Below are 121,688 nucleotides of genomic sequence, written 5' to 3'. Positions count from 1 at the left end.
TGAACAGTGAGAGACAGAATAACAACAACAAAAATCCAGAAAAACGCATGTCAAAAATGTTATAAATTTATTTGCATTTTAATGAGGGAAATAAGTATTTGACCCCCTCTCAATCAGAAAGATTTCTGGCTCACAGGTGTCTTTTATACAGGTAACGAGCTGAGATTAGGAGCACACTCTTAAAAGGGAGTGCTCCTAATCTCAGTTTGTTACCTGTATAAAAGACACCTGTCCACAGAAGCAATCAATCAGATTCCAAACTCTCCACCATGGCCAAGACCAAAGAGCTCTCCAAGGATGTCAGGGACAAGATTGTAGACCTACACAAGGCTGTAATGGGCTACAAGACCATCGCCAAGCAGCTTGGTGAGAAGGTGACAACAGTTGGTGCGATTATTCGCAAATGGAAGAAACATTAAAGAACTGTCAATCTCCCTCAGTCTGGGGCTCCATGCAAGATCTCACCTCGTGGAGTTGCAATGATCATGAGAACGGTGAGGAATCAGCCCAGAACTACACGGGAGGATCTTGTCAATGATCAAGGCAGCTGGGACCATAGTCACCAAGAAAACAATTGGTAACACACTACGCCGTGAAGGACTGAAATCCTGCAGCGCCCGCAAGTTCCCCCTGCTCAAGAAAGCACATATACATGCCCGTCTGAAGTTTGTCAATGAACATCTGAATGATTCAGAGGACAACTGCGTGAAAGTGTTGTGGTCAGATGAGACCAAAATGGAGCTCTTTGGCATCAACTCAACTCGCCGTGTTTGGAGGAGGAGGAATGCTGCCTATGACCCCAAGAACACCATCCCCATCGTCAAACATGGAGGTGGAAACATGCTTTCGGGGTGTTTTTCTGCTAAGGGGACAGGACAACAACTTCCCCGCATCAAAGGGATGATGGACGGGGCCATGTACCATCAAATCTTGGGTGAGAACCTCCTTCTCTGAGCCAGGGCATTGAAAATGGGTTGTGGATGGGTATTCCAGCATGACAATGACCCAAAACACATGGCCAAGGCAACAGAGGAGTGGCTCAAGAAGAAGCACATTAAGGTCCTGGAGCGGCCTAGCCAGTCGCCAGACCTTAATCCCATAGAAAATCTGTGGAGGGAGCTGAAGGTTTGAGTTGCCAAACATCAGCCTCGAAACCTTAATGACTTTGAGAAGATCTGCAAAGAGGAGTGGGACAAAATCCCTCCTGAGATGTGTGCAAACCTGATTGCCAACAAGGGCTTTGCCACCAAGTACTAAGTCATGTTTTGCAGAGGGGTCAAATACTTATTTCCCTCATTAAAATGCAAATCAATTTCTCAAATTTTTGACATGCGTTTTTCTGGATTTTTGTTGTTGTTATTCTGTCTCTCACTGTTCAAATAAACCTACCATTAAAATTATAGACTGATCATTTCTTTGTCAGTGGGCAAACGTACAAAATCAGCAGGGGATCAAATACTTTTTTCCCTCACTGTATGCCCTGAGCTGAATATTTAATTAGATTCACAAAAAAATTGTGTGTTATATAACTAGTTAGACTACTCTGTTAACCATGCTTGTTAAATATGACCTTCAGGAGAACACGTGGATCAGGGTTTTCAGTGCCGTTCTGATACTATTTCATGACCAATAGCACAGAGAATGATTACACTGTAGGCGGCCTAGTAACCATTCTGACCTTTCCCTCTCATTATACGATTCTGGGTTTTGTAGTATCTGATACAATCAGTGTTTGATTGCTGATCCACAGGCGTCATCAGCCCGGTCCACCTCTCACTGGACTTTTCAACTCCTATCCAGGAATGCCCTCAACATGGTGCGTTGACAGTAACTGGCCAAATCACTGCCCGCCTGTGGATGGCTTCCAGCTTGGTGCAGATCTTTTCCACCATAATAACCAGAAAAAGTCACTTTCAGCAGCACTTGCTAGGTGCTATAGCGCAGATCTTCTGTCCTTTCCTTTGATGCCCAGAGCGGAAAGCAGTCTCCATGCTGATTAGGCAGGGAAGGCATGCCAGCCAACTTCAACTGGCTAAACCCAGACACTCCATCCCTTCCCTCGCATCTTATCTGCCAGGATTTCATACTTTCCCTTCTTGTGCTGGTATGCTTCCACACACCTCTCTGAGGGCACTGTGAGTTCCACAGTCACCAGCTTTTTCTCCTTCACCGCCCATATGATGATGTCTGGACGGAGAGTGGTGACAACCATGTCAGGGAGGAAGATCAGCTTTCTGTCTAGGTCAGCAGGCATATACCACGATCTAACATCTCCCACATTCTGGCTTGTTCCAGGATGCCGTCCTTCCTGGGTCTGGCTACTTCTGCTTCCCGTGGCCTGACTAAGTTGATGTGGTGGCCTTTGTTGGTGGGAGTCCTCTTTTTCCACTGTTGATTCTCGAGGATCATGGCCAGTTCCCTTAAAACTTGGTCGTGCCTCCATCTGAATTTGCCTAGGGAGAGGGCAAGAGTGTACTATGTTAAAACATTCTCCATGGTGCCAAGTTTGTTGCAGAGAGAGAGGTTTGGGTTTTCAGTGAGGCCCCACTTGTGTAAGTTAGTGAGGGATGGGAACACGTCATAGACAGATCTGAACAGGAACAGGATTCTGTCAGGATCCATCCTCCACAGTTCACCCAAAGAGACTCCAGGCTCCCTGGGCTCCCAACCTCACTGCTTTGGCCCTTCTCTGATCCTCCATTTGCCTGCCTTCCTGCTGCACCAGGTGCCTCCTTTCAGTGGTGTTGGCTCTGGCCCAGCATGTGGTCTTCGTTGTCTTCATTGGCAGATATTCCCCTCTTTTTGTCAGCAGCACACCACCCTGCATCCCACTGCTGGCTTGCCTCTGAAGCTAAGCAGGGTTGGTCCTGGCCGCTCCCTGGATGGAAGACCAGATGCTAGTGGAAGTGGTGTTGGAGGGCCAGTATGAGGCACTCTTTCCTCTTGTCTATTAAAATATCCCAATATCTCAGGGCAGTGATTGGGGACATTGCCTTGTGTAGGGTGCCGTCTTTCGGATGGGACGTTAAACAAGTGTCCTGACTCACTGTGGTCACTAAATATCCCATGGCACTTATTGTAAGAGAAGGGGTGTTAACGCTAGTTTCCTGGCTAAATTCCCAATCTGGCCCTCATACCATCATGGCCACCTAATCATCCCCAGCTTCCAATTGGCTCATTCATCCCCCCTCCTCTCTACAGTAACTATTCCCCAGGTTGTTGCTGTAAATGAGAATGTGTGCTCAGTCAACATACCTGACAAAATAAGGGTTCAAAAAATATACTACAAAAATGTCACCGTGCTTCAGCCTGTTTGACGGCTTTGGTGGCAGACCACTTTCTTTGTGTCCTGAACTCAAATCATGACACCTTGTATCTTCAGGTCTTTGGAGTCCCTGAGGATCATCACCAGCCTGGTCTTTACCACTTTGAATTCTACCAGTGATGAGATTGGTAGTTGTAGCTTTGCTATTCTACTGTACAGGCCCACACATGAGAAGCTGGGGGGCACGCCAAGCCATCTGCGTAGGTCTCGGTTCGCAATTCTCTCTAGTGCCTGTTGTTGATGAGGTGACCTCGTACAGGGTTAGCGGCCAGGTTATTCGGGGGAGGACACTGTGCTGGTACATCCAGCACAGTGTACATGTGGATCTTCTGTCCATTAGGGTCTAGTCAAATAACTTTCCCAGGCACTTGACGGGGTTATTGACGAATTATGGAATTGTTTCTCTCTGGATCATCACACTGAACCTGTCTGTCACCTTTCCTTGTCTTTCTGTCACCTTTCCTTATCACCATGCTTCTCGAATTGCAAGGTCTATTAATCAAAAGTAAAACATTACATTTAGTTAAATGTTTCGAGCATTCAGCATAGTTAAACATAATTACTGTCAGTTATTGTGAATCATTCTTTGCAACACAATACATTCAATAAACTGTTGAAATGAGATTCATTTTGTTACTCTGGGTTCCTTTGTTTCTCTGCTACAGAAAGAACAATAGGAAAACCTGCTTTAGCTATAGACCCATCCTTATACGTGTTTCAGCAAAGCCTCTCTCCCACTCCCTCTGGTCACAGCTGCACTAAGCCAGGGGGGGGAGTCGTGACATAGACCTAACTCAGTGGGAGGAGGCCTCAGGAGGAGTAAACCTTTCTTGTCTCCTCTCTCTGATAAAAGCCACTTCTTTTGAAGATGAGGATGTGGACTGGGGCTGCTGTTGTGTGGAACTCACACCGTGAGGGGATTGCAATTAGATGACAAATGAAACAGGGATCAAGCTCCACATCACTGGGGAGTGGTGGTCGTGCACTTCAAAATGATGAATAATTCTGCGTGTAATAGTTCACATGAACTCATGTCCAAAGTGGATCAGACATCTCATTAAAGGAATCAGCTCAATAAAACATGCATCTGTTCTAATGGAGTCTCTCTAAAGATACTCTACTCCACTATGTCACATCAGCTGTACGTTGGAGTGGACGGATCTGGGGAGCACTAAGCTGAATGTTAAGGGGCCAGTATTGATTGATTGGCCAGTATTGATTGATTGATTTTCTCCATAACAAACTTCTCTCTAATCCAGAAAAACAAATATAATTCACCATTGAAGTACCGGCCATACCAAAAGCTATATTTACATATCCTTTGCTACATTGCTTTACACATTGCAGCAGCAGAGAATTAGCCTACAAGGTTGTCGCCTGTAACAGTGATAAAAACAAATTTGATATAAATTAGTTCTAAAAAAAAAAAAAAAAAATTGTCAAATTAAATAAAAAGGATGTGAAGCACATATAACACAAAAAAATATAGGATATATAGGATATTGATAAGATAAATAGGATATTGATAGGATATGCAGGATACTGATAGGATATGCAGGATACTGATAGGATATTGATAGGATATGTAGGATATTGATAGGATATGTAGGATATTGATAGGATATGTAGGATATTGATAGGATGTGCAGGATACTGATAGGATATGCAGGATATATAGGATATTGATGATATGAATCAACAGACTCATTTGTATTTTCTTTCACCTATACAGTGAATGGAGGCTTGTAATGCCCAAGCCAGATCAAGCTATGCAGCAGCAGGTATTAGAGGTGGTGACGGTGAGTAATGTTAGTGGTGGTGGTGTCAGACAACAGATAGTGAGTGCCACTCCAGTCTCAAGCACCACTCTGTGTGTCAGGTACTGGTACTCTCCTCACCTACACAATTCCCCTCAGCTTTCAGTCATTCATAGAGCTGCTGCTGCTGGACTGGATAGGGGCTTTCTCGCCTGTCTGGAACAACATGCTATTTGCACTACATATGTCATATCAGTAAAACCAAATTCACTGAAATGAATCTGTAATGCCATTACAACAGATGTAGATATCAATGTGACCTCACCTCTCCATTATTTCCCTTGAAAGTACCCCGTGTACAACTTGGAACATGCCCTCGCCCTGCGAAGCCACCTCCCCCTCCAATGATGCTAACCACTTAGAATTCCTAATGGCAAAGCTATTACACTCCCGTTGACAGACTCGCTCTCTACACCCCCTCCTGAAGGTAGATACCGTAAAGCTCATTGAGAATCAGAGCCAGACGAAGTGTTTTTCATCTATGGTGACCTTTGATTTTCCATCTGCCAAGACATGCAATTTCATCGTATTGCCTAGTGGGTGGGGAACCTTTACTCCTATAGGGAAGGACTGGCCACCAACATGATGCCATTTACTAAGATAACACTGTGTGTGTAGACGGTCCGGAGGGAGAAGAGAAACAGACAGACAGAGTGAAGTCAGACAGACTGCAGGGTGTATTTTTCCTTGGATAATTACAGCTTTGCATATGTGTCTTTCAGTGTAAGTCTTGAAAATCCTATACTTCCTGGTGTGGTTGTGAAATCATTCCCCTGCACATTTGATTTGCTTCTTCTTTAAGGTGAAGGATTTAATGAATGAATTTACTGTAGTACATTTCAGCCAGAAACAACTGAACACAAAACAACCAGAGCTCTGAATCTTAACACAACAAAACTGTTTAGTGCATCTTTTCATTTGCTTCAGGACAGCTCATATGACTAACATGTTAGTTATAATGTGAATGATGTACAAAGCTGGATATGCATTAAAAGAGATGTGGTTAGATCAAGATTAGATGAGCTACAAAACCAAGTGAAGCTCAATTTCTTTAAAAACCAGAACCCAATACATTTCAGTCAATGTTTCACCGGTCAAAAACGGGTACTTTCATCAAGTACTTTTCAAGCTTGACTGTTATAGTATTGCACGTAGCATGGCCTTGTGTGTTACGTTGACAGGTGTGATCTTTGAAAGGGTTATGTTCAGTGGTAAGAAATGCTGCAATTCATTTTGTGTGAAAAAGGAAGAAAATGACCATGACATTATGTACTTTGATGTTATTAAAAAGTAAATGCCACGCAGGATAAGGTTTTTAAATGGCACTTTCCATACGATCGACAGAGAACAAATTAGAGAAAAATTAACTGTGAAAAGGCCAAGATCGCATACATTCATGAACATCCTTTCTAGATACCAATGTCCAATATAGAAGATTCTTCCTCCAAAACGACATTTCAGGAAAATACAACTTCAATTTCATGGACATTTTGTTCCATTTTCAGACTCAGTAATGACGTCTGAAAGGATACATCTAAAGAGGCAGATGGACTGACTGCAGCTGGAAACAGCCAGATAAGAGCTCCTCTTATTAGGTTAATAGAGGAGCTACATCTTACCAGAGGGAGCACTCATAGCATAGAACAACTCTGCAGGATTGACATAGTTCGGTCTGGCAGTTTGATGTTCCACGAGGAGAAATCACGATAGTTGGTGCCTTACCAACCTCATGTATTTCACAAGAGTGAGAAAGAGTAAAGGACGCATGGTCAGGGTTCCCGGGTGCATTTTAGAATCATTTAACTGCATCAAACATCAAGCACTTAATCAGATCACTGTGGGCTTGAGGTATTAATGAATTAAATACATATAGTAAAAAATATCATTTAATTAATTAAATACATTTACGTAAGTGTGTTATGTAATGTATTCCCATTGGTATTCCCCACCTACTGTGAGTACTACAACATCAACGAGAGAGAGAGAGAGAGAGAGAGAGAGAGAGAGAGAGAGAGAGAGAGAAGAGGAAAGAGAGAAGAGGAAAGAGAGATTGTAAATGTACTGATACTGAAGACTGGTCTGCTTAACCATCAGTCTCTCTCAAACAGAACCACAGGCTGCAGAAGAGACCAGATGCAACAGCAGCACAGCCAAAACAACTAGCTGAATAATAATAACTCTCTGTAGGAGGGTATATGCCAACAGCAGGTTGGACATTCTCATTACTTCTTCAACAAAAGGAAGATGTAATGATCAGAACTAAATATTAAACACTCACAAAGTCCTGCTTTTTGGGGGGGAGCGACAGCAAAAATAACATCACAATGTAGTGGATGTGTGGGACTGTGAGATAGATTGAGATACAGTATGTAAGACATGGTAGTGACCTCTCATAAACAACCCCAGACCCCTCTCTCTCTCTCGTCAGAGCAGAGGAGTGTACAAGGACAGGACAGTTCAAAGAGTTCTGGTACAGAGAGAGACAGACAGTGAGCTGATGATGTTGACCTGAGGGTTCAGTGCTGCTGGGTAATTGGCCATTCATCCTTTGTGTGTGATTCACCAGCTCAGAGAGCCCAGCGGTCACATCCTTGGCGTCCAGAGAGAATGACTGTCCATCCGTGTTTCAAAGCACCAGAGAGAGTGAGACAGAGACACACAGAAATAGAGAGAGACAGAGCTGCTAACCACAGGAGTCAGGTCCATCAGCTCAGTCTACAATGCATAGAAAGACATTGTTCCAAAAAAACACATTGGCCGGCAGCCTAATAACATCTCTTCTCTCTCACAAATTGTGTCTCCTTTCTCTCAAACACACACACTTCTCTCTCTCTCACACACACACACACACACACACACGTTGTTCTCTCCAAGTCCCGTTGGCACCTCAGACTGTAAGGTTGAGATATGTCAGGTCTGAGACTGACACTCAGCCCTGGAACGCATGAATCTCCTCTTCACTGAAACAATGCTCTCTCACCAACCTGAGAAAGAGAGGAGGGAGATTAATAGAGGAGGAAGGTGAGAAACAAGGAGAAGGTGAGAGGGGGAGTCAGACAAAGCCTAAAGGTGGGAAATGTTATCCAATGTTATACAAGTTAACTTCCTTGCACTACATAGCCTGAAATAGCTTGAATCTACTAAATCAACATTAACATAAAAACAGCATGGCCTCTATATTTAGAAATGTTTTTCCTTTTTTTTACGCCTTTATTTAACTAGGCAAGTCAGTTAAGAACAAATTCTTATTTACAATGACGGCCTAGGAACAGTGGGTTAACTGCCTTGTTCAGGGGCAGAATGACAGACAGATGTTTACCTTTTCAGCTCGGGGATTCGATCTTGCAACCTTTCGGTTACTAGTCCAACGCTCTAACCACTAGGCTACCTGCCGCCCGGCTAAATGCCTAACTGGAGTGTGTAGAGGGGTGTGGAGTGTCACTCACCCCACAGTCAGCTCGGTGAAGGCTGAGGGGCCACACACACACACAAAGACCTTTGACCCCTCAGGCCTAACCAGGAAGTCAGTCAGCATGGAGGCCTCAATCCGCCCCTTCCTGCCTGTCCACCCATCACACGGCTCTGACAGAATATACTCCACCTGGAACCTGGAACCATAGATTAGAGCAGAACAGAACCCATCACACAGCTCTGACAGATCATACTCCACCTGGAACCATAGAATGTAACAAACTAATGCATCTTCTGCCTTACCAATTGACAGACGGATCATCAGAACACACTGTACACTGAGTGAGCATAGAGAACATTCTCTGCCTAGCCTAGCAGCAAGACGACATGTACAGTAACATGTATGTGTTAATGCTGCTTCACAGGTAATGGTTCACATGAGAATCTAGTCAATATGGTAATGATGGGGAGTGTTCACACACCATGAAGACATACAATCATAGACATCTGGAGCGGGCAACACACACACACACACACACACACACACACACACACACACACACACACACACACACACACACACACACACACACACACACACACCACAGAGGGTCAGTCTTGCTGACATTAACGCAGCCAGCCTTATAATGACCACCTTCAATACGAATACACAGTGCAACACACACACCTCTCATCTTCAGCAGCGAGGCCGTCAAGTTCAGAGTGCCACAGGATGTCTCTTTCCTGTCTGTTGAAGAACATCAGCTTGGTTTTCCTAGAACACACACAGATCTAACGCCATCAGAACAACCTTGTCCTTTACAATGTATACACATCCTCAGAAAGAGAACAGTGACAGCCTTGCAATAACACAGCAGTCAGAGTACAGCCTCCTTCAGTTTCTATTCAGTCATAAGTGGAAAGGAAATACGATGCATAACATATCTGAAAGAGCAAGATCAACAATACAGCAGTATATTTGATAGGATAGAATACTTTCCATACTGCTTACACCTATCCAAGTTTCATATCTACATGAAGTGCTTAGAGGGGAGGGGCTATACTAGGGGCTGTTTCTGGGTGGAGCCATGACAGTGTATTTCACCTGAGTGAGCGCAGGTCCTGGAGGGCCAATCGGATCACCCGAGCCATCGGCGTGAACCCCGTGCCGGCTGCTAACAGGTAGAGGTGAGTGACCTCACGCAGGAGGCGGAAACTGAACGGACCATCTGGGCTGCTGACAGACAGGTGGTCACCTAGGCAACCAGGGAGGAGGAGAGAAGGAAACCCATTAAGCTGAGAAACCACACAAACACAAGAATAAGCAAAAACAGAGAATACATTAAAAAAAAAAATAGACTACAAATCAGGATAGCTTGAATAATGAAAACAGAACACAGCGTCTGTTAATTTCCTCTTTCATGATGTTTCTGTTTGTACTGTTGATAAGGGAATTTATATGTTTAAAGGTAATGACTAAACAATTCCCCCCTGAAACGTAATTATGACATTATGTAACATATATAATGAATAATTAGACAAACGCAACTATTAGTAATTATTACATTCTGTAACATGTATAATGAATTAGAATGATAAACTTCAATCTAATAAGGTTTGGTCGAGACAAGTAGAAATGTGTGTGTGGCTAAGAAAATACTAAGAACAATTAAACTGTGTATGACCTGATCTGGCTTGAACTCTGACAAACTTACGGCAGGAAAGGGAGTCCCATCAAGCTCCCTTTAATTTCGGGGGAATGGAACTGCCACCTTGGTAGTGATAAACAGTGGTGAGAACTATGGGGAAGTATACATCCCACCTACTGTTCGTGTGTATGTATGTGCGTAGGCTATCTACTGTTTGTGTGTAGGTATGTGCGTAAGTAGGGAGGGAGTGAGTTATAAAACGACATGTTCTTTGCATTTTGACTTTAGAACGTTCTCGTGAATAAACTTTACGGACCTTTCGCATAAGCTGAGACTTTGCCTAATTATTATTAAACCCAGGGTCTTACAAACCTCGGGGATTGGTCAAAGCTTATTGATTGTTAGTTATTATCATTGATATTGAAAATTCTCGTGACAGCTTGGTCATTCGAGCCAGATCTCAATATCTTTTTCTGTCGTTCCATGGAGACACTGAAACCGTGCACGGGTGGATGAAATATCCGTAGATTAAAGACCTGGCCCCTTTCTGAGGGTTCTTTACAGGCCGGTGGTGAACTGGTATGCGCCAGAAATGGTGACGAGATCCAACCAACATTGAAACCTCAGCTGCAAAAAATAAGATCAGTGCTTTTTATTCATGGATATAGGGGATAATATCTGTATGATCGCATTAAATGAAGTAAATTATTTTAATGTACTCGGAGTTAGACGCTAAAATATCATTAGGAGTTTATATCTGGTGACCTGTCTTTTGAATTTTGTGTGGAGAAAAATGTTTTAAAGGGAACCAAGTATTCTGTGTAAATGGGAGATAGGAATTGAGTATAAATTCAACCAGGAGGAAGGGGGGTCCGTAATGACTCCAGATATCTGTGGCCACTACCAATATAAACTAGCTAAATGGTGAGACCTAAAACGTAAAACTGGTTAAAAGACATTGGCACAAAAACGTAAATTGGAAGGCGAAATATAATAATAGAATTATGAGAGAGGTCAGAGACATGATTATATTAATATAGGTCGCCTGTCTAAATACGCTTAGAAGGGGATAGGCAGATCTTTCGGAGGCGCACACCTAGGTCTGATTATCCAGTGAAGGAGGGAAGCCTAATATAGCGAGGTGACAAGGAACAACTGAAAAATGGGCTGCTAACTAGGACCTTACACACCCTGGGTAATAGCTTATAGTTGTACATGTGTGAGACCTAATGTCCAATCGAAAAACACCTCTATAGATAAAGTTTCAAGAAAGGAAAAGCACACACATAGGAGGGACATACACATAGATTGTGAGAAGAATCAGAGTTTAACCTCTTACACAAGCGGAACCCCTAGCCAACAGCCAATGGGATCGCATGGCACGAAATACAAAAACAACTAAAATACCACAATTCAATTTTCTCAAACATACGACTATTTTACACCATTTTAAAGATAAACCTCTCCTGAATCCAACCACGTTGTCCGATTTCAAAAAGGCTTTACAGCGAAAGCAAAACATTAGATTATGTTAGGAGAGTACATAGACCAAAATAACCACACAGCCATTTTCCAAGCAAGCATTATGTCAATAAAACCCAAAACACAGCTAAATGAAGCACTAACCTTTGATGATCTTCATCAGATGACACTCCTAGGACATTATGTTATACAATACATGTATGTTTTGTTCAATCAAGTATCATATTTATATCCAAAAACAGCTTTTTACATTGGCACGTGATGTTCAGAAAATGTATTCCCACCATAAACTTCCGGTGAATTTACAAAAATACTCATCATAAACGTTGACAAAATACATAACAATTATTTTAAGAATTATAGATACAGAACTCCTTTATGCAATCGCTGTGTCAGATTTTAAAATAGCTTTTCGGCGAAAGCACATTTTTCAATATTCTGAGTACATAGCTCGCCATCATGGTGAGCTATTCAGACACCCGCCAAGTTCGGGGCAACCTAAACTCAGAATTAGTATTAGAAATATTGTATTACCTTTGCTGATCTTCATCAGAATGCACTCCCAGGACTTCTGCTTCCACAAGAAATGTTGTTTTTGTTCGAAATAATCCATAGTTATGTCCATATACCTCCGTTTTGTTCGTGCGTTCAGGTCACTATCCAAAGGGTAACGCGCGAGCGCAATTCGAGACACAAAAAGTCAAAATGTTCCATTACCGTACTTAGAAGCATGTCAAACGCTGTTTAAAATCAATTTTATGGTATTTTTAACGTAAAATTGCGATAATATTCCAACCGGACAATAGTGTATTCATTCAAGGAGAAAAAGAAAAAACAGCATGCTCGCGGGAACGCGCATATCCAATCTCTTTGTCCTCAGGCAGACCACTCAGTAACTGAGCTCCTATACTCTGCCCAAAGACAGGAGAAGGCTCAATCCACTTTCTGAAGGCTTTAGACAGCCAATGGAAGCCTTAGAAAGTGCAACGTAACAGCACAGACACTGTAGTTTCGAAAGAGACTAGAAAAAAGAACTACATTTCTCAGATCCTACACTTCCTGGTTGACTTTTTCTCAGGTTTTTGCCTGCCATATGAGTTCTGTTATACTCACAGACACCATTCAAACAGTTTTAGGAACTTCAGAGTGTTTTCTATCCAAATCTATCCAAATCAGTTTAGATCGGGTACGTCTTTTCATCCGGCCGTGAAAATACTGCCCCCTATCCATATCAGGTTAAAAAGCACAAACATAGAAAGTTTTGAACGAGGATAAGAAGATAATTATTTACGTGTGAGATAGATATATTGATCAGTCAAAAGTCATAAGGAACAACAAAAAATAAGTAGAACTTGTGGTTGTATACATGTGAGACCTAAATAATATATCAGGATTCATACAAATAATTATTCTAAAATTCTAGGAGAGATTAACGGGAGGTATTTATCAACATAGGTTAAGGATAATAACGGTAGAAAGCACACACACATAGTGAGTAAAAGTACTTACACATAGATTGTGAGGAGAAGCATAATAACAACAATAGTAATTGAATAAACATGGGTAGTAAATCCTCTAAGGGGATTCCGGAATTAACCGGAGATGAGAGATATATGCAAGGCAAGGATAAAATAAATATCTATTTTGGCCCGAAATGGAGAAAAAAGTACACATTTGATGGACGTTTAAATATATAAAAACTGCAATTAATGATCAAACAGATACATAGGGTATGTGGGGACAAGGCAGAGAAGCAACAGGCAGAGGGGCTCGACACCACTCGTGTGTGGCTGGCTGAAGCTAAAAAGAGAGCGGAGTGGGCAAAGAAAAAGGTAGCTACTAAGGGGGAAGAATTAGGTAGCCAGGAGCAGACAGAGAAGACTCCCACGGCTCCCACAGAGACACCACCTAAACCCAAATTAAACCCCTCCCTGGTAGAGGCGGGGAGGGAAAGTCCAGACGACGAGGTGGCGGTGATGAAACGGGGCAGCCAAACCCGGTGCCGCCCGTCCCGTCACTACCTCCCCATATGCTGGTCCTCAGGAAGCCGAGGGAGGGAGGGAGGAAGAGACACAGAAAGGAGGACAGGATTTGGCAACCTCATTGAGAAAGTGGATAGAGGTAGAGAAAGGGAGAAAGTCGAGAAAAGTGGACAGTCAAGAGAGAGGGGGAGATAGATGCTTTAACTGTCACAAACCGGGTCATTTTGCTAGATTGTGAGGCGCCGTGTAAACACTGCAATAAAGTAGGCCATAATCACCGAGACTGTAAAAAGAAAGAACAGAAAGGAGCAGAGCAGCTAATAGTAACTATCGGGGTAATTGTAGATAAGCATAAAGGAGGCTTTAAGGGAAAGGGACCTAAGAGAGAAGGGAAAAAATGGACATGATCAGACGATAGAAAGTGTTTTAATTGCGATAAAACAGGACATTTCGCCAGGGGCTGTAAAACACCCTGCAAATACTGTAACAAAGTAGGACACAATCACCGAAACTGCAGACATAAGGGGAAAGGCAGGCATGACAATCGGGGTGGGAAGGGAGAGAAGAACAATGGGCGCCCACAGCCCGATTCAGAGGAGGAAGAAGAAGAAGATGAGGCGTGACTTGATCTAGAGGTAAGGCAGAACGTTGTTTGAGTAGGGGTTATATTTTTGCCTACTGGTAAGAATAGGTGAGTTAGTTGTGCTCGCTGGGTTATATTCGGTTGTAAGAGATTCAGGTCTGAATAGTTGAATCGTAAAAGTTTTGTGATAGTTTCTGATTATGGTTTCTTGGTTTTATTGTTTCGGTAACACCAGTGAATTTGAGCAGGAAGTTAATGTATTCTAACATTATAATCTGTTTCCATTACATGGAACAATGTCAGGTCATTAAAGTGAATTGCAGTTTGAGTTAATTTTTATTTTTACAGGGACAGTGCACATTAACGCCATCAGAACAACCTTGTCCTTTACAATGTATACACATCCTCAGAAAGAGAACAGTGACAGCCTTGCAATAACACAGCAGTCAGAGTACAGCCTCCTTCAGTTTCTATTCAGTCATAAGTGTGTTACGTTGACAGGTGTGATCTTTGAAAGGGTTATGTTCAGTGGTAAGAAATGCTGCAATTCATTTTGTGTGAAAAAGGAAGAAAATGACCATGACATTATGTACTTTGATGTTATTAAAAAGTAAATGCCACGCAGGATAAGGTTTTTAAATGGCACTTTCCATACGATCGACAGAGAACAAATTAGAGAAAAATTAACTGTGAAAAGGCCAAGATCGCATACATTCATGAACATCCTTTCTAGATACCAATGTCCAATATAGAAGATTCTTCCTCCAAAACGACATTTCAGGAAAATACAACTTCAATTTCATGGACATTTTGTTCCATTTTCAGACTCAGTAATGACGTCTGAAAGGATACATCTAAAGAGGCAGATGGACTGACTGCAGCTGGAAACAGCCAGATAAGAGCTCCTCTTATTAGGTTAATAGAGGAGCTACATCTTACCAGAGGGAGCACTCATAGCATAGAACAACTCTGCAGGATTGACATAGTTCGGTCTGGCAGTTTGATGTTCCACGAGGAGAAATCACGATAGTTGGTGCCTTACCAACCTCATGTATTTCACAAGAGTGAGAAAGAGTAAAGGACGCATGGTCAGGGTTCCCGGGTGCATTTTAGAATCATTTAACTGCATCAAACATCAAGCACTTAATCAGATCACTGTGGGCTTGAGGTATTAATGAATTAAATACATATAGTAAAAAATATCATTTAATTAATTAAATACATTTACGTAAGTGTGTTATGTAATGTATTCCCATTGGTATTCCCCACCTACTGTGAGTACTACAACATCAACGAGAGAGAGAGAGAGAGAGAGAGAGAGAGAGAGAAGAGGAAAGAGAGAAGAGGAAAGAGAGATTGTAAATGTACTGATACTGAAGACTGGTCTGCTTAACCATCAGTCTCTCTCAAACAGAACCACAGGCTGCAGAAGAGACCAGATGCAACAGCAGCACAGCCAAAACAACTAGCTGAATAATAATAACTCTCTGTAGGAGGATGTCTCATATGCCAACAGCAGGTTGGACATTCTCATTACTTCTTCAACAAAAGGAAGATGTAATGATCAGAACTAAATATTAAACACTCACAAAGTCCTGCTTTTTGGGGGGGAGCGACAGCAAAAATAACATCACAATGTAGTGGATGTGTGGGACTGTGAGATAGATTGAGATACAGTATGTAAGACATGGTAGTGACCTCTCATAAACAACCCCAGACCCCTCTCTCTCTCTCGTCAGAGCAGAGGAGTGTACAAGGACAGGACAGTTCAAAGAGTTCTGGTACAGAGAGAGACAGACAGTGAGCTGATGATGTTGACCTGAGGGTTCAGTGCTGCTGGGTAATTGGCCATTCATCCTTTGTGTGTGATTCACCAGCTCAGAGAGCCCAGCGGTCACATCCTTGGCGTCCAGAGAGAATGACTGTCCATCCGTGTTTCAAAGCACCAGAGAGAGTGAGACAGAGACACACAGAAATAGAGAGAGACAGAGCTGCTAACCACAGGAGTCAGGTCCATCAGCTCAGTCTACAATGCATAGAAAGACATTGTTCCAAAAAAACACATTGGCCGGCAGCCTAATAACATCTCTTCTCTCTCACAAATTGTGTCTCCTTTCTCTCAAACACACACACTTCTCTCTCTCTCACACACACACACACACACACACACACACGTTGTTCTCTCCAAGTCCCGTTGGCACCTCAGACTGTAAGGTTGAGATATGTCAGGTCTGAGACTGACACTCAGCCCTGGAACGCATGAATCTCCTCTTCACTGAAACAATGCTCTCTCACCAACCTGAGAAAGAGAGGAGGGAGATTAATAGAGGAGGAAGGTGAGAAACAAGGAGAAGGTGAGAGGGGGAGTCAGACAAAGCCTAAAGGTGGGAAATGTTATCCAATGTTATACAAGTTAACTTCCTTGCACTACATAGCCTGAAATAGCTTGAATCTACTAAATCAACATTAACATAAAAACAGCATGGCCTCTATATTTAGAAATGTTTTTCCTTTTTTTTACGCCTTTATTTAACTAGGCAAGTCAGTTAAGAACAAATTCTTATTTACAATGACGGCCTAGGAACAGTGGGTTAACTGCCTTGTTCAGGGGCAGAATGACAGACAGATGTTTACCTTTTCAGCTCGGGGATTCGATCTTGCAACCTTTCGGTTACTAGTCCAACGCTCTAACCACTAGGCTACCTGCCGCCCGGCTAAATGCCTAACTGGAGTGTGTAGAGGGGTGTGGAGTGTCACTCACCCCACAGTCAGCTCGGTGAAGGCTGAGGGGCCACACACACACACAAAGACCTTTGACCCCTCAGGCCTAACCAGGAAGTCAGTCAGCATGGAGGCCTCAATCCGCCCCTTCCTGCCTGTCCACCCATCACACGGCTCTGACAGAATATACTCCACCTGGAACCTGGAACCATAGATTAGAGCAGAACAGAACCCATCACACAGCTCTGACAGATCATACTCCACCTGGAACCATAGAATGTAACAAACTAATGCATCTTCTGCCTTACCAATTGACAGACGGATCATCAGAACACACTGTACACTGAGTGAGCATAGAGAACATTCTCTGCCTAGCCTAGCAGCAAGACGACATGTACAGTAACATGTATGTGTTAATGCTGCTTCACAGGTAATGGTTCACATGAGAATCTAGTCAATATGGTAATGATGGGGAGTGTTCACACACCATGAAGACATACAATCATAGACATCTGGAGCGGGCAACACACACACACACACACACACACACACACACACACACACACACACACACACACACACACACACCACAGAGGGTCAGTCTTGCTGACATTAACGCAGCCAGCCTTATAATGACCACCTTCAATACGAATACACAGTGCAACACACACACCTCTCATCTTCAGCAGCGAGGCCGTCAAGTTCAGAGTGCCACAGGATGTCTCTTTCCTGTCTGTTGAAGAACATCAGCTTGGTTTTCCTAGAACACACACAGATCTAACGCCATCAGAACAACCTTGTCCTTTACAATGTATACACATCCTCAGAAAGAGAACAGTGACAGCCTTGCAATAACACAGCAGTCAGAGTACAGCCTCCTTCAGTTTCTATTCAGTCATAAGTGGAAAGGAAATACGATGCATAACATATCTGAAAGAGCAAGATCAACAATACAGCAGTATATTTGATAGGATAGAATACTTTCCATACTGCTTACACCTATCCAAGTTTCATATCTACATGAAGTGCTTAGAGGGGAGGGGCTATACTAGGGGCTGTTTCTGGGTGGAGCCATGACAGTGTATTTCACCTGAGTGAGCGCAGGTCCTGGAGGGCCAATCGGATCACCCGAGCCATCGGCGTGAACCCCGTGCCGGCTGCTAACAGGTAGAGGTGAGTGACCTCACGCAGGAGGCGGAAACTGAACGGACCATCTGGGCTGCTGACAGACAGGTGGTCACCTAGGCAACCAGGGAAGAGGAGAGAAGGAAACCCATTAAGCTGAGAAACCACACAAACACAAGAATAAGCAAAAACAGAGAATACATTAAAAAAAAAAATAGACTACAAATCAGGATAGCTTGAATAATGAAAACAGAACACAGCGTCTGTTAATTTCCTCTTTCATGATGTTTCTGTTTGTACTGTTGATAAGGGAATTTATATGTTTAAAGGTAATGACTAAACAATTCCCCCCTGAAACGTAATTATGACATTATGTAACATATATAATGAATAATTAGACAAACGCAACTATTAGTAATTATTACATTCTGTAACATGTATAATGAATTAGAATGATAAACTTCAATCTAATAAGGTTTGGTCGAGACAAGTAGAAATGTGTGTGTGGCTAAGAAAATACTAAGAACAATTAAACTGTGTATGACCTGATCTGGCTTGAACTCTGACAAACTTACGGCAGGAAAGGGAGTCCCATCAAGCTCCCTTTAATTTCGGGGGAATGGAACTGCCACCTTGGTAGTGATAAACAGTGGTGAGAACTATGGGGAAGTATACATCCCACCTACTGTTCGTGTGTATGTATGTGCGTAGGCTATCTACTGTTTGTGTGTAGGTATGTGCGTAAGTAGGGAGGGAGTGAGTTATAAAACGACATGTTCTTTGCATTTTGACTTTAGAACGTTCTCGTGAATAAACTTTACGGACCTTTCGCATAAGCTGAGACTTTGCCTAATTATTATTAAACCCAGGGTCTTACAAACCTCGGGGATTGGTCAAAGCTTGTTGATTGTTAGTTATTATCATTGATATTGAAAATTCTCGTGACAGCTTGGTCATTCGAGCCAGATCTCAATATCTTTTTCTGTCGTTCCATGGAGACACTGAAACCGTGCACGGGTGGATGAAATATCCGTAGATTAAAGACCTGGCCCCTTTCTGAGGGTTCTTTACAGGCCGGTGGTGAACTGGTATGCGCCAGAAATGGTGACGAGATCCAACCAACATTGAAACCTCAGCTGCAAAAAATAAGATCAGTGCTTTTTATTCATGGATATAGGGGATAATATCTGTATGATCGCATTAAATGAAGTAAATTATTTTAATGTACTCGGAGTTAGACGCTAAAATATCATTAGGAGTTTATATCTGGTGACCTGTCTTTTGAATTTTGTGTGGAGAAAAATGTTTTAAAGGGAACCAAGTATTCTGTGTAAATGGGAGATAGGAATTGAGTATAAATTCAACCAGGAGGAAGGGGGGTCCGTAATGACTCCAGATATCTGTGGCCACTACCAATATAAACTAGCTAAATGGTGAGACCTAAAACGTAAAACTGGTTAAAAGACATTGGCACAAAAACGTAAATTGGAAGGCGAAATATAATAATAGAATTATGAGAGAGGTCAGAGACATGATTATATTAATATAGGTCGCCTGTCTAAATACGCTTAGAAGGGGATAGGCAGATCTTTCGGAGGCGCACACCTAGGTCTGATTATCCAGTGAAGGAGGGAAGCCTAATATAGCGAGGTGACAAGGAACAACTGAAAAATGGGCTGCTAACTAGGACCTTACACACCCTGGGTAATAGCTTATAGTTGTACATGTGTGAGACCTAATGTCCAATCGAAAAACACCTCTATAGATAAAGTTTCAAGAAAGGAAAAGCACACACATAGGAGGGACATACACATAGATTGTGAGAAGAATCAGAGTTTAACCTCTTACACAAGCGGAACCCCTAGCCAACAGCCAATGGGATCGCATGGCACGAAATACAAAAACAACTAAAATACCACAATTCAATTTTCTCAAACATACGACTATTTTACACCATTTTAAAGATAAACCTCTCCTGAATCCAACCACGTTGTCCGATTTCAAAAAGGCTTTACAGCGAAAGCAAAACATTAGATTATGTTAGGAGAGTACATAGACCAAAATAACCACACAGCCATTTTCCAAGCAAGCATTATGTCAATAAAACCCAAAACACAGCTAAATGAAGCACTAACCTTTGATGATCTTCATCAGATGACACTCCTAGGACATTATGTTATACAATACATGTATGTTTTGTTCAATCAAGTATCATATTTATATCCAAAAACAGCTTTTTACATTGGCACGTGATGTTCAGAAAATGTATTCCCACCATAAACTTCCGGTGAATTTACAAAAATACTCATCATAAACGTTGACAAAATACATAACAATTATTTTAAGAATTATAGATACAGAACTCCTTTATGCAATCGCTGTGTCAGATTTTAAAATAGCTTTTCGGCGAAAGCACATTTTTCAATATTCTGAGTACATAGCTCGCCATCATGGTGAGCTATTCAGACACCCGCCAAGTTCGGGGCAACCTAAACTCAGAATTAGTATTAGAAATATTGTATTACCTTTGCTGATCTTCATCAGAATGCACTCCCAGGACTTCTGCTTCCACAAGAAATGTTGTTTTTGTTCGAAATAATCCATAGTTATGTCCATATACCTCCGTTTTGTTCGTGCGTTCAGGTCACTATCCAAAGGGTAACGCGCGAGCGCAATTCGAGACACAAAAAGTCAAAATGTTCCATTACCGTACTTAGAAGCATGTCAAACGCTGTTTAAAATCAATTTTATGGTATTTTTAACGTAAAATTGCGATAATATTCCAACCGGACAATAGTGTATTCATTCAAGGAGAAAAAGAAAAAACAGCATGCTCGCGGGAACGCGCATATCCAATCTCTTTGTCCTCAGGCAGACCACTCAGTAACTGAGCTCCTATACTCTGCCCAAAGACAGGAGAAGGCTCAATCCACTTTCTGAAGGCTTTAGACAGCCAATGGAAGCCTTAGAAAGTGCAACGTAACAGCACAGACACTGTAGTTTCGAAAGAGACTAGAAAAAAGAACTACATTTCTCAGATCCTACACTTCCTGGTTGACTTTTTCTCAGGTTTTTGCCTGCCATATGAGTTCTGTTATACTCACAGACACCATTCAAACAGTTTTAGGAACTTCAGAGTGTTTTCTATCCAAATCTATCCAAATCAGTTTAGATCGGGTACGTCTTTTCATCCGGCCGTGAAAATACTGCCCCCTATCCATATCAGGTTAAAAAGCACAAACATAGAAAGTTTTGAACGAGGATAAGAAGATAATTATTTACGTGTGAGATAGATATATTGATCAGTCAAAAGTCATAAGGAACAACAAAAAATAAGTAGAACTTGTGGTTGTATACATGTGAGACCTAAATAATATATCAGGATTCATACAAATAATTATTCTAAAATTCTAGGAGAGATTAACGGGAGGTATTTATCAACATAGGTTAAGGATAATAACGGTAGAAAGCACACACACATAGTGAGTAAAAGCACTTACACATAGATTGTGAGGAGAAGCATAATAACAACAATAGTAATTGAATAAACATGGGTAGTAAATCCTCTAAGGGGATTCCGGAATTAACCGGAGATGAGAGATATATGCAAGGCAAGGATAAAATAAATATCTATTTTGGCCCGAAATGGAGAAAAAAGTACACATTTGATGGACGTTTAAATATATAAAAACTGCAATTAATGATCAAACAGATACATAGGGTATGTGGGGACAAGGCAGAGAAGCAACAGGCAGAGGGGCTCGACACCACTCGTGTGTGGCTGGCTGAAGCTAAAAAGAGAGCGGAGTGGGCAAAGAAAAAGGTAGCTACTAAGGGGGAAGAATTAGGTAGCCAGGAGCAGACAGAGAAGACTCCCACGGCTCCCACAGAGACACCACCTAAACCCAAATTAAACCCCTCCCTGGTAGAGGCGGGGAGGGAAAGTCCAGACGACGAGGTGGCGGTGATGAAACGGGGCAGCCAAACCCGGTGCCGCCCGTCCCGTCACTACCTCCCCATATGCTGGTCCTCAGGAAGCCGAGGGAGGGAGGGAGGAAGAGACACAGAAAGGAGGACAGGATTTGGCAACCTCATTGAGAAAGTGGATAGAGGTAGAGAAAGGGAGAAAGTCGAGAAAAGTGGACAGTCAAGAGAGAGGGGGAGATAGATGCTTTAACTGTCACAAACCGGGTCATTTTGCTAGATTGTGAGGCGCCGTGTAAACACTGCAATAAAGTAGGCCATAATCACCGAGACTGTAAAAAGAAAGAACAGAAAGGAGCAGAGCAGCTAATAGTAACTATCGGGGTAATTGTAGATAAGCATAAAGGAGGCTTTAAGGGAAAGGGACCTAAGAGAGAAGGGAAAAAATGGACATGATCAGACGATAGAAAGTGTTTTAATTGCGATAAAACAGGACATTTCGCCAGGGGCTGTAAAACACCCTGCAAATACTGTAACAAAGTAGGACACAATCACCGAAACTGCAGACATAAGGGGAAAGGCAGGCATGACAATCGGGGTGGGAAGGGAGAGAAGAACAATGGGCGCCCACAGCCCGATTCAGAGGAGGAAGAAGAAGAAGATGAGGCGTGACTTGATCTAGAGGTAAGGCAGAACGTTGTTTGAGTAGGGGTTATATTTTTGCCTACTGGTAAGAATAGGTGAGTTAGTTGTGCTCGCTGGGTTATATTCGGTTGTAAGAGATTCAGGTCTGAATAGTTGAATCGTAAAAGTTTTGTGATAGTTTCTGATTATGGTTTCTTGGTTTTATTGTTTCGGTAACACCAGTGAATTTGAGCAGGAAGTTAATGTATTCTAACATTATAATCTGTTTCCATTACATGGAACAATGTCAGGTCATTAAAGTGAATTGCAGTTTGAGTTAATTTTTATTTTTACAGGGACAGTGCACATTAACGCCATCAGAACAACCTTGTCCTTTACAATGTATACACATCCTCAGAAAGAGAACAGTGACAGCCTTGCAATAACACAGCAGTCAGAGTACAGCCTCCTTCAGTTTCTATTCAGTCATAAGTGGAAAGGAAATACGATGCATAACATATCTGAAAGAGCAGGATCAACAATACAGCAGTATATTTGATAGGATAGAATACTTTCCATACTGCTTACACCTATCCAAGTTTCATATCTACATGAAGTACTTAGAGGGGAGGGGCTATACTAGGGGCTGTTTCTGGGTGGAGCCATGACAGTGTATTTCACCTGAGTGAGCGCAGGTCCTGGAGGGCCAATCGGATCACCCGAGCCATCGGCGTGAACCCCGTGCCGGCTGCTAACAGGTAGAGGTGAGTGACCTCACGCAGGAGGCGGAAACTGAACGGAACACCAGTGAATTTGAGCAGGAAGTTAATGTATTCTAACATTATAATCTGTTTCCATTACATGGAACAATGTCAGGTCATTAAAGTGAATTGCAGTTTGAGTTCATTTTTATTTTTACAGGGACAGTGCACATTAATCACAGTTGTGTGTGTCTAATGGCAGGGTATTCCAGACATGAGAAGCTCTCACACTGAAAGCAGATTGACTAAAGGTGCTTTTCCTTAAGGGAACTATACAGTCACCTCTCATGGCGGACCTTGTGGATCTGCTGCCATAAGGTTTGGGTTTTCTGTTTAACAAAAGTACTGAGTGGAAGGGGAGGACATTTAGGACATTTAGAATCTTGAATACAAGACATGCGTCAGTGTATTGCATAAGATTTTTCCAACTCAGGAGCTCATGCTTTCTGAGAATGTAACAGTGATTATAGATATTGGCCTTCATACCAAGTCTGTTTGCAGACAGACTGAATGGGTTTTAATGTTGTAAAGCAAGCTTGGGCCAAACTAGTCAGGTAGTATGTTAAGGGGGGGAGTATCATAGATTTGAAGTACAGTTTGTTACCTCTGTAGTCAAACAATTTCATATGTTTTGGAAATTAGCTAGGTTGAAATTGGCTATTTTAGTTTCCTTATTAATTTGCTTTTTAAAAGCGAGGTTGGAATCAAGTATGATGCCGTGGTACTTCAAATCTGATACCACCTGGAGCTCTTCCCCTGATACATAGACATCTGTCTCAGGGGCATCAGTTGTTTTCTTTGTAGTGAGTTCTTGTGAAGCTTGTTGTTTACTATTTGCATGCATTTATCACTGTATCATCTGCATACACCGGAACTTCAGACTCTGTAAAGACCGAAGGTGTGCCACGATATCTTAAAGGAGATTTCCATTTTTCTTAGTGCCACGATATCTTAACCTGTTTAGGATAGGGGGCAGTATTTTAACGGCCGGATAAAAAACGTACCCGATTTAATCTGGTTACTACTCCTGCCCAGTAACTAGAATATGCATATAATTAGTAGATTTGGATAGAAAAGACTCTAAAGTTTCTAAAACTGTTTGAATGGTGTCTGTGAGTATAACAGAACTCATATGGCAGGCCAAAACCTGAGAAGATTCTATATGGGAAGTGCCCTGTCTGACCATTTCTTGTCCTTCTATAGCCTCTTTATCGAAAATACAGGATCTCTGCTGTAACGTGACATTTTCTAAGGCTTCCATTGGCTCTAGGAAGGCGCCAGAACATGGAATGATAGCTCTGCAGTCTCTGGGCGAAAAACAGCAGGGGTTTTGGAGAGTGGTCCTTCTGAGGACAATGACACTGGTGCGCGCGTGCATGTGACGACTCCATGTTTTTCTTTCAGTGTTTGAACGGTTACAACGTCTCCCGGTTGGAATATTATCGCTATTTTACGAGAAAAATAGCATAAAAATTGATTTTAAACAGTGTTTGACATGCTTCGAAGTACGGCAATGGAATATTTAGATTTTTTGTCACGAAACGCGCCGGCGCATCACCCTTCGGATAGTGACTTGAACGCACGAACAAAACGGAGCTATTTGGATATAACTATGGATTATTTCGAACCAAAACAACATGTTGTTGTTGAAGTAGAAGTCCTGGGAGTGCATTCTGACGAAGAACAGCAAAGGTAATCCAATTTTTCTTATAGTAAATCTGAGTTTGGTGAGGGCCAAACTTGGTGGGTGTCAAATTAGCTAGCCATGATGGCCGGGCTATGTACTCAGAATATTGCAAAATGTGCTTTCACCGAAAAGCTATTTTAAAATCTGACACCGCAATTGCATAAAGGAGTTCTGTATCTATAATTCTTAAAATAATTGATATGTTTTTTGTCAACGTTTATCATGAGTAATTTAGTAAATTCACCGGAAGTTTGCGGTGGGTATGCTAGTTCTGAACATCACATGCTAATGTAAAAAGCTGGTTTTTGATATAAATATGAACTTGATTGAACAAAACATGCATGTATTGTATAACATAATGTCCTAGGAGTGTCATCTGATGAAGATCATCAAAGGTTAGTGCTGCATTTAGCTGTGGTTTTGGTTTTTGTGACATATATGCTTGCTTTGAAAATGGCTGTGTGATAGTTTTTGGGAGGGTACTCTCCTGACATAATCCTGACATAATCTAATGTTTTGCTTTCGTTGTAAAGCCTTTTTGAAATCGGACAATGTGGTTAGATAAAGGAGAGTCTTGTCTTTAAAATGGTGTAAAATAGTCATATGTTTGAGAAATTGAAGTTTTTGCATTTTTTAGGTACTGTTTGAATGATGTCTGTGAGTATAACAGAACTCATATGGCAGGCAAAAACCAGAGAAAAATCCAACCTGGAAGTTGGACCTCAGAGGGTTTTACTCTTTTCAAATGAAGTTCTATCTAAAATACAGTGTCTGTGATGTCATGTTGCACTACCTAAGGCTTCCACTAGATGTCAACAGTCATTAGAACCTCGTTTGAGGCTTCTAGAATGCAATTTGATTGAATAATACCCGGAAGATTATGTGGTCGACCTGGGGTCGTTGCCTTACCTTGCGCACGCACTCACGAAGGATTAGCCATTTTTCTTTTTCTTTTCTAATGAATCTGCTAATGTCCGGTTGGAATATTATCGCAATTCTACGATTATAACACCCTAAAAATTGATTGTGAACATGGTTTGACATGTTACTACAAACGCTGAGGGAACTTTATAACTTTTCGTCGACGGTGGATAGATACATTTTGGAATGGGGATCTGGACGCGCCATCAAAACGGATTTATTTCGACATAAATGATGGACTTTATCGAACAAATTAACATTTCTTGTGGAAGTTGGAGACCTTCCGAGTGCATTCAGCCGAAGATCAGCAAAGGTAAGATAATATTTTTTACATATTTCAGCGTTTTGGGGATGCCGTGGCTGGACGGCTAACTGAATAGCATGGTGCTCAGTACTCAGAATATTGAACAATGTGCTTTCTACGTAAAGTTATTTTGAAATCTGACACAGCGGGTGCATAAAAGAGTACTGTATCTATAATTCTTAAAATAATTGTTATGTCAATGTTTATGATGAGTATTTTTGTAAATTCACCGGAAATTTTGGGGTGAATACATTTTCTGAACGTCACGCGCCAATGTAAAATGTTTTTTTTGGATATAAATATGAACTTGATGGTACAAAAAAATGCATGTATTGTCTAACATAATGTCCTAGGAGTGTCATCTGATGAAGATCGTCAAAGGTTAGTGCATAATTTTAGCTGGTTTTGTGCTTTTGGACAGCTAACCTTGCTTTGAAAATGGCTGTCCTTGCTAAGAAAATGGCTGTGTTGTTGTTTTTTGCTGTGGTTGTATCCTAACATAATCTAATGTTTTGCTTTCGCTGTAAAGCCTTTTTGAAATTGGACAACGTGGTTGGATTCAGGAGAGGTTTATCTTTCAAATGGTGTAAAATGTATGTATGTTTGAGAAAATTGAATTGTGGTATTTTAGTTGTTTTTGTATTTCGCGCCATGCGATCCCATTGGCTGTTGTCTAGGGGTTCCGCTGGCGGAATGGGGTTCTGCTAGCGGAATGTCTAGATGCAAGAGGTTAACGAAGATTCCCTATCCCGACCGTTCCTCACTGTGGGTGCTCCTAGAAGTGCATGGGGTGGTACCTAGCAGACCGACTAAGGGCAGGAGAGGGTTGGCGTTTTTTGGGAATATTAGAAACTCTGAGCTGCATCATAGTCTTGGTAATCTTTCTGATATATTCAGATCCACTACCTTCCGGTACTAGTTATACGACGCTGTTGTCATTGATAAGAAGTAAGAGATATACTATATATTACACTGACCATCCAGGATGAGTGACTTACAGAAGAAGGAGTCAAAGAAGGTCAAGAAGTATGATTTAAGGTAAACATTAAATAATTTCCTAGGGAAGCAGACAACTGTACAGGGATTGGGTTGGCCAGATTGAAGTACTCGGCCAACCCACCTCGGTTCACTTTAACTCCTGATGAGTACCAGTGTTATAGATACAAGACTGGCACCGAGAATTTAGGTGATTTTAATGGCTGTAAGGCAATTGTTAATGTGACAGGAGAAAATTCTTAACCTCACAGCACCTATAACTGATGTATGGCTTGTACCAGCAAAGGACGTATACGATAGACACCACCAAAAGGGTGGTTAGGAACTTGCGCCCCGGTGTTATTGGTCCAACCAGTTAGAGTTAGTCATCAGAGGCCAGTTATAGGAGGCTAAAGTAGGCACAGGAGGAGTTTTGACCAGGATGGGAGTAGCTTTGCCTAGATGGATGATATTGGCATCCCCCGGGAAGTTCCAGATGAATACAAAGCTATGAATCAAATAGGTGAAGGCTTTACCACTACGTTCTTTTGGTGGTTGACAATAAATAAAAATGTGGATTGGATTAATGACATCTATTATAATCAACAGAGATTCATGAATGAAACCGGGGATGCATTAAAGGGGTTCTCTGACCAATTATCCACCACCTCCCTCACGACCTGGCAAAATAGGCTGGCTCTCGATATGTTATTGGCAGAAAAGGACAGGGTATGTAGAATGATAGTGGTTCATTGCTGTCCGTTTATATCCGAATAACACAGCTCTAGATGGATCAGTGACCAAGGCCCTGTCTGTTTTAACCACATTGGCTAATGAGTTAGCGGAGAACTCTGGGGTGGATACCTCACTGACTGGGTGGTTCGATAGTATGTTTGGAAAATTGACAAATTTTGTAATTACCGTATTGTGGGCTGCTTTCACCTGTATGAGTGTGTTGGTGTTGTGTGGATGCTGTTTGATCCCATGTGTGAGAGGTTTAATCACCAGGACTCTAGAGAGATCGAGTACGCAACAAATGATGAGGTATGGACCGGTTCCAAGCTCCGACCAGTAGGATGACACCTTCATGCCTCCAGGCCTAGTAGATGGCTCTGTTTCTTTTAACCACGAGGAGCCCGTCTTGGATGAGACTATCTTCAATGTTTAGACAGACTGTTCATTTAATGAAGATTATAATGAAAATCCTAAAAAGAAGAGTTATAATTGGATATAGGTCTAGAACAGTCAGTGAGGAGTATCTGACGTAAATACATGTATTGGTTTTGTTTGCTTTTGTATAACATTTATGATTCCATATGGCGATTGATGTATCAGTGTGTATTATTTAGTCATGGAGTGGATTGATAAGGGAATGTATATGTTTAAAGGTAATGACTAAACATTTCCACCCTGAAACGTAATTATGACATTATGTAACATATATAATGAATAATTAGACAAACGTAACTATTAGATTCTGTAACATGTATAATGAATTAGAATGATAAACTTCAGTCTAATAAGGTTTGGTCGAGACAAGTAGAAATGTGTGTGAGACTAAGAAAATACCAAGAACAATTCAACTGTATATGACCTGACCTGGCTAGAACTCTGAGAAACTTACGGCAGGAAAGGGAGTCCCATCAAGATCCCTCTAATCTCGGGGGAATGGAACTGCCACCTTGGTAGTGATAAACAGTGGTGAGAACTATGGGGAAGTATACATCCCACCTACTGTTCGTGTGTATGTATGTGCGTAGGCTATCTACTGTTTGTGTGTAGGTATGTGCGTAAGTAGGGAGGGAGTGAGTTAAAAAAAATGACATGTTCTTTGCATTTTGACTTTAGAACGTTCTCGTGAATAAACTTTACGGACCTTTCGCATAAGCTGAGACTTTGCCTAATTATTATTAAACCCAGGGTCTTATAAACCTCGGGGATTGGTCAAAGCTTATTGATTGTTAGTTATTATCATTGGGATTGAAAATTCTCGTGACAACTGTACAGCTAGTCTTCGTTGTAATGGAGAATGTTTTTCTTCTTTAACTGACTGACTGGGAAATAAACATCCTCCATCTGTCCCAATGTTGCAGCTGGGCCTGCATCGCCAGGCAACCACACACATCACTCAACACTAGCATATTTTCAGGTAATGGGGGCCAGATGAGGACAATTACATTGCCTGAAGCCCTGACAGTGAGCATAGTTTACACAGAAAGATAAAGAAAGAAGCCTCTATATTTCCTGTCCACTTCTGTGCAGATGGACTGGTAGGACAATTACTTTTCCAGGAAGAAGGTGGTCATGGATTTAGATATGTATTGATTCCACTGTTAAGAGGACAAGACACAAGACAAAGGCCAGGAAATCTGATTCATTGGAGGTGGAAAGGAAAGATGGGTTATATTCTGGCACCCTGACTATGTAGAAGGCTGGACTCTGAGAAGGGGTCGGGAGGATAGATGCGATAAAACAACCTGTTTATGAGTTTTTAAATAGAAACTAAATTACACCATCAATCCTGTTTGGGGGCTGAGCAATCTCCCCCTATAACTGATTTATCTGAATAGTGCCTGCTTCTGCTGATGTATGAATAAGAGAGGAGAGCGAGAGAGGCAGAGAGAGAGGAGAGAAAAGAGAAAGGGAGGTGACAAAATGATACAGGGTGAGAGAGAGAGATGAGGAGAAAAGATAGGGTCTAACTAGGGCTGTGACGATTATAGGATTTTAGGTAACAATTAATTGTCATGCAAATGACCACAGTTATTGTCATAATTGTCTTTTTTGTTGAATTTTTTTTTGAACTTGTAATGCATCTTTGAAAATGAGCTACGACTTACCTACTAAATACAACAGCATTGGTGACACCCCTATCTCAAAAACTAATGGTTTGGACTGCTTGGATCTTTTGGAAATGAAGCTTCTCCTCCCGACCGTGCCGTTCTGCTCGTAAAATGACGACCAAACGTACCCACTTCATGTAAAAATGCTATTATCTACTTGAATATAAAAGTTGACAATTGTCCATAATTGTTGGTTACATGATTATAATTGATAATTGTGCCAGCCTAACTACTTGTAACATCTGACATTTAATACTCAAAATACATAAATGAGACTAGAATTGCAAAGTGCTACTATTAATCATAACTATATCCCTAATCACAATGGTAAGAGTATAGTCATCCCTGTGAATGTTAACTTCATAATCATGTTATTACTAATGGTCAGGTAAATGCAGTAACCTATCATAATCACAATCAATGCTTGTTTACTGCATTTTAAAGACTAAATGTTGTTAAAGGGTTTTTTATTTTAATCGACACACAGGAGTCAAGAACTTCTGTCACCTAGTCTACTTGTATACGCAGCAGCAAAACATGTAATTGAGTTTATGGTAAACAAAAGGTCATCTAATCAATCCTGGTTGGAAGAAAAATAACCTTCCATCTGGTTTCTGATGTGCTATTTTTTTTCTTCATGTTGTTGTTGTTGCCTACCTTGCTCACTTATCTGAGACATTAGTATTCCACAGCGTGGCTAAACCACCTACAGATTGACGTATGCTGCTCTACATCTCACACGCAAGCAATGAAAAAAAAACAAGTTTGTCAATTGATTTTGTGTACAGCCTACGTCTACACACAGCAAGGTTAAAGTAGGAGCCCGTTATAAAACGAATACGCTTCACCTCTATATATGAACTTACATATGAACACAGCACATGAACACACACATACATTTACACACACAGAAACAAACGCACGCACACACAAAACGCACACACAAAACGCACACAACCTACTCACTAACAACCTTATATTTCTTTACTTTACTCTTATTATTATCTATCCGAATGCCTAGTCACTTTACCTTGCCTTCAAGTATATCTCAACCTCAAGTAGCTCGTACCTCTGCACATTGATCTGGTACTCCCTGTACATAGCTCCACATTGATCTGGTACTCCCTGTACATAGCTCCACATTGATGTGGTACTCCTTGTATATACCTCTACACAATGATCTGGTACTCCCTGTATATACCTCTACACAATGATGTGGTACTCCCTGTATATAGCTCCACATTGATCTGGTACTCCCTGTACATAGCTCCACATTGATCTGGTACTCCTTGTATATAGCTCCACATTGATCTGGTACTCCCTGTATATAGCTCCACATTGATCTGGTACTCCCTGTATATACCTCTACACATTAATCTGGTACTCCCTGTATATAGCTCCACATTGATCTGGTACTCCCTGTATATAGCTCCACATTGATCTGGTACTCCCGGTATATACCTCTACACATTGATCTGGTACTCCCGGTATATACCTCTACACATTGATCTGGTACTCCCGGTATATACCTCTGCACATTGATCTGGTACTCCCTGTATATACCTCTGCTCATTGATCTGGTACTCCCTGTATATAGCTCCACATTGATCTGGTACTCCCTGTAAATAGCTCCACATTGATCCGGTATTCCTTGTATATACCTCTACACAATGATCTGGTACTCCTTATATATACACCTCTACACAATGATCTGGTACTCCTTGTATATACACCTCTACACAATGATCTGGTACTCCTTATATATACACCTCTACACAATGATCTGGTACTCCCTGTATATACCTCTACACAATGATCTGGTACTCCTTATATATACACCTCTACACAATGATCTGGTACTCCTTGTATATACACCTCTACACAATGATCTGGTACTCCTTATATATACACCTCTACACAATGATCTGGTACTCCCTGTATATACCTCTACACAATGATCTGGTTCTCCCTGTATATAGCTCCACATTGATCTGGTACTCCCTGTATATAGCTCCACATTGATCTGGTACTCCCGGTATATACCTCTGCACATTGATCTGGTACTCCCGGTATATACCTCTGCACATTGATCTGGTACTCCCGGTATATACCTCTGCTCATTGATCTGGTACTCCCTGTATATAGCTCCACATTGATCTGGTACTCCCTGTAAATAGCTCCACATTGATCCGGTTTTCCTTGTATATACCTCTACACAATGATCTGGTACTCCTTGTATATACACCTCTACACAATGATCTGGTACTCCTTATATATACACCTCTACACAATGATCTGGTACTCCCTGTATATACCTCTACACAATGATCTGGTACTCCCTGTATATAGCTCCACATTGATCTGGTACTCCCTGTATATAGCTCCACATTGATCTGGTACTCCCGGTATATACCTCTACACATTGATCTGGTACTCCCGGTATATACCTCTGCACATTGATCTGGTACTCCCGGTATATACCTCTGCACATTGATCTGGTACTCCCAGTATATACCTCTGCTCATTGATCTGGTACTCCCTGTATATAGCTCCACATTGATCTGGTACTCCCTGTAAATAGCTCCACATTGATCCGGTTTTCCTTGTATATACCTCTACACAATGATCTGGTACTCCCTGTATATACCTCTACACAATGATCTGGTACTCCTTATATATACACCTCTACACAATGATCTGGTACTCCTTGTATATACACCTCTACACAATGATCTGGTACTCCTTATATATACACCTCTACACAATGATCTGGTACTCCCTGTATATACCTCTACACAATGATCTGGTACTCCTTATATATACACACCTCTACACAATGATGTGGTACTCCCTGTATATACCTCCACACAATGATGTGGTACTCCCTGTATATAGCTCCACATTGATGTGGTACTCCCTGTATATAGCTCCACATTGATGTGGTACTCCCTGTATATACCTCTACACATTGATCTGGTACTCCCTGTATATAGCTCTACACAATGATGTGGTACTCCCTGTATATAGCTCCACATTAATGTGGTACTCCCTGTATATAGCTCCACATTGATGTGGTACTCCCTGTATATACCTCCACATTGATGTGGTACTCCCTGTATATACCTCTACACATTGATCTGGTACTCCCTGTATATAGCTCCACATTGATGTGGTACTCCCTGTATATACCTCTACACATTGATGTGGTACTCCCTGTATATAGCTCCACATTGATGTGGTACTCCCTGTATATAGCTCCACATTGATGTGGTACTCCCTGTATATAGCTCCACATTGATGTGGTACTCCCTGTATATACCTCCACATTGATGTGGTACTCCCTGTATATACCTCTACACATTGATGTGGTACTCCCTGTATATAGCTCCACATTGATGTGGTACTCCCTGTATATAGCTCCATTCTTGTGTATTTTATTTGATTCCTCTTTTGATCGTTACTATTTAAAACTATATATATAATAATTCAACTCTGCATCTTTGGAAATGGTTCGGAATTTCAATGTAACGTCTACACCAGTTGTATTTGGTGTATTTGATAAATAACATTTGAACAACCCACTTAGCTGTAACAGTGAGGTTTACTGGGGGCCTCAGACTTACCGATGTTGAGGTTGTTTAGGTGTGGAGTCAACACTCCATCTGGGTAGACTTTGATCATGAGGAAGATGTCAGTGGCTGCAGTCCCCTGTGTGGAGTCCAGTGTAGCTGGTACCACTGTTTCCTCGACTGGCGTGTAGGGCTTCATCACCTCACTGTCTACACATATAGCATTAGCAATGAATTACATGTGATGCTATGGGATTAGCGGTAGCCCAGATATAGTGTTAGTCAACTGTCTACACATTTCATAAGGCTTGTTTTTCTCTGGAGGCCAGGAAGGAGCTGGTACGATCGATAGATCGATATATATATATATATATATATATATATATATGCAGGCCTCAACCACTACCCTGAGAGCAATTGATTCAGTATAGCATGCGGCCCTCAGGTTCATTAACAATCAAAAACATTTAACACGTCATTGTGATCTCTACAGCGCCGTTGGCTGGTCGTCATTGACCTTGCGTAGGCTTAAACACGGGTATACACTGATTTATAAGGATATTGGGTAAAATGCCACTTTATCTCTGTTCTTTTTTAATCAGATCAGTTACGGTCACATTCTCAATTGCTTTTAACAGTACCAAGAATTAAAACAGGTCATGGTAAGAATAGTTTTAGTTACTCAGCTCTGTGGTCCTGGAATTCTCTCCTGAACATTTAAACATGTGATGATATAGTCACGTTGGTGGAGTTTAAACACTTGGTCGATGTAAATATCATAGAAGCGTGTAATTGTCTTTAGAACAGCTGGTTTTCAGTTACGACATTTGTGTATTTTTACGTAATAGTTGTACTGTATATGTGTCTATAGTTTCGTTCAATGTTGTTTTGTCTGAAACGTTGCTGCTGCTGTTGGACCAGGTCTCTCTTGAAAAATTGATTTTATCTCAATGAGAAAAACCTTTATAAATAAAGGTTAAATACAATTTTTTTATGTAGCATAGCATAAGCACGAGCAATGGACCGCATGGGCTGCTTTGGGATTAGCGCTTGTCGAGATGTAGCGTTAGCATTAGCATGGATCTATAGGCTAGGCCTTACCTTGGATGAGGGACTTGAGGTAGATGTGTTTCCCAACCGGCACGTGCATGAGCGTCCCTAGAGGGAGTTGTAACCGGAACACCCAGGTGTCGTGTGTGACCGCTGTCTTAGAAACTAACATACACTCTCTGTAGAAGATCGCTACAGAGAGAGAGAGTGAATAACTAACATGTGATTTTGGTTAATAGGGGAATGTAATAAAATCAATTCAGAAGATAAGACAAATGGATAAACATCTCTTTGGATGTGTCTGAAATGTCATTCTGGCTCTTTCTTTCATCTTTTCTTGATTCCTGACTTCCTCTCTCCTTGCCTCATCAAAATGCATTGGAGGTGAAAGTCCAAGGTCCCTCCCCCCTTACATTCTCCTCCAAAGCGTTTTGAGAAGGTGAGGAGTGAGGCTGTGAGGAATCAAGGAAAGACATATTGGAAAAGAGCCCCTATTCATACCTCGATCTTTCTTCCTGAAAAGAGAATCATGGAATTCCAGTGGTTCACCAAGCTCCTCCCACTTTCCTTTGGCCGCTTTACGCATGCTGACCTGAATCTTCCCCACAGCACACGCTGTGTGGACTGTACCAGCATAGTGAGAGAGAGCGAGAGAGAGGGGGGAAGAGAGGGAGGGAGAGGAGAGAAGGAGAAAGATGGGAAGGGAGAGATCGAGGGAGGGAGTTGGTAAACGTTAACAGTTATATTTATATATATATTTTATATTTATATTTTTTTTATATTTATATTTTAGTCATTTAGCAGACGCTCTTATCCAGAGCGACTTACAGTAGTGAATGCATACATTTCAAACATTATATATATTTTTTTCCGTACTGGTCCCCCGTGGGAATCGAACCCACAACCCTGACGTTGCAAACACCATGCTCTACCAACTGAGCCACAGGGGACCTAGTCAGCTTTAGCTTATGAAAGAAAAGACATCAGACCAGAAAATGTTCTCCTTACCAGCAACGCTTCCATCTACTTCTTGGGCTAGACCTGAAAAAGAGAGCCTCCTAGTGAGTAGTTTACCAGAAATGTATAGAAATCAAATGCATCACCCCATTTACAGAGAGATAGAGAAGGAAAGAGAGACAGAGTAAGAGAGAGACAGACAGAGGGGGATAGAGATAGACCGATATTGAGGGTTTAGTGGAAATGGGCACAGTGTTTTTTTCCTCTGGTTGACACAGTCAATATTTCCCTCCAACATTAATAAGCCAGGGATAAACACTGGACACTAATGGTGTCAAGTCCTCTGGCAGGCTGGAACACAGATGGAGAAATAAGCTCTGAAAGCACTCAATAATATAATTACAGCTGATAATGGACTAGGTCTGTGATGGTCATGGAATTCTGGATGACGATAATTGGCCAGCCAAAATGACCATGATCACAGTAACAACCGTTCGAATAGCAAACAATAATAAGAAAAAACACATTTTTTTGACACACATTTTTTCCTTCTCATCGCCGCTCCTGACTGCACATGCTGTGTAGTGGAGGGGGGGGGGGGTCATTGCCTAGGCAACCGAAGCCTCTTTTGCAACAACACCTTGCTTGTTTCAGCAAGGAGCAACAAAGTTTCAACACGTTGTTATTAGTCCATGTTACACCAGAAATGGACTCAACCACACAAATGTCGGCTGTCCTGTCTTCTGTCAGCTGTTCGTTCAACACCACAACAAAAAATGTAATAAAAATGGTACATATATTTTTTAAGGGGGTCTTCATCGGTTAAAGGGTAAAGGTAATTGTGCCAGACCTAACTAGGGTACAGGATAGCGTTGTGACAAATGTCACAACAAAAACTGCAATTTGGTTTATTGTTTACATGATAAGAAGAAGAAAAAAAATCTTAAAACTAAACTATTCACAATGCAGATATGGTGCTGCGTATGACCGCCAAGGGGCAATGCAGTTCAAACTAACGCAGTCATGGCAACCCATAGACTGTAAAAAATATAGATGAAGCCATCGATGACTTCACCCCATTGTTTCCTATGAGAATGCTCAGTGGCACATTTGAAGATCAGGAAGTGTATTTTCAGCAAGTCACCATCTTACTTCATGGAGGAGTTTTTGAAAACATTGCATGAGCAGTTGACGTTGCAGGCTAGCTCAGTACTGCCTCCTCTCATTAAGTATCTCAAGTTGAAGGCCGACCGAGGTACTGCAGGCTGCCATTAGCAACTAATTTATCCTTCTAACTCGTCTGTGTGCAATTTTAAAGTAATTGGTGCAAGGACATACATCTGGTGAAATCGAAGCAATTATTGGTACCATGGTCGTGTTCAGTGTTTTTTCTTTTAATGATGAATATTGACCAGAAAGATCGCCATTTCCCCATTCACTATAATGGGGGATACTGTTTTCTGGAAACAATGCCAGCAGTATCACGGTCGGCCTTTAACTTGAAATCCTCAACGTGAGGGGGCAGTTGTTCTCCCCTGTGGCTACCAGACAGCCCTCACCTTTCTGCTGCACCCACTCAGCAACGATGGTAGTTCATGCCATTTTTAGGTTCTCTGCTGTGTGCCTTCATGTTCTCAGTGGTCAGTACATGGGACTTCATTTCAGGGCTGGGCGATATGCCCAAAATATCATATCACATTTTTGATGGTATGTTTATGAATAATACAAATTCTAAATATGCTTTATGAATAGTTCATGAACCTAGGGTGGCAACACAAATTATAACTGATTCAATGGGTCTTTCTCCATTCTGATTGTTTTATACTGTTCGATCCAACTTCAAACAAAAATTGGCATTTTCATACATTTCTGCATTTCCGTTATAATTGCCACACTGTGCCATGCAAGGCTGCATGATATGGGCAAAAAATATATAGACCTAGTTAATTGGTGAACTGCTGGAATAGAATGATTATAGTTGGAATATAGTGGGCAGCACCTTGAATACATTGTTGTTTGATATGACAACAATTGAATAAGCCTGCCAGGGAGGAATTATTGACAGGGTAGGAAACAAAGTGTTGGTCAGTGTTTCCAGGGGACTTTAATTAGATGTTACATTACATGTTTGCTTACGAGAAACACAGTTTTCACGCCACTTCGATACATCTACGACCAGAAGTGACTTTTTCACAGCAGGTTAGGAGAATTTACGCAGCAAGTTAGGATAATTCATGCAGCAGGTTAGGAGACTGACGTTAAGGTTAGGAAAAGAGTTAAGGTTAGCGAAAACACTCTCCTAACCTACAAAGAAAATCACATCCAGTCGTAGCTGTATTGAAGTGGCGTGAAAAGAGTGTGTCACAGCTGTTTTACCTAATGTAGCTAGCTAACATTCATGCTTCACCTATTCCTCTCTGATTTAGAAGATACCGTTGCACAAACAACATGCTTATCTAGGCCTACACCAGCACTGGTACCTAGTGATGGGGAAACAAAGCTAATTCCAGTAAATTACTTCCAAGTACACTGCTTAGCGATTTCAATGCATGCCTTGGAGCGCTGGCATCAAATGTAACATTACTACTGGTACCTGGCTGTATAGCGTTTGCTCTGACTCCTAGTAAATTTAGCAAGCTAACTAACGTTAGCAATTAGCATTAGCAGTTAACACGATTTATTTTTGTCACAACTTGCTAAGAAAAGAAACTAATAGCGTAATTATAGAATGCTTCTGAAAAGCAGCATCGTTTTCACCAATATCTTGTTACATCTATCTGACCATGCAGACAGCAGAGTGAATAGCAAGAAAGTGCTCGTGACTCACGTGGTCAAGCAACTGCTCTCTCCTTGAGTGACAGGGGTCAGGGCTTGGTGCGGGAAGCGGCATGCATCAGGAGGGAGAAAAATGTCTCAAGTAGAAAACTATCAAAACTGACATGACACGCGCCAGAGTTTCCCATCACATTTAACAAACCAAACACTGAAATACCGTTATAGAAGGTAAAGTAAAAAATCCAAACCGGTCCGTGCATAGTAAAATATAGTATACCGCCCATCCCTACCTTGTCCCACTTCTCATCAATGTGGTGTTTCGTTGAAGTGATGATGTAAGACAGTATGTTCATACAGTAGATGTCCAACAATGTATTTTGCTGCACCTGCGATAACTTCTGCAAATCTGTGTACGCGACCAATAAACTTTGATTTGATATTGCTAATGCCACGGTTAATGCCACGTATGAGGTGTTTGACTTTGAGAGCTTGCGTTTTGTACTTGCAGAGCAATCATTGTACAATTTCTCCATCTGGGCCATCACGGTTGTTCGATATGGCATCTTGTACTCTAGTTCTAGATATGCCATTAGTGCATTGAAGCCGACATACTCTACCATTGAAAATGGCTGCAGATCAACTGGCTGTGATTTTCTCACTACGTCCCTTATCGCACTTCTTTCGTGTGAAGACTGAAGAGCCTGTCTAATGCCTGTTGTTTGGGGCCTGCGCTGCTGCTGCCAGCAACGGTTTGGGTGTCAAGGTGCATCCCTTTCAGACTGTTCAGCATTGCACCTGTACTGCCACTGTAGCTCAATTCCACCTCGCAAAGTTTGCGTTTCATCACCTTCTCATTTAACTTCTCAAAGTATTGCCATACAGGACTTCGCTGCTGTCACTTCCCTGTCATTTTTCCCAACTGTTAACGACGATGAAGTTCAGAGTGCTTTATATCCGTGGCAAATCATTTGAAAGATGCATATCTCCTACTAACGTTACAGCATTGTTACGTTAGGTATGTCCCCTTTATGATGATGATCGGGACCTGTTAGTGCTAGTTGTGATAACTGCACTGTGATTTACATTTTACGGGAGGAAATAAGAAAAAGCTATAATAATCAACATAGTTTTTCGGTTAACGATGCCAATTTGGTTTAAACATTCACACCCCTAGTACAGGATGGTTAGAGAGAAAGAGAGAGAGTAGGACTGTAATAGATGGATAAAAGAAAGGAGATTGAAAGAGGCGGCTGTTTTGTTTTGTACACTTTGTACAAAATAATAAAACGCAGAACTACAGGATGTTTCTTAACATAACTCTTTATTAACTAGCTACAACTACATGTTAGCCTATCTCCAACCACGATCAACTGCCCATGACCTAACCGTCTGGGTGGTCTTAACCAATCACCGCACAGTATGATACGGCGGTAAAATGCATCCAATTATAATTCAGTATGTATTCACATATGAATATTACATCCCCCTTCTTTTAAACAAAATACAAATGTTTTACATATTCTAAGCTTTTCTTTTGGATACATGCTCTGTAGTTTGAACTCAAGGTAGGTAACCATTTATATTGCATAATACACCAACTGAATCAACATAGACTCTGAAACAATGATCCAACTTTTCAAACAAGGGATTCTCAGCAACTCAGCTTTCACTGTAGAAATGACATCTTAACATTTGAAACAAATACAATACCAAAGCATGTCAAGTGAACTTTCAATAACAAGTTTACAGTCTGGAACGCTTTTAGGGCAGCGATCCGCCTACACCCTTTGACATTTCACAGGTCGAGGACAGCTCTGGGCTTGACCTCTCTTCCTGACCTTGTGCGATATGATGTTGAGCATGCTTCTGTGTCAGTCAACAGCTCTTGTGGTGTTGCAGGTAAGTGTGGTGTATGTTGTGCTGTGTGTGTGTTTAGTCCATCACGTTCTCTTTCAGGGGAACAGTTCATCTCATCAGTGTGTTGTTCTTTTGTGTTCAGTAAGTGACGACGATTGCGGCGGTACACTGCTCCTTCTGCTGTGCGGACGTGATATGAACGTTCAGTGTCAGCTGGCTGGATGACGACTGCTGGTTTCCAGAGGCCATGCTCCTGGATTCTAACTGACTCTCCGTCGATCAGTGGTGGCAGTGGTCTAGCTGACCTGTCGTAGTATCGCTTTTGTTGTTGTTGTCTCTGTGCACGTTTTTCATGCATTTCCTTGTAGCTGACAACCTCAGGTTGCAGCTGCTGGTTGGTGCTGGGAAGGGTTGAGCGAAGTCTGCGGCTCATCAACAGCTGGGCTGGTGATTTGAAGTTGTCAACTGGAGTGTTGCGGTATTCAAGGAGACTGAGGTAGGGGTCTCTCTTGTCTGCTTTTGCTTTGTCCATGAGTGATTTAGCAATCTGCACAGATTTTTCAGCAAGGCCATTACTTTGAGGGTAATGTGGGCTTGTGGTGACATGTGTGAACTCCCATGCTTTTGTGAAGGATTCAAACTCATTTGATTTGTAACAGGGCCCATTGTCAGATATTAAAGTCTCTACAATGCCATGCCTGGCAAAGGCTGCTTTCAGCTTGTGTATCACAGCTGCAGATGTGGCGCTGTGAAGCTTGTCGAGTTCGAAGTATCTGCTGTAGTAGTCCACTGTTACGATGTAGTCCTCGTTGTTCCAGGTGAACAGATCGGTTGCCACAACCTGCCAGGGTCGGTCTGGGATACAGTGAGGTAACATTGGCTCTTTGGTGTTTGAGGGGCGTCTTTCAAGACAGATGGTGCATCTACCAACAATGTCCTCTATTTGTTTGCACATTCCAGGCCAAAACAAAATGTCCCGTGCTCTCTGTTTGCACTTTTCCATGCCCATGTGTCCAGCATGGATCTTTGTCAAAATCTCTTCTCTGAGACTGGTAGGAATAATGATTTTCTCTCCTTTGAAAATGATTCCGTTGATCTGTGATAGTTCATCACGATGGTTCCAGAATTCTGAGACGCTCTGAGGGCATTTTCTCCTCTCCTCAGGCCATCCATCCTGTATGACTTTCCTCAGCTGTGTGAGTTGTGAGTCCTTGTCTGTTTCTGCTTGGATCTCCTTCAGTTTCGTGTCACTAACTGGTAAGTTGCTGTACACAGTGTGCACTTGCATGTCCATGCCCTCACTGAGGCTGCTGTCCTTGTAGGTAAGAAACTTCCTGGAGAGTGTGTCTGCGACAGGGATGTCTTTGCCTGGACGGTGAGTGATTGTGAAGTCGTATTTTTGTAGTTGAAGGATCATTCTCTGTAGCCTTGGCGGGGCTGCAGCTAGTGGTTTCCTCATGATTGACTCAAGGGGCTTGTGGTCGGATTCCACAATGACTTGTCGTCCATATACGTACTGATGGAAACGTTTACATCCGAACAGAATGGCATAGAGCTCCTTTTCGATTTGAGCGTAGTTGATTTCACAGTCTGTGAGAGATTTGGAAGCGTAGCCGATGGGCTTTCCTTCTTGCAGTAGCACTGCACCTAGTCCATACTTCGACGCGTCCACTTGGAGTCTGAGCTCTTTGTTGGGGTCGTAGTAGGCAAGGATTGGTCCTGGTTCTCTCGTGATCAAGTCTTTCACATTCTGGAAAGCAATGTCGTGTTGCTTGTCCCAAAGAAACTCACTGGACTGCTTTTGCAGTTGACGCAGGGGTGCATTAGCATTGGAGAGGCTGGGTGCGAACTTGGCTAAGTAGTTGACCATGCCAAGCACTGTTTCCAGCTCTGCACGGTTCTTTGGTGGCTCCATTTCTTTTATGGCTGAGATCTTCTGTGGATCTGGCTTGATTCCATTCGCTGTGAGAAGATGTCCGAAGTAGCTGACCTCTGTAGCGCTGACTGTGCTCTTCTCGGGGTTGAGCCGGACTCCTCTCTCGCGGGACCTTTGCAGCATCGCGCGGAGGTTTCGGTCGTGCTCCTCTTTGGTTCGACCATAAACAAGGATGTCGTCCACAATTGCCACAACTCCGTCGAGGCCTTCATATACTTCGTCAATCTTTCGCTGAAACTCGTCTTGGGCTGAGATAATCCCAAAAGGCAGGCGACGGAACCTGTAGCGTCCAAACGGTGTGTTGAATGTTGTGAGCTTAGATGACTCTTCTGTGAGCTTGATAGCCCAGTAGCCTGATCTAGCGTCCATGACACTGAAGTAGTGTGCTCCCGCTAGCTTGTGCGTGATACCATCTAGCGTCGGTAAAGGGTAATGTGGCCGTTTGATAGCCTTGTTCAAGTCTCTTGGGTCGAGGCATACTCGGAGCTTGCCTGTGCGTGGTTTCTCCACCACCACTAACGCGTTTACCCAGTCAGTCGGTTCTGTAACCTTGGTGACTATGTCAGATTTCTCCATGCTCTCCAACTCTTTCTTCAGACGGGCACGGAGAGCAAGGGGAATCTTTCTCGGTGGGTAGACCACAGGGGTTGCGTCTGGGTCAAGGTGAATGGTACATTCTCCTGGGAATAATCCTATTCCTGTAAAGACATCAGCAAACTCCTCCAGTACATTTTCTGTCTCTACTGGTGCTGTTACTGATAAAACTAGCTTGATGAGGTCCATGTCTAAACATGCTTTAAGACCTAGCACTGCAGGTGCTCTAGTGTCAACAACGTAAAAGTCCAACATCATGTCACTTTCCTTGTATTTGCATTTGAAAGTGCATGTGCCTTTTACTGGGAGCTGTTCACCACCATAACCATTCAGTCTGCGCATGGTGGGCTGTAGCTCGCACTCAGATGTCAAGCTGTGGTACTTATTCAGAGGAATAATGTTTACTTGTGCACCAGTGTCTAGTTTGAACTTTAGCTTTGTGCCTTGTGTTCCTATCTCAATGTCAGCAAAGGCTTGCTCTGTCTCTGATATGTGACTTTTCTGTGTCACTGAATCAATAAACAGTTCATCATCATTTGACTCTTTGATTGACATTTCATCTTCACTCACTGTGTGTACTGTTTTTCCACGGTAAGCTCTGCACACTTTTGCAAAGTGATTCCATTTACCACATTTAGTACACTGTTTGCCTTTAGCTGGGCAATTTCCTTGTTCGCCATGCACTTTGTATCCACAATATCCACATGTTTTGGGGCGTTTTGAGTCTGTGTCGCTCTGTTTTGGAGTTATGTCTCTCTCCGTTCTGAAACGCTCTCTCTGGGCACCGGAGGTGTGCTTTGATGTCTGCCTGACTGCGTGCACTGCTTGTTCACGTGATGCGCTCGTGCTGCGGCGCGAAATGGTTTTCATCTGAGCCTGTGCTAGCTCGTGAGATCTGGCTATGTCGATAGCTTTGTCCAGCGTTAGCTCAGACCCAACATTCAAAAGTTTCTCTCTCACTCGCGGTGAGTGTATTCCAAATACAATACGGTCCCTGACCATCTCATCCTTGTTTGCATAATCACAGTCTTTCACAAGCAGACGCAGCTCAGTCACAAACTGCTCAAAAGACTCGCTAGCTCCCTGTACTTTCTCATGGAATTTGTACCTAGCGAAAATTGTATTAGTCTTCGGCACAACATATGCTTCAAAACGATCGTAGTATGTTTTCAGTACCTTTGATTCAGCCTCGGTAAGTGTCCATGTGTTGTAAATATCTCTCCCTTTTTCACCGATCCAGAGGAGCAGGTAGCTACATTTTTCCTCTTCTCCTCTTTCCTTCAGGGGACCCGTGAACATTAGCTCCACATGCTGTTTGTACTTACGCCATGCATCGGGTAAGTTTGTAGACTCCCAGTCCATTCGAGGTGAAGGAACTCCAGAAAAATCCATCTTTTAAGAACATTTACTCTGACACCATGTTTTGTTTTGTACACTTTGTACAAAATAATAAAACGCAGAACTACAGGATGTTTCTTAACATAACTCTTTATTAACTAGCTACAACTACATGTTAGCCTATCTCCAACCACGATCAACTGCCCATGACCTAACCGTCTGGGTGGTCTTAACCAATCACCGCACAGTATGATACGGCGGTAAAATGCATCCAATTATAATTCAGTATGTATTCACATATGAATATTACAGCGGCTACGACAACTCATGTCAGAAAACAGCTCCCTGGCATAGTGGACAGTCACAATGTTGTATCAAAGGAAGCTGCGACTTACGTTGACGCAGCATGTAGGACATTTTCCCCAGAAGAACTTCCACCCGTAGAACACCATCTTGCAGGTCAACTATGGTACAGCCAGAGCTGGGGAGCTGCGAGAGGAGGGGGTAAAAGAGATGAGAGAAAATAAGGGAGACGAGGGAAAGAGGGGAGAGAAAAGTGTGGGGGTGAGGTTAAAGAACAACTACTGCCCATTCTGGCTCACATTTCACTCAAATCTTGGCATTTTAAAATTGCATAGTGGGGATGTTTACCTTCCGTTTGGTGTAAACCACAATATTGACTGTGACATCAGTTTGAAACCAGTCATACCTAAAAAAAAAGAAAATGTACAGATACAGTATGTTCATTACCTTCTCACATCTATCTATCACACCTCACATCATCCAGTCTGTCACCATTCTCAATATCATAACAGTTGTTCTTGTTGTTTTGTGAGCGTACCTGGGCCGGGCGTCTTTGGGTTGGGGTGGTGGCGGGGCGGCTGAGGGTTGCATCGATGAGGAGGGTGAGGGAGGGGTGAGGAAAGCAGGAGGAAGCGTGGAGGTAGGCGGAGGAGGGGGGGCTAGACCTGAGGAGAGAGAGAGAGACAAGAGTAAGGACTCTGATTTCAGCCACACAGGATATAGAACACCCACACACAAATACTAGACAGTACAGAACAATCGTGGGTTTTTTTCTGCACAATTCTTATTGTTATTTTGTACATTACCATTTAAATGAGTGATGCTGTCCTTTATCACAGATTGAGCTGTGGAGACAAATTAGAAAGGGTCAAAAAAACATCCTGCATGAAAGAGAGAATACGGTGCATTAAAGTCCTGAGACAGAGGGATTGTGTGTTCCTGTACCTTTAAGAGCAGTGCTGGCCTTCACAGCCATCCTCCCTACCAGACACTCCTTTAGCATGGACTCATAGTTCACCCAACGGTGAACCTGCTCATATGGCCACAGATACAGGGACAAAGGCAGGCAGGGAGAAAGCAAGAGAGCTTAGACACGCACGGCATCATAACACACATTATGTGCTTTAATGTTTTGAACTTGTGTGTTTTAACATGTGAACGTCCAAGGTAGTCCTGTAACTCGGGAAAGTCCAATGAGAGCTGACCTGGTCAAAAAGGTTTGTTCCGTCTATCCCAGCTGCCTTCATCAGTTCCTCTTCTCCTCCAGGGTGGAAATCCATGTAGGGGCTCACATTATAAACCATGCCTGAGACACACACAGGAAATAATAGTATTTATTCACAAAATACTCAAAAAAGGCAAAGAAATTATATATATATATATATATATATATATAAGCAATTCACAAAAAAAAATGTATTAAATATCTGTATATTAGGGCTAACTCGTGTAAGAAATGACCAGCATTGGAGGTTGGAGGGATGGTGGCTCCCAAAAGTCATCACCTAATAGCCTAACTGAAGTAGAAGATGTGCTGTAAGAGGTGTGACAAGTTAGCGCCCTCTGCTGACAGAAACTAATGTCCAGTCTTATACACGGAGTACACCAAACGTCAGGAACACCTTCCTTATATTGAGTTGCAACATTATGCCCTCAGAACGGCCTCAATTCATCGGGGCATGGACTCTACAAGGTGTCGAAAACGTTCCACAGGGATGTTGGCCCATGTTGACTCCAATGCTTCCCACAGTTGTGTCAAGTTGGCTGGATGTCCTTTGGGTGGTGGACCATTCTTGATACACATGGAAACTGTTGAGCATGAAAAATCCAGCAGCGTTGCAATTCTTGGTACAAACCGGTGTGCCTGGCACCGACTACCATAACCCATTCAAAGGCACGTACATTTTCTGTCTTGTCTGTGTGCCATTGAAGGTGAATGGACAATCCATGTCTCAATTGTCTCAAGGCTTAAAAATCCTTATTTAACCTGTCTCCCCTTTATCTACACTGATTGAAGATGTTTTACAAGTGACATCCATAAGGGTCATAGCTTTCACCTGGTCAGTCTATCTCATGGAAAGAGCAGGTGTTCTTAATGTTTTGTATACTCAGTGTACAGTCAGTCTACATGTATGTGGGCCCACTCACAACGACAAATATAACAGTGAATTCAGCCAATACATTCAAATAAATGGTTATGAATGATTCAACTATACACATTGTAATGTATGGCGTTGAGGGGCAGTTGAAGGCTGTGCCCAGCCTCCAATGCTTTCTATAGAAAGCCTTCTCACAACATAAAAGACACATACCCTACTCAAAGACATTATCCCAACAAACAACATTATCCTCCCAACACAGACATTATCCCAACAAACAACACTATCCTCCCAACACAAAAACATTATCCCAACAAACACAACAGTATCATCCCAGCACAAAGACATTATCCCAACAAACACAACATTGTCCTCACAACACAAAGTCATTATCCCAAACAAACAACATTATCCTCCCAGCACAGACATTATCCCAACAAAGACAGCATTATCCTCCCAACACAAAGACATGGCCACGCTGTAGCCGGGTGACTTACTGACCCTGAAAACAGACACAGTCGCAAGGAAACACTGTGTATGAGAGGAGAAGGTATGTACACCACAGGGAACCTTCATTTGTGTATACAATCGCCAATAACTATCTTATAGCCTACTGATATTAAATTGGTTAGCTAATGCCTTCATCACACATCCCTATGGGAGTGCTGATGAGTACGATCAACAAATCTGAAAACATGAATAATAATGAGACATGATGATAATGGTATCAGCATACGGTTGTTTAATTCCATATTTCTTCTCTACAACCTAATGCTGCTGTTGGGTGTTGTTATTTGTTTGTCAACTAAGTCCTAAAAGGTTCTTCCTGTGTGCCAAGCATATGTGAGCGTATGAGTTTGGGTAAGAGAGAGAGGTATAGGGAGGGAAGAGAGAGAGGTATAGGAAGGGAAGAGAGAGAGGTATAGGGAGGGAAGAGAGAGAGGTATAGGGAGGGAAGAGAGAGAGGTATAGGGAGGGAAGAGAGAGAGGTATAGGGAGGGAAGAGAGAGAGGTATAGGGAGGGAAGAGAGAGAGGTATAGGGAGGGAAGAGAGAGAGGTATAGGGAGGGAAGAGAGAGAGGTATAGGGAGGGAAGAGAGAGAGGTATAGGGAGGGAAGAGAGAGAGGTATAGGGAGGGAAGAGAGAGAGGTATAGGGAGGGAAGAGAGAGAGGTATAGGGAGGGAAGAGAGAAAGAGAGGCACACAAAGGGAGGGAGGGCACCCCTGTTCTGCTCTGAATAAGAAGAAGTGGACAGAGTCCTAGACACTAAAGCCTGCATAATCTTCCTTCATAGCAAATTCAATTAAGCTTTATTACTCAATGTCCTTGGACAAATGAACCCACTCCATGACTACCAATGAGTGCATTTAATCTCAATGACGCACATGTGGATACGAGAGGATGAAACGTGTTAGATTCCTCCCGAAAGTGATTCCTCACGAAACCTAGACAAGAAAATACCATGATTTTGGGGATTTTTACTCCATGTAATCCATATATAGTGCCTTCGGAAAGTATTCAGACCCCTTGACTTTTTCCACATTTTGTTACGTTACAGCCTTATTCTAAAATGGATGCCATGTTTTTTTCCCCTAATCAATCTACACACAATACCAGATAATTACAAAGCAAAAACAGGTTTGTAGAAATGTTTGCAAATGTATTACAAATAAAAAACTGAAATATAACATTTACATAAGTATTCAGACCCTTTACTCAGTTCTTTGTTGTAGCACCTTTGGCAGCGATTACAGCCTCAAGTCTTCTTAGGTATGACGCTACAAGCTTGGCACACCTGTATTTGGGGAGTTTCTTCCATTCTCTGCAGGTTGGATTCTCAAGCTCTGTCAGGTTGGATGTGGAGCATCGATGCACAGCTATTTTCAGGTCTCTCCAGAGATGTTCAATTGAGTTCAAGTCCGGACTCTGCCTGGGCCACTCAAGGACATTCAGAGACTTGTCCCGAAGCCACTCTTGCGTTGTCTTGGCTGTGTGCTTAGGGTCTTTGTCCCGTTGGAAGATCAACCTTCGCTGCAGTCTGAGGTCCTGAGCGCTCTGGAGCAGGTTTTCATCAAGGATCTCTCTTTCATCTTTCCCTCGATCCTGACTAGTCTCCCAGTCCCTGCCGCTGAAAAACATTCCCACAGCATGATGCTGCCACCACCATGCATCACCATAGGGATGGTGCCAGGTTTCCTCAGAGTGACCATCAGGTTCTTGGTCACCTCCCTGACCAAGGCCCTTCTCCCCCGATTGCTTAGTTTGGCCAGACGGTCAGCTGTAGGAAGAGTCTTGGTGGTTCCAAACTTCTATTTAAGAATGATGGAGGCCACTGTGTTCTTGGGGACCTTCATAATGCTGCAGATTTTTTTGGTACCAATCCCCAGATCTGTGCCTCGACACAATCCTGTCTCAGAGCTCCACAGAATTCCTTTCGACCTCATGGCTTGGTTTTTGCTCTGACATGCACTGTCAACTTTTGGACCTTATATAGACAGGTGTGTGCCTTTCCAAATCATGTCCAATCAATTGAATTTACCACAGGTGGACTCCAATCAAGTTGTAGAAACATCTCAAAGATGATCAATGGAAACAGGATGCACCGGAGCTCAATTTTGAGGCTCATAGGAAAGGGTCTGAATACTTATGTAAATAAGATAACAGTTTTTTATAAATACATTTGCAAACATTTCTACAAACCTATTTTCACTTTGTCATTATAGGGCATTGTGTGTAGATTGATGAGGGTGAAAAAACTATGTAATCCATTCTAGAATAAGGCTGTAACGTAACAAAATGCACTGTAATAGTCCTTTGGAGGAAGGATTGTTGACATAGACTTGACATTTGTATTTAAAACCATAATTGAGAAATTATTTATTAAAGTTGGCATATTATGACATTTTGTCCTAACTTAGGCTTCCTTTAAGACTCCATACTGTTTCATCTGTAGGTGCTACAAAGCAAACATCGGTGTCATATGAAGCTATACTGCGTTCTCTGTAATATGAGTAGTATTTTTATTTCAATAACTTTTTATTTTCATTAACTTACGAATATTGAAAAATATAAGCATGATTTTGAAATTGGCAAATGTTTTAATATATGGTTGAACATAATATACTATACAGGCTTAGCAAAGTTCAAGAGTGGGATCTCTGCTACTTTAAGCGTTATGACCCAATTTTTAAATGTGAAATTGATTCAAAACGGTGATTTGCAGGACGTGCAATGATACAAGTAGAAAGAGGGCTGTGATTGGTTTCATTGCTGAACTATGCCAATTTAAAAAAGGAGCCATAACTTTAAAACTAGCAGAGATCCCAGTCTGGAACTTTGATATGCCCATAGAGTATATAATGTTCAACAATATACTGCATTTTTAAACATATTTTCTATATTCATGTTGTATGATTAAATATTCATAAATTAATGTAAGACGTTTTTGTGAAATCAAAATACTACTCATATTACAGAGCAAGTGGTAAAGCTTCATATGAAACACATTTCTGCTTTGTATTGCAGCATCTACAGGTTAAATATTATTGGATATTAAAGGAGGCCTGGGTAAGGCAAAATGTAATAAATATGCCACTGTAACCGTGTAGGTTCCGTCCCTCTCTTCGCCCCAACCTGGGCTCGAACCAGGGACCCTTGCACACATCAACAACTGACACCCCACGAAGCATCGTTACCCATCGCGCCACAAAAGCCGCGGCCCTTGCAACGCAAGGGGCAACCCTACTTCAAGTCTCAGAGCGGGTGACGTCACCGATTGAAACGCTATTAGCGCGCACCACCGCTAACTAACTAGCCATTTCACATCGGTTACACCACCTTTGATGAACTATTTCTCAATTATGTGTTTAGATACAAATATCAAATACAATCTTTCCTTGCAAGGACTATTCTATGGATTACATTTCATGAAAATCTCCCAAATCATGTCATTTGTTTTGTCTGGGTATCGTGAGGAATCACTCAATTAGGACTACTGAAGGTGGAGAGAAGAGACAGAATTGTGTACAGATAGTATGTGTGTGTGTGTGCAATTTTCACATTTATTTTCCTGAACAATTTAAGTAATACCACAGTTTCTCCAACTCTAGCCCTGGAAAGGCATTAAGCCCTTGATTAGTTAAATCGAGTGTGTTAGTACTGGGCTTAAACAAAAACCTGAAAAACGCCAGGACCAGTATTGTGTGTGTGTGTGTGTGTACAGTATAAGGCTAGCTTGTGTAACCTCGTATGCAGGTCCAGCAGTCATCACGTGTGTTGTGTTTTTGCAGCTCCTCCTCCGTGACGTCTATGAGTCTGCCTCTCAGCCCTGTCAGGTCTCGGCCACTCTTAGCCACACGGATCCAGTCCATCAGACTGTGGCCAGGCTTCAATGCTACCTGAAACAACATGGAAGAACAGCCCTCACAGTTACAAAAGGTGGTATCATGATAACACAGCCTTACACTTACAGTAAAGAGTTGTCAAGAGACAGGTCTTTTTCTGCATTCAAAGGGTGTGGCATGATGACAATCAATTTAAGGTTGACTTTGCAGACAGGGTCTTCTAACTCAATATAAAATTGGACTACAGAACATTCACATGGTAGGACCACAATAGTCTAATCCATTGATGAAACATCAACATTATGTATGTTATATAGGCATGACTCTCACACAACAATCATGTCGTCAACTACCGGTACAGTACCTTGTTCCTGCCGGACTGACCGGCTGGAGCAACACGCTGCTGAGAGCCGGCTGCAGGGAACGACTGGGATGGGACGTTCAGCATCACGACTCTTCGAAAGCAGGCCAAATTCCGAAGGAATCCTGTATAAGACGGGTCTTCGATTAACACGACAATAAAGGACCAACTCTTGGAGTTGTGAACCACTGTGAAATTATGTTTCCGTTGTATCACAAAACATTTCCCTGAAGTGACACTAGTTGAGTAATTTAGCTAACTATCTAGCTGACTGGCTAGCACCCCGGAATAGCAAATTCGCAACAAAACGCCCAAATATGTCCATAATATCAGACGTATGACATAACCGGTGAGCTAGATCTCGACCGAACCAAATGACACTTCCAATTCATTGTTCGTACAAAAATATTTGACTATGTAAACACCTATTTGGAGTTGTCACTGTTAAAAACTACATTCCCACGGTGGCTGCAGATGGTGTCGCAATATAATGACGAAATGTTCAAACCACTTAAAGTGAAACTGTATCCAAAATACCTAGAGCGCCATCTAGTGTAAAGATAAATCTCAACAGTCGCTCTGAGACAGTACAAAGCCCTCCGAAAAATTCAGAAGACGATGTAAATAAAGGTAAAATAGGACTCATATTTATGTCTTTATAGGGTATATTTTTGGCAAAATAAATGTGACTATTTGGAAATGCTAAATGATAACTTAGTACACTCAGCCTACCTGATATGAAACCAGAGAAAAAAATGGTCACATTAGAAACATATTTCGCTCTTCCTCCATCTCCCTCCTCCTCATCCTCTTCTGAATCTTCGTTGGAATGATTTATCATCCTAATATGTTAATAATTTCCATAGGCCTACAGTTATTTTGTCACAATTCAGAAATGTGACTATCCCATGTATCACATGAACGTTGTACGTACAATGGCCTATTGCAAAACAATATAAAAAGACGGTTTGAATGTATTTATATGACCAACCAGCGTCAGTGCAGGGATAGTTCTACGTCCCTACTTAATCTGATTAGTCAAATCTCACTAAGAGGATTCCTAGACGGGAATAGTTTCTTCTTGACACGTGACTTCAAAATAAAAGCGCAGTGGGTTATAGGTTTGATGTGAGTCACAAATTCAACAATATGCATAATAATCAATCTCAGATGAAACATTTATTGTGGTAACCATGAGCGAGAGAGTTAATCTGGGAAACAGGCCTGTGTTTGATCATCTTCAACAATGTGTGAGCTGCTCCCATCACTTAACAGCCTGATATAATCATTCACAGCTGGCCACGGTGTGTGGTACTCAAAGATCCAAACACACACACACACACACACACACACACACACACACACACACACACACACACACATTCTGAGTGTGTGTGTGTGTGTGTGTGTGTGTGTGTGTGTGTGTGTGTGTGTGTGTGTGTGTGTGTGTGTGTGTGTGTGTGTGTGTGTGTGTGTGTGTGTGTGTGTGTGTGTGTGTGTGTGGAGCTGCTGAATGGCCAGTTGGGCAGTAATGAAGGGAAGCTTGTGCTGACGAGAGCAACACCTGGACACAGCAGGAGTTCAGGGAGGATGGACATGGGATGGGTAACAGGCAAACCGAAACCAGTTTCTCTCACACACACACACACACACACACACACACACACACACACACACACACACACACACACACACACACACACACACACACACACACACACACACACACACACACACACCGCATGTACGTACACACATACACACACACACACACATGCAAGCTTGCTGTGCATTTTGTCAGGTTTTATATAGTTAATACATTTTAGTATATAGTTAATAGACTGTTCATTTTGGGTAAGAAGTGTAGCAAATAGTTACGTTGTGCATACTTTTTTTATTAGTGGAATGGTAGTTGGCTAATATTAAAAGTATGGCCATAGTAATCCATAAGGTGGCAGTGCAACCATGAGCCTGAGTCTCTCTGCTGGTACACTGTTCTGTAAGGTGTTCTGTAGGTGGCAGTGCAACCATGAGCCTGAGTCTCTCTGCTGGTACACTGTTCTGTAAGGTGTTCTGTAGGTGGCAGTGCAACCATGAGCCTGAGTCTCTCTGCTGGTACACTGTTCTGTAAGGTGTTCTGTAGGTGGCAGTGCAACCATGAGCCTGAGTCTCTCTGCTGGTACACTGTTCTGTAAGGTGTTCTGTAGGTGGCAGTGCAACCATGAGCCTGAGTCTCTCTGCTGGTACACTGTTCTGTAAGGTGTTCTGTAGGTGGCAGTAGATACTTGCAGTGACAGGACACTGGTTGACTAGCTGTTATGAAATCCTTTTCCTTTTTGTCACGAACATCTTGTTCTGAACATTCTGACAATATTCAGTCAGGCTTAGCTAAAGCAGATGACTTGATTTGGTGTAGGCCTAAAGGAGCAGTTGAGTTCTGTTTTTAGGTATTTTCCAAGGTAAAAGCCTATAGCATAAGACATTGTTGCTTAAAGAGAATGTGGTTTAAGAGGATTTCATCAGATACTGTAATCTCCGATTAGCACAAATGTCCATGTTTGCGCCACGAATACACTTTTTACCCAGCCAGTGCAATATCTTTACCCATGATCCTCTCCTAAATTACATGATGCTCTTGGACTGCAAATGCTCTTGATTGGACAAAAAAACTCCCCACTAGAGACGACAGACGGAGAGACACCTGAGGGTATAAGTGCAAAGTAGCAGTGATTGTAATAGGTATTTATTTGTCTGCTTCAAATGTGCCAAAAAAAATTCTGTTCCGCCCCTTCTCTCTCTCTCTCTCTCTCGCTCTCTCTCTCTCTCGCTCTCTCTCTCTCTCTCTCTCTCTCTCTCTCTCTCACTCTCTCTTTCTCTCTCTCTCTCTCTCCCACCCCATCCCCCACTCCCCTCTCTATCTCCTCTCTGTCTCTACCACCCAGACCAGACCCGAGTGTAGCAGCACAGGGCAGATAATTACAATTTCAAAACCATTAGCCAGATCATTACCAGCTAATCCCCTGTTTGGTCTGATGAGTTACACGTTCCATTTTCCACCGTGCAGGCCGGACAGACAGCTTAGGGTCTCTCTCTCCCCAACATGGCCCTTCACGTGTCTGTCTGTCTTTCGGGCCCTTTATTCAAACTGTGAAAACACCACCATACAAAATGATGTTCCCTCTTCATTGGCTCATTCTCCTCTATTGAACAGACCAATGTATGTAATTGAGCAGCAAAGACATGCCGTGCCATATGGTAGAATATAGCAGCAGGCAGTTAGCAGAAAGCCTAGCGATGCACCCATCAGATCGTGTGGTGTCATCATCAGCAACGGGATCCAGCTAGCTAGTGCCGAGAGTAGGGTTTCCATGGCAACGCTGCCAAGTGAATAAAGTGGATTTCCAAGATTGGCGGCTGCTTTGCGCCAGTGTCCAAATATGGATAAACATACTGTCACTCATTGCTTCATTGTCTTTGTCTGGTGAAAGGTGAAAAACAGATCACTTTTTTCCCCTATGTGTTTTGACTGTACGATGTCATTCTCAATCTAACGCTGTCATTGATATTTGCAAACTATCGTAAGCATTGACGGTGATGTGTGAAGGGTACATTTCAGTGTGGGGAAAGATGTGGCTGTGTGAGAAGACAGCACTGTTTCTTTAGATGGGTAAACAGAGCATTGTAGTTGTATAATTATATATAGAATCCTGGGATTTGTATGATTGCAGTTCACTGATTTTGATGAGCAATGTCTCCTTTCTGACAGTGGTGTTAATGTGGCAGAGTGGAGGGGTGATAGCAGAATCCTCATTTGATATTTGATTAACCTGTTCTACCTGTAAATCTAGGTAAATCTACCTAAAATGTATTTATATAGACAACTGGGTAGCACTTTTTTTTATTGTACAGAAATTCACAAGTATTAACAAAAAAAATACTTGTTAAAATGGTAATGACATTTCCCAACAGGAACAATCAGAAACAAATATAATATATGACCTAGAGCAGTAGTTCCCAAACTTTTTATAGTCCCATACCCCTTCAAACATTAAACCTCCAGCTGTACCCCCTCTAGCTCCAGGGTCAGCGCACTCTAGAATGTTGTTTTTTGCCATCATTGTGAGCCTGCTACACACGATACATTTATTAAACATAAGAATGAGTGTGAGTTTTTGTCACAACCCGGCTCGTGGGAAGTGACAAAAAGCTCTTATAGGACCAGGGCACAAATAATAATATAATTATAATCAATAATTTTGTTCTTTATTTAGCCATCTTACATATAAAACTTTATTTGTCCATCGAAAATTGTAAATAACTCACCACAGGTTAATGAGAAGGGTGTGCTTGAAATGATGCACATACCTCTGCAATGTTGGGTTGTATTGGAGAGAGTCTCAGTCCTAAATCATCTTCCACAAACAGTCTGTGCCTGTATTTAGTTTTCATGCTAGTGAAGGCCGAGAATCCACTCTCACATAGGTACATGGTTGCAAAGGGCATCAGTGTCTTAACAGCGCCTTTTGCCAAGGCAGGACACTCTGAGCGCAGCCCAATCCAAAAATCTGGCAGTGGCTTCAGATTATTTATTTTTTACCTTTATTTAACCAGGTAGGCTAGTTGAGAACAAGTTCTCATTTGCAACTGCGACCTGGCCAAGATAAAGCATAGCAATTCGACACATACAACAACACAGAGTTACACATGGAATAAACAAAACATACAGTCAATAATACAGTAGAACAGAAGAAAACAAAAAGTGTATATACAGGGAGTGCAGATGAGGTAAGTTAAGGCAATAAATAGGCATGGTGGCGAAGTAATTACAATATAGCAATTAAACACTGGAATGGTAGATGTGCAGAAGATGAATGTGCAAGTAGAGATACTGGGGTGCAAAGGAGCAAGATAAATAAATACATACAGTATGGGGATGAGGTAGGTAGATAGATGGGCTGTATACAGATGGGCTATGTACAGGTGCAGTGATCTGTGAGCTGCTCTGACAGCTGGTGCTTAAAGCTAGTGAGGGAGATATGAGTCTCCAGCTTCAGAGATTTTTGCAGTTCGTTCCAGTCATTGGCAGCAGAGAACTGGAAGGAAAGGCGACCAAAGGAGGAATCGGCTTTGGGGGTGACCAGTGAGATATACCTGCTGAAGCGCGTGCTACGAGTGGGTGCTGCTATGGTGACCAGTGAGCTGAGATAAGGCGGGGCTTTACCTAGTAGAGACTTGTAGATGACCTGTAGCCAGTGGGTTTGGTCCAGTACTTTAAAAATATCCTCTCCTGTTGTCCTGGTTTCCAGTGGTTTACAGAAGAGTATGTCTTCCTTAATTTACCCCCCATAAACGTATCGGACATATACCAGGAGCTGTGCCAGGCCCGCCACATCTGTTGACTCATCCAGCTGTAACGCATAGAATTCACAGGCTTGTATGCGAAGCAGTAATTGTAATCTCCTGCCATGTCACTGAGGCGTCGTGAAACAGTGTTGTTTGATGAAGATAGTGTCTGTATAGTTGTTTTGGCCTTTTCCCCCAGAATTGTCCCAGCCATATCCGGGGCAGCAGGAAGAATTAAGTCCTCCACAACAGTATGTGCAAGAGTGAAGGTTTCATTGAGTTGTGAGATAGTTATTTTGCACATATAACACACCGTGGCTGAGGAAAGGCACTACTCCCAATATAAATGAACCCCAAATCAATATAATTCTCATCATATTGTCACGAATCCCACCGAAGGTGCCTCCCCTACCTGTTCGGGTGGCGCTCGGCGGTCGTCGTCGCCGTTCTACTAGCCACCGCTGATCCTTTTTCCCTTTTCTGTTTGTTTGGTCTTATTGGTTGCACCTGTTCCCTGTTTTTGTTTCTTGATTTGTGTTTATTTAAGCCTGTTTAGCCCGCCCTGGTTTGTGCGGGATTATTTCGCTGTTTGTATTTTTGGATGTGCTGGCTGACGTCTTATTTTTCTCTCTCTGTTTTGGGTTGGTCATTATATTTACGCGCCCTTCTGTTTTGGCGTGACCATTTGTGCCGGAGAAAATAAAGACGATATACTTAAACTCTGTTCTCTGCGCCTGACTCCAACCACCACTCCTAGATTCCTTGACACATAATTGTACCTCTTCGATGGTCCAACATCTCTGTCTGTTGTTCAGTGCTTTCCCGGGTAAGGGGGCAGTAGCTCTTCGGCTGCATCAGATTCACAACTGCCAGTGTCCATGCTAGCTGGGCTAACAACCAATGTAGAATTAATGATGCTAGCATTGGATGTGCTCGTGGAAGCAGAACAACTTGTGTCGTCGACAGGTGCAGGTGCAGTACTACCAGTAGAGCTGGTATGTGTCTCTATGGCCGCGGGCCTTACTTTTTTTTACCATTTATCAATTTTCAAGGAAATGGAATGAGCAGCAGCTACGTTTGGCTACATAAGGACCGTTAGTGGAATTCCCGCGAGAGAGTAATGGTTAATGTGATTGGATGTTAATTATTTGCAAGGCTACCTGTATTTGACAATTGTGTTGTCATTTCGCTGAACACTAGATGGTTTAATTTTATTTTGGGCAGTGAAACTAGGCTACTCAGGCGAGAAAGAAACCTCAGCCAAATGTATAGCCTGTTGGAAAATATAAATGGACTGTTTGAATTTATTTTTATTTATTTTTTAATCACATTTTTATTTGGCGTACCACCGATGGCATTGCGCGTACATGGGAATGCCTTTCCTATTGTTACGCTCGTTGTTGGAATGAGACCAAGGTGCCACGTGGTAGGCGTAGTGAGATGCATAGTGAGAAATACTGAAAAATGTTGATTTCTCTTTTGATAGATCTCTCAGAGCCAGAAACCTGTCCAGATGTTTCATTGGCTCTCCTGTGCCCTGACTCTGATGGACCTCTGGCTGACTAGAACCTTTGAAGTGAATGTGTTCAGTCTGATTGGCCGATTGGCCGTAACCAACATGGATTCATGGTTACACCAGGTCAACTCTCCATGAATCATCTCACAGAGTCGTGACCTATGACCTTCCACTGCCCATCCATTGGCTTTGACCACAACCCACTTAATCAGTTGCCATTCATTCATACATACATTTCTATTCATCCGATATGTGGATTTATGTGTGGATAAATCATGTCTTTGGTTATTTGTGTTATTTGGCAGTGTTAGAATGAATAGATGTCAATGGAAATTAAGGTTCACTTTGTTAATAAACCATACTTGTCACATATAAATGGTCAAGTTTCTTAAAAAAATAAACATGAACATTCATATGTTCACGTTCCATTTACCAGTCAAACAGAATCCCAAGGCTAGGAAGGAATGCATCTCACCATTGCTCCAGGGACCCAGTGATGTCACGGTGTCCTAATTGGCTTGACAATCCTCGTCCATCTTAGTAGGCTGAGGGGGAGTGGGGGAGCGAGAGAGAGAGAGAGAGAGAGAGAGAGAGAGTGAGGGGGGGAGAAGGAAAGAAAAAAAAATACAGAAAGAGAAGAAATGTCCCATGTCAGGATCCAGGGCTGACAGAACAGAAACACCCCCCTGAGAAATACTCGGTTGGACTAAACCAACTGAGACCCCCATACCTACTCCCTTCCACATCTAATGTTTGGTGTCTACCAGTGGGAGGGCTAGGGCCTGTCAGTCAAAACACTGAGGGCATGCCGCTGTTTCAAAACATGTGCTTAAAGGGTGTGAAGTTTAACTGCAGTGGGGCTGGAAGCAGCAGTAAAAGTCTCCTTAAAATGTAAGAGACAGACATGCATCAAGCACTGACTACCCTCTGGTACTGCAGGGGGCTGGATGTTTCTAAGAGACAGACATGCATCAAGCACTGACTCCCCTCTGGTACTGCAGGGGGCTGGATGTTTCTAAGAGACAGACATGCATCAAGCACTGACTCCCCTCTGGTACTGCAGGGGGCTGGATGTTTCTAAGAAACAGACATGCATCAAGCACGGACTCCCCTCTGATACTGCAGGGGGCTGGATGTTTCTAAGAGACATACATGCATCTAGCCCTCTCTCCTCTGGTACTGCAGGGGGCTGGATGTTTCTAAGAGACAGACATTTATCTAGCCCTCTCTCCTCTCTGGTACTGCAGGGGGCTGGATGTTTCTAAGAGACAGACATGCATCAAGCACTGACTCCCCTCTGGTACTGCAGGGGGCTGGATGTTTCTAAGAGACAGACATGCATCAAGCACGGACTCCCCTCTGATACTGCAGGGGCTGGATGTTTCTAAGAGACATACATGCATCTAGCCCTCTCTCCTCTGGTACTGCAGGGGGCTGGATGTTTCTAAGAGACAGACATTTATCTAGCCCTCTCTCCTCTCTGGTACTGCAGGGGGCTGGATGTTTCTAAGAGACAGACATGCATCAAGCCCTCTCTCCTCTGGTACTGCAGGGGGCTGGATGTTTCTAAGAGACAGACATGCATCAAGCCCTCTCTCCTCTCTGGTACTGCAGGGGGCTGGATGTTTCTGCTGCCATTTGTCACATCCCATCAGCCTCACCATGTGACAGTTATGAGTGATACAAACTAGTGCACCAGAAAGCAGTTAGGATTGTCTTCTGCTGTGTTCTGTCTACATTCATTATTGTATAACTGCATGAGATTGTTTTTGCCTAATAGACCAGATTGACAGATAAAAAAGGGTGAACACACACGCATTCAAGCACACACACACACACACACACACACACACACACACACACACACACACACACACACACACACACACACACACACACACACACACAGTCTGTAGCCTTTAGGATGTGTGTGATGAGTTGAATAAACTGTTTTGTTTTGTCCTAATCCCTATAACCCAGGCTTGTGTCTGCTGGCTCTGTGGAGATGAGAGATGTCACTCACTGCTGTAAGCTTCCGCTATCCTCTGACGCCACATGATCCTATCTTTAATGTACCTTGTGTTTCTGTGTGTGTGTATGTGTGTGTGTGTGTGTGTGTGTGTGTGTGTGTGTGTGTGTGTGTGAGATTAATCTGTCTGTGTTCATATAGCGAGTGTTTTTTGGCTGTACAATGTCTTTGGTGAGATTGAAATGAGTATTGAACACCAGTTATGCACGTTGGTCATGTCTAACAGCCTTTTAAAGGTGCTGGGATATACTCAGCTCTGCTTAATGGTGCATTTAGCTGCTACAATAACTAACTTGGTGGAGGGACTGGATGATAAGGCACATACTGTGAGACACACACAAACACATGTACGCACGTGCACACACACACACACACACACACACACACACACACACACACACATGCATGAATGAACACAAATGCACGCACAAACATACAGTGGCTTGTGAAAGTATTCAACCCCCTTGGCATTTTTCATATTTTGTTGCCTTACAACCTGGAATTAAAATGGATTTTTGGGGGGATCTGTATCATTTGATTTACACAACATGCCTTTATGGCAAAACAAACAAGAAATAAGACCAAAAAATTGACAACTTGAGTGTGCATAACGTTCACCCCCCAAAAGTCAATACTTTGTAGAGCCACCTTTTGCAGCAATTACAGCTGCAAGTCTCTTGGGGTATGTCTTAATAAACTTGGCACATCTAGCCACTGGGATTTTTGCCCATTCTTCAAGGAAAAACTGCTCCAGCTCCTTCAAGTTTGATGGGTTCCACTAGTGTACAGATTCTCAATTGGATTGAGGTCTGGGCTTTGACTAGACCATTCCAAGACATTTAAATGTTTCCCCTTAAACCACTCGAGTGTTGCATTAGCAGTATGGTTAGGGTCATTGTCCTGCTGGAAGGTGAACCTCCGTCCCAGTCTCAAATCTCTGGAAAACTGAAACAGGTTTCCCTCAAGAATTTCCCTGTATTTAGCGCCATCCATCATTCCTTCAATTCTCACCAGTTTCCAAGTCCCTGCCAATGAAAAACATCCCCACAGCATGATGCTGTGGTGTTCTCGGGGTGATGAGAGGTGTTGGGTTTGCCCCAGACATAGCGTTTTCCTTGATGGCCAAAAATCTAAAATTTTGTCTCTTCTGACCAGAGTACCTTCTTCCATATGGTTGGGTAGTCTCCCACATGCCTTTAAGCAATGGCTTTTTTTCTGGCCAATCTTCCACAAAGCCAAGCTCTGTGGAATGTACGGCTTAAAGTGGTCCTATGGACAGATACTCCAATCTCTGCTGTGGAGCTTTGCAGCTCCTTCAGGGTTATCTTTGGTCTCTTTGTTGCCTCTCTGATTAATGCCCTCCTTGCCTGGTACGTGAGTTTTGGTGGGCGGCCCTCTCTTGGCAGGTTTGTTGTGGTGCCATATTCTTTAAAAAAATGTATATGTAACGGCTGCCGTGAGAGAGAGTGGACCAAGGTGCAGTGGAGTTATTGTTCATAATTTAATATTTAATTGAACAACGTGAACACTATACAAAAACAAGAAAAGAGAAAACCGACAGCCAACAGTCCTGTCAGGTGCAAACACTAACAGAAACAATTACCCACAAAACCCCAACGGAAAAACTCCCAATCAACAACAACGAACTTCAGCTGTGCCTGATTGGGAGCCACACACGGCCCAAAACAAAGAAATACAAAAACATAGAAACAAAAACATAGAACGCCCACCCAATGTAACACCCTGGCCTAACCAAAATAAAGAACAAAAACCCCTCTCTATGGCCAGGGCGTTACAGTATAATGGATTTAATGGTGCTCTGTGGGATGTTCAAAGTTTCGGATATTTTTTTATAACCCAACCCTGATCTGTACTTCTCCACAACTTTGTCTCTGACCTGTTTGGAGAGCTCCTTCATCTTCATGGTGCCGCTTTCTTGGTGGTGCCCCTTGCTTGGTGGTGTTGCAGACTCTAGGGCCTTTCAGAACAGGTGTATATATACTGAGATCATGTGACAGATCATGTGACACTTAGATTGCACACAGGTGGACTTTATTTAACTAAATATGTGACTTCTGAAGGTAATTGGTTGCACCAGATCTTATTTAGGGGCTTCATAGCAAAGGGGTGAATACATATGCATGCTTTCTGTTTTAAATTGTTTTTATTTTTAACAAGTATTTTTTTCATTTCACTTCACCAATTGGGCTATTTTGTGTATGTCCATTACATGAAATCCAAATAAAAATCTATTTAGGTTGTAACGCAACTGGGAAACTACAGATTGTCTGACGAGTATTTTTCTCCGCTCATACAGGAGTAATAAAGGCCTAGTGAACTAATTTGGTGGGAATTTATCAGGGGGTGCTGCAGCACCCTCAGCACCCCTACTACCCACGGTTATGTCTTCATTAGTCTTAGATGTGGCGTGGACAATTAGAGGCTATTAAAATATCCAACATGACAAGTGAATGTTTTATGTTCATGTTTCTTTCATTTGCAGCATAAATACTTAATTTTTTACCTTTATTATTTAATTTTACATTAATTATCCTTTTGTTTCGAGGACTTAGTCTAAAATTACACTACCAGTTATTTTTCCTTGACAGTGTTCTCCTCATTAATGACCAACAACAAGTGATTAAAGATATTATTTACATGATATAGTGAACACTAATAATCAGTCCAGTAGGATAGTAGATAGGACTAACCTTTTTATATTTTTCTTAAATTCAACACTTTCGGCTAATTAATGTATTTGGATCAGACCCAGCTGTGTGAAGGGGATCGTGCTTGGGCTCTGATATCCCTCATAAAGACCATATGACCTAATAATTACCCTGCTAATGATATCATCATCCATCCCCCACTCCACTCCCTCCGCCACGCACTGCTATTCTCCTTCAAAAACAGAGAGAGATACCATGTACTGTGTCAAATCACCTCAGCTAAATTATGTCTCGTTAAAATAACTCAGGGCTGAGGGTAGAACTAAGTGGACCACAACCAGTAAAGACAATTGTTTGACCTCAGTAGTTTTCGAATTGGATTCCTGTAGAAAAAATGTAACTTTAGATTCAACTTTTGTTTGTTTAACTGGAAAACTTATGATGCCTTGTGTTTTTGTAACTCCTTTGACTTGAAGCTCTGTGCGGCCTGCTGTACTTGGCTAAAGCCTAGTTAATTAAACTTCATGAGTTAGTTGGGAGTCTAAAACAGCGGTTCCAGCTGTGATGGTTTACCACATTACAGAGCCCCACGGACCTCTTCTGCTGTGATTAATTACTAAAATAATGATTCACTTAGTAGCCTCTGCTCCCACTCAGCTGAAATCATTCCCCACTGGAGCTATTCCCCACATAACGTTCGGTCATAAGTTTGGGTCAAATGTAAAATCATTTGCATGTAAATGCATCAAATGTTTGCAGCTGGAAGTGCTTGCATGTGTTGTTCAAGCAGCTCAGATGCTCTAGACTAGGTCACCAGTTTGGATCTTCTTTTACAGTATTTAAAAAATGGTGTGTGCGTGTGTGTGTGTGCGTACGTGTGGCATCATAGTTTCTCCTATCTTTCCTCGGCACAGTGAGTAACATGACCACTCAGGAATGTCTGATTCTCACCTTCGTGTTTAATCTTAGCAAACACATCCTAAATAGATCTCTGCTATCCCTAAACACACCCTCTCTTCTCACAATCCATCACTTCTCCCCTCTCTTAAAGAAGACAGTTGTATTATGTCAGCCGGTAATAAAGTATTTGATAAGTACATGGTTTGTGTTTACTAACAAGTAAAGGTGAAATTTAACACCTATCTCTAAAGTAAATATGCACACTCCTGCTCCCACACATCACATGCTGTATCTCAGAGAGAGAGAGAGAGAGGGGACTGTTAGAGAGTGGGAGGGAGGGAGAGAGAGAGAGAGAGAGAGATGGGGGACTGATAGAGAGTGGGAGGGGGAGAGAGAGAGAGAGGGGGGACTGATAGAGAATGGGAGGGAGAGAGAGAGAGAGAGGTGGCCAGGCTCAGGTTGTGAATGCGGGGTAAACATGCTGACAGTGTGAGCACAGCTGGGAGTGCTTAACTCACACTACCTCCCTGCATAGAGTGCTGCATTGTTCCACAGGCGCCTCTGGCTGTTTTCCCCCTGATAATTACACCTTATTTTACTTAAAACAAGCCTCCAACAAACCCACACAAAAACACTTGCCTTTTCTCTCCTCTTGCCCGTTACATTCCCTTCATTTTCTCTCCTCTGCATCTCCCTCTCTATACATCTATGCAAGAGAAGAGTGTTTAATCTATGTAAGATTGTATGTTCATGAGCTAACATGTCCAAACTCAGGTATGCTGTGCCACAAGACTATGTTATCCGGCTGAGCTAAAGCCTTGGTATTACCTCTGAGTGCAAATGCAAGGTTACTCATCACACACCACACACAGTTTGATGTATTTGATACCATTCCACTAATTCCGCTCCATCCTCCCTAATTAAGCTGCCACCAACTTCCTGTGTCACACTGCACAGCTCCCAACCATCTATGCTACACTTACGCCCCTTCCTCCACATATAGATACATACAACACTAAATATATCTTACACATCACCTTCAGTAGACTATCACTGTCTCATAGTTTGGAACTAGCAACAAAGCAGCACGACTCCATCAATGTCCAGACAGAGTGAATGAATAGTTGAATCCCCCATAGAGACAACCTGTTGTCCCTCTCATAACCACAACACACACATGGCCTCGGCTCACAGGTCACCAAATTGGATGACATAGCTTAAATCAGCTCATCAAACGGAGGGAAATGAGGCCAGTCTCCATGGTATCATATATTGACTGAATGGGACCATCAGCGCTTAAAATGTCTTCACTCTTTACTCAAAACATCATGCCACCACCACCAGTGAGCTTAAGAGAAGTGGGAGGAGGTACAGTATTTTGAAAGAGAAAGTTATGATAACAAGCCAATATCAGTCAGGCGTCCTTATTGCTTATTATGTGTATATCATGTAACCAGAGTTTAAGAGGAGACCCAGGTGTTGATGAAAAGACACCTGTGTTTTAAAATGTGTTGATGGACACCAGTGTGCCATGCTGGCACAGAGCCAACATGCCAATGCCATCTGTCTCCTCTTCTTCTTCCCTCTCTTCAACATCCTCATCCTCCTCTCCAATCATCTCCTGACCAATAAATGTCAATATGAGACAGGCAGACAGATTAATCCCATACACACAAACACATGCACATGTACACACACACACACGCGCACGCACGCACGCACGCACACGCACACGCACACACACACACACCTCAGCTCAACAGCAAACACATGCTTTGCTAATCAGCTTAGCATTTAAAACTGACTCTCTTCCCCCTTTCCCCCTTCTTTCTCCATCTCCATCTCCCTCTCGCTCTCTCTCTCTTCCTCTCTTCCCACTCACTCTCTCCCTCTCCCCTTTCTCCCCCTCCCCCATATCTATCAGCCCCAAACAACTACACTTTCTCTCTCTTTCTATCTCCTTCTCCCCCCTTCTCTCTCAGCCCTCCCTCCTCCCCTTCCCTTGGAGGAGGATTGATATCTAATTATGTCAGGTCACTCGTCCAGATGGACCCATCGCCCGTCCCTTTGTATCCCCCCTCACCACTCCCACAGGCCCTCTGACCTCCTACAGCATCGCCCTGGAAACCAACCTGTCTGAGCTAGCTAGGTCCCCATGGGCAAAGTGTGAGGGGGAGGGGGGATGAGACCCTTGGGTTTACTCAGGGAAGAGATGGAAATAAGGATGGATAGGGGGAGAGGAGAGGAGGAGAGGAATACTTGTATTCCAGGTCGCATACTTGGTATTCCAGGCCCATCTCACGGCTGGTTAAGCTGCATGAATAGATGTAGCTGGCAGGGAGGGAGGGTGGCCATGGATGTGTCTCTCTCTATATATATATCTCTCTTGATCTTTCTCTCTTGCTCGATCTCTATCTCTCTCTCTTCATCGCCATCTCTCTCTTTCTCTTTATGTCTCTCTCTTTATTTGTCTCTCTTTCTCTTTCTCTCTCTTTTCTCTGCTTTGGTGCCAGACAGATGGTTCAGTACACAGACAACAAGTATTTGTTTGAAGAGCTTCAATAACTCCACTAATGTGGAAGAGAATAAAGCGATAGTGAATAGGACATTATATAGGACATCATATTGCAGGGTTGGGAATATGTCTGTCTCTGTGGTGATGTTTTAAACAACCGCCCCCAACCAAGAAACATATAGTACAGTGAAGACAGTTATATATTTGATTTGTTGATAGTATAACCTTGCTGCCTTGATCTTATTGAAACGGGTAGAGGTATGACTTTCTTTATGGTTTTCAGATGGTGTGTAATTTCTTCCAAAGGTCTAGGACTTTCAAACTAACAGCGACTCTCCACGAATTGTGTTCTCCCCTGAGACACTGAAACACAGCAATCTATTTTAGGGCAGTAACCACTTGTCATATGCATTCAATTACCCCTTAACTACTTAAGGTTTGTCATTGATGTCATTGTACAGTAAGCTACATTTTGTCATTGATGTCATTGTACAGTAAGCTACATTTTGGCCTTGATGTCGTTGTATGGAAGCTACATTTTGGCCTTGATGTCGTTGTAAGGAAGCTACATTTTGGTCTTGATGTCGTTGTACAGTAAGCTACATTTTAGCCTTGATGTCATTGTACAGTAAGCTACATTTTAGCCTTGATGTCATTGTACAGTAAGCTACATTTTAGCCTTGATGTCATTGTACAGTAAGCTAGATTTTGGCCTTGATGTCATTGTACGTGCTACCTGTCCCAGACCTGCTGTTTTCAACTCTCTAGAGACAGCAGGAGCAGTAGAGATACTCTCAGTGATCGGCTATGAAAAGCCAACTGACATTTACTCTTGAGGTGCTGAATTGCTGCACCCCCGACAACTGTGATTATTATTATTTGACCATGCTGGTCATTTATGAACATTTGAACATCTTGGCCATGTTCTGTTATAATCTCCACCCGGCACAGCCAGAAGAGGACTGGCCACCCCTCATAGCCTGGTTCCTCTCTAGGTTTCTTCCTAGGTTTTAGCCTTTCTAGGGAGTTTTTCCTAGCCAACGTGCTTCTACACCTGCATTGCTTGCTGTTTGGGGTTTTAGGCTGGGTTTCTGTACAGCACTTTGAGATATCAGCTGATGTAAGAAGGGCTATATAAATACATTTGATTTGATTTGATACAGTAGGCTACATTTTGGCCTTGATGTTTAGTTAAAGCACACATTTCAGAAAGATTAATTGTTACCTGACATGAAAAATGTAATGTCTTTACTATTAGGATGCTATACGTATTTACAGCACACTTCAGCTGTTGGTTTGTTTTTCAAGCCCTTCATGGATCGTTGTTGATGTGTATATCAGCCTGGGTAAGAGAGATGCCAGAGTCACAAATCAAAGCCCACCAACAATCTCAGAGCCAGGAAGGAGGGCAGAAATCAGAGAGCAAAACATTACCCAACTCATCACAGCACTTAGTGTGTCCACTCTGATGCAATACTCAATACTTCTATACACATTCATAAGCATTTATAAAAGCGTCATGAAAGTTGTTTTACATTTTTATCAATGTGTACTCAGATTCTCAATATATTCCCAACAACCAATACATAAACCGGGTATGCTGTACATCTGTGCTATGCCTCTTTGATTTTAAACACAGGCTTTTCCTGAAGCATCGTGAGGACAGGCTTATTTACTGTCTGAGAGGAAAGAACAGAAAAATAAATAACACCAAACAGAAGTCTGGATGAAGAGATGAAAACAGTCATTATGGTTTGGGGGGTTTCTCTCGCTTCACATCCGTCCGTTGCACTCATTTCCAAATGTCAAAACACCCGCTTTTCTAAGACACTTGAAGAAAATAACAAAAAGGGCAGATTTCTAAACCAGCGGTGTATTATATACAGCCTCTTGAATGGTGGATGGGCTTTCCTGCCAAGGTAGAAATTTCCATTGCTAATATGAACTTTGCATAAGTGCTTATAATGTTAGCTAGCATCGCTTCCTCAGCCTCTCGTTATTGTTTTTCCACTAAAGTAAAGCAAAGCCGCGAAAATTCCTGGGCAAATATAAACTTTGCTTAAGTACTTATATGGCTGTTTTCTCTCTCCCATATGGTGGCCAAAGGCACAAAGCCTCAGAGAGAATACAAAGCACTCCCTGCTCCGCTAAGCCCATCCCCATCCACGGACAAAAGACCCAGGGCCTTCAAAGGATCTTGGAGCCTTTAACCAGTTAACAAGAGTCGGACGAGTTGGACCATCAGTGTTTGAGAATGCTTTGCTTCACAAAACCTTTCAGAGATCATTCAGTTTCTCCTGCTGACTCCCACTCCATTGAAGGGAGAAAATTGACAAGATGAACTCCCTGCAAATATACTGTGCCCATTTTGTAAATAGCCTATCTGTAAATAGCCCATCCAACCAACTACCTACCTCATCCACATATTTGTTTTTCTGCTCTTTTGTACACCAGTATTTCTACTTGCACATCCTCATCTGCACATATATCACTCCATTGTAAATTGCTAAATTGTAAATACTTCACCACTATTGGTCTATTTATTGCCTTATCTCCTTACTTCATTTGCACACACTGTATACAGATTTTTCTATTGTGTTAATGACTATTCGTTTGCTTATCCCATGTGTAACTCTGTGTTGATGTTTTTGTCGCACTGCTTTGCTTTATTTTGGCCAGGTCACAGTTGTAAATGAGAACTTGTTCTCAACTGGCCTACCTGCTTAAATAAAGGTGAAATATAATTTTTTTTAAATGTTGCTCTGTACTCATTCTCTCTCTCTCTTCCCTTTGTTCCGTCTCTCTTGTAGCTTCCCTCGGAGGGTAAGTAATTATCACTTTGTGAGATTGAAATGAAACAAGCTCAAATGAATCTTAAACCTGTTGTTGTTGGTAAGATCCTGAAAACCAACTGAAGTGCGACTAAACCCCATGCTGATACAGAGAAATGTAATTTTCAGATGGAAATGTATTTCCCTCCTAGTCATCTACATACAGTGTGTGTATACTACAAGCTACACTTACTAGGCTACACACACACACACACACACACACACACACACACACACACACACACACACACACACACACACACACACACACACACACACACACACACACACACACACACACACACACACACACACACACACACACACACACACACACACACACCGCAAAGTGGCTGAACATTGAGTAATTGCTGTGGAGAGATTTAAGATGTAAAGCCTGACTGCTGCATATGTCTTTATGACAAGAGTGTGAAGTGTTATCATTAGTAATGTGATTAACACCTCCTCAACAGGGGGTGGGCTGGGTGAGACGGGCTGGGGAAGGGTAGGGGGAAGAAGGTGGGTGTGTGTGTGTGTGTGTGTGTGTGTGTGTGTGTGTGTGTGTGTGTGGTAGTGTGTGTGTGTGTGTGTGTGTGTGTGTGTGTGTGTGTGTGTGTGTGTGTGTGTGTGTGTGTGTGTGTGTGTGTGTGTGTGTGTGTGTGTGTGTGTGTGTGTGTGTGTGTGTGTGTGTGTGTGTGTGTATATGTGACCACATGTGCTTTCTCATTTGCAGCTCTCCTTCTCTTTTCTTCTCTTTCATTCTCTCTTTCTACTCTTTATCTCTGTCTCTCTCTCCGAGACAATGCATTGTTGGCGGAGGACGCGTTCAGTCAATATTTAGTAAATATGGAGAAGTCTATGGCCAAATCTCTCAATGTGTATTTGCTTCTCTCACTGATTATTTTATCTGTCCTCAACTAATGTTGTTTCAACCTCCTATTTCTTTCTCTTCCTCTTTCCCTCTCTGTGTCTGTGTCTCTCTCTGTCTCACTGTCTTTCCCTCACATACTGTAACTTGCAGTGTAACTTCTATATAGCATAGAATTACAATTAGTATTCCCCCTCCCTCCATCCTTACCTCCCTGTGAGTGTCTATAATTACCCTGTTAATATATTACTGCACAGCATCGATTGCCTGGCTAATCTGATCCCAAGCCTGCCATTGATTCTTGAGCTGTGAGCGGCCCGACAATAAGCACTTTGAGCTGAGGGCCGCTCAATAGCGCTCCCACAATGGGCTCTCTCCCTCAGCTAATAGGCTAAAACAAGCCAAACATTTTGGTTTCCTACTCAACACTTGGACCAATGAAGAGTATGGGAGCTGAATGCAGATGACTTTCTTATCAAGCAGTTTTTTTTCTCTCCCTCCTCTGTCCCTCTCTCTCTACGCCTCCTATTGCACTCCTCTCCTCATTTCGTTTCTCTATTCATTTCTTTTTATCTCCCTTTCCCTCTCTCCTTCCCTCTCCCGCTCTCTTTCTCTCCAAATCTTTCTCTCTCCCTCCATCTCTCCTTATCCTTCTCTCTTTCTCCATCTCTCCCTCCCTCTCTCTCTCACACTCTCTCTCTAGCTCTCTCTCTCTCTCTCCCTCTTTCCCTCTCCCTACACTCTTAGAACAGAAGGTGCTATCTAAAACCTAAAAGCTTTCTTCAGCTGTCTGCATAGGAGAACCCTTTGAAGAACCATTATTGGTTCCAGATAAAAACCCTTTTGGGTTCTATGCAGAAACCTTTCCACAGATGGTTCTACATGGAACCCAAAGGGGTTCTACCTAGAACCAAAAAGGATTCTACCTGGAACCAAAACGAGTTCTCCTATGGGGACAGCTGAAGAATCCGTTTGGAACCCTTTTTTCTAAGAGTGTATCTCTCCTTCTTTCTCTCTCTCCTTCTTTCTCTCTCTCTATCTATCTTTCTCTTTATCCCTCCCTCCCTCTTTTTCCCTCTGTCCCTCTCTCCTTCCTTCCTTCCTCCTCTCTCTCCCTCTTTCAGTCCGAGGCCCATCTGAGGGCCAGCTGGCTTGAAACAGCTGAAGCTCATAAATCACAGCAGAGAGGCAGAATTCCATACGCCACATTGGCATGAGCTCTGTCAGCCATGAAATAAAGATGTAGTGGAGCAGGGGGTCAAAGGATATTACCCCCCACTAGCACCATCGTATACCCCCTCCTTCCACCTGCACGATGACATCCTCTCCCCAGGAAGTCGATCTGAGTCTCACATCCCTGTGGTTAGGTTTGTGTGGTCCCCACTAGCCTTCCATAATTCACAGCTTATAACACCTCAGCAGTCTCTGTGTTCCCCTGTCCTCCCACCACAGTCCCCCCACCCTGAGCCCTCGGTCCTGGGTCCGGGCTGGGCCATGCCGCCCCCCACCCTGCTCTCCCAGAAAAGAGGACAGGTCACCCTGTGGCTAACAGAAACCTGACACTCAGACAGAGTGTCTGTAATGATGTCAAACACACCAGAGCTATGTGGCCTCTGCTAGGAGAATATCAGTCACAAGAAGGGAGCAGGGACACACATCTTTATGACTGCCTGTCAGTACTAGCACTAACACACAGGGCCCACATGCTCACACACACACACACACACACACACACACACACACACACACACACACACACACACACACACACACACACACACACACACACACACACACACACACACACACACACACACACCCCAACACCAACGTCCAACACCATAAACCAACGTTATGTATTTTTACCCTTCCTCCTTTTGTTTTTTGTTTTTCAATGTGTCATACTGTATGTGTTGACATGTTTATCCCATGACAGGCCTCTTCCCTCCCCCTGAACACAACTCTCCAGCATGCCATCATGACACACACAGTAATTCAGGAACAAGCAAGACATGGATTATCCAGATATCCTCCATGTGCTCCAGTAGCCCAGGCAGCCATGATAAAGTCTGGGCAGCTGGTCAGCCAGCCACAATAATAAAGCCTTTCACATAGTTACACTACACTACATTAACACACACTTTGTTTTTAGTTTTCCTCTTAAATATTTCTTCCTTCTACTCTCTTCCTTTAACTTCCTCAAACTTCTTTTATAAAATGTTGACTAAAAACAACGCCATATGGCCATGAATTGATAGATCTCCATCAATACACACACCAGACTCATTTGTGTTGGTGTACACATTAATTAACGTATTAACCTGGATATTTGTAACACTCGTCGTTGAAGGGGGACCAAAACGCAGCGGGTAAAGTGCTCATCCTCTTATGTATTAAAGAAAACACTTAATCAATACAACACAAACGACGAAAACAGTCCAGTAAGGTGCATAGACTATACTAGAAACAACCACCCACAAAACCCAGTGAAAACAAACACAACTAAATATGGCCTCCAATTAGAGACAACAACAACCAGCTGCCTCTAATTGGAGATCATTGACAAAACTCACATAGAACTAGAAAAGCTAGATAAACATAGAAATAAGGAAACTAGAACCTAAACCCACAATACCCAACCACACAAAACAAACACCCCCTTCCACACCCTGACCAACTTTTTTGCATCACTTTTTCAACAACTGCTCCAATGAACCCTTCCATGGTGTAGAATATAATACTAATTATAAACTGGATGGTTCAAGCCCTGAATGCTGATTGGTTGATGACTAAATAAACACTGATGTATTTCTTACCTTCAATTCAAATTTCTCCCAACCCTCTCTCTCCCTCTCTCTCTCTCTCCCCCCTCTATCGCTCAATCTCTGTCCCCCCCGTCTCTCCCCCCCCCCCCCCACTCTCTCTGAATTCTGAATTCAATTCAATTCAAAGGGCTTTATTGGCATGGGAAACATATGTTTACATCTCTCTCTGCGCGTTTCTGTCTTTTCCTCTGTCTCTCTCTGTCACTGTCTTTTTCAATTTCAATTTATGCAGCTGTATTGGCATGGGAAACATAGGTTTACATTGCCAAAGCAAGTGAAACAGATAAGAGTGAAATAAACAATAAAAAATTAACAGTAAACATTACACAAAAGTTCCAAAAGAATAAAGACATTTCAAATGTCATATTATGTCTATATACAGTGTTGTAATGATGTGCAAATAGTTAAAGTACAAAAGGGAAAATAAATACAAATTAATGTAGGTTGTATTTACAATGGTGTTTGTTCTTCACTGGTTACCCTTTTCTTGTAGCAACAGGTCACAAATCTTGCTGTTGTGATTGCACATTGTGGTATTTCACCCAATAGACATGTGAGTTTATCAAAATTGGATTTGTTTTTTGAATTCTTTGTTTGTCTGTGTAATCTGAGGAAAATATGTGTCTCTAATATGGTCATACATTTGGCAGGAGGATAGGAAGTTATCAAGTGTAACGGTCGTCGTATGGAGTAGACCAAGGCGCAGTGGGTTGAGTGCTCATATTTACTTTTATTGAACACTTATAAAACAAAACAAGAAAACGAACAAACGACAAACAGTCTTGCAGGCTACACACAGCAATGCAAAAACAACTTCCCACAAAAGACAGGTGTAAAAAGGGCTACCTAAGTATGACTCCCAATCAGCAACAACGATGTACAGCTGTTCCTGATTGAGAGCCATACCAGGCCAACAAAGAAATACACAACATAGAAAAACCATAGAAATATAAAACATAGAACAATACCCAAAAACCCCGGAACACATAAAACAAACACCCCTCTTACATAAGAACATATCCCAACAAACCCCGAACCACATAAAACAAACAACCCCCGACCAAACTACAATAACAAATAACCCCTTTACTGGTCAGGACGTGACAGTACCCCCCCCCAAAGGTGCAGACCCCGGATGCACCTCACAAAAAAAAATACAAAAATAACCCCCCAAAAAATAATCCCAAACTAAAGGGAGTGAAGGGAGGTTGGCCACCGTCACCGACGGTTCTTGTGCTACACCCCCCCCCTCCCCAACCCACCTACTATGGAGGTGGCTCAGGCTCCGGCCTTACTCCCCCACCTAACCTGTCCACCCCCACTAAATAATTATTAAATGTTACCCTTCCCGAAGTCTCTGGGCTATGGCGCATCGCTGAAGATCTCAGGCTGATGTGCGTTGCTGGAGACCTCAGGCTGATGCGTGTCGCTGGAGACCTCGGGCTGAAGGGCGACTCTCTCGGCTCCGGACTGTGGGCCGTCTCTCTCGGCTCTGGACTGTGGGCCGTCTCTCTACGGGGCACTGTCGCCGGAAGCTCTGGACGGGGCACTGTCGCCGGACACTCTGGACGGGGCACTGTCGTCGGACACTCTGGATGGGGCACTGTCGCCGGACACTCTGGATGGGGCACTGTCGCCGGACACTCTGGACGGGGCACTGTTGCCGGACACTCTGGACGAGGCACTGTCGTCGGAAGCTCTGGACGAGGCACTGTCGTCGGAAGCTCTGGACGGGGACTGCGCACTGAAGGCCTGATGCGTGGGGCTGGCTTAGGACGAGCCAGACTAAGGACACGCACCACAGGGCTAGTGCGAGGAGCAGGAGCAGGACGAGCTGGACTGGGCTGACGCACTGGAGGCCTGGTGCGTGGGGCTGGTAGTGGAGGTACCAGACTGGAGACACGCACCCCAAGGCTAGTGCGAGGAGCGGGAACAGGACGTACTAGACTGGGCTGACGCACTGGAGGCCTGGTGCATGGGGCTGGCTTTGGAGACGCCAGACTGGAGACACGCACCTCAGGGCTAGTGCGAGGAGCGGGAACAGGGTACACCAGGCCATGGGTAAGCACTGGAGGTCTGGAGCGCACCTCCTGCACAACCCGTCCTGGCTGGATGGTAATAGTGGCCCTGCACGAGCGGAGTGCTGGCACAGGGCGACCTGGGCTGTGCAGAGGCCTGATGGTTGCCGTGCGTAGAGCAAGCGTAGGGTAGCCTGGGCCTAGGAGGCGCACTGGTGGCCAGATGCGCTGCGCAGGCATCCTCCTTCCAGGCTGGATGCCCACTCTAGCACGGCACTTGCGAGGAGCTGGGATCGCCCGCACCGGACTGTGCGTGCGCATGGGCGAGATCGTGCGCACTTCCGCATACTCCGGCGCTCTCCACTCCATATGCTCCCCATAATAAGCACAGGGAGTTGGCTTAGGGCTCACCCTTTGCCCAGCCAAACTACCCGTGTGCCCCCCAATTTTTTTTTATTGGGGGTGCCTCTCGTACTTGCCCCTCGGCGAGTATAATGCCTCATAACGTCGTCGCTCCGCCTTGGCTGCCTCTATTTCCTCCGGTGGGCAACGGTATTCACCAGCCTGGTGCCATGGTCTAGCCCTGTCCAGAATTTCCTCCTATGTCCATGATTCCCCATAGTCCATATAATTCCTCTGCTGCTCCTTACCCCGCTGCTTGGTCCGTTTGTGGTGGGAAGTTCTGTAACGGTCGTCGTATGAAGTGGACCAAAGCGCAGCGGGTTGAGTGCTCATATTTACTTTTATTTGAACACTGAAAAAACAAAACAAGAAAACGAATGAACGACAAACAGTCTTGCAGGCTACACACAGCTATGCAAAAACAACTTCCCACAAAAGACAGGTGAAAAAAGGGCTACCTAAGTATGACTCCCAATCAGCAACAACGATGTACAGCTGTTCCTGATTGAGAGCCATACCAGGCCAACAAAGAAATACACAACATAGAAAAATCATAGAAATACAAAACATAGAACAATACCCAAACCCCGAACCACATAAAACAAAAACCCCTGCCACGTCCTGACCAAAGTACAATAACAAATAACCCCTTTACTGGTCAGGACATGACACAGGAGGCGGATAGTACGGGTCTCAGAGTTAATTATAGTACAAGACGTAGAAAAAAGGTAGGTCAAGGCAGGTAAAGAGTCGTAATCCAAATCAGAGTCAGGCAGGTACAGGACAGCAGGCAGGATCAGGACAGGCAGAAGGGTCAGGACAGGCGTAAGGGTCAGGACAGGCGTAAGGGTCAGAACTGTGAAGACTAGGATAACCAAAAACTAGAGTACAGGAAACACTGGAACAGGCTGGTAGGACTTGACGGGACAAGACAAACTGTCAACAGACAAACAGAAAACGCAGGTATAAATACACAGGGCATAATGAGGGGAGATGGGGGACACCTGGTGGGGGGTGGAGACAAGCACGAAGGCAGGTGAAACAGATCAGGGTGTGACAGAAGTGCAGCTCAGTTTAAACCTCATTTTCTGGGCAGTGTGCACATAGCCTGTCTTCTCTTGAGAGCCAGGTCTCCTTCAGCTGCTGTTCTCAATAGCAAGGCTATGCTCACTGAGTCTGTACATAGTCAAATATTTCCTTAAGTTTGGGTCAGTCAGAGTAGTCAGGTATTCTGCCACTGTGTAGTCTCTGTTTAGGGTCAAATAGCATTCTAGTTTGCTCTGTTTTTTGTACATTCTTTCCAATGTGTCAAGTAATTATCTTTTTGTTTTCTCATGATTTGGTTGGGTCTAATTGTGTTGCTGTCCTGGGGTTCTGTGGGGTCTGTTTTTGTTTGTGGACAGAGCGCCAGGACCAGCTTGCTTAGGGGGAAATTCTCCAGGTTCATTTCTCTGTAGGTGATGGCTTTGTTATGTAAGGTTTGGGAATCGCTTCCTTCTAGGTGGTTGTAGAATTGAACGGCTCTTTTCTGGATTTTGATAATTAGCGGGTATCGGCCTAATTCGGCTCTGCATGCATTATTTGGTGTTTTACGTTGTACATGGAGGATATTTTTGCAGAATTATGTATGCAGAGTCTCAATTTGGTGTTTGTCCCATTTTGTGAATTCTTGGTTGGTGAGCGGACCCCAGACCTCACAACCGTAAAGGGCAATGGGTTCTGTAACTGATTCCAGTATTTTTTTGCCAGATACTAGTTGGTATGTTGAATTTTATGTTCCTTTTGAAAGCATAGAAGGCCCTTCTTGCCTTGTCTCTCAGATCGTTCACAGCTTTGTTGAAGTTTCCTGTGGCACTGATGTTTAGGCCGAGGTAAGTATCGTTTTTTGTGAACTCTAGGGCTATGGTGTCTAGATGGAATTTGTATTTGTGGTCCTGGCAACTGGACCTTTTATGGAACACCATTATTTTTGTCTTACTGAGATTAACTGTCAGGGCCCAGGTCTGACAGTATCTGTGCAGAAGTTCTAGGTGCTGCTGTAGGCACTCCTTGGTTGGGGACAGAAGCACCAGATCATCAGCAAACAGTAAACATTTGACTTCAGATTCTAGCAGGGTGAGGTGCTGCAGACTGTTCTAGTGCCCTCGCCAATTCGTCGATACATATGTTGAAGAGGGTGGGGCTTAAGCTGCATCCCTGTCTTACCCCCCCAGCCCTGTGGAAAGAAATGTTTTTTTTGCCCATTTTAACCGCCCACTTGTTGTTTGTGTACATTCATTTTATAATGTTGTATGTTTTCCCCCAACACAATTTGTATAGCAGACCCTCATGCTGAATTGAGTCAAAAGCTTGTTTGAAATCAACAAAGCTTGAGAAGACTTTGCCTTTGTTTTGTTTGTTTGTCAATTAGGGTATGCAGGGTGAAAACGTGGTCGGTCGTATGGTAATTTGGTAAAAAGCCAATTTGACTTTTTCTCAGTACATTGTTTTCACTGAGAAAATGTACAAGTCTGCTGTTAATGATAATGCAGAGGATTTTCCCAAGGTTGCTGTTGATGCATATCCTCCGGTAGTTATTGGGGTCAAATTTGTCTCCTCTTTGTGGATTGGGGTGATCAGTCCTTTGATACAAATATTGGGGAAGTTGCCAGAGCTGAGGATAATGTTAAAGAGTTTTAGTATAGCCAACTGGAATTTGTTGTCTGTATATTTGATCATTTCATTGAGGATGCCATCATCACCACAGGCCTTTTTGGGTTGGAGGGTTTGTATTTTGTTCTGCAGTTCATTCAAAGTAATTGAAGAATCCAGTGTGTTCTGGTAGTCTTTAATAGTGGATTCTATGATTTGTATTTGATCATGTATTTGTTTTTGCTGTTCTTTGTTATAGAGCTAAAAAGATTGGATAAGTGGTTTATCCATACATCTCCATTTTGGATAGATACAGTGACTTGCAAAAGTATTCACCCCCTTGGCATTTTTCCTCTTTTGTTGCCTTACAACCTGGAATTAAAATGGATTTTTGGGGGGTTTGTATCTGTCACGCCCTGACCTGAGAGAGAGGGTTTGTTTCTCTATGTGGTTAGGTCAGGGTGTGGGGTGGGCATTCTATGTTTTTGTATTTCTTTGTGTTGGGCCGAGTATGGTTCCTAACCAGAGGCAGCTGTCTATCGTTGTCTCTGATTAGGAACCATACTTAGGCAGCCTGTTTTTCCTTTGTGTTTTGTGGGTAGTTGCTTTCTGTTTAGTTGTAAGTACCTGACAGAACTGTCTGCTGTCATTTTTGTTTATTTGTAAAGTGTTCATTTGTGCATTAAACTACAAGATGAACATATTCCACGCTGCACCTTGGTCTACTCATTTTGACACCTGTGACAGTATCATTTGATTTACACAACATGCATACCACTTTGAAGATGCAACATATTTTTTTATTGTGAAACAAACAAGAAACAAGACAAAAAAAAAACAGAACTTGAGAGCGTGCATAACTATTCACCCCCCCAAAGTCAATACTTTGTAGAGACACCTTTTTCAGCAAATACAGCTTGGCACACCTAGCCACTGGGATTTTTGCCAATTTTTGATACAGCTCCTTCAAGTTGGATGGGTTCCACTGGTGTACAGCAATCTTTAAGTCATACAACAGATTCTCAATTGGATGGTGTTTCCCCTTAAACCACTCGAGTGTTGCTTTAGCAGTATGCTTAGGGTCGTTGTCCTGCTGAAGGTTAATCTCCGTCCCAGTCTCAAATCTCTGGAAGACTGAAACAGGTTTCCCTCAAGAATTTCCCTGTATTTAGCACCATCCACCATTCCTTCAATTCTGACCAGTTTCCCAGTCCCTACAAATGAAAAACATCCCCACAGCATGATGCTGCCACCACGGTGTTCTCGGGGTGATGAGAGGTATTGGGTTTGCCCCAGACATAGCGTTTTCCTTGATGTCCAAAAATCTAAATTTGAGTCTCTTCTGACCAGAGTACCTTCTTCCATATGGTTGGATAGTCTCCCACATGCCCTTTGGCGAACACCGAATGTGTTTGCTTATTCTTTTCTTTAAGCAATGGCTTTTTCTGGACACTCTTCCGTAAGCCCAGCTCTGTGGAGTGTACGGCTTAAAGTCGTCCTATGGGCAGATACTCCAATCTCTGCTGTGGAGCTTTGCAGCCCCTTCAGGGTTATCTTTGGTCTCTTTGTTGCCTCTCTGATTAATGCCCTCCTTGCCTGGTACGTGAGTTTTGATGGGCAGCCCTCTCTTGGCAGGTTTGTTGTGTTGACATATTCTTTCAAAATTTTTTATCATGGATTGAATGGTACTCCGTGTTCAAAGTTTCTGATATTTTTTTATAACCCAACCCTGATCTGTACTTCTCCACAACTTTGTCCCTGACCTGATTGGAGAGCTCCTTGGTCTTCATGGTGCCGCTTTCTTGGTGGCACCCCTTGCTTAGTGGTGTTGTAGACTCTGGGGCCTTTCAGAACAGGTGTATATATACTGAGATCATGTGATAGATCATGTGACACTTAGATTGCACACAGGTGGACTTTGTTTAACTAATTATGTGACTTCTGAAGGTAATTGGTTGCACCAGATCTTATTTAGGGGTTTCATAGCAAATGGGGTGAATACATTACATTTACATTTAAGTCATTTAGCAGACGCTCTTATCCAGAGCGACTTACAAATTGGTGCATTCACCTTATGATATCCAGTGGAACAACCACTTTACAATAGTGCATCTAAATCTTTTAAGGGGGGGGGGGGGTTAGAAGGATTACTTTATCCTATCCTAGGTATTCCTTAAAGAGGTGGGGTTTCAGGTGTCTCCGGAAGGTGGTGATTGACTCCGCTGTCCTGGCGTCGTGAGGGAGCTTGTTCCACCATTGGGGTGTCAGAGCAGCGAACAGTTTTGACTGGGCTGAGCGGGAACTGTGCTTCCTCAGAGGTAGGGGGGCCAGCAGGCCAGAGGTGGATGAACGCAGTGCCCTTGTTTGGGTGTAGGGCCTGATCAGAGCCTGAAGGTATGGAGGTGCCGTTCCCTTCACAGCTCCGTAGGCAATCACCATGGTCTTGTAGCGGATGCGAGCTTCAACTGGAAGCCAGTGGAGAGAGCGGAGTAGCGGGGTGACGTGAGAGAACTTGGGAAGGTTGAACACCAGACGGGCTGCGGCGTTCTGGATGAGTTGTAGGGGTTTAATGGCACAGGCAGGGAGCCCAGCCAACAGCGAGTTGCAGTAATCCAGACGGGAGATGACAAGTGCCTGGATTAGGACCTGCGCCGCTTCCTGTGTGAGGCAGGGTCGTACTCTGCGAATGTTGTATAGCATGAACCTACAGAATCGGGTCACCGCCTTGATGTTAGTGGAGAACGACAGGGTGTTGTCCAGGATCACGCCAAGGTTCTTAGCACTCTGGGAGGAGGACACAAGGGAGTTGTCAACCGTGATGGCGAGATCATGGAACGGGCAGTCCTTCCCCGGGAGGAAGAGCAGCTCCGTCTTGCCGAGGTTCAGCATTGAGGTGGTGATCCGTCATCCACACTGATATGTCTGACAGACATGCAGAGATGCGATTCGCCGCCTGGTTATCAGAAGGGGGAAAGGAGAAGATTAATTGTGTGTCGTCTGCATAGCAATGATAGGAGAGACCATGTGAGGATATGACAGAGCCAAGTGACTTGGTGTATAGCGAGAATAGGAGAGGGCCTAGAACAGAGCCCTGGGGGACACCAGTGGTGAGAGCGCATGGTGCGGAGACAGATTCTCGCCACGCCACCTGGTAGGAGCGACCTGTCAGGTAGGACGCAATCCAAGCGTGGGCCGCGCCGGAGATGCCCAACTCGGAGAGGGTGGAGAGGAGGATCTGATGGTTCACAGTATCAAAGGCAGCAGATAGGTCTAGAAGGATGAGAGCAGAGGAGAGAGAGTTAGCTTTAGCAGTGCGGAGAGCCTCCGTGACACAGAGAAGAGCAGTCTCAGTTCAATGCCCAGTCTTGAAACCTGACTGATTAGGATCAAGAAGGTCATTCTGAGAGAGATAGCAGGAGAGCTGGCCAAGGACGGCACGTTCAAGAGTTTTGGAGAGAAAAGAAAGAAGGGATACTGGTCTGAGGTTGTTGACATCGGAGGGATCGAGTGTAGGTTTTTTCAGAAGGGGTGCAACTCTCGCTCTCTTGAAGACGGAAGGGACGTAGCCAGCGGTCAAGGATGAGTTGATGAGCGAGGTGAGGAAGGGGAGAAGGTCTCCGGAAATGGTCTGGAGAAGAGAGGAGGGGATAGGGTCAAGTGGGCAGGTTGTTGGGCGGCCGGCCGTCACAAGACGCAAGATTTCATCTGGAGAGAGAGGGGAGAAAGAGGTCAAAGCACAGGGTAGGGCAGTGTGAGCAGGACCAGCGGTGTCGTTTGACTTAGCAAACGAGGATCGGATGTCGTCAACCTTCTTTTCAAAATGGTTGACGAAGTAATCCGCAGAGAGGGGGGAGGAGGATTCAGGAGGGAGGAGAAGGTAGCAAAGAGCTTCCTAGGGTTAGAGGCAGATGCTTGGAATTTAGAGTGGTAGAAAGTGGCTTTAGCAGCAGAGACAGAAGAGGAGAATGTAGAGAGGAGGGAGTGAAAGGATGCCAGGTCCGCAGGGAGGCGAGTTTTCCTCCATTTCCGCTCGGCTGCCCGGAGCCCTGTTCTGTGAGCTCGTAGTGAGTTGTCGAGCCACGGAGCAGGAGGGGAGGACCGAGCCGGCCTGGAGGATAGGGGACAGAGAAAATCAAAGGATGCAGAAAGGGAGGAGAGGAGAGTTGAGGAGGCAGAATCAGGAGATAGGTTGGAGAAGGTTTGAGCAGAGGGAAGAGATGATAGGATGGAAGAGGAGAGAGTAGCGGGAGAGAGAGTGCGAAGGTTGGGACGGCGCAATACCATCCGAGTAGGGGCAGAGTGAGAAGTGTTGGATGAGAGCAAGAGGGAAAAGGATACAAGGTAGTGGTCGGAGATTTGGAGGGGAGTTGCAATGAGATTAGTGGAAGAACAGCATCTAGTAAAGATGAGGTCAAGCGTATTGCCTGCCTTGTGAGTAGGGGGGAAGGTGAGAGGGTGAGGTCAAAAGAGGAGAGGAGTGGAAAGAAGGAGGCAGAGAGGAATGAGTCAAAGGTAGACGTGGGGAGGTTAAAGTCACCCAGAACTGTGAGAGGTGAGCCATCCTCAGGAAAGGAACTTATCAAGGCGTCAAGCTCATTGATGAACTCTCCAAGGGAACCTGGAGGGCGATAAATGATAAGGATGTTAAGCTTGAAAGGGCTGGTAACTGTGACAGCATGGAATTCAAATGAGGAGATAGACAGATGGGTCAGGGGAGAAAGAGAGAATGTCCACTTGGGAGAGATGAGGATTCCAGTGCCACCACCCCGCTGGCTCGATGCTCTAGGGGTATGCGAGAACACGTGGGCAGACGAAGAGAGAGCAGTAGGAGTAGCAGTGTTATCTGTGGTAATCCATGTTTCCGTCAGCGCCAGGAAGTCTAGGGACTGGAGGGTAGCATAGGCTGAGATGAACTCAGCCTTGTTGGCTGCAGACCGGCAGTTCCAGAGGCTGCCGGAGACCTGGAACTCCACGTGGGTCGTGCGCGCTGGGACCACCAGGTTAGAGTGGCAGCGGCCACGCGGTGTGAAGCGTTTGTATGGCCTGTGCAGAGGGGAGAGAACAGGGATAGACAGACACATAGTTGACAAGCTACAGAAGTGTTGTTTCTTGTATTATTGTCTCTTGTGTCTTTAGAGAACTGTTTCACTTTGATATCCTTTTTCTTCTGTCCTGATTTTCTCTTTCTTTTCTTCACATACATCACTTTTATGTTTTTATTTTATATTTTTTGAAACAAGTAATTTTTTTCATTTCACTTCACCAATTTGGACTATTTTGTGTATGTCCATTACATGAAATGCAAATAAAAATCTATTTAAATTACAGGTTGTAATTCAACAAAATAGGAAAAATGCCAAGGGGGATGAATACTTTTACAAGGCACTGTAACTCTGTGTTGTTTGTTTAGAGTTTTTCAATTTTCCCAGAAGTTGTTAGATTCTATGGCTTCTTCAATTTCATTGAGCTGATTTCTGACGTGCTGTTTCTTCTTTTTCCGTAGTGTATTTTTGTATTGTTTTAGTGGTTCACCATAGTGAAGGCATAGGCTCAGGTTTTCTGGGTCTCTATATTTTTGGATGGATAACTTTCTCAATGTCTTTCTTAGGTTTTTGCATTCTTCATCAAACCATTTGTCATTGTTGTTCATTTTCTTAGTTTGTCTGCTTGAAGTTTTTAGATTTGATAGGGAAGCTGAGAGGTCAAATACACTGTTTAGGTTGTCTACTGCCAAGTTTACACCTTCACTGTTACAATTAAACATTTTTTCCCAGGAAATTGTCTAGAAGGGATTGAATTTGTTGTTTATTGGTAGATTTCCACACTATTTTCCTTCCATTTTAAGCATTTCTTAAAATGTCTTGATGCCTCATGAATGAGCAAAGCTCTGTTAAAGTAGTGTGAGATTTTGCTGTGATCTGATAGGAGTGTCAGTGGACTGACTGTGAATGCTCTAAGAGACTCTGTGTTGAGGTCAGTGATAAAGCAGTCTGCAGTACTACTGCCAAGAGATGAGCTATAGGTGTACCTACCACAGGAGTCCCCTCGAAGCCTACCATTGACTATGTACATACCCAGCGTCCGACAGAGCTGCAGGAGTTGTGACCCGTTTTTGTTGATTATGTTGTCGTAGTTGTGTCTAGGGTGGCATATATGGAAGGGAATGCTGTCACCTCCAGGTAGGTGTTTGTCCCCCTGTGTACTGAAGGTGTCAGGTTTTGTCCAGTTTTGGCATTTAGGTCACCACAGACTAGTACATGTCCCTAAGCCTGGAAATTGTTGATCTTCCCCTCTAGGATGGAGAAGCTGTCATCGCTAAAGTGTGGGGATTCTATTGGGGGGATATAGGTAGCACACATGAGGACTTTTTTATCTGTTGAAATCATTTCTAGCCAGATGTTCCTGTTTTGACTAATTGAATAGACTGGGTTAGGTCTGTTCTATACCTAATTAGCATACTCCCTGAGTCTCTTCCCTGTTTCACACATGGTAGTATGGTGGATGGGACTACCAGCTTTCTGTAACCTAGAAGGCAACCAGTGGGTCCATCTCCTTTATACCATGTTTCTTGTAGAACGACAATGTCTGTATTTCCAATTTCTTTGAAGAAGTCTGGGTTCCTGCTTTTTAAACCAAAGGCAAATGACCTCAGACCTTGTATATTCCAGGCAGTATTTTTCTCTGTCTGTCATTGTTTGTCCTCCTGCCCCCTGGTCAGTGAGAGGGGTCAAAGGTGAAAAGGATAGGTCCATGTTTGTCCAGTTGTATTGTCTCTGCTGGCCTTGGTCTGTCTGACCTAAACTCTCTGTCTACAGACTCACTCACAGGATATGCTGCCAGGGTCACAGCCAAAACACCCTATCACTGATTGTGTGTGTGTGTGTGTGTGTGTGTGTGTGTGTGTGTGTGTGTGTGTGTGTGTGTGTGTGTGTGTGTGTGTGTGTGTGTGTGTGTGTGTGTGTGTATGTGTGTGTGTGTGTGTGTGTGTGTGTGTGTGTGTGTGTGTGTGTGTGTGTGTGTGTGTGTGTGTGTGTGTGTATTATGTGTAAAGTGAGACGTGTACAACTCACACGTATCCAGAACATAAACACCAACTTTCTTTTCGTTTTTTTCCTCTTAACACTTTCTTCTTTTAACTCCCTCACACACACTTCACACTCATACACCCACAGCTGTTCTGCTTCCTCTGTCTAATCTGTGGAGCAGAAACATCAATGGGCTAGGAACAGGAACAGCACAATGGCTCCAAACACATCAGGCCTCTCTGTGTTTTAATGGACTGTGGCTATTGGTCTCCGGTGGAGGAGCTCTCTGTCTGTCTGTTCTGTTTTGTCTGAGAGGTTAACTCCACACTGTAAAACCTGAGGTGGATTTCTCCGACCTAAGACCCTTTGAAGAGGAACAAAAGAAAGCCTTGTCGTGGAGATTATTCCATTAGGACAAGACCCGCTTTGCCCACCCACAGCGTAACACACACACACACACACTCACACACACATGCACACACGCACGAATGCATGCACACACAGACACACACACATATACACACACTGTAACCGTCATATCGGTGAGGACGTCGATGTTAAACCAGCCCAGCAGGCAGTGGACGTGACCACATAATTACCGGATAGATACTGAACACTGTTGGCCAGGTGCTGCGTTTCACCCAGATTAGTGAGGGTTTTATTTTACCAGAAATAATATCTCTTTGAGGGGGGGAGTGAGACAGTGATAGATAGATGTGAAGAGAGTCTGAGACCAAATGAGAGAGAGAGAGAGAGAGAGAGAGAGAGAGAGAGATACAGTAATACACTGACAGTTTAGAAAGAAATCACACTTTAAACAGATAGAGGGAAAGGAATGAGAGAGAGAATTACATTTCAATGAGAAAGAGAAAGACAAAGGACAGAGAGATTGACACTTCAATTGACACTTTTGTTTATTATCTAGTTCACTTGCTTTGGCAATGATAACATATGTTTCCCGTGCCAATAAAGCCCTTAAATTGAATTGAATTGAATTGAGAGAGAAACACTGTGAGACAGCAGTAAGAGGAGACTGTCTATGCCTTGTTGGCTCTAGCCCTGTTGACTCTAGCCTTGTTGGCTCTAGCCTTGTTGGCTCTAGCCTTGTTGGCTCTAGCCCTGTTGGCTCTAGCCTTGTTGGCTCTAGCCCTGTTGGCTCTAGCCCTGTTGGCTCTAGCCCTGTTGGCTCTAGCCCTGTTGGCTCTAGCCTTGCATCTCGTTTCATGGAATTTAGGACGTGTGGAAATATACCCAACAGGGAACAGCCATTATAAAATGCTGTGTGACAGTTTTATTGTGACTGGTGCGTCCCTCAACCTGAATTTCACTTGCTCCGACACACAGCTGTTATTTAGACGGCAATTAACAATCTATGCATCGCCACGGCGATTTGATACTACTCAGCAGCGAGGAGGGGAAGGGGGGTGTGATGAACGTAAATAACAGAGTTTAATGAGACCTTCTGATTTTGATAACGGCACAAACATAAAACATATTCCCTACATCTGTGCAGTCATGGTGTGACAGCCTGGTGTAACAGCCTGGTGTGACAGCCTGGTGTGACAGCCTGATGTGACAGCCTGGTGTGACAGCCTGGTGTGACAGCCTGGTGTGACAGCCTGGTGTGACAGCCTGATGTGACAGCCTGGTGTGACAGCCTGATGTGACAGCCTGATGTGACAGCCTGGTGTGACAGCCTGATGTGACAGCCTGGTGTGACAGCCTGGTGTGACAGCCAGGTGTGACAGCCTGGTGTGACAGCCTGATGTGACAGCCTGGTGTGACAGCCTGATGTGACAGCCTGGTGTGACAGCCTGGTGTGACAGCCTGGTGTGACAGCCTGGTGTGACAGCCTGGTGTGAGAGCCTGATGTGACAGCCTGGTGTGACAGCCTGGTGTGACAGCCTGGTGTGACAGCCTTAATGAGCCTGATAGAGTGTCTGGGACACACCTGTAGGACACACCTGTAGGACACACCTGTAGGACACACCTGTAGGACACACCTGTAGGACACACCTGTGGGACAGCGATGCTATCATCAATATTGGGAGCCCTGCAAACCCTCTGACCCTTCAAGCCCATGTGTTTGGAAGAGATGCAATCATACTACTCTTAGAATGGCAGCCATTGGCATCAACTCAAGCCTCCCTCCACCACCTCCTCCACCTCCACATCCACTCCACACACCCAGAGTGTTTCTCTCTATACCACAGGCATCCACCTGACCCCATCACCTCACGACAGGGGTAAACAAGCTGCTGGTATCTAACTAAGGTTACATCTGCCACTCCAAGTGTAGGAGGATGAAAAATAAAGAGGTATTTGCCCACAGCAGCAGACCAGAAAAGATCAATCCATCTGAAACAGTAGCCTGTGCCGGGGGCCAGTGGACCAATGGGAAGCTGAGTTTGAGACACGGTGAAAGGAACATGACTGTGAATGCAGCCAGCAGAGAGCTGCCATTCATCGATTTACCTGGAATGGAGCTGAAATTAGAAATGTGTCTGTGTGTGTGTGCGTGCGTTTGTGCTCGTGTGTGTGTGTGAGTATGTGTGTGTGCGCGTGCGCATGAGAGATAGTGAGAGACGGAGGAGTCGGGTTAGATGGCAAATAGAGAGGTCATTGACAGAGAGATGGGGGCTGGGAGGGTGGAGAGACGAGAGTGAGAGAGATAGAGCATAGGATGGGGGTGTGTGTGCTCTACAAGGAGGAGGAGGTAGAAACAGGCAGATAGCGTAGAGTCAGGGGTGGATGGGTTGTGTGTCTGTGTGTCTGTGTGTCTGGCAGACACGTGGGGTGAGTGATAGTCTTGTATATCTATCCACGACTGGCCGAGAATCTGTCAGGTTTGTCGCCCAGTGAGTACGCAGAGTCGAGGCTTGTGGCTGGCTGCTGTATCAATGTCACTCAGAAGCAGAGAGGAGGGAGCGGGGGAGTGGGAGCTGGGAGCTGGTTTGAGGAGGGAAAGGCATAGAGGGCCACAGGGGTTGCGAGGTGGGGCTTCAAGTCTTCACCCTGGACTCACAGCTGCCAACTCACTTACGCCAGGAGGGGGGGGGGGGGGGGGGGGGGGCAAGGAAGCAAGGGAAGGAAGCAAGAGTTACATTACATTAAACACATTACATACCACATAACCTCAGTGGTAATTCTATATAAGGATATTAATGTATGTGACTGGGATGAACATGAACATGTCAACAGCTGTACGATTGTAGACATGAACATGTGTGTGTGTGTAGGGGTGTGTTCATGTTTGCGTGTGTGTGTGTACTGTAAGTGTAGAGTTTGAGGAGGTCACCCTGCGTGACACTTGGCTCCTCCCCTCTCAGTAATGCAGACTACCAGTCTGGACTGGGGCATGTGGGATCTGTTCTGGGGTCAGCTTCCCCTGCTGACCTTTTTAACACCTCACAGCCCCCAGAAAGCATCGGGACAAAAGTGACTTTTTAAAGAGTCCCGGAGCGCAGTGGAGCGTGCTCTGAGGGACTAACACACAGTAGAGATCTACAGCATGTTAGGAATCCACCAGCAGTTAGACTCCCAGTTTCACCCAGCAGGCTCCCCCTGCTGCCACTGACTATTCCTCTGTCCCAGTGTCTTACACCTCCATCTCCACGAATCTCAGTCTCAATGCTGCCATTAGCTCAGACTCCCACTGACCCACTTGGATTAGACCATTTCTTATAACCCTCATATAGAAGCAAATTGCACTATAGATTGCGTTTTACAAATGAGATCTTGGGGAACAGTGTAAATTCCATTACGGTCCATATCCACCTGTGGCCTCCAGCCAGCCAGAGAGACGACCCAGGACCTGCTGGGGGAACACTAAAGAAATAAACACACTCATCCCATCCAAACACCAGCCAGCCCTGTCTGACAAAACACTGGGAGAGTCTGCAGACACAGGCTGCTGAGGAGGTGTGTATGTGTGAGAGAGAGAGAGAGAGAGAGAGAGAGAGAGAGAGAGGTGTGTGTGTGTGTGTGTGTGTGTGTGTGTGTGTGTGTGTGTGTGTGTGTGTGTGTGTGTGTGTGTGTGTGTGTGTGTGTGTTGGGCCGACATGCTCCCCCTGAGGGTATTGTTTTCAGTAGCAGTGTGGGTCGTGGAGAGGGCCTGTCCTGTACGCCGAGGCCTGGTCCTGTGGGAGGTCTTGTTAGCACAATAAGCAGCGGCCAGGGAATCCAGGGACAGTGTGTTTGCCCAGGTGGGAGCCCCTACTGTCAGGGCAAGCATAAATTTACCATGGTCAGGAGAGAGAGAGAGAGAGATAGTGTGTGTGTGTGTGTGTGTGTGTGTGTGTGTGTGTGTGTGTGTGTGCGTGCGTGCGTGCGTGCGTGCGTGCGTGCGTGCGTGCGTGTGTGTGTGTTCTACATACCAACTGGAGGTGCTCTACATGCCAGCTGGAGGTGCTCTGCATGCCAACTGGAGGTGCTCTACATGCCAGCTGGAGGTGCTCTGCATGCCAACTGGAGGTGCTCTACATGCCAATTGGAGGTGCTCTACATGCCAACTGGAGGTGCTCTACATGCCAACTGGAGGTGCTCTACATGCCAACTGGAGGTGCTCTGCATGCCAACTGGAGATGCTCTACATGCCAGCTGGAGGTGCTCTGCATGCCAATTGGAGGTGCTCTACATGCCAACTGGAGGTGCTCTACATGCCAACTGGAGGTGCTCTACATGCCAATTGGAGGTGCTCTACATGCCAATTGGAGGTGCTCTACATGCCAATTGGAGGTGCTCTACATGCCAATTGGAGGTGCTCTACATGCCAACTGGAGGTGCTCTACATACCAACTGGAGGTGCTCTACATGCCAACTGGAGGTGCTCTACATACCAACTGGAGGTGCTCTACATGCCAGCTGGAGGTGCTCTGCATGCCAACTGGAGGTGCTCTACATGCCAATTGGAGGTGCTCTACATGCCAACTGGAGGTGCTCTACATGCCAACTGGAGGTGCTCTACATGCCAATTGGAGGTGCTCTACATGCCAATTGGAGGTGCTCTACATGCCAATTGGAGGTGCTCTACATGCCAATTGGAGGTGCTCTACATGCCAACTGGAGGTGCTCTACATACCAACTGGAGGTGCTCTACATGCCAACTGGAGGTGCTCTACATACCAACTGGAGGTGCTCTACATGCCAGCTGGAGGTGCTCTGCATGCCAACTGGAGGTGCTCTACATGCCAATTGGAGGTGCTCTACATGCCAACTGGAGGTGCTCTACATGCCAACTGGAGGTGCTCTACATGCCAATTGGAGGTGCTCTACATGCCAACTGGAGGTGCTCTACATGCCAATTGGAGGTGCTCTACATGCCAGCAGCACACCACCCTGCATTCCACTGCTGGCTTGCTTCTGAAGCTAAACAGGGTTGGTCCCTGGATGGGAGATCAGATGCTGCTGAAAGTGGTGTTGGAGGGCCAGTAGGAGGCACACTTTCTACAGGTATAAAAAAAGAAAATATATATATATCTCTATGCGTCAGGGCAGTGATTGGGGACATTGCCCTGTGTAGGGTGCTGTCTTTTGGATGGGAGGTTAAACGGGTGTCCTGACTCTCTGTGGTCACTAAAGATCCCATGGCACATATCGTAAGAGTAGAGGTGTTAACCCCGGTGTCCTGGCTAAATTCCCAATCTGTCCCTCATACAATCACGGTCACCTAATCATACCCAGTTTACAACTGGCTCATTCATCTCCCCTCCCGTGTATCTATTCCCCAGGTCATTGCTGTTAATGAGAATGTGTTCTCAGTCAACGTACCTGGTCAAATAAGGGATTAAAAAATACATGCCAACTGGAGGTGCTCTGCATGCCAACTGGAGGTGCTCTGCATGCCAACTGGTGGTGCTCTGCATGCCAACTGGTGGTGCTCTGCATGCCAACTGGTGGTGCTCTGCATGCCAACTGGTGGTGCTCTGCATGCCAACTGGTGGTGCTCTGCATGCCAACTGGAGGTGCTCTGCATGCCAACTGGAGGTGCTCTGCATGCCAACTGGAGGTGCTCTGCATGCCAACTGGAGGTGCTCTGCATGCCAACTGGAGGGCTCTGCATGCCAACTGGAGGTGCTCTGCATGCCAACTGGAGGTGCTCTGCATGCCAACTGGAGGTGCTCTGCATGCCAACTGGTGGTGCTCTGCATTCCAGCTGGAGGTGCTCTGCATGCCAACTGGAGGTGCTCTATATGCCAACTGGTGGTGCTCTGCATGCCAGCTGGTGGTGCTCTGCATGCCAACTGGTGGTGCTCTGCATGCCAGCTGGAGGTGCTCTGCATGTCATTGAAGTTATATGTCACCTATTCTGACAGATTAGTTACATGTCACTTATGACATTTTACATGCTGTATTTCTCAACCCTCCATAGTACATGCTGTAGTTCTCAACTCTCCATAGTACATGCTGTAGTTCTCCCATCCTCCATAGTACATCATGTAGTTCTCAACCCTCCATAGTACATCATGTAGTTCTCAACCCTCCATAGTACATGATTTAGTTCTCAACCCTCCATAGTACATGATGTAGTTCTCAACCCTCCATAGTACATCATGTAGTTCTCAATCCTCCATAGTACATTATGTAGTTCTCAACCCTCCATAGTACATTATGTAGTTCTCAACCCTCCATAATACATTATGTAGTTCTCAACCCTCCATAGTACATTATGTAGTTCTCAACCCTCCATAGTACATGCTGTAGTTCTCAAATTTCCATAGTGCATGGTGTAGTTTTCAAACCTCTCACTACGACTCTTCTTTGTCTCCCAGTCTCTCTCTCTCAACTGACTGACAAAACATTTTCTGAGCACAGGTGCAGCGTGGGCAAAATGAACTAATCATATGAAACATGTTAGTGTAATAATGAGGTGTTAAATCTCCTCGTGTTTACATCCTCCCTCCAGAACCACAACAGGAAACATTAACAGGTTTTGCCCTCTGGTATCAGTGAGTAACTAACTACTAACACATAAAGTGTGAAACTAATGTGTCATTATCAGGGAACACATTCAAACCATGCTTTAACCCCTATTAACACACTTCCTGCTCTTCACAAATGGTTAACTTTACACATAAACATCTAATAACAGGCCATTTAAACAGGGGGTTTTCTGCACATTTACAGTGTTTTAGTGTATTAGAATGTGTTGGCTGAATGGTAGAGTTTGAACGTTTAACTGCAGCGAAGCAGTGCAGGTCTTCTCTGCTGCCCTTGACTGAGGAAGAGGTCAGACTATGTTTTCACTGTTTAACGGAGCCTGAGGGGATGACTTCACAGGACAGGAGAGAAACCTTCTCTGTTCTGCCTATTCTCTGGGCATTGATGTGTGTAAGTGTGTGCGTGCGTGAGTATGTGTGTGTTAGTGTGTGTGTTTGTTATCCTCCTGTCCATGTACACAGCTGGTAACAAGGTGAAGGAGGATTGCAGCTGGGGGACCAAGACAGCGTAAGCATAGCCTCACCTCTCTTCTCCTCTCTCTCCTCTCTCGTCTTCCTCCATCCTCCCCCCTTCACATTGCCCTCTTGTATCCCTCTCTCTGCTTTTCTTCTCTCTCTCACCTTCCCCTCAATTGACACTCTCTCTCTCTTTCGCTCTCTCTGTCTCACCTTCCCCTCTCTCAACTCTCCCTCCATCCCTCCCGACTCTCTCTCTTCCCTCTCCTCTCTCTCTCACATTCCCCTCTCCCCTTTCTTTTTCTCTCTCTCCTTTTTTCTATTTTTCTCAAATACACAATCGCATATGTATTTGAACGTTGTTGTATGCTTGTTAAAGGCCTTGTTACTATCCTGATGGAGAAACAAGTCCTTCCAAAAGCCTCTTTACCGCTTTCTCTCACTCTCTCTCTCTCTCTCTCTCTCTCTCTCTCACTCTCGCTCTCTTGCTCTTTCACTCACTCTCTCTCTCTCTTTCTCTCTCTCTCTCTCTCTCTCTCTCTCACACCTTCCCCTCTCCTCTTTCTTTCTCTCTCTCTCCTTTTTTCTCTCTGTAACATGGCAGGATAAACAGATGCCATCACATCTGGAATGGATCTGCCAGAACCTTAATTGACTTGCAACATGGTTGTTTGCCTTCCACAAGATGCATTATTTTCTCTCCACATTCCATCCACCAGATTCAAGAAGCACACTGGTTCCAGATCTATTAGTGCCACCTTGTCAGTGGTGTGACAATGACCATAGGAGTTGGCAAGCCAGCACAAACAGGTCTGGGACCAGGCTAGCAGGCCAGGGATTGGATAGAGAAGAATGAGGACAGTTCAATTCCTTGAGCATGATCTCCATTCCTTATGAATGTCTCTGTCTATTATTAAAAATTAAATTCTTATACTAGACAAGAAACTGAAACGCCATTAAATATGACCACCCAGCCCTTGAAATGTGAAGGAAGAGGACCTTCTCATTCTTGGGGCAGGGGTGTGAAGGAAGAGGTGTTGAGTGATTACAGAGTGCTAATGGGTGAGGAAAGGAAAGTGTGTCTAAGGTCTTCTCTAACTGAGAACCACCTGTTCAGAATATGTTATAGTGTTATCCACCCAGTTCCTCTGTAGGGGACAAAGAGACCCATTGTAATCTCTACTATGGCCTCATCTCTAACCTTAGTCACAGTAAAGAGTGAGAGAGAGAGAGAGAGAGAGAGAGAGAGAGAGAGAGAGAGAGAGAGAGAGAGAGAGGGGGGGGGTGGGCAGAGAGAGAGGGGGGGGCAGAGAGAGAAAGGGGGGGCAGAGAGAGAGAGGGGGGGCAGAGAGAGAGGGGGGGGGCAGAGAGAGAGAGAGAGAGAGAGTGGGGAGGGGGGGCAGAGAGCGAGAGAGAGAGAGAGAGAGTTGGGAGAGAGAGAGAGAGAGAGAGAGAGAGAGAGTGGGGAGGGAGGGAGGGGGGCAGGGAGAGAGAGAGAGAGAGAGAGAGAGTGGGGAGGGGGGGCAGGGAGAGAGAGCGAGCGAGAGAGAGAGAGAGTGAGTGGGGAGTGGGGCAGGGAGAGAGAGAGAGAGAGAGAGAGAGAGAGAGAGAGGGGGGGCAGGGAGAGAGAGAGAGAGAGAGAGAGTGAGTGGGGAGGGGGGACAGGGAGAGAGAGAGAGAGAGAGAGAGAGAGAGAGAGAGAGAGAGAGAGAGAGAGAGAGAGAGAGAGTGAGTGAGTGGGGAGGGGGGCAGGGGAGAGAGAAAGAGAGAGTGGGAAAAATAGTGAGTGAAGAAAAAAGTGAATCTCTGAACAAACACCAGCACCAAATGGTGTGTTTAATTCATCTCCAATCCTCCCACACAAAACAGGCAATTTGTATGTTAAAGAAGGGAGAAGGGAGGTGGTGGGGGACGTCTGACATGAGGGAGTGCCCCTAGTTGCCCTCAGCAGCCACCAATCTGTTGCCTACTGCTGACTGGTAATAGTGCCGTTTTGATAGCGAGACGCGCTGTTGGAGCCTGGGTGGAGGGTTGGAGGACCATGGGTGGATAGACAGAGAGACAGACATACAGGGGTATGGGGGAGAGATGAAGATGGGAAAGGGGGGACATTGAGACGGGCAGAAGGGGGAGATTGAAAGCGGGAGAGGGGAAAGCAGGGGGGAGACGGGGAGGAGGCACGGGGAGGGCAGGGGCCATGAGCTATGATGTCTTCTCCTTTGTTCCCCATTATCTGCTTAAACACACAAACTCCTCATTCTGCTGTTAGACACTCAACTAACTCTGCTCTACGGATCTGCTCAGAGACAGATGGCTGAGAACCCCTCCTCCCAGCAATACACTATGGCACCACTAGCGGTTCTGGGGGGGGGCAGTGCCCCTGTGACAACAATTTTGGACCCCCTTGTGGCCCCCCCTAAATGTGGAGTATGAAATCATTTTCACATAACACATTTTTGCTATCATTCTTTTTTTACATCCGTTATTAGACAGTGGCAACGATGATGATTATGAACATGGTCTTTTGCCTGCTAATGCCTGCAATGCAGTGAAGAAAACGATATGACACCATTAACGTCTAAGGTAACTGGCCCCTCTAACAGTACAACTGGCCCCAGCTTGGCCCCCCCAGTTGAAATGGTCTAGAATCGCTACTGTATGGCACACACACAGATACACATACAGACAAACATACAGATACATTCTCAGACACTCACATCCCACGCTATGGTACTCAACATTCACACTTATATGCTCACACACGCATAGACCACACACATACAATAAATGCATCCCAATACTTTAAATACAGTACCAGTCAGAAGTTTGGACACAAAATACTCGTTCAAGGGTTTTTCTTTATTTTGACTATTTTCTACATTGTAGAATAATAGTGAAGACATCAAAACTATGAATTAACACATATGGAATGTAGTAACCAAAAAAGTGTTAAACAAATCTAAATATATATTTTATAATTGCGATTCTTCAAAGTAGCCACTCTTTGCCTTGATGATAGCTTTGCACACTTTTGGAATTCTCTCAACCAGCTTCATGAGGTAGCCACTTGGAATGCATTTCAATTAACAGGTGTGCCTTGTTAAAAGTTAATTTGTGGAACTTCTTTCCTTCTTAAAGCGTTTGAGCCAATCAGTTGTGTTGTGACAAGGTAGGGATGGTATACGGATGACAGCCCTATTTGGTAAAAGACAAAGTCCATATCATGGCAAGAACAGCTCAAATAAGCAAAGAGAAATGACAGTCCATCATTACTTTGAGACATGAAGGTCAGTCAATCAGGAAAATGTCAAGAGCTTTGCAGTTGTGCAGTTGCAAAAACCATCAAGCGCTATGATGAAACTGGCTCTCATGAGGACCGCCACAGGAAAGGAAGACCCAGAGTTACCTCTGCTACAGAGGATAAATTCATTAGAGATACCAGCCTCAGAAATTGCAGCCCAATTAAATGCTTCACAGAGTTCAAGTAACAGACACATCTCAACATCAACTGTTCAGAGGACACTGCCCTCATGGTTGAATTGCTGCAACGAAACCACTACTAAAGGACACCAGTAAGAAGAAGAGACTTGCTTGGGCCAAGAAATATGAGCAATGGACATTAGACCGGTGGAAATCTGTCCTTTGGTCTGATGAGTCCAAATTTGAGACTTTTGGTTCCAGTAGCTGTGTCTTTGTGAGGCACAGAGTAGGTGAACGGATGATCTTCGCATGTGTAGTTCCCATCGTGAAGCATGGAGGAGGAGGTGTGATGTTGTTGGTTGCTTGGCTGGTGACACTGTCAGTGATTTCTTCAGAATTCAAGGCAAACTTAGCCAGCATGGCTACCACAGCATTCTGCAGTGATATGCCATCCCATCTGGTTTGCACTTAGTGGGACTATTATTTGTTTTTCAACAGGACAATGACCCAACACACCTCCAGGCTGTGTAAGGGCTAATTGACCAAGAAGGAGAGTGATGGAGTGCTGCATCAGATGACCTGGCCTCCACAATCAACCAACCTCAACCCAACTGAGATTGGTTGGGATGAGTTGGACCACAGAGTGAAGGAAAAGCAGCCAACAAGTGCTCAGCATTTGTGGGAATTAATTTCAAGACTGTTGGAAAAGCATTCCAGATGAAGCTAGTTGAGAGAATGCCAAGAGTGTGCAAAGCTGTCATCAAGGCAAAGGGTGGCTAGTTTGAAGAATCTAATATATAAAAAATATTTTGATTTGTTTAACACTTTTTTTGGTTACTACATGATTCCATATGTGTTATTTCATAGTTTTGATGTCTTCATTATTATTCTACAATGTAGAAAATAGTCAAAATAAAGAAAAGCCCTTGAATGAGTAGAGGTGTCCAAACTTTTGACTGGTACTGTATATCAAACAAGACTTTCATCAAATCTATCAAACAAGATACGTAAACAATCTAATTATACATGTTCCATTGAACTTATATACATTTTTCTTTACTATACAAGTGGCTAGAAGACATTTCTACTTCCTCAAACAGTCATTATATTGAATTGTTCGAACATCAGCATTCATCAATTTACAAGCCATCCAATCTTCAGATGGAAAACAGCAACACGATCTGTTGATTTTTCAAAGAAGATAAGATGAGTTTTGGAAAACACATTTTTCTCAGTAATTGCTCATCAGCCAGGGCAGGACAATCCACCTCTCACTCAATCAGGCTGAGCTGATGACTTCAACAATGGAAAAGCTAAGGAACTCTCCAATACATCAGCCAACACTCAGCAGGTTTCGCCTCACACAGTTCTGCTCTCTCAGAATAACCCTGGTCTTCTCAGAATAATTCACTGTGGAAATGTTTTGACTCAATTATGTTTTTAGGTTCCAGTTTTGATTGCTGCTTTGTTGGGTGAAAGAGATGGGGGGGGGGATTATTTGTTTTCTGTATTTCTTTCTCATTATTTCTCTCATCGAACTCCTACACCGTGAACTTTCACCCCAGCATGTTGTTCTAAACAAGCACCTGGACATGTTCTTCCTCAAATCAATTATACTCCCTTAATCCATGTTAGTATGTACATTACAGAATTTACACACAGAATGAGTGTGCGTGTGTGTATGCGTGTGTGTGTGTGTTCGTGCCTGTTTGAGTACTTGTGACCCTGTGTGCCTTGTCACACTCATCAAGTTTATTTTCATCACAGCAGGAGAGAGAATCTTTAGTCGCTGCAGAGGCAGAGCATACTAAACCTACTTCACTCTGTGGATTCTACAATGTGTGTGTCTACACACTTTCATCTCAACCAGGAACAATAGGGCATAAATATTTGTTACATACTGATGAGATCAAGTGATGCCTGTGTGTGGGCCACAGTACTGGATGTGTGTGGCTGGGTTGTGTAAGTGAATCTGAGAGTGTGATAGTATGGTGAATGGTATCTAACCACCGGTCGTGACAGGCTTCGTTTGACTTTCCCTTAGGTAAACATTCCAATTGTATCCCTCTGTCCGTGTCCTTCTGCTCATGTCTGTGTAGCACCATGCCTATCCCACCAATCCACTCGGCCTGCCTGCCACTCCGCTGGGCCTCATAAAGCTGTGGTGGAGCTGTGGTGCAGCTGGCCCAGAACACAACTGATGAGGGGGCTTTCATCCTTTCATTCATCTCTTTCCATTTAGCCTTTATCTTTGATGAGGGGAATCAGAGATAAGGCTGGACTTTGCCTTGAGAAAACAGAGGGAGACACATGAAGCCAGAGATGAGGAAAGGAGGAGGAGGATGGAGGTGTTCTGTTTCAGGCTCCTGCCGGACTTAGTGAGGAAAGGTTGTGAAAATAACACTGGAGTCAAAAGCTGAGTCTGAGACCCATGCGTGAAATCGCCAACAGAGGGATTATTTGAGACTGTGAAAGGAGCATTAGAGTGGCGGGCGGCTGGTAGGAGGACCCCCCCCCCCTCCAATAGAGGTATGCGTGAGCCGACCCAATGCTGCAAAAGTGCTACAGAAGAAAGTCTGTTCCACTTTTGAGTGAGAGGGGGTTTCAAGGATGAGGGTTTAAGGATTCTTTGAGAGTGACCTCATAAACATTCCTTAAGATGAAGAGAGAGGAAAATAAAATACAATATGGCTTTATTCCAAAAACGCACAAAACTGTAAGGTTAGTGGGGAAAAGCATTTGAGATTTAGGTTTCACTGCTGCGTGGCCTTAGGTGGCTTGTGAGGGATGTCATCACGCAAACTAGACGAGTGACACTGAATGAAATTCAAATGTATGATCCCACTTGCCATCTTTGATGGGTTGAAGAAAAAATCATATGATCAGTCCCTGAACAAACCTCCATGTCTGAATAATATCATACAATATATATTTACAGAATAGTACACTTGTACATTTAGGCTATATACAGTACATCTGCATACATTTATAGTCCACTTACATGATACTACACAGTGAGCAATGGAGACAGTAGTACCACAAACAAATCTTTTATAATATATTCAATAAAACATTTTATCTAAAGCCTCATTGGTTTTTGCGTCTGTAACCTTTCTCTGTGCAGACGTATCGAACTGGACTGCGTTGTTTGCGTGACATTTTCTGACATTTGAGCATATGAACAAACATTTCAGATGGGACAAGAATATATAATCTGGACTAGCATCAAGATAATCCCCAAAACTAACAGTGAAGTCTGTGCTTGTGTGGCTAGGATCGATATAATAGACAAGCCACTCTTTTCACAGTTGAATAACAGGTTGGTGGGGTAAACAAGCCTTCTGTTCAGGCAGATGGACGCATGCACGCACACACACGCACGCAAACACACACACACGGATAGATGGAAAGACAGACAGATAGTGGCCCTCTGCTCGTCACAGGGAAAGACATATACAGTGCCTTCGGAAAGTATTCAGACCCCTTGACATTTTCCACATTTTGTTACGTTACAGCCTTATTATAAAATGGATTAAATTATTTTTATTCCTCATCAATCTACACACAATACCCTATAATGACAAAGCGAAAAACTGGATTTTAGAAATGTTTGCAAATGCATAAAAAAAAACAACTTAAATATATTATTTACATAAGAATTCAGACCCTTTGCTATGAGACTCGAACTTGAGCTCAGGTGTATCCTGTTTCCATTGATCATCCTTGAGAAGTTTCTACAACTTGATTGGAGTCCACCTGTGGTAAATTCAATTGATTGGACATTATTTGGAAAGGCACACACCTGTTTATATAAGGTCCCACAGTTGAAGGTGCATGTCAGAGCAAAAACCAAGTCATGTGTTGAGGGACAGATCTAGGGAATGGTACCAACAAATGTCTGCAGCATTGAAGGTCCACAAGAACACAGTGGCCTCCATCATTCTTAAATGAAAGAAGTTTGGAACCACCAAGACTCTTCCAAGAACTGTCCGCCAGCCAAACTAAGCAATTGGGGGAGAAGGGCCTTGGTCAGAGAGGTGACCAAGAACCCGATGGTCACTCTGACAGAGCTCCAGAGTTCCTCTGTGGAGATGGGAGACATTTCCAGAAGGACAACCATCTCTGCAGCACTCCACCAATCAGGCCTTTATGGTAGAATGGCCAGACGGAAGCCACTCCTCAGTAAAAGGCACATAGCAGCTCGCTTGTAGTTTGCCAAAAGGCCCCTAAAGGACTCTCAGACCATGAGAAACAAGATTCTCTAGTCTGATGAAACCAAGATTAAACTATTTTGCCTGATTGCCATGTGTCACGTCTGGAGGAAACCTGGCACCATCCCTAATGTGAAGCATGGTGGTGGCAGGATCATTCTGTGGGGATGTTTATCAGCAGCGGGGACTGGGAGACTAGTCAGGATAGAGGGAAAGATGAAAGGACCAAAGTACAGAGAGATCCTTGATGAAAACCTGCTCCAGAGCGTTCAGGACCTCCGACTAGGGCGAAAGTTCACCTTCCAACCAGACAACTACCCTATGCACACATACAAGACAATGCAGGAGTGGCTTTGGGACAAGTCTCTGAATGTCCTTGAGTGTCCGGACTTGAACCCGATCTAACATCTCTGGAGAAACCTGAAAATAGCTGTGCATCGATGCTCCCCATCCAAACTGACAGAGCTTGAGAATCCAACCTGCAGAGAAGAATGGGAGAAACTACCCAAATACAGATGTGCCAAGTTGTAGCGTCATACCCAAGAAGACTCGAGGCTGTAATCACTGCCAAAGGTGCTTCAACAAAGTACTGAGTTAAGGTTCTGAATACTTATGTAAATGTGATATTTATGTTTTAAACAAATTATACATTTGCAAGAAATTCTAAAAACCTGTTTTTGATTTGTTAATATGGGGTATTGTGTGTAGATTGATGAGGGTGGAAAAACAATTTAATCAATTTTAGAATAAAGCTGTACCGTAACAAAATGTGGAAAAAGTCAATTGGTCTGAATACTTTCCGAATGCACTGTACATATCACAGACATCTACGTATAACATACATCTACATATAACAGAAATGTACATATAACAGACGTCTACATATCACAGACATCTACGTATAACAGACATGTACGTTTAACAGACATGTACGTATAACAGACATGTACGTATAACAGACATGTACGTACAACAGACATGTACGTATAACAGACATGTACGTACAACAGACATGTACGTACAACAGACATGTACCTACAACAGACATGTACGTACAACAGACATATACATATCACAGACATGTACGTACAACAGACATGTACGTATAACAGACATGTACGTATAACAGACATGTACGTACAACAGACATGTACGTATAACAGACATGTACGTACAACAGACATGTACGTATAACAGACATGTACGTATAACAGACATCTACGTATAACAGACATGTACGTATAACAGATATCTACGTATAACAGACATCTACGTATAACAGACATGTACGTACAACAGACATGTACGTATAACAGACATGTACGTATAACAGACATGTACGTACAACAGACATGTACGTATAACAGACATGTACGTATAACTTCTTATGGATGGTGGCAGTATTGAGTAGCTTGGATGACTGACGTGTCCAGAGTAAACTGCCTGATACTCACGCCCAGAAACTAAGATATGCATATTAGTAGTAGATTTGGATAGAAAACACTCTGAAGTTTCTAAAACTGTTTGAATGATGTCTGTGAGTATAACAGAACTCATATGGTAGGCAAAAACCTGAGAAAATATCCAAACAGGAAGTGGTTTGTAGTTTTTCAAGTCCATGTGCGCTCACGTGAGAGGTAGCTCAGTTCCATTGCATTTCTGAAGACAAAGGATTTCTCCGGTTGAAACTTTATTGCGGATTTATGATAAAAACATCCTAAAGATTGATTCTATACATCGTTTGACATGTTTCTACGAACTGTAATGGAATTTTGTGGTGAGTTTTTGTCTGACCTGCGCGTTGTGAATTTGGATTTGTGAACTGAAAGCGCGGAAAAAAGGAGGTATTTGGACATAAAGGATGGACTTTATTGAACAAAACAAACATTTATTGTAGAACTGGGATTCCTGGGAGTGCATTCTGATGAAGATCATCAAAGGTAAGTGAATATTTATAATGCTATTTCTGACTATTGTTGACTCCAACATGGCGGATATATTGTATGCCATGTTTTTGTGTTTGAGCGCCGTACTCAGATTATTGCATGGTGTGCTTTTTCAGTAAAGCTTTTTTGAAATCTGACACAGCGGTTGCATTAAGGAGAAGTTTATCTAAAGTTCCATGCATAACACTTGTATTTTCATCTATATTTATGATGAGTATTTCTGTAAATTGATGTGGCTCTCTGCAAAATCACCAGATGTTTTGGAGGCAAAACATTACTGAACATAACGCGCCAATGTAAACTGAGATTTTTGGATATAAATATGAACTTTATCGAACAAAACATACATGTATTGTGTAACATGAAGTCCTATGAGTGTCATCTGATGAAGATCATCAAAGGTTAGTGATTCATTTTATCTCTATTTCTGCTTTTTGTTACTCCTCTCTTTGGCTGGAAAATGGCTGTGTTTTTTTGTGTATAGGCGATTACCTAACATAATCATATGGTTTGCTTTCACCGTAAAGCCTTTTTGAAATCAGACACTGTGGCTGGATTAACAAGAAGTAAAGCTTTAAAATTGTGTTTTATATTTGTATGTTTGAGGAATTTTAACCCTTGTGTTGTCTTAAGGGTAAAAAATGACCCGCCACTATGTTTAACTTCTCTGGCCTAGGTGGGACGTGACCGTCCCACACTATTCAACAGCCAGTGAAATAGCATGGCACGAAATACAAAACAGCAAAAATATCATAATTTCAATTTCTCAAAGATACGACTATTTTACACCATTTTAAAGATACACTTCTCCTTAATGTAACCACATTGTCGGATTTCAAAAAGGCTTTACAGCGAAAGCAAAACATATGATTATGTTAGGAGAGTACATAGACAAAAATAACCACACAGCCATTTTCCAAGCAAGGAGATATGTCACAAAAACCCAAAACACAGCTAAATGAAGCACTAACCTTTGACGATCTTCATCAGATGACACTCCTAGGACATCATGTTACACAATACATGTATGTTTTGTTCGATAAAGTTCATCTTTATATCCAAAAACAGCATTTTACATTGGTGCGTGATGTACAGAAAATGTATTCCCACCAAAAACTTCCGGTGAGGAGCACATCAATTTACAAAAATACTCATCATAAACGTTGACAAAATACATAACAATTATTTTAAGAATTATAGATACAGTACTCCTTGATGCAACCGCTGTATCAGATTTTAGAATAGCTTTTCGGCGAAAGCACATTTTTCAATATTCTGAGTACATAGCTCGCCATCAAAGCAAGCTATACAGGCACCCGCCAAGTTCTGGGGTCACCTAAACTCAAAAATGGTATTATAAATATTCTCTTACCTTTGCTGATCTTCGTCAGAATGCACTCCCAGGACTGCTACTTCCACAATAAATTTTGTTTTTGTTTGAAATAATCCATATTTATGTCCAAATACCTCCGTTTTGTCCGTGCGTTCAGGTCACTATCCAAAGGCATAATGCGTGAGCATAATTCGAGACGCGAAAAGTCAAAATGTTCCATTGCCGTTAGTAGAAGCATGTCAAACGTTGTTTACAATCAATCTTTATGGTATTTTTAACGTAAAAATGCGATAATATTCCAACCGGACAATAGCGTAATCATTCCAGAAGGAAAAGAAGGAGGGGCGCGCTATCGGGCTCGTGCATCACCAAGTCCTTTGTCCATAGGCAGTCCACTCATTGACTGAGCTCCTATTCTCTGCCCGGTTACAGGAGAATGATGAAAAAACTTTCTGAAGGCTTTTGACAGCCAATGGAAGCCTTAGGAAGTGCAACGTGACCCCACAGACACTGTAGTTTCGATAGGGATTCAAAAGAAGAACTACAATTCTCAGATCTCCCACTTCCTGGTTGGATTTTTCTCAGGTTTTTGCCTGCCATATGAGTTCTGTTATACTCACAGACATCAGTCAAACAGTTTTAGAAACTTCAGAGTGTTTTCTATCCAAATCTACTAATAGTATGCATATTCTAGTTTCTGGGCCAGAGTAGTAATCAGTTTAATTTGGGTACGTTTTTCATCCGGCCGTGAAAATACTGCCCCCTACACATTTTAACAGCAGAGAAAACCCCCTAAATAAAAAAAATTAAACTTCAGATTTTTCCTAGAGTGACCCCAACATTAGAAAAAGAGAAACATCAACTTGTTCATATTTCCATGAAAGCTGTACACCACCAGGGTACAAAGATTGTCTTAGGGTAATTTTTGACCCGGCAATTATAAAATAATTTACACACCACAAAAACACACACACACACACACACAATGAGAAATGTAGATTATGTGTGCTACTGATTGAACTCAGCCAGCAGCTCCTGAAGAGGAAGATCACCATGGTTGGCACAGTTAGAAAGAACAAGCCTGAGCTCCCCCTTGCACTCCTCGCAACAAGGGGGAGAGAGGCCTTCTCATCAAAGTTTGCCTTCACCCCCACCACCATTCTAGTTTCTTACCTCCCGAAGAGGAACAAGAATGTGGTCCTCCTGAGCACATTGCACAAAATGGCTGAGATCAGTGATCGTGAAGACAGGAAGCCCACCATCATCCTGGACTGCAACCACAACAAAGGAGGTGTGGACAACCTGAACAAGGTGATTGGAACTTACAGCTGCAGGAGGATGACTGCCCGCTGGCCCCTGGTCATCGACCATAACAACATTGATGTGTCCTCATACAATGCCTTCGTGATATGGAACAAGGTAAACCCTATCTGGATGCCAGATAAGTGGAACAAGAGAAGGGTGTTCCTGGAGCAGCTGGGAAAGGCACTTGTAACCCCACACATTCAAAGAAGGGAGCGCCTCCCCCACACAGCAGCCTCTGCAACGCTTGCAAAAGCTGTTCAGGGGGCTGAATCTTGTCCTGATCCACCTGAGGCTGCTGGGGCAGGCAAGAGGAGGAGATGCCAATTCTGCCCCCCAAAGAACAGTAAAACAAATACTATGTGCTGCACATGTGGGAAATACATCTGCAAAGTTCATGCACACACACTTGCACACTGTCCAACATGTGCTAATTAGAGTTGACTGATTAATGTTCTTCACATTTTTGTTTTGTATCTATTATCTTATTTTATTCTAATTTATTGTTGTTGTTTATTCACCTTGTGGGTGGGGGAAATTGTTAAAAAATGTGAGAAGACTAGTAGTTTGTAGTTGAATTCCTCATTGTACAGTATATAAGAACATATCACTATGTTGCCAAAAAAGTTCAAGACTGTTATTGTTTCCCTTCAATAAAATGCATTCAAAACAGCTTTCTGCACATTTCTGCTACCAAGTGCTATATCTTCCCCCAAAAATAGTTTACACCTATGCAGTACCTTTAGGGATAATGATAAACCTTTACTTCAGTAAAGAAAACAATTATGACAGGTGTGTTGTAATAAAAACGAGTGGTGTCAACTGATTAAGTGCAGTCATTCTGCATTGTGAAGAGGGGAAACCCAGATATTCACAAAGTTTGTGATGAATGTGTCACGTCTCCATTCAACAACCCCTATGACAGAACCACCCACCGTAAAAGGACCAAGAGCGTGAGAGGAGGTACCTGGAGTCGTGGACGTGGGAAGAAATCCTGGATGGGAAGGGACCCTGGAGCCAGGCTGGGGAGTATTGTCGCCCAAAGGAGGAATTGGAAGAAGCCAAGAGGGAGCGACGGTATTATGAGGCGCTGTATCCTCTTGGGGGGGGACATACGGGGAGATTGGCGAGGTCAGGGGGAGCCTTGATCTAACTTCCCGGGCATTTCGGAGAGAGCTATGGAGTAAACCGGAGCCAGTCGGGGAGTCAAGCGCGGAGCACGACGCTAGATTCCGGAGAGAGGTACTGGCGGAAAGGGCACGGCGGAGCAGGCGTGCAGAGGGGTGAGCAATGCAGTATGGAGTGATGCGCACTAGGTCGCCCATATGCACTCACAGTCCGGTGCGGTCGATACAAGCTCCTCAACGTTGCTGTGCGAGAGTTGGCCGGCAGCCAGGAAAAAGTGCGCCGGCTCAACGTATCTGGCCTCCAGTGCGGCTCTTCGACCCAGGATACCCTACGCCTGCTCCACGCATGGTACCCCTCATTCCCCAGCACAGCCCAGTTCGTCCTGTGCCAGCGCTCCGCCCTTGCCGGGCTAGAGTCAGCATCGAGCCAGGACGAGTTGTGCTAGCCGCAAGCGCCAGACCTCCAGTAAACCTCCATGGCCCAGTACGTCCGGTGCCTGCTACGCGCACTCTCCCTCCAGTGCGCACCCATAACCCGGCACGGCCGGTGCCTTCTGTGAGCACTCGGCCCTTAGTGCGTCTCCCCAGTCCGGTGAGACCAGTTCCTGCTCCACGTAAAAAGCCTCCAGTGATAATCGATGGTCCGGAGCCTGTAGGGATATTCCATGGCACGAAGCCTGAAGAGGTAATCCATGGCCCGGAACCTGACGAAAGAATCCTTGGCAAGAAGCCTGGAGGGATTCTAAATGGTTCAGAGCTTGTAAGGATAAACCATGGCACGATGCCTGTCGGAATAATCCATGGCCCGGCACCTGTAGTGAGAATCCAAGGTAAGAAGTCTCCAGTGATGATCCTTGGCGTGGAACCTATAGAAATGATCCATGGCATGGAGTCAGCAGCAACGGTCATTAGTCCGGAACTAATTATGACGCCTCATAGTCCGGAGCCTCCGGTGACGCTGTTCCGTCCGGAGCCTCCAGCGACTCTTCTCAGTTCAGAGCCTTCAGCAACGCTCCCCAGCCCGGGGCCTCCAGCGACGCTCCTCAGTCCGGGGCCTCCAGCGACGCTTCCCATTCCGGGGCCTCCAGCGACGCTTCCCAGTCCGGGGCCTCCAGCGACGCTTCCCAGTCCGTGGCCGCCAGCGACACTTTCCAGTCCGAGGCCTTCAGCTGAGGTCTGCAGCCCAGAGCCTTCAGCGGAGGTTTGCAGCCCAGAGCCTTCAGCGGCGGTCTGCAGCCCAGAGCCTTCAGCGGCGGCCTGCAGCCCAGATCCTCCAGCGGCGGCTTGGAGGTCGGAACCTCCAGCAGTGATCTACAGCACAGTGATTCCGGTAAGGATCTACAGTCCGATTCCTCCAATAATGATCCACAGGCCTATGTTACAGAAGCGGAGGGATCTGCGGGCGGAATGGAGGTTACGCCCTGAGCCAGAGCCACCTCCGTTGCTGGAGGATCGGGAGAAGAGGAAGGTTCTGGGTGGAGCACATGAGCCGCCATAGACTGTTGTCACCCTCCCTGCCCTCCCTTTGTGTTTGGGGTTGTTGTTGTTGGGTTTTTTGGTTTGGGTTTGACCCTGGTATGAGGTCATGTTTCCCTAGTAGATTGGTCAGGGCGTGACGGGGGGTGTTTCGTCTATGTGTTTTGGGTTTTCTGTTTTCTATGTGGGTTGTCTAGAGTTTCATTCTATGTTGTCATTTTCTATGTTGTGGCCAGGTATGGTTTCCAATCAGAGGCAGCTGTCTATTGTTGTCTCTGATTGGAAGCCATACTTAGGCAGCCTGTTTTTCATGGGGTTTTGTGGGTGGTTGTTTCCGTTTACTCTAGAGTACCTGACGGGACTGTTGTTGGTCATTTTCTTGTTTTGTTGTTGAAGTGTTTTCATTAAAAATCTAAGAATGAGCACTATACACGCTGCGCCTTGGTCTCCATTCAACGACCCTTATGACAGAATGACAGGTTATTTCTTCATGCAAAATAGATTTGGGGTTTAAAATTCAATTAAGATGCTTTATTTCAGGGGTTTAGTGAAGGCAGGTCATTTTTGACCCTTAGGACAAGGGGAGTATACAGAATGTTAACACTACACAAGGGTTAATTATGAGATTTTTGTTGTTTTGAATTTGGCGCCCTGCACTTTCACTGGCTGTTGTCATATCGATCCCGCTAACGGGATTCAAGCCATAAGAAGACAACAGACATGTACGGACAACAGACATGTACGTACAACAGATATGTACGTATTTGTATTTTATTTCACCTTTATTTAACCAGGTAGGCTAGTTGAGAACAAGTTCTCATTTGCAACTGCGACCTAGCCAAGATAAAGCAAAGCAGTTCGACACATACAACAACAAAGAGTTACACATGGAATAAACAAAACATTCAATCAATAATACAGTAGAAAAATCTATATACAGCATGTGCAAATGAGGTAGGATAAGAGAGGTAAGGCAATAAATAGGCCATGGTGGCAAAGTAATTACAATTAAGCAATTAAACACTGGAATGGTAGGATGTGCAGAAGATAAATGTGCAAATTGAGATACTGGGGTGCAATGGAGCAAGATAAATAAATAAATGCAGTATGGGGATGAGGTAGATTGGATGGGCTATTTACAGATGAGCTATGTACAGGTGCAGTGATCTGTGAGCTGCTCTGACAGCTGGTGCTTAAAGCTAGTGAGGGAGATATGAGTCTCCAGCTTCAGAGATTTTTGCAGTTTGTTACAGTCATTGGCAGCAGAGAACTGGAAGGAAAGACGACCAAAGGAGGAATTGGCTTTGGGGGTGACCAGTGAGATATACCTGCTGGAGCGCAGACATGTCTGGAGTGAACCAAGGACTATATCTATTCCTAGTTCTACATTTTTTGAGTGGGGCATGCTTATTCTAAGATGGTGAGGAAGGCACTTTTAAAGAATAGCCAGTCATCATCTACTGACGGGATGAGGTCAGTGTCATTCCAGGATAACCCGGCCAGGTCGATTAGAAAGGCCTGCTCGCAGAAGTGTTTTAGGGAGCGTTTGACAGTGATGAGGGGTGGTCGTTTGGAAGATTGCTCTTACTTCCCCTATGGGGACACCCACAGTCATTTCAATATCCTAGTTAATCCAATCAGAATGTCTAACAGTTGCAGATTTAACAATGGAACCCTAACCAGAGTAGACATAATACCTGAGTAATATAGCAATGTGTTTAAATCCATAGACCTCCATAGACCTCCTCCAGTCCAGCATCTGGTAGCTATCCAGGCCATTGAGGAGGTCATGCATTGAACCTGATCTAACTACTGTATAGAAATACAATTATTCTAGTTGATTTTGTTGACTAATTGGATTACAGTGTTCTGTTTATAAAAAATAAAAAAAATACTGTGCATAAAGTACATAAATCCAACAAATATACTGTATACATCCAACCATTATCAAATATGTATGCTTTCCTCCCTAACCAATACTGAATGTATGAGCCAGACTTGCGTTAAAACACTATTTCAGGTATTTCAATTACTTTAAACACATTTCAAAATAAGTATTCAGACCACCTTTCTTTTTTTTAAAACAGTAGTTGAATATTGGAATATATTTGTAAAATACTATTTTGAAATACTCAAATACACAGACTCAAATGGACTCCCATGCATTTCACCCAGGTATTTTAAAACAGTATTTGAAATAAGTATTTGAAAATACTTTTAAATTCTATTTGGTAGACTATTTTTTTTTTTTTTTACAAATAACTATTCAAATACAACATATATATATATATATATATATATATATATATATATATATAGTATATAGTATTTCAATAAATACTCGGACACAGGGGGCAAATTATGTCAAAAACAATCACACCATGGGTGGGTGGTTAGGTTACATGCTGACCCTTATAAGAAAAAGTAATACAGGACTCTTGCAGAAACTCAAACCTTGTGAAGGTATCGTGCAGGTGTCCTGCAGGAATCCTGTAAGAAAGACAAAATCCTGCAGGAAAAGTTCCTGATGCTCCTGCACAACTCCTGCAGGAGTATGACTTGTCCTGCAGAAATGTTGACAATCTTGAACAAAGATGGCAATTCCTGTAGGACCATGACATGAATCCTGAAGGATCGAAGCCTGCAGGATTATGATATTCCTGCAGGATATGGTAATTCCTGAAGGACCGAGTAAACTCCTGCAGGAATCCTTCAGGTATGAAACCTGTCGTATTTTTATATTCCTGCAGTATATGTTTATTCCTGCAGGACTAAATAATTTCCAGGTTGAATACCACAGGACCGAAACATGCAGGATTTTGATAGTCTTGCAGGATATGGCAATTGCTTCAGGACCTGGCAATTCCTGCAGGACCAAATAAATCCCAGCATGATTCCTGCAGAATTTAGATATTTTATCATAGAGTCAAACTGCTGAAGGAGGCCATAGATTGTATATGGAGATGAGTGCACATCATTTTGTATATCCCAAAAAACTTGGTTTTAACTGTCCTTTACAATTTACAACAAGAAGAGGAAAGGTCATGTGGCATCTTGGTCACTATAGCAACAGTTGACAGTTTGGCAGTTGAGGAAATGGCTTTGAGGCAGTTTAGCTAGTTCAACTACTGCTAATTTAAAAAACAATTACAGGCAAGGAGTCAGAGAAGCATACTAAAACTACAACAAATGTTTATATGAACATGTTAGGAGGTAGCATAGTTATTTTTTATATGTAGTGTTTGCAGAATATTTTTATGAGTAAGTTAGCAAGCTTAGCTAGCATGTTTTCTACCACTGGCTGCTAGCTGGCTAGCTCTGACAAAAACAAAGCGTTTACAACTTTTGCTTCCATGGAAAGTGACAAATGATGTTTGATATCCGTCTTGCTATGTCTCTTTAGTACTGTTGTCACAAGTTTTTAAGTGTTTTGAAATGGATGGTGATAGATTATATTTTTTGAATGTCTAGGCTAGCACTTGATGACATTATCCAAGTCACGTGACCAATCATGACCTGTCACGTAAATAAGGAAGTGATTGCATTTACAGTTGAAATCGGAAGATTACATGCACCTTAGCCAAATACATTTAAACTCAGTTTTTCACAAGTCCTGACATTTAATCAGAGTAAAAATGTCCTGTCTTAGGTCAGTTAGGATCACCACTTCAATTTAAGAATGTGAAATGTCAGAATAATAGTAGAGAGAATGATTTATTTCAGCTTTTATTTCATTCATCACATTTCCAGTGGGTCAGAAGTTTACATACACTCAATTAGTATTTGGTAGCATTGACTTTAAATTGTTTAACTTGGGGCAAATGTTTCGGGTAGCCTTCCACAAGCTTCCCACAATAAGTTGGGTGAATTTTGACCCATTCCTCCTGACAGAGCTGGTGTAACCGAGTCAGGTTTGTAGGCCTCCTTGCACGCACACGCTTTTTCAGTTCTGCCCACAAATTTTCTATTGGATTGAGGTCAAGGCTTTGTGATGGCCACTCCAATACCTTGACTTTGTTGTCCTTAAGCCATTTTGCCACAACTTTGGAAGTATGCTTGGGGTCATTGTCCATTTGGAAGACCCATTTGTGACCAAGCTTTAACTTCCTGACTGATGTCTTGAGATGTTGCTTCAATATATCCACATAATTTTCCTCCTCATGAAGACATCTATTTTGTGAAGTGCACCAGTCCCTCCCGCAGCAAAGCACCCCCACAACATGATGCTACCACCCCCGTGCTTCACGTTTGGGATGGTGTTCTTCGGCTTGCAAGCCTCCCCCTTTTTCCTCCAAACATTATGATGGTCATTATGGCCAAACAGTTCTATATTTGTTTCATCAGACCAGAGGACATTTCTCCAAAAAGTATGATCTTTGTTCTCATGTGCAGTTGCAAACCATAGTCTGGCTTTCTTATGGTGTTTTTGTAGCACTGGCTTCTTCCTTGCTGAGCGGCCTTTCAGGTTATGTCAATATAGGACTCGTTTTACTGTGGATATAGACACTTTTGGACCTGTTTCCTCCAGCATCTTCACAAGGTCCTTTGCTGTTGTTCTGGGATTGATTTGCACTTTTCGCACCAAAGTACGTTCATCTCTAGGAGACAGAACGCGTCTCCTTCTTGAGCGGTATGACGGCTGCGTGGTCCCATGGTGTTTATACTTGTGTACTATTGTTTGTACAGATGAACGTGGTACCTTCAGGCGTTTGGAAATTGCTCTCAAGGATGAACCAGACTTGTGGAGGTCTACAATTTTTTTCCTGAGGTCTTGGCTGATTTCTTTTGATTTTCCCATGATGTCAAGCAAGGAGGCACTGAGTTTGAACCAGACTTGGTTCTTGAAATACATCCAAAGGTACACCACCAATTGACTTAAATTATGTCAATTCGCCTATTTGAAGCTTCTAAAGCCATGACATCATTTTCTGGAATTTTCCAAGCTGTTTAAAGGCACAGTCAACTTAGTGTATGTAAACTTCTGACCCACTGGAATTGTGATACAGTGAAATAATCTGTCTGTAAACAATTGTTGGAAAAATTACTTGTGTCATGCACAAAGTAGATTTCCTAACCGACTTGCCAAAACTATAGTTTGTTAACAAGAAATGTGTGGAGTGATTGAAAAACAAGTTTTAATGACACCAACTTAAATGTATGTAAACTGTTCAACTGTAAATAGTAAAGAGGGGTTTAAAACATTGTTTATCTAGTTTCACTGAAATATATTGTCTCAATTGAATATACAAATCGTTTGACTTAAATGGACATTGATATTAACATGACTTTCTCTCTTTTTAATGTTTAGCTTGCTATGACAGTTTCCTTACCACCGCAATGTGAGTTCTTTCCCCTTACAGCTTAGACTACAGGGAGCACAGAAAACACACACACACCTAGCATTTCACTGTCATTCTTTACCTTCTATTTAGCAGAAGGCCACCACACCACATTAGAGCTGGTAAGTGCATGAGAAAACAATACATTTACTCATCTGTTTCTGATTATTTGTCTCATTTGCAGCTCCATTAGTCTAGTATTCTACTAGTTATGTTAAGGGTTAGTAGGTTGTATTTTACTACTACAGTATATAATTTGCTCTGTTTTTTTGCTTTTTTTATGTAACACACACGCACACAGATGTTCTTGCATTTATATTCTGAACTATGCACCTCTCATCTCTCTCCTCTCCTCTCCAGTTAAGACAGAGCCTATAAACAACAGTGAGACTGACTACCACAGAAGGCAGCACTGGATAGCCATGCAGGCGAAGGTAACAGCACACACAGTTTCAGCCTCTCATTTCTCCTTTTAAAAAGAGCCTAGGGGCCTCCTGAGTGATGCAGCGGTCTAAGGCACTGCATCACAATGCTAGAGGCGTTACTATAGTCCCGGCTTAATTCCCGGCCGTGGATTCCCATAGGACGGCGCACAATTGGCCCAGCGTGGTCCGGGTTAGGGGAGGGTTTGGCACGTGGAACTTTACTTGGCTCATCGCGCTCTAGTGACTCCTTGTGGCAGGCCGGGTGCCTGCAGGCTGACTCCGATAGCCAGTTGAACGGTGTTTCCTCACATTGGTGCGGCTGGCTTCCGGGTTAATCTGGCGGGTGTTAAGGAGTGCGGTTAGGCGGGTCACGCATGACTCCACTGTCTCCTCTCTCGAGCCCGTTGGGGAGTTGCAGAGATGAGACAAGATCAAAAATTGTGGAGAAAAGAGGGTAAAATAGAAAAAATAAGAGTCTAACACATACACAAACTCACATACACTATGTTGTTTGTGTTCCAGCCATATTAAAACCAACTATTACTAAATTTACCATTGCAGACAACCGTTTAACTTCACAAGCTGGTCATGTAATGTCACCATTACTCGCACTCTTGTTACAAAATATGCTTTTACCATGATCCTACAAATCATCTACTTTGCAGTGATGGTGAAATGGATAATCAAACAATCAAAATTACCATGCAGTCTGTTGTATTGTGCTTTCCATCCAATCTTTTGAAAGATTGTGGATTGTCCTAGATTAAATTCTCTGAAGGATGAGGAAGGGATCCAGCAGGTTTGTCCTACAGGAAAGTGGGCCCAATAATCCTGCGGAATATCCTCATGACTTCCTATACAAGATTTTCTGCAGAATTATTTTCTGCAGGATTCCCATAGGGGATAAAACAATTTTTTCGATCACTAGGACTTTTTGGTAATTTAGATTCCAATGCACTTGTTTTTTTTCCTAAATTGCTTTTGTGTATTCTGACATTTCAGGATAAATCTTATTATGTTAATAATGGTTCATAAACAATGGTTTATAAATCAGCTCTCTAGCCTGCCTATCAACCTATGTTCCTTTGTATGAACTTGTGATTAAAAAAAAAAGTCCAATACCATGACAAGTATCTCCTTCCTTCTGGTCCTAGCTGAGGAAGTAAAGTGAAGAACATGAAGAGAAAGAAGAAGAAGAAGAAGAACCAGCACCACCTGTGGGATTAAATGGTCTTAATGTCCTTGTAATATCTATGACAGACAGAGGCACAGGGATGGGGAAAGTGATGCAGTGCTGGAGCCTGAGCTGTCTAGGGTTGAAACGACTGTAGCAAACACCCAGTAAACATCCATCAGACAGTAGAGAGAGGGGGAGGAGAGAGAGAGAGAGAGAGAGAGAGAGAGAGAGAGAGAGAGAGAGAGAGAGGGGGAAGCTCCTCATCACTGACCTCTCTAGACCCACAAATCTTCTCGCTTAATTGGAGATCGTCCCGTATCGATTTTCATCAGTCTCTTTATTTGCCGTAGCAGCCACACATAACCAGGGGACATTTAGTGTGCTTCTCACTGCTAAAATGTCCCATCTCTGAAATGCTATTAAATTGAATCATTGCAGAAAATTGTTTAAGTAAACATAGTAAACATATCACAGTTTTGGGGTGTCTTTTTTAAAGTCTTTAAAAAAAAAATTGCATTCCACTTCAGTCTTTTTTGTGTATTATTAGCTAGTCAGAGTGCAATACTTTTATTTTTATGGGTAAATGTAACAGTAAATATTCAGTTTCATGAAGTCTAATAGATTTTTTTTAAACATGTTTTTCACCATCTATAGCCAATATAAGTTCATTATTGCATTTACACTCAAATGATTACAGTAGCCTACAATATAAATCACATTTCAATTATGAGTCATTTTTTCTTTGCAAAAAGTGTTCTGTTTATTTAATTTTTTCATAGAATTTGTTTAAATCAAAACACACTCATATGCAAGCAGACTGTTTTGATTGCAACTATATTTCAAAACCCAAAATAAACATTCACTAAATAAATACAACTTTTCCCCTGTGCTTCAAAGTGGTGTCTTTTTCTGAGCATATTTACATCATAAATAACTTTGGAGAAGCACAATTCAGAAAACTAACAAATCCAAACGTATAAATATAAGAGATATGGTAACCACATTTACAATAGAATCCAAGGGAACGTTTAAAATGTGTCACACTGCCTACAAAACAGTATAATAAACATGATATGAAGGTTGTCACAAGCGTTAGTGAAAGGTAATGCAAGCTTATAACGAACAAGCATTAGCATGATCAGATGTGATGATTATTTAGGCTGTCTAAACGACTACCCAACCAGTTGGATTGCATATTGCTGCATGTATCATGACTTTGTGAAAACATATCATGAATTGTCATACAACTCATTATTATGGTACTAAGCAAGTGTTGCCACGGCATCATGGTACAAGCAAGCGTTGCCATGGCATCATTCTGTAATATTAGACAGAAAGTGTCCTAACCTCTCTCCTAAACAGTGCACTAGTCAATCAACCACAGCAGACACAACCTCTCCATTTCACCTCTCTTGATTTTTCCTTCATCTCATCATATGTTCAATAAACAATGACCATCTCTTTCCAGTACAATTACTGTACAATTACCCTTGTTGACAATTTAACAAGACATGCCTCGGAGATACACACACGCTCAACCTTATAAGCATGCTAACTCCCACCTCAGCCATGTTAGCATGCTAACTCTCATGTCAGCTGTGTTAGCATGCTAACTCTCACGTCAGCCGAGTTAGCATGCTAACTCTCGCGTCAGCCGAGATAGCATGCTTACTCTCATGTCAGCTGAGTTAGCATGCTTACTCTCACGTCAGCCATGTTAGCATGCTTACTCTCACCTCAGCCTTGTTAGCATGCTAACTCTCATCTTAGCCTTGTTAGCATGCTAACTCCCACTTCAGTGTTTACCTTATAAGCGTGCTAAATTCCCCCTCAGCGTTTACCACTACACCTAGCTAATGAGACAATCCACGTCATCATATTGACCCTTAGCCTGTCAGTAATCACACCTCAATAAGGTTGTTCATTAGAGGTTGTATATAATGTTGTTATCCTCACTGAGGTGACAGACCAAAGCACTAATAACTATTGTTATCCACACCAACAAGACATTTAGCCCAAGTAGAGCTAGCTACCTGACAGTCCAGGTGAACTGCTGTATGTCTCAATGTAAAGATAGGCATATGTACCTCTTGCATGTATCCCTTAAATCCCCTCTTTGCTTTTTCTGAAAGTGTGTGTACACTTCCCTTAATCCATACCTTACCTACTGGGGAAAACATAGATAGAATGAATTTGCATAATCATTGATGTCTGTGAAGTTTTTTTTTGTCATTTTTGCTTCATCTCTATACTGCACACCTTTAATCATAGCTACGGGAAGTAGGGGTGCTGAGGGTGCTGCAGTACCCCCTGAATTATTATCACAAAAGTAGTGCCCTGGGCCTTTACTAGTCCTGTATTAGCAGACCGATATAGCCGTCTGTAGCGCGGGCAAAAAATATATCAATTTAACCAGGTCTAGTTGACTTTAACTCTAGAGTTGTGTTGTGATAAGGGGATTCTGACCACCAACACTAAAAAGTGCACTAACGTTGAACCCTTCCCTGTTAACTAAAAACATATCCACAACCCTATCTTCAACCATAGGGATGAGGTTCCCACAATGAAACTCAATTTCTGACAGTGCAAATCGAATAACGTAGCTCTGTAAAAACTCAAAGAAAAGGAAACACAAGAAGTAGGATAGGAAAAAAGTATTTTTGCTGGCTAAGATGCAGAAGAGGCAGTTGAAGCTGGGCTATAGCATGGAGATTCCATGGATCTACAGTTTCTTCTTCATGTGTTTTAGTGTGCACCCGAAATGTCAGGCTATTCCATATGTAGTGCATTACTTTTGACCAGAGCCCTACGCAGGCTTTGGTTAAAAGTAGCGTGCAGGGAAATGGCACCCTATTCCCTTATGTAGGGAATAGGCTGACATTTTAGACATCCCTTTAGTGTTATTGGACAAGCGGGCGTTAGCTGCCGTTGGTGATGATGACGGAGGTCCCCTTGTGTCCCGGCCCCTGCTCTGCCTGCATGCGCAGGTGTGAAGTCACGTCGTAGTGGGTGGAGCCAGCGGAGGAACAGAAGTCCCTGAGGCTCTCGGTATCATACAGGTTCTCCAGGGCATAGCCCGTCAGGGAGTAGGTAGCAGCTTGCTTGTCCAGATAGGGCCTCCCCGTTTGGGTTTGGGGGTGGGAAGGGTAGAGGGCCGGGGCAGGGGTAGGGGAGGAGGATGAGCAGGGGCCTGGACGTCCAAGCTGGTGGTGCAGGGGCTGGGGGAGAGGGGACAGGTCTGTCTGTCCTGTCTGCTGGAGGTAGTTTTTGGGCTTGGGGAGGCGGTGGTCAGACCCTGGGCTGCTGAGCCTGGAGAGAGGGGCAGGGCTTGATCTGGGGCTGATCACCTGACCCAGTTGACCCAGGCCACGGCACAACACACTCTGTAGCACCCCCTGGGGGTAGTCGGTGGTGAAGCAGGGGCCGGGGCCCTTCGGGAGGCCGTTGGCAGGCCCTAAAGGAGTGTCAGGGCCTGGGTGGAGCTTGCTGCGGTGCTGCAGACGATTCTCCTCCTCCTTGATCATCTGCTGCGTGGCTCGGATCAGGGTCTCGATCTTGCTCGGCTCCTGGGGGCTGGCCCGGAAGTAGTCTGCGTGGTAACGGTCCCCAGAGTCGCTGGCAGAGCCCCCGTCTGGCGAGCTGACCACACTGTCCTGGTCCCATTGGCCACGGTCTGTAGAGGGAGGGACAGGACACTGATCTTAGAGCCAACAGGAAGCTATATCCAGGGCTAAGCAGAGTTAGCAGCATGTTATCTTACAGGTTATGTGTTAAAACTAACCTGTATTTTCCTGCTGACCTCTTCCATGTCACCATTGCAAAGACGTTATAACCATAAGATTTTTTCCTGGTTAAATAAAGGTTAAATAAAGCAGAGGTGGGAGATCTGAAGTGTGAGCAGGTTTTTGTACCAACCCGAATCAAATCTGTGTGTCTTTGAGCCTGCAAGAGTGGAGTTCACCCATCTCCAGCCTCCTACAGTAATACAAGCTAAAGGGCCAGGGATAGGGACTTACTATGCAGACTGTGGATGGATGTGATGTGGGGCACGCTGCTCTCATATCCCTCTCCATTCTCCAGGGATGAGGTCTTGGCCAGGGGCAACACAGAGCGGGCAGCTCCCCACCACGCCTCTCTCCCACCCTGGGGAGCACCCAGGAAGTACCTCCCTGCCTCACAGCGGCCCCGCTCGCACGTCTGCTTGTGGCCGTGTGTATCGAGGTGGGAGTGGCTGTCGCTGGGGGTGTGGTGGTGGTGTTGCTCCTCAGTGATTGGGAGGCTGTAGCAGAGGGGACGTGGCTCGGAGAACTGCCTGTAGGCACAGGAGGTGCCAAGCCCCTCCCCCTGCTCCAGCAGCTGAGGGGAAGCGGAGTCTGTGAGGGGAGATCCTGCCCAAGGGCTATCCTGGTCCGACTCTGACCGCTCGGCCTGAAAACCAGCGTACTGCAGAGATAAAGAGAGAGGGAGAGTGCGCGAGAGAGAGGGAGAGTGCGCGAGAGAGAGGGAGAGAGCACGAGAGAGGGGGAGAGAGACAAGGTGAGAGAGAGGAGAAATATTAGTCTCAGTCATTACCTAGGTAATCAAGAAGTGATACATCAGGTATAAGCCACCTCCCATCACTGATAGATCATGCAGTATCCTGGCTCAAATAGAGAGAGTTGCCTCTGTGTAGGATGTGTACAGGACCAGTGCTTTATGTTCCTATAGATCCTCACCTGTATGTAGGGGGACAGTCGAGCCTTGGCCTTGGCTCGGGACACTCTGCTCTTGGGTGCTCTGCGGTTCTCAGTGAGGCTGGTGGGAGCACTGCTGAAGGGGAAGGAGGGCTTGGTGTCCGTCACCTGGTCCAGAGACAGCTGGATTCCTTTATACTCAGTATCCCTGCAGAAACATACACATACAGTATGTACTGTAGATCAAGTAGATCAGAGGTGTCCAACCCTGTTCCTGGAGAGCTACCTTCCTGTAGGTTTTCGCTCCAACCCCAGTTGTAACTAACCTGGTTCAGCTTATCAATCATGTGTGCTAGATTAGGGTTGGAGTGAAAACCTACAGGATGGTAGCTCTCCAGGAACAGGGTTGGAGGGCCCTGATGTAGATACACAGATATATTCCTGATTTAACTATGTGTTAGGATTACATAAAGACCATCATTAAACAAGACAAGGCAGCTCCACTGTTACGACTGTTTATCGAGGTGTGGCTTGTGCGTTTGTCTACCTGGGTATTTTCTTTTTTTCACTCTCAGGGTGCAAGTACCCACTAACATCTGTTTGGTAATTAAAGCATGGTGTGTGTGTGTGTGTGTGTGTGTGTGTGTGTGTGTGTGTGTGTGTGTGTGTGTGTGTGTGTGTGTGTGTGTGTGTGTGTGTGTGTGTGTGTGTGTGTGTGTGTGTGTGTGCGTGTGTGCGTGCGTGCGAGCGAGTGAGAAGAGAGCGGAGAGTGAAAGAGAGAGAGTGAAAGAGCGAGAGAGTGAAAGAGCGAGAGACACACACACACACACACACACACACACACACACACACACACACACACACACACACACACACACACACGGCTTTTGGAAGGACTTGTTTCTTCATCAGGATAGTAACAAGGCCTTTAACAAACATACAACAGAGGGGAGGCTGTTCGTTCAAATACACATGCGATTAAGGGCTATGTCTGGCTAAACCAAGCCCACAGGAACACCATGCCAGTAGACAGTACTTGGAAGTGGGAATTGATTTCTCTGTAAAGCAGGGGTGGACTGGACATCTGGCATTTCGGGCAAATGCCAGATGGGCTGGTACATTTTTTGCCAAGTGGGACTGTCCAACATGATTTATTTTCACAAAAAAATTGCATTATCTGGCTAATAATGTGCCATCAATGGGAAAAATTGGGCCAGTGTAGGGGCCTCAAGGAAGAAAATGGGCCAGTGTGTTAGAAATGCCAAGGCTGATTTCAGGTCCCAGTCCTCCCCGTATGGATTCTGTTCACTATGATGAATCAAGTTGGAGAAGATGGATGGAAAAATCTGGACATGGTTTACTCTGGCCAAACACTGATCCATCCTCCACACACACACAAAAAGACACACACAACCCAAGCATGTGCACATGCTCGCTCGCACACAGACACATATACAGGTACATACACATACATACACACACACACGATCTTTGATTTCTAAATCACACACAATCACGATCAAGAAATACACGTTCCATACAAACACCATCAAAAACATACAGAATAGTATTCTCATGGGATCAGGTCAGGTCACACATTTCAGTGCATGACACGCACACCAACTACTTTATGTGATAAAGTGTTCGTGTCTCTCTGTAAACACAGAGTATTGCCTAAGAAAGGTCAGGGATCACAGTGACAGGCTCTGTCCAATAGGAAAGGACGGAAGGTGGAAGGGTTATCAGTACTAGCCAATAGGACAAGGCAGAGAGGTTATCAGTACTAATACACATAGATGCAGTTCAACCAGAGGTGAACTCCTGTGTTCCTGTGTGCCCTACTATCTGTGTGTTAATCAGTGTAGACTAGTACACCTCTACCTGCTACTGTGTGAATCACCCACCACTAACTGTGATAACAACAGTGAGAAAGGAGCTGTGATAGTTATCGGATAAACTGACTAAATCCCATGCCATTCTCTCAGAAATTTAGGGGGAAACAATGAACTCATTATTATCATTATTATTTAGCCTCAGACATGACAGGAACACTCATTGGATGACATTGTATTGTTATCTCTCTCTCTCTCTCTGCTAATGAACTGAGCGACTATGAATTCACTGACTGACTGATGCTATTCTCACAGATACGTTGAGGCAAAAAAACACGTTTGCACATTGTCTCATTACAGCTTAATGTATCACACGATGGAACATCTCAACGAGTTCACAAGACAGTACTAATTGACTGTACAGTATGTGATTCAATAAAAATAAAACAATTGTTAAAAAAAAGATCACATGGGGGGAATGAAAAATCTCCATCCACAAACTCTAAACTCTCTAACCAAGCTGGCAGCCATAAACGCTCCTCATCTTTATGGCCTATCAATTAAAACCTCATAAACACCGTTATGGATTTGGGGAGGGTGGTAGTCTGCGGCTGCGGCAGTGCATGTCGAGTCATATCCTTCTTCTCTCCTCTGTACGGAGAAGCCTCTTCTGCCTCCTCTAGCTAATGGAGTGTTTTATGGGCCTAATTAATTTACTGAAACACTTTTACATCTGCAGCAATACACATTACACACAGCAGCACACCAGGAAATAGGCTAAATGTCCCATCCTAGAAGGCAGTGGCACTGTTTCCACAGACCTAACCGGAAGGTACAGATGTAGGATTTTAATTTGAGCCAGTTTGCTACAGCAGGAAAATAATCCTGCAGAAACAGGAAATGTGAATTATTATGCGGATTATAATTATACGATTTCTAAGTGGAAATTACAAACTTCAGAAGCCTTTTTAAACCTCAAATACAATACAAGTTTTACATTTCCTGCATTGTAGGAAAGTTCTCCTGCAACAAGGTGATCAAATTAAGATTCTACATCTGTACTGAGCCAATACTAACACACAGAACCAATAAAGCTTGACTCAGACTATATATAAATCTATATCTGGACTGTTTTCAGTTCAG

The 121,688-nt window shown here is 43.6% G+C and overlaps 2 protein-coding genes and 1 long non-coding RNA gene across 7 annotated transcripts in view; 1 reads left to right on the top strand and 2 right to left on the bottom strand.

Moving 5' to 3' along the window:
- Positions 1-7,012: 7,012 nt before the first annotated feature.
- Positions 7,013-51,803, bottom strand: LOC106579451 (cytochrome b5 reductase 4). 2 transcript variants are annotated; one of them, XM_014159384.3, is made up of 20 exons: positions 51,744-51,803; positions 51,322-51,443; positions 50,858-51,011; positions 45,719-45,819; positions 45,459-45,543; positions 45,320-45,358; positions 45,052-45,178; positions 44,862-44,919; positions 44,606-44,699; positions 35,762-35,794; positions 35,255-35,377; positions 34,805-34,945; positions 33,758-33,913; positions 18,061-18,211; positions 17,644-17,730; positions 17,011-17,172; positions 9,659-16,548; positions 9,242-9,328; positions 8,589-8,750; positions 7,013-8,126 (listed from the first exon to the last, which is right to left on the bottom strand). In XM_014159384.3, exons 2-17 carry the CDS (start codon positions 51,403-51,405, stop codon positions 16,494-16,496), a joined length of 1,650 nt encoding a protein of 549 aa, XP_014014859.1. In that variant the 5' UTR covers positions 51,406-51,443; positions 51,744-51,803; the 3' UTR covers positions 7,013-8,126; positions 8,589-8,750; positions 9,242-9,328; positions 9,659-16,493. The 2 variants fall into 2 exon arrangements, with proteins under 2 accessions (XP_014014859.1, XP_014014850.1); XM_014159375.3 differs by having other exon boundaries at positions 51,322-51,799.
- Positions 51,804-112,797: 60,994 nt separating this feature from the next.
- On the top strand, positions 112,798-114,929 carry LOC106579601 (uncharacterized). The gene is made up of 2 exons (XR_001322687.3): positions 112,798-112,872; positions 114,018-114,929. It is a non-coding gene; the product is annotated as an uncharacterized LOC106579601 (long non-coding RNA).
- Positions 114,775-121,688, bottom strand: part of LOC106579462 (single-minded homolog 1-A) — a 21,230-nt gene continuing 14,316 nt past the window's right edge. For all 4 annotated transcript variants that reach the window (XM_014159397.3, XM_014159413.3, XM_014159406.3 and 1 more), the window contains exons 10-12: positions 118,756-118,921; positions 118,057-118,483; positions 114,775-117,713 (exon numbers count right to left, since the gene is read on the bottom strand). In XM_014159397.3, coding sequence (XP_014014872.1) covers positions 116,959-117,713; positions 118,057-118,483; positions 118,756-118,921 — 1,348 coding nt within the window. In that variant the 3' untranslated portion in view covers positions 114,775-116,958. The remainder of the gene's footprint in view (positions 117,714-118,056; positions 118,484-118,755; positions 118,922-121,688) is intronic.

This window comes from Salmo salar, chromosome 02 (assembly GCF_965601325.2).
Source record: "Salmo salar chromosome 02, fSalSal1, whole genome shotgun sequence".
Classification (NCBI taxonomy): domain Eukaryota; kingdom Metazoa; phylum Chordata; class Actinopteri; order Salmoniformes; family Salmonidae; genus Salmo; species Salmo salar.
Note: the sequence above shows the minus strand (reverse complement) of the source record. Positions and strands in the feature narration are given on the sequence as shown.

Coding starts and splice junctions, on each gene's coding strand:
- LOC106579451 (XM_014159384.3), bottom strand. CDS start 51,405: ATGCTGAACGTCCCATCCCAGTCGTTCCCTGCAGCCGGCTCTCAGCAG. Junction 33,914..34,804: donor CCTCAAGTCCCTCATCCAAG/GTAAGGCCTAGC, acceptor CTATATGTGTAG/ACAGTGAGGTGATGAAGCCC. Junction 17,173..17,643: donor CTCGCTGCTGAAGATGAGAG/GTGTGTGTGTTG, acceptor CTATGGTTCCAG/GTTCCAGGTGGAGTATATTC.